This window comes from Prinia subflava, chromosome 13 (assembly GCF_021018805.1).
Source record: "Prinia subflava isolate CZ2003 ecotype Zambia chromosome 13, Cam_Psub_1.2, whole genome shotgun sequence".
Taxonomy (NCBI): Eukaryota; Metazoa; Chordata; class Aves; order Passeriformes; family Cisticolidae; genus Prinia; species Prinia subflava.
The window spans coordinates 1,668,939-1,810,646 of NC_086259.1; the positions used below are offsets into that span (position 1 = coordinate 1,668,939).

General features: G+C 45.6%; 3 protein-coding genes, 1 long non-coding RNA gene and 1 pseudogene across 6 annotated transcripts in view; 1 reads left to right on the forward strand and 4 right to left on the reverse strand.

Annotated features, from left to right (window-relative positions):
• Positions 1–4,423: 4,423 nt before the first annotated feature.
• On the reverse strand, positions 4,424–31,574 carry DYNC1LI2 (dynein cytoplasmic 1 light intermediate chain 2). Its single transcript, XM_063410376.1, has 13 exons — positions 31,418–31,574; positions 30,710–30,783; positions 30,175–30,291; positions 23,801–24,031; positions 17,436–17,599; positions 16,994–17,087; positions 16,237–16,372; positions 15,805–15,916; positions 15,071–15,130; positions 14,300–14,341; positions 13,770–13,887; positions 12,654–12,770; positions 4,424–7,420 (listed from the first exon to the last, which is right to left on the reverse strand). The coding sequence occupies exons 1-13, from the start codon at positions 31,510–31,512 to the stop codon at positions 7,317–7,319; spliced, it is 1,464 nt and encodes a 487-aa protein (XP_063266446.1). The 5' UTR covers positions 31,513–31,574; the 3' UTR covers positions 4,424–7,316.
• A 695-nt stretch (positions 31,575–32,269) lies between these two features.
• On the forward strand, positions 32,270–37,207 carry LOC134557408 (uncharacterized). Of its 2 annotated transcripts, none has more exons than XR_010082046.1 (3): positions 32,270–32,397; positions 36,772–36,839; positions 37,031–37,207. It is a non-coding gene; the product is annotated as an uncharacterized LOC134557408 (long non-coding RNA). The 2 variants fall into 2 exon arrangements; XR_010082047.1 differs by having other exon boundaries at positions 32,276–32,534.
• TERB1 (telomere repeat binding bouquet formation protein 1) lies at positions 32,542–52,872 on the reverse strand. Of its 2 annotated transcripts, XM_063410375.1 has the most exons (21): positions 52,106–52,578; positions 50,675–50,732; positions 49,667–49,777; positions 49,354–49,482; positions 48,782–48,913; positions 48,298–48,358; positions 48,087–48,202; positions 47,824–47,946; positions 47,142–47,294; positions 45,970–46,101; positions 44,479–44,604; positions 43,378–43,535; positions 42,298–42,653; positions 40,767–40,828; positions 39,696–39,788; positions 37,280–37,450; positions 36,723–36,803; positions 35,631–35,744; positions 35,136–35,248; positions 34,396–34,605; positions 32,542–33,846 (listed from the first exon to the last, which is right to left on the reverse strand). In XM_063410375.1, exons 1-21 carry the CDS (start codon positions 52,166–52,168, stop codon positions 33,817–33,819), a joined length of 2,592 nt encoding a protein of 863 aa, XP_063266445.1. In that variant the 5' UTR covers positions 52,169–52,578; the 3' UTR covers positions 32,542–33,816. The 2 variants fall into 2 exon arrangements, 1 of the variants encoding a protein (XP_063266445.1); XR_010082045.1 differs by lacking the exons at positions 35,136–35,248; positions 52,106–52,578 and adding an exon at positions 52,749–52,872.
• A 36,196-nt stretch (positions 52,873–89,068) lies between these two features.
• LOC134557803 (peroxisomal coenzyme A diphosphatase NUDT7-like) lies at positions 89,069–94,010 on the reverse strand (annotated as a pseudogene).
• Positions 94,011–98,220: 4,210 nt separating this feature from the next.
• LOC134557804 (hydrocephalus-inducing protein-like) overlaps positions 98,221–141,708 on the reverse strand; it is a 63,868-nt gene continuing 20,380 nt past the window's right edge. The window contains exons 17-60 of the mRNA XM_063411069.1: positions 140,142–140,307; positions 139,578–139,667; positions 138,669–138,878; positions 137,685–137,813; positions 134,357–134,534; positions 133,587–133,852; positions 132,761–132,882; positions 131,674–131,810; positions 130,907–131,028; positions 130,619–130,819; positions 130,075–130,227; positions 128,762–129,001; positions 128,311–128,509; positions 127,670–127,837; positions 127,208–127,369; positions 125,191–125,309; positions 124,606–124,734; positions 124,090–124,306; positions 123,487–123,628; positions 119,615–122,231; positions 118,963–119,121; positions 118,355–118,542; positions 117,998–118,180; positions 117,640–117,759; positions 116,247–116,406; positions 115,969–116,141; positions 115,600–115,798; positions 114,813–114,912; positions 113,850–113,949; positions 113,201–113,369; positions 112,676–112,914; positions 112,288–112,360; positions 111,457–111,661; positions 110,852–111,084; positions 110,116–110,267; positions 109,003–109,195; positions 108,337–108,445; positions 107,501–107,746; positions 107,013–107,155; positions 106,448–106,672; positions 105,124–105,284; positions 104,536–104,636; positions 103,535–104,216; positions 98,221–102,742 (exon numbers count right to left, since the gene is read on the reverse strand). Of these exons, the coding sequence (XP_063267139.1) occupies positions 102,580–102,742; positions 103,535–104,216; positions 104,536–104,636; positions 105,124–105,284; positions 106,448–106,672; positions 107,013–107,155; positions 107,501–107,746; positions 108,337–108,445; positions 109,003–109,195; positions 110,116–110,267; positions 110,852–111,084; positions 111,457–111,661; positions 112,288–112,360; positions 112,676–112,914; positions 113,201–113,369; positions 113,850–113,949; positions 114,813–114,912; positions 115,600–115,798; positions 115,969–116,141; positions 116,247–116,406; positions 117,640–117,759; positions 117,998–118,180; positions 118,355–118,542; positions 118,963–119,121; positions 119,615–122,231; positions 123,487–123,628; positions 124,090–124,306; positions 124,606–124,734; positions 125,191–125,309; positions 127,208–127,369; positions 127,670–127,837; positions 128,311–128,509; positions 128,762–129,001; positions 130,075–130,227; positions 130,619–130,819; positions 130,907–131,028; positions 131,674–131,810; positions 132,761–132,882; positions 133,587–133,852; positions 134,357–134,534; positions 137,685–137,813; positions 138,669–138,878; positions 139,578–139,667; positions 140,142–140,307 (10,243 nt within the window). The 3' untranslated portion in view covers positions 98,221–102,579. The remainder of the gene's footprint in view (positions 102,743–103,534; positions 104,217–104,535; positions 104,637–105,123; positions 105,285–106,447; positions 106,673–107,012; positions 107,156–107,500; positions 107,747–108,336; positions 108,446–109,002; positions 109,196–110,115; positions 110,268–110,851; positions 111,085–111,456; positions 111,662–112,287; positions 112,361–112,675; positions 112,915–113,200; positions 113,370–113,849; positions 113,950–114,812; positions 114,913–115,599; positions 115,799–115,968; positions 116,142–116,246; positions 116,407–117,639; positions 117,760–117,997; positions 118,181–118,354; positions 118,543–118,962; positions 119,122–119,614; positions 122,232–123,486; positions 123,629–124,089; positions 124,307–124,605; positions 124,735–125,190; positions 125,310–127,207; positions 127,370–127,669; positions 127,838–128,310; positions 128,510–128,761; positions 129,002–130,074; positions 130,228–130,618; positions 130,820–130,906; positions 131,029–131,673; positions 131,811–132,760; positions 132,883–133,586; positions 133,853–134,356; positions 134,535–137,684; positions 137,814–138,668; positions 138,879–139,577; positions 139,668–140,141; positions 140,308–141,708) is intronic.

A 141,708-nucleotide genomic window follows, 5' to 3' on the forward strand; every position in this document is an offset into this window, starting at 1 on the left:
CTTGTCTTCTCTTCCCACCTTCCCCACCTCACCCCTCCCACCGAGGCCCCTGCCCCAGCCCCCTCCCCAGGGTCCCCTTGCACAGGCAGCAGCTTAGCTCCTATTTCTGTCCTCCAACTACTGCTCAAGCAGAAGGAAGCCAGTGCTGCGCCAGGTTCCATGTGTGCAGACCACAGATCTTTGTTTGGCCTGGCTCGCCTAGGAACCAGCCAAACTTCCTTGGCAATCCCTGCCTAAAGCAGAGGAAATCTTTCGATTTATCGTCTCCACCAAGCCCTTAATTTTCATGCAACTAGGATTAAGTCAGCTGTCTGCAAGATCTTTCTTGTCACTGAAGCTGACTAAAAGATTTAAGGTATTTTTGAGGAGGGGGTAGAATGGGACAGAGCACAAATGCAAAAGCAGTGGAAGCCATGCTAATAATACTTCAAATATGACAGCATTCTCTTAATAGCTGTGTTGTACTTCTGTTCAGCTGAAAGGTGACTTGGGAGAGATTTTGACAGGCTTTGCAGTTTTAAGTATTTCAGATCCTGACAGTCTCTGACAGTTTCTCAGCATTGCAAGATACTGGTCAAAACATCCTGATTCAGCCAGTTAAGCACAGCTAATTATAGTCACCTACTGACAATCCAGTGTTGTCCTGGGGCAAGTGTGCTCTTCCCAGGAAAACAAACCTGGGAGCAACAATTCAGGTTCGCAGCATAAACAAATCCCAGCATTACTTCAGTAGCCTCCATCTCTTGCACAAATCAAAGGCTGATATTCCATTGCTTGTTTCCAAACCAGCCCATCACCACAGGAACTCCCAACTCTTACCAAAGCCTGAGCCCAGCTGGAAACAGGCTCCATCACTGACTTCCACAGCTGAGTTAGAAAGAGCCACTTGAGGGTTTGGTTGAAAGTGCCCAGAGCTCTCCCTCCAGGACTTCTGCCTTTGTTTTGCATTCGAAAGATTTTCTGTGCGGTGAGTGACTTGTCTTTACTGAAAAGGAATTCTCTCCTACTTCCTCTCTGCACAGTAATTGAACTCCTTCAGAACATCAGAAAATGTAGAAAATCTTCACTTTCTAATTATCTCCAGAGCATCATCAGTATACCAAAGTCCTTAGTAGGTAATCATTTTCCTCCTCTGGAAAGGGTTTTAATTTGGTGCATCCAGGGCATAGCACTGTCCTCCAGTCCCTCTCACTGAGGCCATCGACAACACACAGAGTGGATCTAATCTCAGCAGCCCTCTCCATCCATCCCTCCATCATTTCTCAGTGGTCTCACTCCCTCTGTTCTGTCAATTAAGTCCATTCCACTCCCTCTCTAAAAGACAAGTCCTTGGTTTTTGGAATGCTGTCAGACTGGTCAGGTGAGTGCCAGAGATCTTCAATGGCATTTTCCTTTCCTCAACTTCAGTATTTCACTGCACATGCTTGCAGTACTTGCAACTCCATTTTTGGCATGTTTTGAGGGATTGTTTTTGGTTTTAAACATTTGGCAAGTCCAAGTTAAAGATGACATTTTTATGTCATAAAGCTACAAGTGAGTATTACATACAAAACATTTGTACTGTAAACTCAGACACTTTTCAAAGGCAGCATGTGCAAGCTAATTCAGCTTTCTTGTAGACAGATACAAGTGTTAGCTTTCAGTGCTGGACACTATTATTTCAGCTTTTGTTCTGAAACAAACCAACCAGTAAAACCAGTGAAAATTAATTCAATTTGAATTTAGAAAGGAAAGCAGCTTAGCTCATATTAACAAAATTCATAGAAGTGAATGAAATCACTTTTATTTGGGAAAAAATCAGCAGCTCACTCTTTGGAAGATACTTAGATGATGAAAATAATCTGCCAAACAGAAATTATTAAGGGAAGCTGGCAAGCAGTGCTACAGCATCTCACAAAAGCATATCCAGCACTGATACCTTCAGGCACCGATCCCGTGCCTGCCGCCTCCTGGGCTTGGAATATTTCAGCTCCAGAAACATTCAGCAAAACATAATTGTACTTAAGTGTCAGGGAAAGGGGAGTGAGAGATCTTTTCCTTCAGATAAAGTGTTACTACTCATAGTGTTGGTTCTGCTGCACAAAGTCTGTTACCAAACAGGCAAAATTCATTGCTTCCCTTGGTTCTGACATCATCTCACAGACCTCCTGCATGTAATTACTAACGTGCTTCCCGTAAAGCCCTCCAGGAACTCGCAGCCTGGGGCTCTGACTCCTGGAACAAACCAGGGATTACACAGCTCTCTCAGAGGGTGACAGTGCTCCAGATCCACTCACACTGCCTGGTCCCACCGCTGGCATCAATCACTGCTGGCCACAGCAGCACTGCACTCCTGGGGCACTGCTGCACTTGGCACAAGACATGTCTCTGGTGCTAATATTGCAACAGGTCCGTAGTGCTAACACTGCAAGCCTTTTTACTCTTTTAAGAAAGCTGACACAGAATTAGGTGCCCTATCCTTCAGGGTTTTGGAGTCATGCATGCTTTGGAAGCATTATAGTGGAACATTTATACTACCACTTGTCATTTGAGAAAATTCTTCGAGTCTTTTTCTAAATATTTGAATTTCACTAAGGTATGTGTGGATGCACAGATAGCTTCCTTTCACTCTTCCAGGGAGCAGAAATCTCACTGAATCCCACCCTGCCCGCACCTGCTGCCTGCAGTGCCCATTCTGTGGAGAGCTGCTGATAAACCCCATACAGGGAGCATGGGGAGCAGGAATCTCAGAGGAGGCGGCGGTGTCCCAAAGCAGCAGCTTGGACTGCTGGCTTTTGTGATTATTTGTGCTTGTTTTCTTCTCCACACAATCTGAGTGTGAAGGAGAAGTTCATTATTAAAGGCTGTAGCATGGCAGGCTGGAATTTTTATGTCCATTCCTTCAAGGGAGACTGAATTCCAGCAAAGGAGTGCCTTTGGAATTAGACTGTGTCTATCCTATGAATATATTATTTATTTTTAAATGAAAAAGACCATATAACAGACAAGTTTGGGTTTGGTACCAAACACTCCATTCAGCTTCAAACACAGACCCAGACAAGCAGAATCTTGTTCAAGTCATTGATAACAACATAACTCCCAGCCTCTATGCAGGTATTTGAACGGCAATGACCTAGAAATTCACTGTATTTTTCAAGCAAAGGCTCTTACCTGAGCAGTTAATTCTCTAACAAAACCCAGCCACACCTGAAAAGCCAGAGGGCTTAATGCCACCATTTGGAACAGCACAGGAGTGAAAGACTCCTCTTCTAAGAGCAGCTTAGAAAGCCTAGAGTAGCCTTAGAGCAGCCTTCAGAAAGATTTTTCTACACCAAAGCCTGATGACCCCAGGAACATTTTGCTTTGAAAAAAAAATTACAGTTGAAGAGCAGCAAAGTAAATGGAAGAGTTATAAGAAGTTCTTCCACTTCCATCCACTGTCACCATCTTTCCAAAGTCACTTTCAACTTCACCTCTTCTGAAGATGAAGTCTTCACATGGTGTTCTCTCAAACATATGAATATAATATAATATAATATAATATAATATAATATAATATAATATAATATAATATAATATAATATAATATAATATAATATAATATAATATAATATAATATAATATAATATAATATAATATAATAATCTTCATATATTCAAAAATATTTTCTAAACCCCCTTTAAAGGGCTAAAAATTGATTCTTCACATTAATGAACTAATGAAACCATTATGGCAAATCTAAAATGATAATTGTTTCATGGTCTCATAAAGATTCTCCTCTGGAGAAACTGTATTCCAGAAAGCCAAAGCTTAGCTGGTTTATATTCCAGAGGCAGGGTGACTCAACAAACATTCATACCTAGAGCTTCAATCTGTGCAGGGGAACAGAGGCATGCAGCTGATATGAAATGAAACAATAAACAATGAAAACAAGTAACAGAATCCTAATTAAATGCCCAGTCCTTCTGTGCTTACTGGGAAGCTCTTCTTACACCCACCCAAGGGAGAACACTTGGCTATTGGCAGAGAAGAGCAATTTGCAACACTCCAGCAATCACTCCTTAAACTTCCCACAGCCTGGATTTGAATCCTGCTAAATCAGGACCAGTGCTGTACTTGGGAACAGTATTCCACGACATACCTCTGAAGCTGGTGAAGCACACAGCTGTCCCCCCAGCTCCATGAAATACATTATTTGGTACCAAAGCAGTTGTGCTGTGAGCTGCCACAAGCACAGCTCTGCTCCACTGGCACAGGACACAGCTCCCAGCTCCGGAGGACTGGCACTGGCAGAGGGTGGGCCAAGCCCCTGCCTGGAAGCTGTCACTACCTCAGGGACACAGCTCACAGCCAACCTGCTCCTCCTGCTCACAGAGCTCACCCACACTCTGCTCCCACACAAACAGCTCCAGGAGGGCATCTCCCAGACAAACGCACAGCAGAAAGCAGTCTGGATTCATGTTTATTGAAGCCAGTAATTAAAGATGTCCTCGTTTTGCCAGCACTAGAAAGCAAGGTTCCACATGACTGCATACTGCACCTGGTTAAAGCCATACAACTGGACTAAGGTTTGTTTCATACATTTGCAGTCCTAATTGTAAGTTGGAAGAAAAACCAATAAACTTAGTATACAGGACAGTGAACTTTCATTTACAGCGTGTATATTGTTAAGTTCATGATGTACAGAGCAGTCACTTTCAACGTAGTTAAATTAAATAAAATACGAAATTCTGTTCAGTTTAAACAGGTTTTTTTTTAAATGCCAATAAAAAAAGTGCAAACTTAAAATCAAGCAGCATAACCACAGCATTTTTATGGAGGGCCAATCTTTAAAGTTTTCTATTTGCTTCAAGTTGAATGCTTTAATCTTTTGTTTTCTTAGTTTAAACATGAACAGTAGATGCAGTCACTATAATGCATATAAATATAGGCATATAATAGTTTAAACAGTCTACCATACAAGTGTATCTGCAAATAAAATGAAGTTTCACTTGAAAATGTAAAGGCTGTTTGCATTTGGCCTTTGGTTCCAATGCTTGAAGACACCAGAATAACAACTGTGCAGCTCACCAAAGCCAGCAGACTTTGGCACCCACAGGATGCTACATTACTTACACCTCTTGTCAGTAAACTAGGAGCATTCACTTGCAATTAGAAACTGAAAATCTGTCCCTGTTTTGTCTTTCTGCAAAGCTGATAAGTTATCACACAGTAACAGTTTTGATTAGTTTTAGTACACTCAACATTTTTATACATCTGGAAAATACTTCAATTGTAAGTTTTAGCCATATTGCTAGAAAAGTGCTTATTGGGTTAGATGACAAAAAAGGCAGTTTCAGACTGAGGTTTTCATACGATGCCATTACAATCATACACTTCAGTTTTCCTGTCCAATTTTTGATGGTTTAGTCTCCAATCTCACTCCTCAGTGTCAGGAGGCCAGTGTGTAATTACTTCTGGTGTGGTAACTTGCAGCTGGCAACCATTACACCAGGAAGTGCATCCACATCAACATCAGCCAGCCACAGTCGTAGTCTAACTGTTATCTAGACAACAGTATAACTTCAGGTCATACCATTTCTTTAAAAAAGTAAAAAAAAAAAAAAAAAGAAAAATAAAAAAAAAAGAAAAATAAAGTATTTTCAACAACAACAACAAAAACTGGCACAAGTAACATACTCATGTTAATGTTTGTCAAAGAGGCAAGTAAATATTCTTAGCTTTCTAGATGTTTAGACAGACTTGCACAAACAGCCTCTTGCTGTAACATAGAAGTTGAGGTTTAACATCCAGCACTGTGTTAGTGGTCAATCTAATTCTGTATATTTAAGTAACAATATATATTAGGGAAGTTATATCCAAACATCAGATTTAGTACAACAAGTTCATATCAATAAAAAGTAAACTCTGTATAATTCAAATTGTGGTTTTTCCCTTCAGCATTAAGAGCACAGAATATGCTTGGTATTTTTAATTTCTGGTAGTGTGTCCATGTAAAACAAGCAGACCATGTATAAAATCAAAGTGCCATTTCCGTAACCATTGCGGTTGTGTGTGTTTGTACAGAATGAGGGTTAATGTGACCATGGACAGGGCTCCCTTAGAGCAACGGGGACAACCACAACCCATTTTTCCAAATGAAATGCTACATGAAAGAAAGTACAAACAACTTCCTCAGGATGTCCATTGTGCACACATTCATACTTTTTAGGTTACCTTCAGAATTAGAGTTGGCTGCACCTGCAGCAGATGTGGTTGAAACTAGGGCCTAGAAAGTTTTTTTAAAAACCTCCACAGGTATAAGGCAGGAATCCATTTTAGCTTGGTAGCTAATATTTAGTTACAAAAGAAGTAAGAAAGAAAAATACTGAGTGTTCTGTAGCACATTTCATTATGGGAAAATGATCCGTCACCCACCATTCTTCATAGGCCAGCCTCTTGGCATAAAAAAGGCAGAAGCTATCAGAAAACAAAATTTAAAATTAAATACAAATTGCCAAACTACTGTTTTTCAAATAAAACCAAACAGTGACTGTTTGTACTACAGTGCACAATAAGTTCAAGCACCTTCTAAAGACACATCACATACTGTGCCAGGCACTTGGAGCTAAACAAGTTTAGTTTCTCCCTTTGTCAGCTACACCAGAAAGGGCATCCACACTCTTAAGACTTCTTTAAAAACTAAAACAAGATTTATAACAAGAATAAATTCCCATGGTTCTTAGTGTTTGGCCTGGAATTCTCCAATGTAAGTAGTCTTTTAAAAACAGTGACTATTTACCCCCTGTGAAACACAGGATTTGACAACATTGCTCCTCTCCAGTCAATCCAACATTCTGGTTTCTCACTGCCCCAAATCCGTTTCCCCTTTTAGGGCTCCATTCCCCACCTCGACTTCTTTCCCCCATTTAATGCTGTTCTACCACCACCACTCCAAGAATATAATGCATTGCAAACATACAAGTAGCCAATTCCAGTAACTCTGAAAGAGGGTTTCGGTTCTCTTTCTTGCCTCATGTGCAGTCAGTAGTACTTTAAAGAGAATTCTCCGTTTTGCTTCTCTGCGTTCTTCACAACAGGAAATGCAGCTGCACCTGCTTTACCTCCAAACCAAAAGAATTGCCCTATATAAACTCTAAATGGTTATCTTATACAGAGGGATTTTATATGCAAACTTCCTGAATGTGCACTTTTTACTGGGACAAGGCAATGATGTAGTAAGCTCATTTCCCCTGCCCGAGAAAACTGATAGCATCTGCCATAGCAGAAAATTCCTGGTCTTATCAGATCACTATACATAGTTATTTGGTCATTTACATCTGCATTCTTCTGCCCCATCAAGCCTCGTTCTCTGTTGGAGAATTTGCTGTTACCATGGGGTCAGGCTTGCGAGTGATCCTGTCCAGCTCCTCCTGAGCATTTGCCAAAACTGTCTTTTGTCCTGGAGAGAAAAAGGACACAAAGCAATCAAGTTTCAATGAAATGTTTCAACCAAGAAGCACAAGTGTTCAATAAATCACCTTTAGATGACAATATATTATTTATTTCTCATTCTTTTGCCACCTCCCCAAGGCCACAGAGCCTGGCACAATGCATGGTATTTTTTTGTGTAAAAGCTGATACTCAGGCTTGATTCTTTTTAAAAAGATGAAATGCTGAACTACACAGCAGCAAAAAGCACAACACCACCAGTGATGTGTTTATAGCAACTAACTTTTAAAAATAACCATATTTAGAATTTTCAGTAAAAATCAACCACACACAATCCTATTATTAGCATTAATAGCAAGGACTTTATTTAAACCCCATTTTTAAGGACAAGGTATGTAGGACACCTGCTAAAAAAAGAAATCCCATTTATTTGGTCACATTTGTACTCACTGCATTTGAATATGAAACAACTAACAGGAAGAACTCTCATATCTGCAGCCAATGCTTCCCTTAAAAAAGGGACAAGAATTGCATATTTGTGAAATATCTCCAAGCAGTCATTTCAAAGGACTTCTTCAATTGGAACCAGACACACTGAAGTATTTAATGGAAAGGCATATCTTACATTTCTATATTAGACTCAAAACTTTTAAAGAATTCCCTAACTGAAGCATCAGCTTACTTCAGTGTTTCTGAAAATTATAAACCCACACACAAATTCATCACAAAAATTGGAACTATATATCCTAATGCATGGAGCATACAAGCATTTAAGATTAAAAAGCTATATTTTTAGACAAAAAGTAGATTATATAACCATGTACAGCTTCCTTACACAGCCAAAGAATTTAACAAGCATCTGTTTTCCAGCTCAAATGTGTGTGAAATATTAGGTGGATTTTTTCCAGGCTACATGCTGAAAACATTAAGAAGGCAAGATTTGACTGTTAAAGATTCAAGTGTTTTTTTCCAAAGTACAAAGACATAACCAAGTTAAAAGGTTATTGTTAATCACTGGGAAGGTTTTAGACCTAAGCACTAGTCATAAGCCACAGCACTGTACACAGCATCTACTCAAAGTAGGAGTATTCAAAGTTTAGGAATTAGTACATTAATTAATGTACTGTAACAGAACTTAAAATACAAAACACTTCACATGTAGGCTAACAGCACCTGGGAGTTAAAAATACCTAAACCCTAAAACAATAAAGGCCACACAAAATCCTCGCTTAAGTAAGAACAGATCGAAATGAAAAACTGACTTTGTTTTTTATGCTGCATGAACTGGCTCCTTAGGGCTCCAAAATAATCCCAAGCAGTGTCCTGCAAATACCTCACGTGGACAGGAAAAACTCTCCCAATGCAGGAGAATACACTCCCCCTTTATCACCACAGGGAGCACCTTTCAAAGGAGAAGAAATACAAGGAGCTGTTTTTAAGAAAATAAAGAGTTTCTCCTCAATTATGAATGAGAGTGACACTTGCTTTCAGTTTCCCTACAAATCTGTCAAGGAATGATGGCCTCATTCAGTGAGATGACAATGACATGGCTGCAGTTCTGCAGAATTAATTCCCCTTGCTAGATCACAGTGAGAGCAGGGAACCTGAGTTCTTTGTCTTCTGTACAGGAATAGAGAGGGAAGGCAGCCTGAGAATTTGCAAGAATCCTCTTGTGAATATAAATGAAATAACTGTGTGACTACAGAAGTTAAGAGGTAGAAAAATAATCCACCACAGAAATAATCAATTGAAGTTTTTTGAAATATCATGGTCTAGACATCAAAGAGAGTCCATAAACAAAGTCAAACAAGTACTACACAGCAGGAACAATGGACACAATGCTGCCCCAGAGGAGAGATTTCTCTCAGGTAAGAATTATCACAGTAGAAACCAATCCATTAATGAGGCTGACCAGTATTGTTGAGACCCACAGTGTTGCTCTCATCCTGGGACAGAATCTCAGCGTTTCAACCTCAGGCTATTCCTAGCTAGGAGAAAAACAGATGGTCTCTTCAAAGCAAAATATTTTTGTCATCAACCTTCTGAAAATGTCAGGCTCTTTAAACAGTTTAGACATTTGAAATGCCTACAAAAATAATTTTAGCACATTCACTCGCACAGAGGGTGCTGCTGGAAATAATGCTTTCTCCAAGATGTTCTGCTCAACTCTTCCACAAAGGAACAGGTCATCTCTTCTGTTCTCACCAGCACCAGGTACCTCACAAACCCAACAGGAGCTTTTCATAGAGCAGCATGAGGATCCCTTACCTTCTGAGAACAGTTTAATCTTACACTGGTTCATGTAAGGTGTGAGCACAGCAGCTGACAAGAACAGGCCCCTTCTCCTGTGAGTGAAAGTCAACTGCTCTGTTCCCAAAGCCAGGAAAGGAATGGGAGCTGCCAACTCAATGTAGCCAAGAAAAGCCAACCCTGAGATCATTCAGGAGAAGCACTTCTACCCAAGAAAGAAAACTGCTGCAGCAGGCACTACAATGAGGTAGATCTGCAGAGCTGAGTACAATATTCTAATCATTCGTGTTCAGGACAAGAATAAGCCAATGATGGGAACTAATGAAGAAACTAATGAGGAAAACAGAGCTCAGTCTCTAGCAGGAGCCTAGAAGAGAACTTGTCTAATTTAGTCTATCAAAATCAAGGGAGTTAAGGAAGGATGTATGATTGCTGTCTCTACATGTTTCAGGACAGAAATTATCTATTCCAATTAGAAGTTAATGCTGACACAAGCTAAAAAAAAAAGGTAAAAAAGCTTGTTTTCTTTGAAAAGCCCTGGAAGGCACAGAGTGTTGTAGAAGACTGAAAGAGGAAAGAGTATAGCCCATTACAGACTAGTTTAGCAGTTTTCCCAGAAACTGCAGTTATGTTTTAGGTTCTTAGAACAGCCTACCAGCACAACAACCAACAGGGTCTGTCCTGACAAGTTCTACCAAGCAACCCACATTTCTACAAAAGGATAACAGGTCCTGTGGAGAAGGGAGAAGTGGTCGCTATCACATCTTGCATCACCTTCCAGAAATAAATTAAAAAAAAAAAAAAAAAAGGCGCCTTGATATTTCAGAGAAAATGAATGGATTATAATTCATAAAATTACCCATTAGTTATCCATAGCACTGGTCAGTACTTTTATTCAGCAATCTAGCCTGTCCAGCTGTTGAAGAAGCAGATATGTAGGTAAGTGTGCCTGAAGAGACAACAAAGAATTTGGGAAGATAGGATTGGAGGGAAAAAGTTATTTACATAAATTACCAAAGTGGTGTATGATGATAAGAGTGGAAAACAATGATTAAGCAAACACACACACTGTTGAGACACTGAGGGAATTTGATACAGACAAGAAACCTTCCTACCAGGAGGCAGAAAATGTATTAAACTGGCTGAATTGCTATGAAAAATTCTGCTCAGTGCCACAGATGAAAACAACCCCATGTCCCCCTGGGAGATGTGAACAGAACACATCTGTAGCACAGATCATCAGCTCACCCCTTCTCAGGGCAGGCTGGGCCTTGTCTGCCATCCCCAGCTTTTCTGAGCACAAAGCAAACAGGGTGAGCAGAGTGCCAGGGGGACAGAACTGTCACAGCCAAACAACACAGCCTGCACACACATCTGTTCTTGCAGGCCACACACAGGTCACAGGCAAAGGGGCACAGCTTCCAAACCCAAACACTGCTGCACGAACAAAGGGGCTACACTGAGCTCCACTGCCACCCAAACAAGACCAAGAGTACTGGGATTCAGAAACACTGGGCAAGGAAACAAAATAACTGAGAAATTAAGTACTGGAATAGGCTTCCTAGAGAGGTGACATTACAGCCTTTATTTCTGAGTTTGTTTGCTTTTTAATCACTAGCCAGGTACTCCTTAATTGACTTTGCTTCAGATATAAAAGCATGGATGAAATAACACCTAAAAATATTTCTAGTTCTATTTCTAGAAGTTGTTACTTTGACCTTGTGGGTGAGTAAAACATGAGGCTGTATTTGATGAAGCAGGGGACATCTTTCAGTATTTAACTGAAGAGGGCATTCTGGATTATGAAAGAATTAGTTCTGTGTTTTTATAACATGGAAACAATATTATTATGGAAATAATATATAATACAAATCCCTTTTGTTATCTTCATACTAAATAAATTTAATAAAGACAAAATGACAGAATTCATCATACTGAAACAAAACACATAAAAAACTCACACCTGACTTGCTGTAAATCCAATCCTAGGCATTTTTGAGCTTTCAGAACATGAAATGTCATATATAAACCATCGCAGTTAAAAAGAAATTAAAAAATACCCAAATCCCAACTGCCTTGGCTCTCTGACTGATAAAACCATCAATCTGGCTGGCAGCAGATCCTTCTCATTTCCCATTTGGAATGTCTGGTCCTTACCTTCCCCTCTCTGCATGAGGAACTGTGAGTTTGACATCACCATTAACACCCACAAGTTAATGGTGATGCCAAAGTTTGGGATCAGAAGTAGTGTATCTATCCAAAATTTAATAGTGGGAGAATTCTGGAAGGAAAGCTCCTGAACATTTAGTGTGATAGGAATGCCAGTATTGAAGAGAAACAGTCAATGAATCAAAGCAGTAAATTCCATCTTCAGGTGGACAATGCATTTTGCACCACCAGGGTCTGATACCAACCACTCTGACAGGTTTCTTTCCTTTTCACTGAACTGCTGCAATATTTATCAGCAAGGATCTCCCAAAGTGCAGTCACAGCATACACACAGAAAGCACCCATTTGTCAGTGTTATCAGCTGTGCTGGATTGTAATAAAATACTAAATAATTAATGAGTGAACAACTTCAAGCTGTCACAAGCAATAATTCATTTCAGCTTGAACTCTGGGGAGATTTCAATAGTTTCAGTGCTAACTCCAGTCCAAACCCAAAAAACTGCATCTCCTTTGCAACAGAGAAGCATCAAGAATAGAAAGGAAGGAATTCTGAAGCTGAGAAAGAAAGCAGCATTTTCAGTATAGGATCAAGACTTAAATGTCACCGAATTCCCAGCAGTGCAACTTCACTTGAAGAATTAAGTTATATTAGGATTAACAGAAGCCCTGGAGCTGTGAAGTTGCAGTAGTTTAGTTCTTCTTTTAAGGATTTTGGTACTGTCATCTGTCAAGGTCTGTTACTTCTTTGACCAGTGTGAGACACACCCATGGACCAAGGAGTCAAATAAACTCTTAAAAACAAGCTGCAATAACAAGTCAAATACCTGATTTTTTGGCTGTACTTTGCACTCCTCCAGCACCAGGACTTCCAGGAGAGCCAGTCTTTTTGCTCAAGAGACTGTTAAAGAAACTAGCCAAGACACCTTCACTTGCAGCATTATCTAAAGAAAAAAATAAATATAGATCACACAGAATGCATAGAGCTGGTAAATCATAACTTATTTTCACATACATAAAAATATCCATCCATCCATCCATCCAAATCTCTTGCTAATCAAGGAAATAAACCTCAGCTCTGAGAAAGTCTGTCCTTGTTCAGTTTGAAGACCCCAGTCCTTTGCATACCTTGGCATAGGCAGAGATGGCTGAATGCACATTCCTGCTTTTCTGGAATGACTGGGGGTAATGAAATTTTAATCTAAATATTTGTATGTTTTAAAGTTTTTAATAAATGCAAAAGCTAAGAGCAAGATTACGAAGTACAGACATGAAATTCAAAGACTGATAAGCCCATTAACAACCTGCACAGATGTTGTAGTGCAGCCTTTCATGCCACACTGCTTTTAACAAATCAAAACTTGGCAATTCAGCAATGAGACAGGATCCAGAAGGGCATTTTACCCCCTGGAAGTGAGGCATGGCCCTACAGTGCACAACAAAAAGCATCACTGGCCCAGCAGACCTTCTTAATGCCCAGAGGGGAAAGAAACCCCTCAATACCATGGAGCTGCATCTCAGGGAAAGATGTCATTTCCAAGTGACTCCATCTGCTACAGCAAATGGCATTCTAGAGAGGGTTTAGTGGAACAAGGTTTGCTGTAGATTCCAGAGTAAGTGATGTGAAGTATAAAACTGTTTGTAGTTTAGAGCAGTCTCCACCCTAATAATCCAACTAATGCATAATAAATGTATTGAGGAAATTTAAGGAAATTAGAATGCATTTGACCTCTGTCTGATTGCTTGGCAGTAACAGAACTCTATTCCAAGTCATATAAATGACCAGAAAAGAAAAAAAATCAAGCCAAAGTTATGTTGCAAATGTCATTTCTGTTATTAAATTAACTATATCATTAGTGAATAAATCCCCAAATCTTTCTACAGAAGCAGATTCACTTTAAGGGAAATAATACATGATAGAACAGTAAAATGCTCATTCATACTTTTAATATTTGGATCTGGTTTCTTAACTGATGTGATTGGTGAGGCACTGGGTACATTGGCGGGACCAGCTCTGCCTTGAGTTCTTGGGGATCCTGCAGGGCCTCTCGCAGGAGATTCCTTAAAAAGTCCAAATCACACAAATCAGAGAAGAACTTCAAAGGATTAGTTACATTAAGCAAGTTTAACATTACATACTTTTTCAGCCTTTCTAACAGCACTATAGTGATGCACACTGGAGAAAGAAAACAAACAAGTCCCCAAAACATCAGTTATTTTGGGGATGTGCCTCTACTACAGAAAAGGCTGAATCACCGCAGGAAATTTTCAGTTCAATAATCTGATGTTTCCACAGTGAATTTATAAGCAACATTTAAAAATATTGCCTCATTATTTACTTCCTTTCTGCAGTTTGGAGAGATTATGTAGGTTACATTTAAATATAAAAAATGGCTCTCTGCAGGTTAGAATCATTCCCTTTTCCCTTGAAGGAAACAAAACACCTCCTACTCTTTTCCTTGGATCTACTTACTGATGCTCTTGTAGGCGTTGCTGGCTGTTTGGCAAGGAATGACTGCAAAAACAACATATTACGCATATTAAATATATTTCAAAGAATACAGAAGAATAAAATAGTGAAGCTGAGTAACCATTAATTTATTTGATCTTTTTCCTGATATTTACAGGATTCCTCTTCGATAATTCCATTCTTCCCCACTCTGCCCCTACAGGACTGACTGCAAGGAATAAATAAGTTTTGGGCCTTTGTCTCATACAGCCAGTCTAGAACTCAAACCCAGAACCACAGACACCCCACTCTGCAACCTCCACGACATTTATAATAACCTGGGAAGTACTGTTATGTTTTTTAAACTACAGAGTAATAAGGAAAATAACAAATTACAATACAGCCAAATTTGACACATTAAAATCTTTCTAGCCTCTTGCTGTAAGGAAATTGCAATGCTCAGATGTTAGGTTTTAAAAGTATTTCTGTTACACAGATACAACTTTGTGGTGAAATACAAAGTCTCTTCTTCCTCTTCTCCTTTAACATGTACATTCTTTCTATTCTCAGCATATCTTCCCTTCAACTTGCCAAGATAAGCGACCATTTTTCCTACTTGCATTTGTTAGAATAAGGTCTTATTTCACAAATACATCTTTGTAATTACATTTGCAAAGCTGAGAAATAGCTACCTGGTGATTTAAATGAGAAATGAAAAACTAAAGGCAATAATAAGGGAGATACTGAAATGAAATCTTACATAGTAAGGAATTATTTTCATTCTTCCATTCTTACCTGCTGCTTCATTAGAAATACTTGCTCATCTTCTGCTGCCAGCTCTTTATCATGGACTAACTGTTGAACAAAACATTTTGTTGTTAAAAGTAAAAACTGAAATTACCGTAACTGATTTTTATGCTTTGGTGATCAAAAGGGAAGAGAGAGAGGAAAATCTTTAAGACTACTGCTCATTTTTTTAATTGTTCTTTCACATTTAAAATAATACTTACATTAAAGAAGTTGCCATTAAAAGTACTGCATAATAAAAAAAATATTGGAGCAGACAAACAGTGATGCCAGCCTGTGAGCACTGTCCTGTAGAGATGAGCACTTGGTAAGTAGCCATATTCCTCTTTTTACATTTGGATATTGCTCTCATCAGCATCTCTTCAAAGACCTGAGATGACCTTGCTTTGCCTTTGCTTGGCAACCTCAAAGCCATGTGAGTACAAATGGAAATGTCCTACAAGAGAATTCTTCATTTTCTGGTTGTGTTTCTGCCCCATGCATGCAAAAATGTAACATAGCTATTCCTGGACTGCCTTTCAGTCAATAAGGTGAATGGCTTCTGGGTTTGCTTACAGTATTTTAAATAACTAATAAATGAAAGCCTGATGTTTCACATATTTTGATTTTTTAAAAAAAGGTATATTTATATTTGGAGTTCTTCAATATTAATAGTTCTTAGCAGCCATTCAAGCAAACTCTACTTATTAGTAGGGGTACAGAAAGAAATAATCCATTTTTACCTTTCTTACAGGAGGTTTTACAATGAAGTCCTCATATGCATCTTCTGGTTTTACTGTTGTAAAGTTTTCATGTAAAATGGCAATTTTCTTCTCATTGTCCCAACCAGCAGGTCTGTAAAAAAGAATTAAGCTTTGCCTTTTCTGCAACTTCTACACAGACCATTTATTTACCACCCTGTACTTAAATAAGGCAATTTTCTTACAGATCAGCCCTATTTCTCAGCTCAGTTCCAAGGATACAAAAACTGGAATGGTGTAGTCTGAGTCAAGTAATAAGCACTAAGTTGGTGTTTAAATTTGGGATTCTACAAGACTTGCATACTAAGCTTTTGAACAATAAACCATTCAATTTATTTCTATATACATGTTACATGCAGTGCAATGCTTAATAAAAACCCCTCTGACACCGTGCTGCTTGTCCCAGTGACTCACATAAAAACTGCATCCTTCTCTACCACTAAGGCAGGTGTGGTAAACTGGAAACCGTAGGTTTTATGTACAATGTACTTATACAACAGGTCAAGGTTCTTCTCCTCCTTAACTGATGTATAAATCAAGGCAGCCCCATCTGGGTTTCTAGTTAAGGAAAATTAGATAAGATATGTTTTCTAAATTACAATAAGAATTTCAACACAGGCATTAATAGATTTATAGCTACTAGACTTAACTTTGAGCAGTAGTTCAAGGCAAAACTAGAGGCATTTAGTATGCAGGGGTGGAGGGGATATAACAGGGCAAGGCTCATGGCACTTTTCTTTGACATACACAAAAGTTATCCACACTACCAGGATTACACGGAAATTGCATCCTACTTCACTTGGAAAAAATCAAGAACTTAATACATAGATGAGATCTCAGGCTTACAGGGAAATTGCAAATTCTGAGGGGAAACCCAAGTAAGAACACTTCTCAAAATATAAGACCAATCCTTTGTAAATGAACAAAAGGTCCAAATCCCATGCACAATTTAAAAACTATAAAATATTATATACATCTATCAACATTTTCAAAAACGCAAAGGCTACACATACCTACCTAAGGTTATACATACCCTAGGCAATAACTAAATACCAAGCAATCTTGCAGTGCAATTTCTTGGATTAATGTTATGTGCAATTCAACATGAGAACAGCTCCTCTTGCTGCCAGACTAGAGGCAGTCTCCTTAGCTCACTGTATCAAAAGGATACACTGTAAGCAGAATCTGCGGATGTGTGACTGAATGAAGTCGAAGTGTTCTTCCCTGTAGTCATGCTCCTTCTCCAGAACACTCACTGCATCACACTGGGAGAGGCAGGAAAACAAACCAAATAAGCCGAGGTGTTTAATCCCAGCACATCTTAAAACACCTTCCTTAATCTTACACCCTCCCACCACATTTACTTTGAGTCTCTGGTTCTAAAATAGCACTGATAAGCCAAACACTAAAGTAATTAACATATAATTTATGAAGCTATTGCTATTCCATAAAAGTAAAAATTGATGTTAATGGCAGAAGCTCTAAAACAAATTAATTCTAAAACAAATCCCTCCACTGTTAATCCAGAACTCATTTTGCATGTCTGCAGAAAGCATGCCTGTAAGAGAAGGAATGAAACCCTTGCATAGCAGCAAAGAGAAGCAGAGCCTCACTTTTGTGCACACCACTAGCACGGGGATGCCCAGGTTGTGAGTCAGCACGTTGTCTCCGAGGGGCAGGGAAACGTGTTCATCCTCCTGGCCAGAGGGGCCTCGCCTCTGTGGTGAGCCTTGGTAGCCTTCTTCAGGTTCTACATACTCCTGAAATTCCTTTATAACTATTAAAAGAGAGAGATTCTTAAGCTACAACAAAGGAACTAGTTCTGTTTAAACCATAATTAATCTACAACTAACTAAAAATCTCAGGGGGATTTTTGTTTATTTTTATACTACATGAGAACTAATGCAAGTTAAACTTTGTTGCCCTTTCCAACAGCATAACACTCATCCATCAAAATTTACTGTAAGCTAAATCAAGTGGGATCTTGAGCCATTATAAATAATCACAATTATCTGCAAGAGCTATAGTATGTACAAATGCATATTCCTGAATGTTCATCATAGGGCAGCTGACAACAGAAAATATAAATGTGGTTTAGCAACACAACCTATACTCTGCAATTTGTACCTATTGTGGAAGAAAGCATTGTGAAAATATAAATGTACACAGAAAACACCAACTTGAAACAGCCCTTTTTCTTACAAACAATTACTTTAGTTCCTATTACTCTACATTTCTGTTGCAGGCTCCCAAAGCCAGAAATATAAGACCTAGACTCAAGGGCATCTGCAGGCTACCTGAAGGGGCTCAGTTGTACTCTGGAAAGCTACAGTGGGGTCCAGAGGAGACTCAACGCTTTTTATGTTTTCAGTATTTTAATTTTATGGCAACAGTGAGTGTTCCAATAATCCTGAATACTATCCAATACTGAAGCCACTAAGGAATAGTATTAAGGCCATTTTGGAAATGCACTGTGAGCCCACACACGCTTTATCAAATTTGGGCTGCAACCTACACTTTATTGTCTTTTATTCAAGACCACAGCCACAGACCAGCCGAATCTGGATGCGGCTGCTCCAGGCACGGCCCAGGGCTCTCCTCCTCACTCAGCCATGAGGAAACCTCACAGAAAGAGCCCAGCAACCTCCATGATTTGCTCCCACAAAGGCTCCTTTATTTTAGAAACAGTGGGAGCAGAGTGACTGTAGGGATAGTGAGGAAAACTCCTCAGAAAAGCCACCAATCTCCAACCCAGCCACACAGAGGCTGCTCAGAACACCCTCCATGTGCCAGGGGAGGAACTGCAATGCACTGCAGGCCTAAGCTTTAGGAAGTGGTAAAACCTCAAGGAGGTTTCTTATACCAACCTTGCAAAAAGAAGTCACGGTACCTTTTTAAAACAGGAATCATTCCTGCAATGGTTTGGGTGCGTGGGAGGAAGAACAAATCAGAAAACTCTTCTGTTTAAAGCTACACAATCTACAATGTTTAGCTGAAATATAAAATTGTGTAATTCTCGTGGAAAAGAAGAGAGCTCCATTCCAGAGAAAAGCCTAAAAACCCCAAACTAAATATAAACCATAAGACTTCCAATCACCAATTCAGTACATGCCAGGGTGCAAGGAAATACAAACAAATGAAAATGAAATGCAGTTGCTTTTAACATGGGGAGGTAGTGCCTTCTTGTGGAGAGGAAACAGCAGCACTCCGAAGGATGCTTCCTCCAGGACTGTTTCTTAGCCAGCTACAGCAAATCAAAATTCCATCATATATTCTGCACATTCCATGTGTTTATTATCTCACCAAAAGCATTTAACTAGAAAAGGAGTTTTTTGAAGTACCTCTATATTAGCTTTCCCATTACTATTTACTAGTGAGGCCAAGTGTATAAGAGCAGTTTGAAGAACACCATCTGCATCTCCCACAATGGTTCAGATGAGCCTCTCTGACTTAATCACACAGAAAAGACTATTTGACAATACAGCTCTCAATTTACCACAGCATTATAACCAGACAGGATTCCTTTCCTGGGTTTTGTTCATATCAAAGCAAAATAATCTTTACTTTAGTGAGATACTTGGGAGCATAAACCCCTTCCAATTTGGGAAAAAAAGGCCTCTCCCGAAAACAGTAACCCTCAACAACATGGGAAAACACAAGATGCTTTAAGAATTTTGGAAATATAAATAAGAGCAAATGCAACGTGGAGATTTCAGAAACCTGATGGCTTCATCCTCATGAATTTCTGCTGAATGGGAATGAAGGGCACAATTCCAGAGAGACACAACTCCCAGCTTCCCCTTTCCCCAGGAGTCAGCAGGACCCAGCAGCAGCACCACAGCCACATCTCACACACGGAGGGAGAAAACCCTTCCGTGTGGAGCTGAGCTCTGTGTGGATTCCCAGGGATGCACCTGGCCTGACATTAATCCCTGCCAGACACAGAGCAATGGAACACAGCACTGGGGCCAACAGGGGCAGCTCTGAACAAACTACCTGAGTTACAGAAGCTACCGGCTAGAGCAAGAACCTCTGACTACAGCACCTCGAGCACACAGACACCCCTTTAACTCAGGAACAAGTGTGAGTGCCTGTCAGCAACAGGCTCTTCAACATTGCTCTTCAACTCAACCCCCATTCCTTTCAGAATTTAGTCCTGTTAAATTCAAGTGAAGCTGGACCCCACACACTGTGAGATGCCCTGATGAACAAACTGCACTCTCACAAGGTAATAAAGCAGCTCACTGCAGTTAAAACATTTCTTTGACACACAGAAATTTCATGCTTTTTCTGATCTCCCACAGCTATGTCTCATTTGCATTCCACTCCCAAGCTTTTAATGGATATAAAATTGTGCACCCAAATAGCTCAAAAAATCTTTTATTTTTCCAGTTTTTTCTAGTGAGATATGAATGTTATCTCCTCTACACAGTTCTAATTGAGGAATCATCTATATGGTATGGAAAACAACTCTTTTCTTTATTAAGAAGTAGTGAAAATTACTTTGGTTTAAGGTTTTTCAACAGGAAAATACCCCTAAGATGATGCACATAAAATAGGAAGCCAGAAAAACAATAGTTCTTTTGGAAATCTGTAATATTCTGCCACCCATCACTAAGGTTGAAAACTCAGAATAGCCTATTACGTTTTAAAATTTCTCACCAGGTGATGATGTGCCATTAAAATCACACTCCCACTACAGAGTGCTGATTTATCTACCAAACTTGTGGCTTTTTAGAGTTTTGCACTGAACACAGCAAATGAAAGTGAGGTTCCAGCAAACTGGTTTGTTCCTGTTGCTGTTGTTCACACGAGGCACTGCAAGGTAACTCCACCAAAAACTGCTGCATCACTCAGGACATGCAGTGACTGAAGGCACCACTGAGACAGCAATTCATAATTATTAGGTTTGGTTGTTCCTGAGTAATATGCTCACGCTTGGAGTGTTCTTTAACTGCAGTATGGAAATACAGGCAAACGCTACAACTTAATGGGTAAATTCCAAAGGTCTTGAACAGCAGAATGAGAAAAATAAAGAATATTTTTCTGAGACAATCATTCCATATTTACACTATTTAAAGTTTCACAATCACTTTTAGCTTTTTTGTGCCCTATCTTTATTGATAATTTAAAATTTTAGTCTTGTAAAAATAATTCCTAGACAAAAGATATCTGGATAAACTAATTTTTTAAAAATCTTTTAGCTAAAGAAATCTTTCAGCTCTATGTCAGACCCAAAAAGCAAAAAGGTAGACAATCTGCAACTAATTCAGTTTGAATGGGACAGTACACAATTTGCAAAAACATGTTATTGTGTTTCAATTCTTTAGCTTCAAACACCCCAGAGGTCACCGGTGTAATTACTTTTTACCAGTACCCCTCCTTTCTGCAGCTCTCGATTCCTGACAGCCACCTTATCTGCTCTGCTGCCTCAAATGTGGGCAACATTCACATCTTCCCTGAAATTCTTATTCAAATATGTGTTATTTAAATAATGATTTATCACAATTGAGCCTGAATTAAATGGGCATAGTTGGCATTACGTACCTGACTTCACATTAGCCAAGCTGTTAGCAAGGAACCCCCAGAGCAGCTCAGTGACGGCAGTGAGTGCAGATAGTAATTGCTCTGGGTACATTCCCAAAGAGGCAGCCTGTTGCTTCCATGTGTGTCCTGCTGCCCATTCTAGAAGCCCTTTAACTTCAAAGGGAAGTTTCTAACCCATCCAGGCAAGCCAAGAGTCAGAATCTCAAGCAGCAGACAGGAGCAAAGGCTGGGTGCAGAAAGGCCTCCCAAACCCTGCCAGCAGAGACAAGCAGTCCAAAGTCCAACTGCACTGGCAAGGGTGAACTAATAAAGGCATCTCTGGAAACTCTTAAGACCTTAGCAATGGAGAAGGAACAACCTTGCAGCACTTGTGGATGCCAGTGGGCAGGAATGGGCAGTGCTTCCCCAGGGCTCCTGGTGCTGAGTGTGACAGCCAGGGAAAGCACTGTGGATATTAGGCTTGGGAGGGAGGAGCAGGAGTAAGGGAATATTCTGCAGGTGAAGTCAGGAAGCACATCCATCCATCCAGTGGTCTTATGCTATAGGGGGCTTAAATTCAGCACATCCCATCACTCTGCACTCCATTTCTATGTTTCAACTGCCCTCATGTGCACTTTATTATCCTCGTTTTTACATATTTGGGCTGTTGCAACCCAGTGACTTTATTTTCTAAGTGGCAGCCTACCCCAGGGAGCACAGGCAGCAGGATTTCAGTAAGGAGAGCTTTGCTGTGTAGCTTTAGGATGGGCAGCAGTCCCAAGGCACTGACCAGGCATGTGTGCTCTACCCTGCCCAGGGTGCATTACCCTGACACAGTTACAATGGGCCTTTCCTCAGCACTGGCTGCTAAGAGAATTACAGGCCATGGTGCCCAAAGTTGTGGGCACAGAGCTGGCCTTAGGGACAGCCTGCAAGAAGCCAGAGATGTGTCCAGGTGACACGAGAGTCCTGCACAGGGCCTGAGAAGAGGAGATGGAAGTTTGAAGACATCAGTGCCCTGTGTGCCACAGCTGAGCCAGCGGATGGCACCGGAGGCCAGGCACGGGGAAACTCGGCCCCTCTCCAATCTCCTCTTCCCTTGACTCAAGGAGAGCTCAGAACAAACCAGGAGTTTGTATGATACTTTAATTTAAAATTCTTTAAGATACCACTATTGGAAAGCCTTCTAAGCTCCTCAAACAGGGCACCCAAGCTTTGCCATAGCTCCATCACAGAGTGCACTCTGAAGGGAAGGCTGAAAAGCTGCTCTTCTGAAAAAGAAAACTTAGGTGCACAAACTCCCCCTTTACTTGGATTGCCATAACATTTGCTGTGTCTCAGAAACATGTAAATTGGGTGAGCTGTTGATACTAGAACTGCATTTCCCATTCCCAAAAAATCCCTGACACACATAAAATCCCCCAGTCGTTTTCCCCTAAAACTCTCATATTTTACTTTTTGTTTAAATGTAACCTGATGATCAAACCTGGGTGGTTTCAATCATTAAGTTTAATCTCCAGCTGGTATGCTGTAGGCACAAGACTTCTGGGAACGTAATATTTAACATTCAGAAAGGATTATCAGCTATACAAATACACCTGAGAGCTCACAGGTCAAACAGATCACACTGATCCCTAAAGGTAGCTCAGGAAAATACCACACCACATATGCAAGGGTTCCACACTCCAGCACAGAGAGCCACCAGCCTAGAGCAAAAGCAGCAACCACAAAGGCTCAGTATGAATCTACATCTGAAAGGACTGGAAGTTGCTAAGATCTTTTCCACTAAAGGAATATATTTTGGAGTAATTTAATATGAAAACAGAAAAAAAATCTCAAGAAACATTCAACACTACTTTAGGAAAGCAGCCGCAGGATCCAATACTGCGACAATGACTGCCTGCCAGTGCTATATTCCTTCCTGTCATGAATATGCCAGGAAAGAAGGTTAATTTATACAACATTCCTAAAGTCACAGGGTAGGAATGGCTGTAGTGAGACACAATTAGCTGCACCAGGTTCACAGCCTGAGCCACCAGAAAAACAAGGGCAGAGAGACCTTCTGTAAGACAAGCACAGTATGGGAATGGGACCTGGCTGAGATATCACAGGAAGGCAGACAGCTCACTTCATCACTGAATTTTGTCACTGTCCCTTAAAAAGTGAATGCCATTTCACTGAGTTTTTTAAATTGCCCTTTTAAAAAATCAAATTATCAAAATCTCATTATTGCCCGGGATCTAGACCAATAATTCATCTGATGTTTTGTCAGCACAGCAAAACTGAAAGAGTTGTTTTAAAGCCTAACACAGTCTATTTGAATTAGAATTGCAAATACAACTTAAGAGTAATTTCTATACAACCCATCCTCCAAACACTGACCCAAAGAAATCCATCAAAAGTTGTGGTAGCTAAAAAACCAGCGGTAATGTATGGATGCACAAAGACTTACACTTCTGCTCCATGTGCCTCATCTCTTCTGGAGGAATTTTCATCTTATCAATGTGCTCTTGTAAGACACTGGCCCATTTCTGTAAAGACTCCATAACAGTCCAAGGTCTAGACATATCTGCAACAAAGACCACGATGGTGTCTTGCAGGGATTCAGCAGAAACTGCGAACTTCAGCAGCCCTTTGTGGTACAAATCTCCATCCAGGATCCAGACGTTGCAGCGAGTGTGATCTGAAAGGAAAAGGCACAGTTGGAAGCCAGCAGATGCCAGGGTTTGATTTGTCAGGCTGGGAGTGACCAGTTGAGAGCATCAGTGTTCAGCAGACGAAGGCCCAACTACCAGGACACTTTGCCTGTTTGTTTATGAGACAGGTTCCTGTGTAAATATGTATTAGTCTATGTTAGTCAGAAAAGCTTTCATTTCTGGGTTCAGAACACTTCCCTTTTAAAAAATAATTTCTGTTCTTGAGCTTTTACTCAGGACAGCTGTCAGGACAGTTTTTAATTGCTGCACAACAGTCCTGCATTAGAAACATGCACACTGAACCCAAAACATAGGGGATGTGTAAGTGCAGGCCCTAAGGGGTGGCCCTGCCCCAGCCCAGCAGGGGATGAAGGCTGCCCAGGTGTCCCCCAGACACATAAGCTGGTGTCACACACTCAAGACACCTCCCAGCAGAAATAAGCTGCAAACAAGATACCAGCAATAAGCAGCTTAAGTTTCTAGCACAGGACTGGGAGGAGCAAATACAGGATGAACTTCCCACCTCAAAACAAGGGTTGTGCCACCTGCTCTTAACTCACACTGACTTAACAACAGCTGCTTCTGCAGGCTGCTGACAGAATGAGCACTGGAGAAATGACCTGGTATTGCAGCTTTTGTGTTTCTCCCACAGGTACTTTTGATAGTGGCTGGATACCTCGTTGGAATACAGGGCAGAGTAGAGAGGGATCAGCTGAGTCAGACAGCTGGCATTTTACCCCAAAACTGAACTCTTGGCAAAAGTACAGGAACTGAAAAAGGAGTTTTCTCCAGAAATGATGTATCAGGTACCATGAACAACCAATGGAGAGAGGGGAGAGCGAAAAAGAGAGAGAGCGAAAAAGAGAGAGAGCGAAAAAGAGAGAGAGCGAAAAAGAGAGAGAGCGAAAAAGAGAGAGAGAGAAAAAGAGAGAACAATTACATTATCCTCAGAACTTCCTGCTGAAGAGGAACAGCTGCACTGTTTCTATCTTCTGGACTCTCCCTAGTACCTCTCCTAAAGTATTCCTTATTTTACTACAGGTATCCAGATGAACAGCGAGTCTCCCTTGCACTACATACACAATATGTGATTTCTGAAACACACAGATCTGCAAACCAGCCACTGCAGAACCCAGATTTTCAAAGCAGCTACCGAGCATCATAATCACCCTGCCTCACTATATTTCTGTGTCCCGAATCTTTCAGCTTCGCAAAATAAATCCAGTTACTATGGCTATCATAACTTTATTCTTGGAAGGAATCCACCCCTCCTGACTCCAGAAAAAGGCAAAAGCTTGGCTAAGAAATCTGGAATAAGAAAAGATGACAGATACATACATCCTACCTGTTTAATCAGAACTTGGACAAAATTACTGAGCAGCCCAGTTTTAGACATCTCATCAAGGTGCTTTATGTGGGCAGTCTACGTTTAGCGTTTGTTGTATGTTCTCCTGGGCTGTCCTAAGCCATTCCAACATCAGCCATCACAACCAGGCTGACAGCCATGCTGTGGCCTTACAGCTCCTCTCATTGGCAGCTGCACCCCCTGATTCACTCTCCAGTGATCAGTGAGGGTAAGGCCTGTGGAGCTCAGAAATGCACCTGAGCACACCCAGCACTGTTCCCCTCCCTCGCCCCTCCAGGACACCAATCACTGGCATCACAGGGATTCCCACTGGAGGTCTGAATCTAAAGCTCCCAAAGACCTCTGAGGACAGAAGGATGGTCTAGGAAAAGTCTGAGAAAACAGAGAGCAAGGCAGGACACAATGTGAACACATTTATGTTTGCTATTACACAACAGAAAATGAAATACATTTGCAATACTCTGCATTCTAGAAACATCCTGTGCACATACCCTAAAGCAGCAGCCTCCCAGTAAATAAAAACCCCGTGAGCTTTCTATGAGCTAAAGGTTATTAATAGACAGGGACTGTGTGTATGTACAACTGTCTCCATGGAGCATGAATGGAAGTTTTGAAAACCTAACGCAAATCTATCCATAGTTTATACAAGTTTACAGCTCTTCTCAGCCCTGATGGGGTCTCCTGTGGGGAATACTCTGCAAAAAAGACTTTCACACCTTGGCAAGTAAAAAAAATTAATTATATCTAAATTCACTGCTTCTAAGTCATGTTTTAAAGCCAATATCTGAGGTTAAAATTGTTTTGTTTGCTATGCACCTTTGCTCCCCTTAAGGATTTAATTTTTCCTTAACATGTGGAATGCAGACTGGAACTAAAATACAGGTGGAACTAGAATGCAGCTGGAACTACCACTCAAAATCAATGTGCTAGGAAGCCTGGAAGCCTTGCACTCACATTAAAAAGTACTTAAGCACAAAAAATGTAACATTGTATGAAGAGTTTTTCTCCTTTCTAACAGGAGAGAGGAATGTCTTGTGATTTAGATTTGCTAAAACATAAAACACACTTAAAAGTACAGCACTGGGTACTCACAATTTGGCAAGGACTTGGTGATAAATTCAGCTTTGTCAGCACCACATCAAGCTCCTACTTAGTCATGTTACCTGGGCCCTTCTTACTGGCCATGATACAACATATCAAAACAGAGCAAACAATTACCAGATCCTGATGGAAAAGCAGGGGCTACTTATTACAAGCTATTACAAAAGCTGCTAAAATCACATCTTTAAATCCTGTCAATATTCCATTATTCCTTTAGTCGTGAAAAAGATTTGCCAGCTTTGATGAATTTTATTGCACATGGTTGATTCTGTGAAGTGCAGCTACATCTGCATCTATTCAAAAGATATCAGTGGCAATTAGATATCCCTTGCTTAAGCTGTGAAGAGAAGCAAAAAAGGAGAAAACATTCAAGAAAACCACTTTAAAGACGATGACAAAAAAAAAAAGACAACTTTCCCATTAGAAACCAGTGCAGCAGCAAGACTTGGCTCAATCTGGAACAACCAGTTCAGCTGGAATATGCATATGATACGGCTGAGGCCACTCCAAACCTGAGGCAAAACCCAAGACTGCTTGATTTTGTTACGAGTAAGAATGCAACCCCAGAATGGCTCTTCTTCCCTGCACATTGGGCACAGCTGAGGTGCATCTACAGTCTGGGCAGGTCAGAAATGTCCCTGTGGTGCCTGTGGCTCCAGCTGACAAACACAGCACAGAGCAGGCCATGCAGTCTGGTTCCCTGTTCTGCTCTACATCCCCGCTGTAACTCTGCCCTAGCCCTGCAAGGGCCTCTGAAAGCTACTCTGGAAACACAGATGCTTTAGGAAAATTATGCACAGCTTCTCTTCTATCTTCTATAAATTCAGATTCTCAGTCCTCAAAAGCAGATTAACCAGTAGAGACAAAAAACATCTGTTCATCATAAAGACAGGCAAAAAATTGAAACTTGCTGCACTGCCTGAGAAATTCCACTAATGGAAGACTCTGGGGTCTGAGTTCCAAGATCAGTTAATATTCCCAGATAAGTTTGCAGGCAGTGCTATAAAAGCTTTCATCCAGATGAACTATGGTGATGACACCATATGCAGGAACAGCCATATGCTCCAAAGATAATGTAGCTGGGCATTTAGGAGACTCCTCTCTCTCCCAGGATTGCTTCTCAGGTCTCTCCAAACCTCTTCTTGAGCAAATGTCTTGGCCTAGGCAGCATTTGGGATAGTGATAAAACATATCTTTAAAATAAAAAAGATACCTTTTCCCCAGGAAAGAGACTTTTCAGACAGAGATTCAGTAGCAGACTTAGAATCTAAGTGACTCTGAGCTCTGGGGACCAAAGCCCACATGTCACACTGAGCAGTGACACCTGGCCACAGCACCGTGCCCATACACATCCAGCTGCCAAGAAGCCAGCAGGGGACAGGGAAAACCACACAGTCCGTGGGCACCTCCGTGAGCTGCAAGGCAGAGATGCTTCCTGGGCATTTGCTAAACTTTCCTACAAACTGAAAAGAACAATTTAACTGCCAAACTGATCTTTAGGAGGAAAGTAACTGCAAACGAAGATTGCATCCAGCAATCCAAAAAAATGGATGGATTTACTTTAGACGTAGGAGCAGCCAGGTTCACATACCCCTTGAGAGGAAGAGGGAGAGGAGACCATGGCATAGGAAACAATACAGATTTTCCTTAAGATTTCCAAGGGGAAGTGGGAAGTAGATAATGAATGACTCAGCACTATGAGGAAAATATGTCTCCTGGACAGAGTAAACTTATCTGAAATGAAGAAGAAAAAGACAAAGAGAGCAAATCTTCTATCACCTGGGAAAGAAGCTGAGATCATCTCACTCCACTGCAGAGTTTCAGTTACACCAGTGTTGGTCTGGCACACTTGGAAATCCTTGTGATCTGGTCTTGGCTAGGTTGGACTCTAATAAAAAACAGAGGCCTTCAGAACCACTCATCTGCTCCTGAGTTCCTGAATGACTACCCTGAGCTTTTTTACGGCTTCCAGAATTGTGGGTCAATTATAAAAAGCTTTGTTCCCCAATCTGTATATGAGCATACATTCATCTGAAGCACACAGAGTTTAAAAACCAAATCCAAACCTGTCCTAGAGAAGAAAGAGCGTTATCTCTGCTTGCTGGGAGGTCCTGACCCACATTGCTATTTATTTTGCTTGTGGATGACATTAATGAGACAGAAAGGAAAAAGGCACGTACTATTAGCTCCTAACACACCCCTTAGAGGATGCATGAAGACCAGAATTGGCCAGCTGAGCCCGTAGTCAGTCAAAAAGGTCTTTTTTTTCCCTGCTAGTGTTGCATGAGTTCTTATGACAGGCCTTTCCTAATCACTTCAAATACTTATCACTTTCAGCCACTCAGGAATAGCTCCAAAATATTTCCAGTGTAGGGATATACTTGAAGTTTGATAGATAACACCAGGAAAAATAGCACAGCAAACGTTTTTCTGCTTCTAATAGCATCTCCTTTGAAGCTGCAAGAAGCCTGATGACACAGGCTGTCTCAGCCCTCCTAATCATAGGAGCTTTTCCGCCCCTGAAGTGTTTATGAAGAACTAAAGCGGATTGTTCATGGTGGAAAATCACTTACATCCAGAACCTGGAGAAGCCATGAATGGCTCAGCACTTAAAATTCCAGCCCAAAAGATTTTTAGGAACTGCAAGGAGGAGCCTGGAAGACATGGCAATGTACTCATCCTTTCATTGTGCCTAACTTAGTATCCAAAGGCAGCTTCCTGCCACATGAGTGCAGGCCCAATCTCCATAACAACCAGTCACATATGGCACTTAATCACTCCTGCAAGCCTTCAGTGCATCTCCAGCTTCAAAATACCATTATAGGATCTTCCTAGTCTGCTTGCTTCCAGGAACAGGGATGAACCACCACCACTGCTTCCCTCTTCTGAGCTCCGAAGGAAGCCATGAATAGAAAGACTTACATTCCCCGTTTTCAAAGACAAACCAACACAAGGAGGTCTAGCAGCCTGCCCAAAATGAGACCAGCAGAGGCAGATTTAGGAGCAAAGATAACAAACTCGCTCCTCATCTCTTCCTGACTCCAATTTTCCCAAAAATACGAGTAATCTGATCATGAGGCCTGCTTTTAAATAGTCTCTTGGCATAATCTTCCTTCATACAGTAGAGACAAGTGATCAGCAGCAGAAACAAAAAGACAAGGGACAAAGAGATCAGCTCCAACTTGAGAAAAAGAAACACTAATTCTGACTTTAAGTTCTGTTCTTCACTCAGTCAACTAAAGCAAAACATCTGTTATAGCTAACCAAAATTCCACACACAATCCCTATGAGAAACCCCAACTCCCTGTGCCTCGAAATCCATGCTGAGCATGGAATTCTCATGGATGTATCCCTCTCTTTCTCTAGCCACAGCTACACCACTGCAGCTGCTACAAAGTCAACACCAGCGCAAAGGGATCTCCCCCAGCAGTGAAGGGATCCACAGAGCTGCCCTGTGCAGGTCAGGCTGTCAGAGAGGCAGGAGGGAGATTGACACTGACTGTGAAACCTTTCCCTCCACAGAAATAGACATAGCTCCAAAACTCCCAGCACCACACTGAATCAGTTACTGGGGCGTAGCCCAGAACACACTCATCAAACCACAATTATTAAAATAGCATGGCAGCTACTTAATTCAAGAGATTGCATTTGAAACGAACTTACCATCTCTGTCTTCATCATGAATATTCAGATACAAGTATTCCAATCCTCTTCCTTTCTTGCCATGCTCTGCTCCCTGTATTTTAGCCATAAGCGTGGTTTTGCCTGAACCATCATCACCTGCCAGTAAGTTTGTAGAGGAAAAAAGACACCTTCAGAATTACATTTAACTTCATAGAAAAGATTTTTTCACAACTTGCTTAATTAATGAGAAACATCCTTGTACACTTCCAAATCACAGTTATTTGCTGTTCTCTTTCAAGTATTTCAGCTAAATCCAATGGTTTATACCAGAACAATAAAAAGGAAGAACTATCTTGTTCTTTATTATTAGTTAAAAGAGGCTATAAATCGAACAGTGGAAATCGAAGAGAAAGTAGATCTATAAGGACAAAGACAAGACCACAGATCAAATTACATAACCCAGTTGTAATGAACCCGTGTGTCAGTTTGCTCCAATCGGTGCTTGAAATACACTTTGTCTCTACAAATAAAAAAGCAACAAACCAACACCCAACTGCTCGCATGTGTTACTTACCAAAAACAAGAATATTCTTGCCAGAAGGCAATTTAGATCTGGACCGTGTAGAGACTTCGCTGAGGATGGAGGACCTGGGGAAGCAGCAGAGCGGCCGTGTTATCCCGGCTGTGACAGCACCATGAGCTCAGCACATCCGCACCCACAGCCCGGCACACGCGGGCTGTGTGCCAACACGGCTGTCACCACCAAGGGACCACCGCACTCTGGACCACCACAAGCATCCCACCTTCTACACAAGAGCTTTTATGACTTCCAAACCACAGGCAGGAACATTTGAAGTTCTTCTCCCTTGTAAGAGGCCACAACACTGCAGAACATTACTTTTCAACTAAGTCTCATCACAATCGAATGGAGAATATGAAAATTCGATATACGCTTTTCTGCCATTACAGATATTTTTTTAAGCGTTCTTTAGAAATAAGACCGAAAAAACCACGAGATCGCCTTTGCCGGAGCCAGCCCCGCGGATACGTCGCAGAGCAGCGGTCCCGGGGCCCGCTCCCCCGCTCTCCCGTCCCTGCGGCTGCGGGGCTCCCCTCATGCACCCCCGGGACTCCCAGCGCTGCTCCCCGGCCCCGCCGCCGCCACCCGCGCGGCCCGAGTGCGGTCCGGACCCGGCCGAGGGCCCGCGTTCCGTTCTAGCCCGGCAGAGCACGGGCTCGGCTCGCCTCGCCGTGCAGGCCCCGGGCGGCCGCGGGCGCTCACCAGAGGTTCTGCCCTTCGTCCTCCTCGCCGGGCAGCTCAGCCCCGCCGGGCCCGTCCGGCCCCAGCAGCTTCTTCTCCGCCAGCACCGGCGCCATCTTGGAGCCGCCGCCACAAAGAGTGACCTCACCGGGCCGCGAGGACCCCGCCCCGCCCCGCCCGCCCGCGCGCGCCGCCGGCCCCGCCGGGCCCTCCGCCCCGCGGCCGCCCCGCCAGCCCCGCGCGCGCCGCGCCCGCCCCGCGATCAGGCGGTGCCCGGGCAGCCCCGGCCGCGCCCCGCCCTGCGCGCCGGCCTGGGCCCGCCAGCGCCCCCTGCTGCCCGCGGGAGAGGCACCGGCTCAGGCACCTCCGGCTGCACTCCCGGCACCTCCGGCTCCACCCCCGGCACCGGCTCAGGCACCTCCGGCTGCACCCCCGGCACCTCCGGCTGCACCCCCGGCACCGGCTCCGGTACCTCCGGCTGCATCCCCGGCACCGGCTCAGGCACCTCCGGCTGCATCCCCTCCAGCCCAGCTCAGTACCTCCTCCTGCACCCCTGGCTCCTGCTCAGGTATCTCCTCCCGACCTTCCTTACCTGCCTCGTACCTTCTCAAGTACCTTCTCCTACATCTCTTTTCCGGGACCTGCTCAGGTACCTTCTCCTGATCTTCGGTACCTGCCCTGATACTTCTGCCCTCGTACTTCCCTGCACCCCCTGGCACCCACCCAGGTACCTCCCTGCACCCCCCGGCACCTGCCCTGGTACCTCCGCACAGCCCCGGTCCCGACCCTGCTGTGCCCCGCCAGTGCAGCCCCGGTCCCGGTGCTGAAGTCAATCCAAAAGAGAGCAAAAAACTGACTTGCACAAATTCACACCTCAGGTTTCTGCCTGATCCATGACTTCCCTTCGGGATCCCAAAGGGAATCATCAATGTTCCAATAACGTGGTTCCAGCCCCTGCCTTCTGAGAGGAGGTGAAGCACCAGCAGAGGCTTCCCAAAGAGGTAACAGGAATTCCTTCCTTGAAGAGTCTCAGAACTTGACAAGCCACTGAACAACTTGAATAACTTTGACCTCAGCCCTGCTCCAAAGAGGAGACCAAAGGCTCCACAGGGCCTTTCCAACCTGAACTATACCTAAGGTGAGGTAAATTGTCAGTATTGCTACATTCTCACCTTGTGGCAAGTAAAGATTTACATCTGACATATTTTAGCCGTATTTCAGGCCTTGATAATGTGGATACTAGTACACATTCACTCAAAGGATGAAGTTACAGCTTGTCTGGATTAGGCCGGAGTCCCTGGAAAAACACCTGGAGTGTGAAGGGTCCAATGTCCTCCTTGGGGACATTCCACCTCGGGAGCCCTTTTGGCTCCCACTCTGCCAAGAGTTCCACTGATACTCAACCCTGCTACTGACAACAGCTCCACCCAGAGACATCTTTTATAGATGTTTCAATATTTTAATAATAAAAACCCCCAAACTGCAACAGCTGAAATTATTGGAAGATGTATTTATTGCATCATTGACATAATCTTTATTGGAAGTCCATCAGGTTTTGGTTACCTTGCCTGTTTTGAAGCATTTAAGCCACATCATAGTGAAACCCTAGTGCTAATACAATAACTAAACCTTTTCCATAATAAATTAACTATTGATTCATCATTCCTTTATCAGAACAAGTAAAAAAATATAACTGAAATACTAAGGCTATCGCTGAAAAATCAAATTACCAAGGCTTTCAGTAAAGCTTCCTATAAAAAAAGTATAATTAGCAGAAATGGTGATTCTGCTCACTTACATGAAAAATACAACAGAAAACTGTCCAACTATAATCAGAAGCCAAATTCTATCATACCTACTCAGTTCAGCAGTGAGTACAGAATCTCTATAACAGTGAAAGATTTGCCTCCTCTGCACAGCAAGTATTTAACCACACACTCAGTGTTTTGTCACAGAGACATTTTTCTGCACATGCAGCATATTCAAAGCTTGACAAAATATTCCACCTGCTTTAAGCATTTTACTTTTTAAGAGGAAAGATTCAGACACAACAACATTAACAGCAGTTTCAGACATAAAGTATTCATTTTAGCAATACAGCCTTTTCTTACCAATGGTATAGAGCAAGCTACAAAAAGTTAACTCAAGAGTTGCATAAATCAAATGCTCAAGAAGGTTAAATTAGGTTCCAAATTAGTGTAATTTTTACTGATAGAGATTCTGTTGCCTATGATAGCATTACTTAAAGAAATGGTCAAGTTATGGTAAATTAAATTTGCAATTCTGTCAGCTGTCACTGAAAAACAGGAGTCCAAGCCAACCTAAATTCTCCAAGGGCTCAAGTTGTTCTGGCAATACCTCACTGTTACAAAGGCTGTTCTTGAATTCTGCAATGAAATCCAAAGCACTCTCAGATGATGTTATTGATGTCCTTTGTGGGATTTTTTCATCTATAAAACGGAGATAAAAGAGAAAATACCAAAATAAATGTTGCCCCAAACCACTGCACTATTACAGACCAGCTTTCAACACACAAAGGCTTGTCACTTAATTGCTCCCAAGGTCTCCAAAGCACAGGAGCAATGCTTCCTGTGTGAGGGATGCGTGGATTAACCACTGGGAAACTGCTGCAGAGCCTCTCACACCAGCATCACAACAGGCTGAGCAGAGAGGAGAGCAACTTCCTGATAAACACAGGGATTAAATCAGAGTCCTTAGTGACACTGTCATCCTCTTTGTACCCTGCTGGGTGGCAGTGGCAGCTTCCAAGGCTCTCTGGTCTTTCCCTTACTTTAGTTCTCTCTCTCCAAGCACCAGCCCTGATGGAATTACACCAGAGACCCTTCTCTTGGGCATTCTCATGGCCACTGCACTGACACAAGGCACAATCCCATGGCTGCACACTCTGAAAGCCTGTCTTTATTTCTGCAAGTCAGCTCAGGGACTAACAATGAAAACTGGGCTCACAGCATTTGCCAGCAGTAGAAAATTCACTGTACCTGCACCTGTAACCTGTAGTACTTCTTGGAAAGGTCAACACTTGTCCGTCCTTTCTGGAAAGGGTAAGACCACAAAATCAAATTCCAGTGGTTGCCCATTTTTTGGACTCCTTTCAAAAGGCAGTTGATTTCTTCTGTTGTGAAATCTTTTCGGGCTCTTCTCTTGTTCAAAGGTCTCATGCTCAAAGCCAGGGAACGCATTTCATTGCCCTGCAAATAATTATATTGGTGTCATTGGGAATTATGTAGATCTACATACTATTTTGCACATGGAAGTACCATATTACTGGCAATTCGGCATTAAATAGTTGTAAAGAAATGGTCACACTGGCAAGGGAACAATGCTCCTTCAAGGTTTCTTCACTGTCACTGCTTACTGAAATGAAGTATTTTTTTGTGATCTTCCCTTTTGTTGTGCCTACATAGTTTATTCTTTTAGTGAGTTTATTCCTTTTGCTTTCTGTTACTTCCATACTGTGCAAATCTTCATCAATATGGGAAAAATCAGACCTCCAGATCCATCATTCTGAAAAGATGTCAGCTGAAAAATGCTGAACTCAATTCAGGGTTAAATCAGTGTGACTGGACTAGAATCAACACAGGAGTATTTTTTTAGTAAGGTTCATTTTGCTACTGGGCTCCTGTTAAAAGTGGCTAAAAAAGAAACTACGCAGTTCCTAGTGTTTTTATTTGGCCATTTATAAACATGTCAGTGCATGATTAGGCTTTGCATAACTAACCTCATCTTTGTCAAGTGAATGTGTGCAATTTTCTTTTAAGTGCTGACATTTCTGGCTGCACATCTCTTCAACTCTCTGTCTCTTCAGGTTAGCATCTTGGGCTTTTTGTAAAGCTAAGAAATTGTGAACAAGGAGGCCACTTAGTCACTTTAAACTAACTAAAATCTACTGAAAAACTGAATATACAACTGTAATGGAGCATATATTCTAATTAATCTGAATATGTAAACATTGCTTTCTTAGTAATATCTCATTCTCCTTAGATCTTTTTCTCAAATCCACATTAAGACATAAGAACTATTGATGAACCAGAAGCAAATAATAGTATTATTGATGTTCAAGTGGATTTCTGTGAGAGAAAGTGTGTTTATTTAAATTCATAGCTATTTGTCACCAATAGCAAGGGCAGGTGCTTATCTCAATGCCCTGACCTAAATGCACACACTGATCTTTCAGTTCTGCGTATCAGAGAATTCATTTTCTGGTAATACTCACACTTTTCACATGCAGGTGTCAAGTTATAGCTGCTAGTCCACCTAATATTTCTACTATGTTCATGTCTCTCTGAAGTATCAGATTTGTCTTTTCTATTTGGAGTCAAAAGAATGCCTTAAAAATAAACAATAAAAACCCAAACAATACAACATTACACATCTTTCTTAGAAAAAAACTTGAATCATAAAACACAGGTTATGTTTTAGGAATTAAAATTTAAAAGAGAACCATCTTTTGAGCCATAGCACTAAACTGGTCTTGGAAGAAAGACTGGAAAATTCAGTTTACTTCAGCTTACAAGAAATGCGTACTTGATTAAGATAATATATTGCTGTAATGGGCTTTCAAGATGAAATCCAGTTGCTTTGGTTGGGTTTTTTACATTTTAAAATGTCTTTGTGGCTTTCATGAGACAAATTAGTCAATTTCTGAATCTAAATCTGAAGGGGAAAAACATGAACACATTTAAAAATCAACCTAAAAGCTTTTGCTGGACATTAATTAAATAAAATAACCATGTAAACAAGGCTTTTGAAAATAAGAGAACTAAAAATAAAATTCTGGAGGGAATTTCAAAATTCAAATTTCAATTCTTGTTTCAAAGAAGAATTCATTCTAAAGGATTCCCCTTGTAGCTGTTTATCACAAGCCCCAAGTTCTCAGCAGAGCTCTCAGCAGGAACAGGAATGGGTCTAATGGAATAACATGACTGGAGCTGCCAAAGGAGTGGTGCTGGATCCAGATTCAGACAGCTGAGCTCTGCCCTGAGCCTGACTAAACCTCTCCATTTTAGAAAACAATGCCACAAAACTGAGAAACAGCAAATGCCATGGAAGGTATGCCTGACAGGATTCAAAACAGGATCAACACAGCAAGTGCCAGATAACTTTGCAGGGAAATAATGTGCATTACACAATTTCATTATTATAGAATATGCATTTTCTGGCCTAATAATACATAGATAATTCTCAGAATCTAGAGAAAAAAAAAAAGATAATAACTTCCTATCCACAGTCTCCCTTGGTAAAGTTCTGCAAAAGAATTAACAGACTGTAAGGGCTTTTCACACCAGTTTCCAAACCAAGCTCTTACTTTGGAAATTATCCTTCTTGCTCCTGAAAGTTGGTATTTCTTTACGCAGCCTGTCTTTCTTCACTGGGGCCAGCACCATTTCTGGAAAATATAAGATGAACACCTGTACAAATACCTGTGAGTAATAACTTCTTAATTTTCAGAATTCCTCCTTTAAACCAGAAAAACATAGGATGTGCTTCTATTCAATTAATTAAGATTTCTAAGTATCCTAGACTGTAAGTGTGTAATATTGAATGAAATTACTTTGGTGTGATGTCATACATCTACTCACACATGTTTCAACTTAATACATTCCTTTCTCTTAGGACTTAACTATTTCTGGCAAATGCGAGTCTTATCAAAGCCTCTAATGAGCATCTGTCACCATGGCAAGAAACACACAAGATCCTTCAAAACAGAAGTGGCCACTTCTGATCTCACTTAGTACAAATCACTGTAAATCAAACTCCATGAGTGAGTTTAAAACAGCAAGACAATCAGAAGCAAATAAAAAGTTCAGAATTTTAAATGCAATTTAAAGGAGCAGTTCCAAGTACTGAACATAAACTCCATACTTTGGTGAGCTGCTGATCTGCTGTTGTTACCAGCAGCCACCCTGCGGAGCTCCCCTCGGTATCTTTCTTCAGCTTCCAGGATGGCTCTGTGCTGCTCACACCTGTGCAGGCAACTCTGCAACATCTTGGTGAAGGTTTTACTGTTCAAGGACAGTCCTCCTGCTGTGCAACCTGGAAAAAACAGCATATTGCAGAAATAGCAATCACAGCTTCTGAAGAGGCCGTCTCAAAATTCAGTAGTTCATTCTGCTCACTAGGATCAATCTGACTTCAGGTTTTCCATACTCATGTCATTTTTATGTGCCTTCTTGAAATACTTTGTATTTGCTCTCTTAAAAAAATCTTTTTTTTCAACATTTTATGGGACTAAGTTATACTTCCACTCCAGAAGTACTGAGTGAGGCATTGATCCTCAACAGAACTACAAACAATGGTGGGATGGGAAAACACAGGACTCAGTTCCATTTGCACATTTATCCAGGAGCCAAAAAATATATATATTATGTACTATTTTTTTTTTTTTGAAACTTCGTGTTTTAACAGTTACCTGTATTAATCTGAATCAATGGTAAGTCTCATTTAGGCATGAATTCCCTCACAGGAAGCCTTGCTGTTCATTTTTTATGACATTCGTAGGGTAATTTATGGATGCTCTCATGGTTAAGTTACATCAGCTGAAGGAGAACTAGTATGATGAGTCACAGGAAGGGCACAAGTCCGTATCTCTAACATTTTACCTTAAGATAAAGCAGTCTTAAAGCTCAGCTTGAATTTAGTTTGACAGCTTGGATAAAAATAATGTTCAAAGGTGGGTTATGGGCTGCTTTGGGAGTTGTTTGGTTTTCCGTGGGTTTTTGTTTTGTTGGGGGTTTTTAAATAAAGAAACATCGGCTTGATTACAAAATCCATTCAAAAACCCAGAGTACCAGCAGCATTCTCATGACCTACTGATGGAGCAGGCTGAGGAAGTAGAGCCTGGGGTAACTGAGGGCTGTAGTCATGGATTACCATAAACCTGCCTGCCTGTACTTCACAGCAGTGAGGCAGAGAGAACAGAAGCGCTACAGAACACTGAGGAGGCTTAGCAGGAGAATAAACAAGGGAAATGAGCAGAGCTACATGTTCTTCCTTGCTCTCTGCAAGCAGAGAAAGGAGGAAAACACCTGCTCAAATATTCTTCTAAGTAGGGGGTCACCTTTTAAGTTACTGTATGTTCTGTTTTCACATTATTACATGGACCAAAACTGCAATTTGTCAGGGGAAGGGAAGGGAAGGGAAGGGAAGGGAAGGGAAGGGAAGGGAAGGGAAGGGAAGGGAAGGGAAGGGAAGGGAAGGGAAGGGAAGGGAAGGGAAGGGAAGGGAAGGGAAGGGAAGGGAAGGGAAGGGAAGGGAAGGGAAGGGAAGGGAAGGGAAGGGAAGGGAAGGGAAGGGAAGGGAAGGGAAGGGAAGGGAAGGGAAGGGAAGGGAAGGGAAGGGAAGGGAAGGGAAGGGAAGGGAAGGGAAGGGAAGGGAAGGGAAGGGAAGGGAAGGGAAGGGAAGGGAAGGGAAGGGAAGGGAAGGGAAGGGAAGGGAAGGGAAGGGAAGGTTTGGGAAGGTTTGGGAAGGTTTGGGAAGGTTTGGGAAGGGAAGGTTTGGGAAGGGAAGGTTTGGGAAGGGAAGGGAAGGTTTGGGAAGGGAAGGGAAGGTTTGGGAAGGGAAGGGAAGGTTTGGGAAGGGAAGGTTTGGGAAGGGAAGGTTTGGGAAGGGAAGGGAAGGTTTGGGAAGGGAAGGTTTGGGAAGGGAAGGTTTGGGAAGGGAAGGTTTGGGAAGGGAAGGTTTGGGAAGGGAAGGTTTGGGAAGGGAAGGTTTGGGAAGGGAAGGTTTGGGAAGGTTTGGGAAGGTTTGGGAAGGTTTGGGAAGGTTTGGGAAGGTTTGGGAAGGGAAGGTTTGGGAAGGGAAGGGAAGGTTTGGGAAGGGAAGGGAAGGTTTGGGAAGGTTTGGGAAGGGAAGGGAAGGTTTGGGAAGGTTTGGGAAGGTTTGGGAAGGTTTGGGAAGGTTTGGGAAGGTTTGGGAAGGTTTGGGAAGGGAAGGGAAGGGAAGGTTTGGGAAGGGAAGGGAAGGGAAGGGAAGGGAAGGGAAGGGAAGGGAAGGGAAGGGAAGGGAAGGGAAGGGAAGGGAAGGGAAGGGAAGGGAAGGGAAGGGAAGGGAAGGGAAGGGAAGGGAAGGGAAGGGAAGGGAAGGGAAGGGAAGGGAAGGGAAGGGAAGGGAAGGGAAGGGAAGGGAAGAGAGCAGCTCAGGTTTTGTTATTATGTAAGAGGTAATAGAACAGATGTGTTATAATTTCCGTCAAGTCAATCCACTTACTACACTGCTGGCTCTTTAAGGCTTCTTTATGTACTCTGGAAAGAAAGAAAGAAAGAGCTAAGATAATATTTACCTAAACACCTTGAATCTGCCATTTTATGGGATGATGATATAGCTGAAGTACTTTTGACTCTCCCAGTTTTCTCTGAGCAGAATGAATGTTGATCTAAATGGGGGAGGAAAAAAGTCACTAAGAAGTGTAACCTGTCTTTTGCCATGGTAATCATGCATCAGCATAACGACATTCAATTGCATTTTCTATTTGTAGATTATTAAAGTTTAATTAACACAACAGCAGAAAATCCAAATGAAATTTCCCAAGTTAAATGTCTCTCACTCACATTTCTGTAATTCCAGAATAACCATGTTCAATTGTGTTTTTTCATCATTCTCCCAAAAGATATTACTCCAACTTGAACATAACATATTAACCCTGTAAACCCACATTGCTTAACTAAGCCCTATAAACTTTATTCCTGTTTGGAATCAGATGCTGAAAAATGTAATGTATTGGAATAGTACGTATTCTCAGTTTAAACAGGTGTAATCTGGAGATCACCTGTAAAGCTCCCATTCTGGCAAATTCTAGTCTAATGAATACTTAGCAATTTTATAAATTATCAGGAAACTAAACAATGAATACATATTTGATTGAACAGATCCCAGTTGTGAAATAAAGGTATCAGACTACGTTTACTGCAAATCTGAAAAACTTTTCTCTTAAACACGTGTTAACCATGTAGGAACAGCATCAGGCAAAAGTCACTCACAGGTAGGTTCCATCCCAGCCTTACAGGCACAGGACCAAACCTGCATTTTCTATTAGTGGCTTTCACTAATCAGTACAGATTAAACACTAAACTTAATCTCTGATACATTCATTTGAATACTTAAAATCAATTTTTAAAAAGAAAGCTAAAATATGTATTAGAAGAAAAGTAGGATAAATGTTGTCCTGAAATAATTTGGTACAATATAAATTCCAACACTATGCAAACTAGTTAAAGGATATTACACATAAGGCACTTCTGTCATCTAATGATACATATCAAGTGATAAAAAGTAGTGAAACATACACAAAACTAATTAAAATCTCATTAAGAACAAAATCAGCTCAGAAAGGAATATGTGTAGCTGTTTCTACCTGATGTGCATGTCTGTTTCATATTTCTAACAGTCTCTGCTGGTTGTTTAAATAACTGTTCACTGGGAAGATCAAAATGTGAACAAATTAAAACCAAAAAGAAATAAAAACAACGCACATTTACCTGCAAATAAATACACACATTCCAAGGGCACAACAAAAAAACATATTAAATATATAAAGGAGAAAAACTCTACAATAATCACTCTAATTATCCCCAGTTACTGGACTTATGGCACCCAGCATGTAATCAGTGCATGTTAAAACCTGTTTCCCAGAGATTTGTGACTGGCATTCCTTGCAGTCTGTGCAGCAGGGAGTGCAGAGTTGTCACTGGTTTCCAGAGAAATTTGCAATTCAGATTCACATAAAGATAACCAAGTGCACGCTGCTATGATACCCTGATCAAGCACTTTTGTGTCCCTGACGCCCTCTGGGAGCTGCAGGAGCAAGGAGCCTGATCCACAGTTACACCTTCCAGTAACTCCTGGGATCACACAAACACATATTCAAAAGGAGAGATTTTTTTTAAATTGATATTTTTAACAGTTTTGCGCATCAGAGCCCAGAACAACAACTAAAGAAGCTGAGAAATTATGCTAACCAGCAGCAAAGCAAAATTTACCTGAATGTACCATGGAAAATATCCAGGCTCTTGGTGATTTCTGTGGTAGTTGCAAAGTAACAATATAATACCACGAAACTGCACAGAGCAAGGTGCAGCTGGACACATTAATAGAGCACAATAAAAATGTGGAACTCAAAAAGCCCAAAACAAAACATAAAATCCACCCAAAACGTAGTTTAGCTCATACTTTTCCATTGACTGTCTTGAGGAATATTCCAGATATAAACTGGAATAGTAATATAAACATTCCAGAATGGAATCTGTATATATTAATGCAAGCTAGCTATAACTAATGTTGGGTTTATCAATAGGAAAGATAAACACAAGCAGCAAAAGAACAAGAGGAAAATTAGCATTTGTGTGACAGCAACAAGCAAGAGAACAGGGAATGACCAAACAGGGCTGTTCCTTTCTCTTCCCATGCACTGGAACACGAGGGAATAGCAGAGGCACAGACACTTTCCCCCTACTTTGCAAACACTCCAATTTCAGTATTTTTCCAAGCAGTTATCTACCTGTTGTTTCCCTAGTAAGTGCACATTACAGAAACCATTGTGGTTTTGTCCAAACCAGTGGGTTAAATCTTGAGCTGTTACATCAGTGAGAACTTTGGGGCAAAAGCCATGGATGATTTTCAGCACTATGCTGAAGGCACTCAAACCTGTCCTGAAAGAGGCTCTCTGTACAACACCAGCAGTGAGAGATCAGCAGCTTTGTTACTGCAATGACTGTCATCTTTCATCTGTCCCCTCAAAAACAATCTCTAGTGGGCCACCAGAGGGCTATGACTTTCCACTATAAAAAAACCCCATAGCTAGTAACAGATAATTTAAAAACAAGTCAATTTGGGATTTGGGACTAAAGCAAAATAACAGTATTTCTCCTTAGGTGTAAGGTTCTTACCTTGCTTGAAGACCAGACTGATTATTTCCACAAGCAGTTTTTCCTTTGATATTGTGACTTGGAGGTACACTGTCTGTTTGCAGCTCAGTAACTGAACACGGAATGTTCCTCTGTTCAGTTTGTCTGGTAGAAGCTGCATCCATAGCGTTCACTGTTTCATTTTTTTGTGGTGCAGAAGTTACAGATGGAGCAAGAACCTGATCATTCAACTTAGAGATCAACTGTGGACAACAGACACTTTTACGTGTTCTTTCTGTGCACTTCTTTGGATCAGCAGGATTCACTTCATGGGATTTTAGTGCTTCAGAATTGGCTACTGAAGATTCATCTACAAATATTTCTCCTTGTACATTTTCCTGTATTGAAAAATACTGGTTTAGTGACTATGTAAGCTTTATAAAAATGTTAAATAAATCCAGTAACAGGATTAACTAGATAGTCTAACTCTGATAGTAAAGCAAATTCCAGAGAAGGTTCAGAAAACCCCCGACTGAGCTGAGAGCCAACAAGACAACAATGCCACTGAAGGTGTTGAGGGGGTACTTACTAAGTGCTAATTTCAGGCTGAAGCAAGGAAATTTGCTTAAAATGCAAGGCGCTGCTAGAACTTAAGAGACATCTAAATAACTCATAAACTTGCTTTTTCAAACCCACCGATACTTAGCAGCTTTAAAGCACAAGGAAAATATGAAACAACTGTATCTCAGCTTATGTTCACATTCTCCTTTATCATCTATCCCACCGCACCCATACAACCCTGAACATTTCATGCATGCAAATATTAAAATGATAGGTTTGAATGTCCAGCAATAAGTTCAACTTCTTTTTCTATCTCATAGAAAACCTGGGTTTACAATAAACTAGAATACTTCATACAATACAGATGCCTCCATTCTCTGCACACCTGCAACTTGATCTACAACAATGATAAAAGTTGCAGATTGTAGTTTCACACAAATCCAACGTTTTTCCTGCTTTTTTTTTGCTCACACTGAAATTATACTAAGGATTTACTTTCGCTTTCTCCTTAACTCTGGAAAGATGTGATTAGTTTTATCCTATTTTGGTAAATAGGCCAACCTCATCATGCTCTTTTTCAATCAAAGTTATTCTGTGTAAAATTTCTTTTGCTTTCTTCCAGTAGTCTTGCAGACACCTTTTCCTTACTTGCACATCCAATTCTTCTGCATTGTTCTCACTTAATGAGTTATCATGTAATTTCAGGGACAGCTGTTCGGCTTTATAAAACATAAAACAACATTAATATTTTAAATTTTATCAGTTAACATTTTTATAGTATATATTATATTTTAGTATGCTGAGGATCAGCCCCGATAATTTAATGCAAAATAACAATTTTTATAAAACTTAAATTTATACATAAATGTTAACACACTTGAAATATAAGCTGCAGTTACACGAGCTGAGCTTGCAATTATAGTTACTGTAAACTGTTTGCACAATGATGCTATGAAAAAAAATTACTTTTTCATTGACTTAACTCAGAGTTCTTTACCAGTATGAGTCTCTGCTTTTTTAAAAAACAGTTCCATGTTAATGGACACTACAAATCCCCACACCCCCTCAATCTTACACAAACCTCTCAGTTGTGCTTGCAGCACAAAAATGTAGACAGAGGTTTGTTTTTTCCTAATTAGCAATTGCACACCCTCCATGCTCTAGAGATTAAAGTCTCTCTGTTTCATGGGTGGTATTGTACAGATAATTAATAAAAAACTGAAACAGGGGACCTAAAAATACATCCTTCTTCAGAAAAAAAAATCGAGATTTCTTAATATTAGAAATTAATTAGTCATAATGATTTCAGGCTTGATCATCTCCTGGTTTATTCTCTCTCTCTAGTGGTACATCCCCAGGAAGAGAGTTTCCACTGGGTATTAAATGACAATGTTTGTATTTTCCACAGAATTGATAGATGGGAAAGCTTTAAGAACTGACCCTGCATGGAAAGGTTTCACAAGTGCATTATTGCAACCCTGCTGGAATTTTTACTTCTCTTTTTTCTGCCTAAGTCAGTTCTTGATGACCAATAAGCAACTTTCTGTGCAGAAAACAAACATCTCTTGGAGTACACAGAATTACAAAGCTCAAATCACTTAGGGAATCAGCAGAGCACAGAAATGATCACTGTGATTTTTAAAGCAGTACCAGCAAGCTTACTCATTTGTTTGCAGTTCTGCAGCACAAAAGTAGCAGCTTTGATGAGTTCCTCGTCCTGAGATTCTGTCAGTACCTGAATCATAAGTGGCAGACCATTGTTCTGAAGCAGATCACACTGGTTTTCTTCTAGAACAGGACATAGTAAAGGAAAATAGGTTGGTTTCAGCCCCACACACCTTAACCTTACAGTAATTTTAAAAGCCAACACTGGCAACTTTCTTTAAGTTTCTGTAAAAAAGGAGATTTTCATTATAGACCCGAGCCTGCTGCAGTGACAGCGGGAGAGCTTTACATCACACAGGATGATTTAACCGGAACTCACAATTCTGTAAGAAAACTGAAGGATGACTGAGACAAATTATAGGATGGAGTTCCAAGCTCATTTACTTGTGGCCTAAAATATTGAATAATGACTCCTGTATTTCTTTTCTTCCATTACCTGCTCTTGGACTAGATATGCTACATTTTTGTGAGGCCTGAGATGCAGAAATATCAAAATCTCAAGGTTTATAATTAGCAAAATAAAATCAGTAGTTTAATCCTGGTCTGGCCCATCTGTTCCTCCTCATTTATCATGTAATTAGCTAGATTTTTATAGTGATCTCATTCACGTATGTATTCATAGAACTGATAACTTGCTAAACTTGATAACTTAATATACTTAATAAATGTAAATAAACTTAATTAACTTAATAACAGCGCTGACAATTTAAGAGAAACAGTTTTCTGTTGGTTTAACTGTTTTTCTATTCAAAAGATATTTTCCTTTAAGTTTTGTTTCAATAATTCTTAATGAAAAAAGTCTGTTAAAATAAATTTATGACCTATTGAGCTAATTATTGAATGTTATTAGCACTCAGAGAATAAAAACCAACCAGAATTTTTGAATATAAGCCCCTTTTCTAGTTTATCTAAACATAAATGAGAAAAAACAGTAGTACAAATGAACTCCCTTTTCTATTTGCTTTCACTACTACAAAATATCAACTGAAGAGCTGTATTTTTACCAGATATGCTTGGGCAAGCCCCAAGGAACACGACAAAAACATTTCAGGGCTACATACTGCTTATGTGTCTTGAAAACCAATGCTCTTACATGGCTTTTACAAGTATTACTGCCCTTGTAAGCAGTGGACAGAAGCTGTATGCGCCAAGGACCATGAAAAGAGAGCTCAAGACAACTCATTTGCTATGTCTGGATTGTAGCAGTTTTCAGGCCTGGATTAATTACTCCCTGTGATCCCTAAGCCCAGCTCTGAATTCCTGCATATTAGTCTATTTTTCAAAGCTACTAAAGACACTTCTTGCTAACAAGCTTTAAAATTTAAAGATGGTACATTATAGAAAACTTTTTTTCCGAATATTGACACTATATTATTTAAGAGAAATTTCCCTCATGTTCCAGTCTTGATGTAGTGACACCACTGGAGGAGCCAGTGTATGAGAATTTAGGAAAGCTGACAGACAGGAAAAAGAAAAAGCAAATCTTACCACAAACTTCAGTACAGTGTCCAATTGTTAGAAGAATACTGATTTTTTCTCCTGTGCTCAGTGTCTCATTGGACAGCAGCTTCAGCAGCTCTGACACAGTGTGATACTTCGCCAAGACAACACCCATGGCAGCTGTTTGTTAAAATAATTGGAAGGAAAATAAACTAGATGATGAGTATACAGGAATTATCCAAGTGTAAAATGCTGGGTTTCAAGGGAACTCTACAGACCCCTCAAAACCTTGGGCCTGCTCAGCCCTGCCCTGCTCTGCCATTAACAGTTCAGATTACCCCATCTCTCCTGTGCTGCTCCCAAATCCAGCCCTGCCCATCCTCCCAGCCTGTGCTCCATGGACATGAGGCAGAAGATCTGAAGAATGAGGACTCTGCGCTGTACAAGTTTTCGAGATCCCTGCTGAGTTTCTCTGCATCCTTCATCAGCCCCAGCAAGGAGCCAGAGAGAATTGAATAAGCTTTGACACACAGAGCATGAGGGAACACCACTGCTAGGTCCATCGACGCTGAGGCCTACTCCTGCCACATACCAGCTGATCTGAAACTACACTCAGAACTAGAGCAGGTTTATGCTTTTAAACTTTGGTGCACTTCCATTTGAAACTCTTATCACGGCAGAAGCGTGATACATCAACCATGGCCACAGCACAGGCTCATCAGGAATCACAGGTCTCTCCAAACCTTCTGATGGAATACACAAGACCTCATTGGGAGAGCAGTACCCAGCCAGCAAACCAGAGCAGAGGTGTGCTGTGCAGAAACACCACATTTGTTCAGCTCCACTTCTGAACTACTAAAGCTCCACAATTTATTATTCAGGCATAGGCCTAACTCCAGGATCCAAACTGCCTGGCCAAATCCAGGCCCAGAGCTCAGCTTTACTTACCCAGGATTAGCTGTAGCATCGTACCTTAAATTTTCATTAGGGTTTAAATTTCTCTGTATTTATTTTAGCAACAATGGGACAGTAATTCACCTCAGGTGAACTGAATGACTCCCCATTTACACCTCTGAATTTTAAAAAACACTGCAACATTCACTGGGATGGATATAATTTAACTGCCTTTCAGTGTCCATTTATATAATTTTTCCACCAGCACAAGACTTTAAAAATTGCATTTTAAAATTACCATAGATAAAAAATGTCTTTTCACTCACAATTATTAGCAATGCAGGCATCCAGAGTCTTTGTTACTACCACTGCAAGTTTCATGCTGGAGTGACTCAAACAGGAATCATGCATAAGCTCAAGGAGAACTTTGGCTAATGTATCCAATCCTCCAATAGAAACAAAATATTTCTGCACATATACTTAGTGAAAAAAGAAAAAATGTGATTTAAGCAAGAGAGTTCACAAATTATTTAAGCATTTCACCAAGTAAGTCCATCAGTTTTTCTGTGCATGTGTTAGTCATTACATTTCTTATACATCAGAAGCTGGATATATATTAATCTCAAGAAATATAGTAACTGCATATAAATTAGTTACAGGAAAACATGACCCTAATATGTGCACATAAATGGCAAACATTATGTTTGAGTTCTACCCAAGTCATTGTGTTCAGTCATGAAATAATGACTTTTATTTAGAAATACTTTTAATCAAAACAGCTTCCAAATAGTTTTTCTGACCTTCTGAAATGTAATCAATTTGTGGCTATTTGTGGACTTAAGCACAGTGTAATGTAAGTAAAGATGGTGGAATACAGTCGTCAGAGTAAAAGTTGTAAGAACAGCAAATTACTTTGTAGAAATTGAAAAGAAAGAAAAAACATTTTACTCTCTAATTAAACATACTTTTATCAAATGCATAACTGTGTAAAGCTTGAGCTGCACTTACAGTTATTTGCAACTGTGAGACCAAGAAATGAACAAATGGGACGAACTATCTCAGGCTTTGTGCAACTCTCGAGCCACTCTTTGGCATAGGGAAAAACTGAACAGCAAATGTTTTGATTATCTTCTGGAAAAATAAAAACAAATTACCCCAAATCAATACGCAATGAAATGAAATTTCAGCTGAAGAGTAAAAGTGAAACCAAAGCTTTACCAATTTGGAGAATATCTTTAAACTTCTTTTACAATTTTCAGAGCAACACGTACCATTCTGGGGGTTGTTCACACAGGCACAGAGAGTGCTGCACACTGAGGACCAGAGCTGATAGCAGGGATCAGTGGTTTCATCTGACAGACTGTTCTCAGAGGTGGAGAGGGTTGTTCTGTTCAGGACAATGAAAACAAGTCCCAAATAGTCAAGGAAACATAGCTGCTACCTAGTCCATTATTCATCTGTTTGAATTGGAACCCTGTTTACCTGAATAACTGGAGCAGCAGGCTGATGCAGCCTGTATCTCTGACATAGGTTTGCCCATCCTCTAAAAGAGAACACACACAAGACTCCAGAGACAAATGCAACTGCAGACAAAATCTTAATATCAAGTTTAATTTACATACACGCATTCCCTTTCCTAAGTACACATCCTCCCCATTACTAAATACAAAATCATATCAACATATTGGTAAATAACCTTTCTATGTCTCTCTTTTTCTACAAACTCTCAGAAACTATGGGTCTGCATTTTCAAACTATATTTTTAGAACTAAACCACATTCTGCTGTTTAAGAAAATCCCAGTGAGCAATGATCTACTTAGACAATTCAGGTTCAGTTACATGCAAACATTCATATTTTTAATTAACTTCACCAAAACATTACTTATTGAATATTCCAAATTTTTGGAAAATTGACTGGCAAATAGAAAAAGAGTGTTGCTGTAACATAGAAAAAACCCAACTTACTATTATTTGAAACCAGTACTAAGATGACATAAACAGACATTCTTTTCAAGTTCACACCAGAATCCTTTTTAATTAAAAATAAAATGAGGTCTTCAAACAATGCAGAAGTACACAAAGTCTGTTGACAATACACTGAAAACAGAAAGTGAAAACCATTAAATCCTAAAGTAAGCCACTCATAATCCTAAATTATCAAGTCTCCATTGTGGCCAGTATGTGGGGAGTGGAGACAAGGCAGGACTGTGAAGTGACTGAGGGCTTCCCTTGGGAATGAGTTCTACACCACCCAGGACCCTGGCAAGCTTTGGGACAATCCAGGAGTCATTTCACACTTACTGCTGAGGGAGAAGGGGAGTACAGGTAACTTAAAGACACCCTGTGTGCACGAATCAACAAGGCATTGATCAAATCTGGGGATGGACAGGGCAACAGGGGCACCTTCACTGTCCCTTGCTCTAACTGACAATCTTGTAGTCTCATTTTATGAGACCAAAAGAAAATTGAGACAAAGCACAAGCAATGACAGGCGGCCATAACACACTCAGAAATACAAAAAATATTATTTTTATTACCATTACTCTCTATAATAAACCCCAAAGTAAATAAAGCTGCTTCCTTTACGATGCAATGAACACTCGACTTGGCAAGATCATTTATAAACATTAAACCACCAATTTCTCGGAAGTATTCACTTGCTTCACCTACAAGAGGAAAAAAGAACAGAAACTTTTGCTTTTGTTTCTCTGCAAAATGAAAGGCTTCTAAGATTTTCCAACATCTCAAACCTTATATCCTTTAGACAACATTTTACGGTGCCCACCAGTTTCCTAACTTACACGGTGAGCATAAATTACAGCATTGTTTCTAAGGAAAAGCCTTTCTTACTGTTTTGTTGGCAAATGGAATAGATAGTGATCAAAGCCTCTTTCTGAGACAGAGGGCAGTCCATCTGATATTTAAGGCATTCAAGCAGTAAGTTCAGATCTGTTTTCATATCTAGGAGCAAAGACAAAAAACTTCATTAAAATTTTTATCTTTTCTATATATTAATCTAGTCAGCATTAGAATAAACCTATCCAAAATGTAGTATGTACATGTATTTTAAAAAAGGGCAAAAATGAGCCACAATGGAGCTACATCACTTCCATTCACCCACAAACAACAAACCTAGAAATATTTCTGTCCTCAGTTTGTTATTTGAGCATGATTTCCTTTGTAGAGTAACAGCCTCCTTTCAATATTTCTGGCCTTTAATTACTAGTAACTGTTAATAAGTGTGATGTAAACTACTAAATATTAAATTCACAATTGCAAGGTGCCTTAAGTGTAAATAATACACAACCATCAAAATATTCAGAGTGCAAATACAGTTGAAAATCTACGGCATAGTAAGAAAAGGTCTAAGACCACAGGGCTGCTCCATGGTACTGAGTTACAGGAGACATAAATCATGCACCAAAGCATGATTTATTACCAAATATTCTCTGGGCACCTGCATACAACCCTAGGTGGGTAAACAGACTTGGAAAATCTGTTTCTTAGTCTTCGGGGTATAATTAAAAGACTTATTTGATAATTATTTCTAATTGTGACAGAAGGTATTGTTTGTTGTAAACTCTTACAAGGTTTGGGGGTTCTTAAAGAAGTTAAAATACAATGAAAATGTAGATAAATATTAGCAAATTAAGAAAAAAAGTGACTTTGTGGTGGCGTGCGTGTAGGTTTGTCATTTAATTGACCCTTTGCATATCCAATACATTATCTAAAATTTGGCAACTAGGAAAAAGCACATTTTCTCAACTGCTCACCATCCCACGACAGGCCTATCATACTCTTCTAGAACTTTGTAAAATTGATACAGATTATAAGGACAAATAATATTAGATATCTTACCACACTGATTTTTCTGCACGTTTTGAGTGTTCATTTTTGTTTTATCTCTGTTCTTGTTCTACAACAGAAAGGATAAAGTGTTTTCAGTTCTGTTCATATTAGCAGTGTTTATAATATATGCAGTAGAAATGACATAATTTTTCTAAAATGTACTCTAACCAGTTTTCTGCTTTTACTCTGTCATCTCACACACACAGTTTAATGTATTCTTGTACGGAAAATTTTCCTTTAGAGACATAGCAATTTATAATAACCCTGCATTTGATTTGATAACCAGGTTATCATCTTTTGAAAGTGGACATTCTGTAGAAATCAGGTAATTCCATGTTACCACTGAGGGGCACTGTCGATGTCCCCGTCAGTAAAGAATATCCTCTGCTCTGTATCACTGATCACAACAAAGCTGATCCAATTTTCCTTACAAGAGTGGCCAACTTTGCCATCAGCCAACAACTGGCACTAACATCAAGTAATGTTCAATTTAAAGGTTGAACACTATACAACACTCAGCCTGCTGCTGCTCAAGGAGCCATTAAACCATCAGCATTGTTCTAGTAGCAATGATCAAACCAAAGGCAATGAGCACAGACACATATTCCTTGGAGTAAGAATTTATTTAAATTCCCCAAAGACATTGTCACATTACATGAACCATATAACCCACAAACCCCACAGCATCGATTCTTCACACACCCAACGTGGCAGCCTCTGAGAGTAGAGCAGCAGAGTGACACTCCAGTTTGAAGGCAGAAAGATGGTCCCTCAAACATGCCCCAAGTCCCAAACACAAAAAGTTGATGCAAGGATCACAGTAACCTATTACAATTTCTCAAAAAATTACTTAGCTCCAGGTACAAACTTTGAATCCGTGGCAAATTCAGCTTAATAATGGATTAGTTTTCCTTCTCAAAGTGGAGTAAAGTGCTCGAAGCAGTATCTTCACCTTAATGAAGATAGCTAGCCCTGCTTTCTGTTTAGAGTTACTGATCACCCCCATGCCTTTGCTGCTTCCATTAGAGAGGGAAAATGTAGAGTTCATCTCCCTTTAGCCTTTCAGAAGTGATAATATATATGCATTTCATCTTCCTGCAAATCCAACCCTGCCACAACAGGGAAAAGCTTGTGAGACTTCTTCCCCTTTTTTTGTCCTACTGCTACCACTCCCGTCAACCTAAGAAAAAACAAAAACCATCCAAACAAAAGAAAGGCTGTAAAAATGAGTTCGCTCTGGAGCTAACTGCATTTCAGAAGAGCTTAATTAAATATATGTTTATACAATTATACAATATAGGAAATACAAGGGGTTTAAAACTGAATGTATACAAGGCTACATCTTGACCGTACCTAGATCTCTTACTTTTGTAACCTACTGAAGGTACACAAAATAGTAGTAATAAGCCAGCCTACACTAATTAGATGCAAATAGCTCACCTCTGTTGTTGCATCACCAGCCAAGCTGGAAAGACAAGCAACTAGATTTGCTTCAACAAACATGTGGCAAATGTTGCATATAAAATAGATTACCTCTTCTCCATTAGCTACTGAAAATAACCCAGTAACATCCCTTCAAAGCTCAAAACCCACTCCTGGAGAAGTGCAGATCTGTCAGTGTGTGTGTTCAGCAGCACTAGAGCACATGGCTGGCACAGTCAGTAGACCAGGCAGCCTCGGCGGGACTTCTCCTTTGAAACCCGGGGACCAAACCTTAGAGGGAAGTGCGGATTGTTGGCGTCCAGTGGAAACCAAATCCCACAACAGCAGCTGAGGCCGTGAGGACGCTGCACTGTGGAACAGGACTTGGGGGTGTCCTGGCCTGTTCCAGTTCCCTCCCACCCTCCACCCTCAGATGAGCTCTCTGTGATTTACAGCTCATTATCAGAGCTCCACTTTGAAGTCTTAGCAAGCACTCCAGATCAGCCCAAATATAAAAAGGAAATAACATATAAAAAACTTAAAATAAAATGGGGGGCGGGGGGGGGGGGGGAAGGAAGGCAACAGTCTAAAGATGAAACAGCAGCTGCTCTTTCTTCTGTGAGAGTCCCGAGTGGGGGTAAATGGGACACAACTCAGATACCTCTGATCCGGCGGCGCGGGTGCGTCCGAGTAGTGCCCGCGGCGAGGCGGGTCCCTGCTGCCGAGCGCTGCCCAGCGCTGCCCGCCGGGCTGAGGGGTGGGATCTCCGGGCTGAGGGGTGGGATCTCCGGGCTGAGGGGCAGCTGCGGCCCCGCCGGGCTGAGGGGTGGGATCTCCGGGCTGAGGGGTGGGATCTCCGGGCTGAGGGGCAGCTGCGGCCCCGCCGGGCTGAGGGGTGGGATCTCCGGGCTGAGGGGTGGGATCTCCGGGCTGAGGGGCAGCGGCGGCCCCGCCGGGCTGAGGGGTGGGATCTCCGGGCTGAGGGGCAGCGGCGGCCCCGCCGGGCTGAGGGGTGGGATCTCCGGGCTGAGGGGTGGGATTTCCGGGCTGAGGGGCAGCGGCGGCCCCGCCGGGCTGAGGGGTGGGATCTCCGGGCTGAGGGGCAGCGGCGGCCCAGCCCGGCTGAGAGCAGCGCTCGGCCCGGCCGCTCAGGAGGCGCAGCAGCCGCAGCGCCGCTGGAGCGCCTGAGGGCGCGGGCGCCCTCGGCCTCGTGACAGCCCTGAGCCTTCTCGGCCACACGGGAAGCACTTGGAACTGTAGAAGCGTCAGGGGTGGAAGAGCTCTTTAAGACCATCCAGTTCAACGTCAGCCCAGCACTGCCACTGCAAACCCCAAACCAATAAACCATTTCCCAGTGTCAGATCCAGAGGCCTCTTTTAACACCTCCAGGGATGCAACTCCACCACCTCCCTGGCCAACCTATTCCCAGGCCTGAACAGGGAATTTTTTTTTCTAAAATCTAACCTGAATTTTCTCTCTCAATGGGAGGCCGTTTCCTCTGGTTCTTACTGAATATCCAGCAGAACAGACCAGTCCCACCACACTGCACAGTCCTGTCAGGGAGTTGGAGACAACGGTGAGGTTCCTCCTGAGCCTCCTTCAGACTGAACAAACGCAGCTCCCTCAGCTACCCTTCATGGCACATTTTCTCAACCCTTCATGAGCCTTGTTGCCCTTCTCTGGACACACTCCAGCCTCTCAATGTCCTTTTCCACGAGGGGCCCAGAGCTGGACACAGCACTCGAGGATAAAAATGCAGTTCTGCTGCCAATGAGATGAGCCAATTTGTAAATGTCACTTACCCTGCCAAAACCAGCTACTGCTTTTTCTTTCAGAGGTGAGTCATCAAAAGTAATGAAAATGCATTGCATTTTAAACCAAAGAGGAAAAGAAACAAAAACACTCCCAGAGGATTTGGCAAAGCCAATATATGCCAATAGGACTTGCCCTCTTGGCTGCTCAGTTATTGCAGCCCTTTACCATTTGCCTTGTTCAGAGATCATGCTCAGATAATTCAGTGATGGGTACAATAGAAATTAAATAAATCATAGCTGATCATGAAATAATACAACTTAAGAAAATTTAAATGGATTGTGAACTATTTACAGGATGGTGATGACAGTTATCACATAGAGACCAAAATAAGCCCTTTTAACAAAACTTCATTTATATCCTTCTTCTTCAGGCCCTATGTGAAAAATGTAGAATGTTAATTCATGTTCTTATAGTTACTGAAATTTATTGAAAACTATAAAACTGTATATATATGTGTGTGTTGTATGAAAATACAAGTTTCAGGATACCTTGTAACATTTTGTTAAACCAAATTATGAAAAGGCAGGCACCACCCCAGAAGCTCACATTCAGAAATAGACAAAAGGTTTAAGGGAAAACCGGCAGTCTCCTCAGTCACCGGGAGGAGACCCATCAAGATAAGGCGGCAGGACCATCAACAGCACCAGACTACACCCTCACCGAACATCAAGCATCATCATCCATATCTCGGACCATTAATCAACCAAGAAATCTGCCAAAACCAGAAATTAACACCTTACTGGAGAGAGGGGACTCTTTTAAGCTGAGCCGGAGACACCCTTGGATTTGAATAGCTAGCCTGGACACAAAGGGGAAAATGAGGAAATATTGCCAAGGGCAGAATAAAGTGTATAAAAACCAAGCCCCAAACCAGGCAAATTTGTGAACCTAGGGGGAGACAGCAGACAGCCAGGTTCTGTGTCTCAAGGTTCACCCTTGGCATTTTCCAGGGTAAAAATTGTCAAGTATCTCCGCTGTTGGTGGGTTTACCGAAATTCTGTAAAATAAACCAAATTATTATTTTAATTGGAATATTGTCTTGGCATTTATAACACCCTACTATCCATTTGTTTGGCTGATGTACTACAATGTAAAAATACTGTTCAGTATCTTCTACTACTTATACATTCCAACACTTCTGTTGTGTTTTCTAAAAGCTCTGAGTATTTTTTACTTTGAAAAAAAATATATTATTTTGGTAGTAACGCTGAAGTTCTGTGTTTCCTTTTGGCACTCAACTGAAGAAGTGAAGAAAAAAAAAGGGTCAGAAAAAATTGCAGTGGTGGACAGTAGATCACAAGGAGCAAAGTTACAGGAGATGAGTACATTGCTACTGCCACTGCTTAAGAGCATCTCTCACAAAAAGCAGACTGGCTACACTGTCCCAACTCCATCATTTCAACTCTCTATGACTTGTTTCCTGCTTTGTAAAGCTGAGTTAAGCCATTTTTGCCTAATATGAATAAAACTAGTAATGCACACTTACAGTTCTCTTGTATTACTGCACCAGCACTAGGTACCCTTAGAATTTTTTAGGGTATTACAAAGCCATCCCTGAATTTAAACAGGGATGTTATTTGTAGCTTATTCTTTTAGGTAATTTGTATCAAGAGTAAAATAATGATTGCACATTGTTATAAATGGATTATGATTATGATTCATGCTAATGAAAATTGTGACTATATCAATATTTTAGAAAATAACTGTTATAAAGCAATAAAGGAAATAGGCCCCTTAGCAGATGTTACATGAAAAAAATAGAATGCGGGATGTAGTTTGAGATAAGTGATGTCCCAAGACAGAGTTAGCCTTAGGCAGGACCAGAGTTAGCTCAAGTTTCGTCCTTGGGATGAGCAAAGTTGGAATAGCTTCTGAAGTTGTAACTTTATTTATGGATTGCCAAATTAATTTTTGGAACATAATGCTTACTTACATGGCACAACGCTTAATATGCATGTGCAACCTGTAAGGTTGTTCGAAGGACAAGAGAGGAAGAGGAGATACCTTCATCCCAGAAGACCACCAGAATGACAGAAGAACCCCCTACCAACAAGGGGAACATGCACCATAGAAGATCCGTGACATAGATTTCAAGAATCGGAAATAGGAGGAGGTTTATGGGAAAAATAATCCATACGCATTAGCCTGTAGTATATAACTCAAGATCGGATCGTTTTGCTGTGTATGTGAGGAGGGAAATGGTTCTACTCCGTACCCCGATCGGTTTTGTTTATGCCTTATCAGAACCTTAATCTAAATATGTGTCCTGGTTTGAGGGGAAATGAGTTTTTTCAAGAAGCTGAGGTCAAACCAATCAGTGGTCAAGTTTGAATGTTGACACCTTCGGTGGCCACTGAGAAGTTAGACACACCCCTGAGGACACAAGGGGTTAAAAGCGAGGCCTCCCAGACGGACTTCCTTTTTTCCTAGCTCTGTTTTCAGCAGAAGAGCATCCTTCTCCTCTCCCCAGCCCAGCCTGGCCAAGCTGGGCGGGGGAGGAGAGCCAAGTGGGCCTAGCTGAGGTAGGGCCCAGGCCCCAGGGGGAGAGAAAAGAGAGAGAACGAGACTAGACCTGAGCCAGCCCCATCCAGGATAGAGGGGTGAAAAACTTTGGAAGTGCCTTCTGTCCCCCCCGTCCCCGTCCCGTCTCCCCCCCCCGCCCAGAGAGAAGGTGCCGAGCTGCGAGCTGTGTGTGAGAGCTGCCGAAGTCTGCGAGTGCAGCAGCGAGTGCCTGAGCCTGTAGCCTTGCCGGGAGACACAAGCTTTTAACTCTTTCTAAAGCAGAGGAGAACTGTTCCCAGACATTGATTCTCATAGCTGGTAGTTTCAAAAGAGAGAAGACAGCCTGAGACCAAGATGATAAAGAAGATGAAAAGAACCCCTCTTGATTGCTAGAGATAAAGAAGAGTAGTCTTTTGGGCTGGACTTTTCTTGCGTAATGCTAGCCATAGATAGACCCTAGACTCTCCTGAACATAAATAAGACTGTATTTAGGTAGATGCTTTTTAGTTCAAAACCAAAGACTTTGTAGCCTATTCTTAGAACGCTCGGCCCCAGGAGTAAATGTTGGGGGAGACTGCTGTCCCAATATGAGAAGATAGCTAGTTTTTAGTACTTGTCCAAACATCCTTAAAAGAGCCTTTATGCAGTTTTAGTCCATAGACAGTAGTGAGAGCACTAGACATAGAAAAGAGAGTGTCACCCTAGCAGACTTCTCCAGGTAGTGCCATGAGTGACATGAGAACACGGGAAGATAGACCTGTGTTTCCTGTGGGGGGGTCTGTGGTGCAAGAGAGACTCCTCTCTCCCTAGATAGATTGAAGATTAGTTTTTTAAGGGATGATGACTTAGATTAGGAACCCAGGGTTGTAGAAAGTTTAAGCAAGTAGATGAGGGTAATGTGCTAGTGTTAACTGTTGAGCATGTAAGAGATAGAAATTCGGGAGGTGTTCTGAGAAATTTTCTTTTCTGCTTTTAAGTGTTTGAGTTTATTTTCTTTTCTACTGTCTGTTGTTATGTAGTTTAATAAAGTTTTCTTTCTATTTCAAGTTTTAAGCCTGCCTTGCTCTGTTCTTGACCACATCTCACAGTAGTTTATTAAGAAAAACAAACACTCATGGGTGCACTGGCTTTTAGCCAGCTTCAACCCGTGACAATATGCTTGTATACATTTAGATTCATCAATTAAAAATTGCTGCTAAAACTTAATTTGGCAGGTTTTGGGATTTCATTTATGACAACATGTTAAATTTCCCTTTGTAAGTACTGTGGTCCATAACTGGACTGTTATGTGTATGGGGATGCACACAATGCTTTCTGTACTGCTTCGTTCTATGTGATTTCAGACTTGAGAAAGAGTAATCCCACGTGGCATTTTGACTCAATTTGGTCTCAGTAATTATGGATCCAGAGTAACTTATTAGAAGCTTGTGAAAAAATGTCTCAGCAGAGCTGAAGTGTACAGAAGAATGAGAATTCAATGAATAATTCAGTGAATACTAAGGGTAAGTCTGAAAAACATATCCAGGTATCCTGCTGGCTATGTCCAATTGTTATCTGTTGCCATGAGGTTTTTTCTTGGTGTGCTGAGCGTTCATGTTGAAGCAGAGACGTGCAGTCTCTCGTGCTTGTTAATGTAAACACTGGCCATGTTTTGCTAACTGTCTTTCATTGTTTACATATTTCTAGTTGAGAAGAGAAAGGTCATTGACAGTTGGCTTGGCCAGTGTGGTGGGAGGTGGGAATTCCATCCTCCAATCTGCAAGTATCATAGGAAATGTATAAAAGTAGTTTTGTAAATAAACCCTGGGGCTTCCTGCCCTGCTCTACACTAAACCTAAAACTGTCTCCCGAGTCTCTCTCTTACTGGTCAGGCCCTGCAGTGATAGTTATCCACTTTTACAGTACAGTGCACAATATCACCAGGGAATATTGTGAATGTCATCTTCAGACCAATCTAATTACAAATTGCATTTTTGATCAAAGTTACTTTCTACAAGTTACCAAGCTGTTTTGTCTTTTTGAGACCCTTGTTTTTTTCTTGTTAAGTATTTACATGTATAATACAGGTAGCTCCTGAATCTGCTCAAGGAAACCAAAGTGAGCTTTTAGGTTTTCTAAGCTGAGCTCTGTTTTGCCTGTTTCTGAATCTGCAGTCCAAGAGCAAGGTTGCTGCTCTGGGAGCAGGGATGCTTCTAGCTTGAATTTAAACCTGAAGGCATTGAAGTAATTTACAGCTCTTTCAAGAGCTCTGTCACTGCACAGAATTTCCATAGGCATTACAACACAAAGAACTCTCTTTCCTCCCACACGCTCTTGATGCAGCTTTCTCTAGCCCCCTGGTTGTGCCCTCTGTGATGGGCCTTTTGCAGAAAGGAAAAGGATACTCTTTAGCATAACTGTGTTTTCTGTGGAGTGTTTTATCATGGTCTATTAATATTCTCTTTTCCTCAGTTTCATAGTTGCTTACTGCTTTCTAACTCATTGATTTTAATAAACCATTTGAGCATGCTGCTGTATTCTCTTCTACTCTCCCTGTATTCTTTTGTACTCTCCCTATGGAGGAAAAAAAATTACCCATAAAACCAAACATAAACACCAGCTTATTGCGAGATTGGTTTTCCCTGACCACTCTTAAGCTGCTAATGAAACTGTTCATTACATAGCTTCTAGGTTGGATCTCACTTGGGCTGCTAAAAACATGGATTTTCACTGGATAAATGCATTTGAGTTTGCAGGCAAGGTTCAGAACCTGTATTCTGTTTAGCTGCAATGGAGTTATTTTTCTTCATAGTGGCTGGTGTCATGCCATGTTTTGGATTTACAGCCTCAACGCTGCTGATAACACACCAGTGTTTTTGTTATTGCTGAGCAGTGTTTACACAGTGTCAAGACCTTTTCTGCTTCTCCCACCACCCCAGCAGCAAGGAGGTGCAGGAGGAGCTGGGAGGGGACACAGCTGTGACACCCCACCAGATGGAAAGGGAATGCTATTCCACATGGCATCTTGCTGAGCAATCACTGCTGGGGGAAAGGAGGAGGAAAGGGAAACATCTGGAGTTATGGCTGAGACTCTACTTTCCTGGAAATGGGCAAATGTCTGCCTGCCTAGGAAGCAGGGGATAAATTTGTTATTTTGCTTTGCTTGCACATAAAGCTTTGCCTCACTTACTAATCTGTCTTTATCTGAACCCACAAGTTTTCTCAGTGTTGCCCTTCTGACTCTCTGTCTCACCCCACTGCAGAAGAGAGGTGAGAAAGTGTGTGGGGTTTATCTGCCTGTCAGAGTTAACCCAAAGCAAAACCAAAACCACAACTACAGCTATCTTCTTTTTATACTGATTTTAATAAGTATACTCATAAATTAGGAAACAGGCCTGAAAAATCTTAATGCCATGTTCACCTAGACAAGTAGCTCCTTATATTATAGTTAAGCATACTAGTGAGGTTCTTTAGGTAAGCTTATACTATTGATAATGGCACAGTACTAAATATTTATAATAACACTAGGATAAGTGTTTCTAGTTTTATGATTTTGGGAAGGCTAAGAGAATTAGGATTGTTCAGTCTGGAGAAGAGACACTTCAGGGCTACCTAACTGGATTTTTCCAGTACCTGAAGGAGCTCCAGCAGAAATGGAGAAAGACTGTTTGCAAGGGCCTGGAGTGACAAGACATGGGGGAATGGCTTCAAACTGACAGAGAGCAGGTTTAGAATGCATATTAGGAATGAATCCTGTGAGTGTGAGACCCTGGCACGGGTTGCCCAGAGAAGCTGTGGCTGCCCCACTCCTGGAAGTTTCCAAGGTCAGGTTGGACAGAGCTTGGAACAGAGAGATTCCTCCATCAGGAAAAAGCTATTTTGAGAGGATTAGTCCAGTCTAGTGGCATTGTAACCTGATCCTGAACATAAGTGCAAGGAGCTCATACTGTGCTCTGCCTCTGGAGAAGGCTCCTGCAGAGTTTTTCGGGCTGGAAGAGCCTCTACCTCTCTCTGCAGCAGACAATGCCATTGTGTGGCAGTTACCTCTTCCTTGGCTGACCCATCCAGGCTAAAAACTGCTGCTTCTATCCTGGAGTTAATAAGTGGACCCTTCTGTCCGGCTGACGTGTTTTCATAGCATGAAGAGACCCCTGAGCAGGAAGCAGAGGGCTCCATACAGATCTTTCTCCAATTTCCAACTAAAGAATTTCAAGGAAAAGCCATTTCTGGGAAAGGGTTAAACCAAGCCCCTGGAAAGCTCACAACCACTGGTCTTGGTCATCCTCTTGGACTCAGCAGAGGCCAAGGGGTTCTAGTGGCAGCAGCATGAGGTGGGATGTGTAACCAAGACTATGTCCCACAGCAGCAGATGTCCTCAATCCCATAGCAGTTTTCATTTCTCCAGAGAATATACAACCACATTCATTGTAAAACTAAGATTAAATACACTGCAGACAAGCACCTGGAGCTGCCAAGGGGTGCGGAGAGAATTTGTCTTTTTCTGTAGAGAAACCCAAGCGCTGACTTCTCTGGCCCACGTAGCAAATGGTCATCTTCCCTGTAGTAAATATAGTATGTTAATTTGTGTTTTGGTGCATGCAAACTGTAAATATGTTCCATAAAATGTAACACTGGTTAAAAGTCAGGCACGGAACTGACTAATCTCAAGACAGGCAACACCCAGAAATGGCCATTCAGAGCAGGACAGTGCAATGCCAGGAACTAGAGCCTTTGCCATTGGCATCAGAATAGAAGACACATCAAGATAAGAAATCAGTCCTCCTCCCAAAACAGCGGAGGTGAACGCCCTGGCCATCACACTTATCGTAGGAGGGAAACGCCTGTACATTCAGAATTTCGTTTTCCATTCACACACAGGAGGAAAGCACTTGACACTTCTCCCTCCCAGAGGAAACCCCATTCAGCAGATGAACCACAGTGATACCTTCAAATAACCACCCCAAGAAAACAAAGAACTGTGGCGAAATCCTATTCCAAAGGTGAAATAAACTGTATAAAACCTGGACCCCAGAAGGGGCCAATTTGTGAACTCTGGGGGATTGCAGTGCGATAGAGGCTGCTTTCCGTTCACCCTCTGACAATCCCAGGTATCGTCACTGTAACTCCGCTTGTTGGTTTTACCGAAATTCTGTAATTTTATTTTTTTTAATAAACCAAATTATATTTAATTGGCAAAGTGGATTGGCATTTATAACATCCCCTCATCCTCTCAGAGGAACACCACTGGCTATTTCTGTTCTATGTAATACATAAGGAGATGCACACTGGGAAGGTCGTGCTGTTTCAACACCAACACTGACTCACACATCCTCCAGCAGAGCAGGAGCTCAGGAACACAGGCATGTGAGCGTGCTTTGGCCAGTGTCAAGCTCCAAGCTCTCTCTTCTCTGGCTCTACCCACTCACTGCCCAGGTGCCATCCACACATAGATGTGGTTCTGCCCCATTCTGGGTTCCATCCATTGTCTCCCAGTTCCGTTGATCTCTGTGGAACCACCAATGTAGAGACAATGAGTCATTGTTGCATTGATGTCCGCACAGTCACACTGGCAGTCCTTGCCTGGACTCTGATATTGCAGGTTGTCTGCACCCTACAAGTACAGCCTTTGGTGACTTGAAGGCTAATTTCTGGCAGTTAGACTGAGCACTTTGACAAGTGCTCAAAGTGGGGATGCTTTGACAGTTCTCAAAGTGGGAATGACCTGTCCACAGTAATTACCTGTCTTCAGCCTCCTCACAAGTCTGAGGAGCATCTGAAGGAACTGAGGTATTTTAGCCAGGTAAGCAGCCAAGTGACATTCACTCTCCTTCTGTTCCCACCAAAACCTTGCAAAGCATAATAAAGGACAGTTTGGATATTAAGAGAGATTTGGCTAATAATTTCAGAAAATGGGATTTCAAAAGTGATGGAAAAGGTGGGAGATGAGAAGTGCCGCAAGGCTCTGACAAGTCTTAGTGGCTCATGGGACTGCACTCAAAGCAAAAGATTGTTCTGTTCCATGCACCTTAGCTTCTTAAATATGGTCTAATGATGAAGTGGTGGGGTGGCCGCATGTTCTTCACTTCTGAAGGATGCCACAGCCTGGAGACAGCAGTGTATCCTTTGGGTCTACCATGAATGGGAGTCTGAATTTTCAGGTTCTATTGTTGCTCCTTCCAGTTGAGCCAAGACATTCTCCAGAATGGTCTCTGGATTCCAGGGCAGAGGGGTGGAACCTCATACGCAAAAGTTGGTCAGAGAAACCTCTAACTGTGGGTACCCACTGTGACTGGGCCTGAGCTGTGTTAAGGCTGGAAATGCCCCTTGTCCCTCCTCTCTCTGCCCTGCTTGTTGACCAGCAGCACTGTCCAGCTGCACTGTCCAGCTACAGACCCCATCCCCACCTTGTTGTGCTGTGCTCCTCTTGGTGGGGGCTGTCCTGGTGCAGTAGGGGACACCGTGTGTTCCTTCAGGGACAGTGCAGTGTCTTGCCTGGCTGTGCCACCAGAGCCAAGTTAAACCAGTATGAAGCTGAAGCCCTGAGCGGGTGCTTCTTTCCCTCCCCTTTGTCACAGTAATTCCTTGTGTCAGGCTGGACACTCACCTGTGCTGCTCTCACCAAGCTGCCCTTGGGCATGTGGGGGAAAGCTCAAACTCTGCCCAAAGCCTTGAGAGACACGGCTGGTCCCAGCTAGGAGAGGTTCCAAACCAGCTGTTGTCTCTCATCTCCTGCGTGGGGCACAGATCCAGCCCTGCAGACAGCAGCGGAGTCAGGGCCACAAAGGTGCCTTGGCTGTCGGGAGCTCCCTTGACTGAAGATGCCCCACTGCTGAGGCTCTGTCAAGGAGAGTCCTCTGTTTTCTTCTGTGCAGGGGTCTGTGAGCCCAGACAGAGAAAACAGATGCTAATGAAGAGAGAGAACTAAAACTTGGACACATTCCTGTGCACCTCACTCTTGGTACAGCTTTGCTTTCTTGCGTCTCCTGGACTCACACAGCAGTGCTATCTCCTCGTGTTGCTGTGCAGGTCAGTGGTGACTCACTGCAACCTTCCAAAAGTGTCTCCCAGAGGAAGGTGTTTGGGCAGACACACAGCAATCAGACACCCACACACACCAGAGGTAGCTTGGTGATGATGGAGGAGGAGAAGGGCCTTCACGCAGAAACCCAGTGGGTTTGATTGCAGCTGCACCAAAGGGGTCCAGACGCAAAGATGGCAACAGTTAGAGGGCCCAACCTTATATGTGGATAGAAGGGGTGGAGCTAACAGTAACAACCAATAACTGAGAGGTGTGGGTGGGAGAAGGGAGTACAACGACCAGTAGGAAAACATGAGGGAAAATGGACAGGGGCAGAAACCAATGGGGCTACAAAGACCAAAGAAACTGCTAGAAACCTGACCATATAAGGTCAGCTGGGGAGTAACAGCCAATGGGCCAACAGAGGTGTGTGGCATTTGGGTTGTTTGACAACCTAGCAGATAAACAGGGGGTTCATAGGAGAGGTTAAGGTCTAGGGGACATTCTTCCAAGGCATAGCCCCAGGAAGTCCTCTAGCAGGCCCACAGACATCCACATCCTCACTTTGAATTTTGAGTGTTGTGCAGGGATGGAATTAGGGGACTTCTAAGAGTTCTTCCCCACTGTCTGAAAAGGTCACTGCCTCAAGCCAGTGAAACTAAAGAGGAAACAAATGCCCAAAGAGCAGAAATCCCCCAACATGTCACATCAAATCACAGAGAAGCTAATGGGACACAACCATGTGGTTGGAGTATGTGTAGTGCAGTCTGTATTATTAATTTAACTGATGCTAAATATTTCAGTAGGTAACTTCCAGGGCTTCCAGAACTGTCCTAGTGGCTGTGATCACAAGTTATTTATCAGTAGCAAGTGAACAAGAAAAGACTCTATGAACAAGTGCATTTCTGAGGCTCTTGCTGGTTTTTTGCCTTTCATCTAACTCCCTCTACCTTCCAGAAGGAGATGTCTCTCACAACCAAGCAGAGGCTGGCCAGAGCTAAGAAGCTGAGTCTGCCTCAGATTTTCCAGCCTCAACACAAGCGTGAGACCTCCCATAACAAGGTAGCCTTTCCCTGTCCTTGCTGTTTGATGTGATATTTGAGAAGGGAGCAAAAAGAGCAGCTTGGCTTGATCCTGCTCAGTGTGGTCCAGGAGCATTTGATCAGCCTATGACAGAGGTGGAAGAGCCACTGTTTGCCTACTGTGGGCTGGGCAGATGTACTCACCCAGAGTCTGTACTTCACTGGGGATCAGTGCAGAACCTTCCTGCCAGCAGCTGAACCTCTCCCTGCTCTCTCTTGACTCTTCTTGCAGTCCTTGGCAGCTGATCCAGTGTCTTGGTTTGGAAAGACAGGTATCTGTCATGGAAAACTGGAGTTTCCCTTATAATGAAGAATGTAAAAAGCCCCTCCCTCCAAATTATTACAATTTTGCAATTAGCAACTTTCAGGCAAAAATATGGGAATAGGAGTAACAGTTCTTTACTAGGAATATTAAAAATATAAATGAAAAAACAAACAAACAAAAAACCAAGCAAGCAAACAAAAGTCCTAGAAAACCCTGACAGAGTCAGGAATACAACCTGACACCGTGTGATCAAGGTGTTGGAAGCACTCCAAATAAGTCCTCCTGGAGTGACAGATGTGGTTCTGTTGGAGTAGAGATGATGACAGATGTGTTTCTGTTGGAGTAGAGATGATCCTGTAGACAGGTTCAGTGGTGGTGAGATGAGTCCGGTCTTCCTCTGGGAATCCAGTGGAAAAGAGGATGCTGTGCTGTTCTGAATCTCAGGTTTTATCCAGGTAGGAATGCTTGGCTCCTCCCACTGGATGCAGCATCTCACAATGGAATGATTTAATTTTATCAGTCATGTGGTGAGTCTTAATGGTTCATTAAGAGCAGATATCCCCCTGGAGGGAGGATGGGTCATGGAAATGATAAGGAATATTGCTCCCCTGGTTTTAACAGCTGGCCCATTAACAGAAGGCATCCACCCCCTTCCTCCTAGAGTTACAAGAGATAACGGAAAAGAAAATATCTCCCCAACTGGTTTCAACAGGTGAAACAGAATACACTTTTTTTTTGGTCACTTAACCCAAGACACCCAGAACAGAGCTCATTTCAGCATTGCTCACCAGAGGTGGTGTTTCAGAACTACACCCCTGGTGAGATCTGTGAAGTGCCAGTGGTTCTGAGAAACAGGGACAAGATAAGTGCTGGGACATGGAGGTTTAATACTGTGCCGGAAGAGGAGAGTGGAGAAGGGTGGGTAAGGATGGTACCAGGGCATATCCACCTGTCTCCACAAGTGGCAAAACCATCATTCCACATCTTACCCGCAGGTTCTTCATCTGGTGAGGGTCACCTTGGAGAGCTCACTTTATTTCCAGCTAGTGGGCTCCAGTGATGTGTACTGCAAGGTGTCACTGGGTCTCTATAGGACTGTCCACATCCTCTTCACCCCTAGGCAGAACAAGGTGAGTCTGGAGATCCCAAGAGATTGGTGTCTTCAGTGGAAAGTGAACCTGCAAGGCTGGATTCAGGACATCTGGCCTCTATTTTGAGGACCTCTGCTGGTTTCAATGGAGTTGCACTGGATGTAGAACTGGGAGATACTCTTTGCCCATGCTGAAGATGGCGTTAAATGCCCTGTGCTAAGCTAGTTTCTTTTCCTGCAGGATTATTCGTGTGAGCTCGTCTGCGTCAGTGGAGAGGAAAGGATAGTTGTGCCAATTCGGGCCATTGCTGCCCGAGCTGTCCTGGACTGTCCTCACCAGCTGGACTTCTCGGAGTGTCCGGTCAGGTGCAGCACCCAGAAGACTCTGCTGGTTCGCAACGTTGGTAACGCGACAGCTCATTACCAGCTGAGCACCCAGAGGTGAGGCAGCTCATCTGTCCTTGTGCAAACACCTTTGGGTGGAAACAGAGTTGGAAAGAACAGCAAAAGGGTATCAGAGCTGCTGCCCTGCAGCCCTGGCTGGAAGTGGACAGGATGGATGGCATCTGCTCTTGCTTTCAGTGTTCTTAACAAGATGCAGCCTTTGAGCTTTCTCTGTGCCAGATGTCCTGGAGGGTGATGGAACGTGTTAGTAGATGGCTTGCACCTTCCTGAGCACAAGCAGCTTCTGAAATGGTTACTCACCACTGTCAGCCACATAGAGCCATTCTCTGGGAGGCCACAGGGATGTGGCTTTCCAGTGTTCCCCGCATCAGATGCCCAACATGAGCTGTGCTGTGGACAGCTTGTGCTGTTCCTGTTAGTCTCAGAAGAAAATCACTGTTTCTTCTGTTGCCTGAACTGGAGAGGGTAATGCATTTTTGACACTGTATCTGCAAGGAAACCAGTTCAGTTGGCTGGTGGTGAGTTGAGAGGTTCTTGATTCTAGAGGTCTTGGTGTAGGAGCTGAGGTCAGGAAAGCAGCACAGACCTGCTGTCTAACCTGGGGCAGCTGAGTGGCTTTGATTTTTTCCCTGGCAAAACAGAGGTGAAAAGATAAATTGACTTTTCTGCTGTGAAATGTGAGGCTCTAAGAGGAGCTTCCACCAAAGCCTGCCAAAGCTATTTAAGCAGGCTCCTTGGATGCTGTTCAAACAGGCTGCTGCTTTTGTCTGTGCAAATATGTAGGCAGGAACTTGTAAATCTATGCACATTTTTTCTCTGGGATTTCCAGATCTTGTTTTGTCACCACCAAAATAAATACCTAATAAAGTTTTTGCAATGTGCTTGCCAGCTGTTCTGTTGCGTGCTACAGAGCATTTGGATCCTACTTGATAGGGATTTTGTGCTGGTTTGAAAGCAAAACCAGTGAGACTCCAAGTCAGAAATACAATTTAATAGAGAGAGAACAAACAACAAGATAAAAATAAAATAAAGTAAAGTAAAATAAATGCAATAGTACAAAGGACCACTGACAGAGTCGGAATGCAAACCTGACACCCTGTTGGTCAGGGTGTTGGTAGCAGCCCGCAGTGAGTCCTCCCAGAGTGACAGTTGTGACTCTATTGAAGTAGAGATGATCCTCAAGAAAGAGTCCAGTCATCCTCTGGGAATCCAGTGGAAACAGGCTCCCTTGGTGTTTGGGATTGCAGGTTTTATGCTGGTGGAAAGGCTTTGGTTCCTCCCGCTGGGTGGAGCATCTCACAATGGGATGAGGTGATGTTATCAGTCATGTGAGAGGCCTTAAATGGCCCATTCACAGGTGATGTCCCTCGGAGGAGGATGGGTGGAGGAAGAGATAAGGAGGCACTGCCTTATCTGGTGTTATCAAGTGTCCCATTAACAGAGGGCATCGGCCCTCTTCCCCCCCTAGAGTTACAAGAGATAAGGAACAATATCTCCCAACCAACTTCAACAGATGAAAATAGAATACACATTTTAGTTACATTTTTCAACCCAGGACAGATTTAAAGATTTTCTGAACTTCAGGAATTAAATATTGAAGTAGATTAAATAGAGCCTGAATGCAGTGACAGAGGGAGAAATGGAGCTTGTTATCTACTGACTCTATACAGAATTTTTCAGCACAGAGATGGAGTAATGGCGGCTTTAACCTAACAGGCTGGATTTATTAAAATAGTTAATACTGTTTGACTTCAGCTGTTACACCATCACTAAAAAAAAAAATGTTAAGATTACATGATATTTGGGGTTCTTTGTGCAATAGCTGTTAGTGGACAGATGAGGCAATTCAATTAGCAGTAATTTTTCTGTCTTCCTTGGGGTGGGAGGCAGCTTTTAATGAGACCAATTCTCCTAAAATCAAAGAATTTAATAGTGGCAGTTAAGGCACCAGTGGACAAAAGAACATTTGGCTATAGCAGATAACTATACCATGGGACTTGTAGTAAATTGCAGCCTCCTTGCACACAGCATTTACCAAAAGTGGAGGTGGATGGTGCTTTGAGAGCCTTGGTCACAAAATTGCCAGCTTTGCTCCCTTGTCAGCTCTGTTTCTAAACTATGTCAGAAGTACTTGGTCCTTGGTATCCTCATGGCCATAACTTTTGCTCAGCTCTGTCAATAAGGGGAGCTGATGCCTGATGAAAGCAAGCAAGATGTAAATGATCCTTGAGCCTCATTGCAGAGAGCTGGATGCAGAGTATGGGGAACATTTGGTAATTTTATCCTACTGGATCTTCTGAAGGCATGATTTCCTCACACTAGAGTCAGTAGCTGTTTCTAATCCTATCTGTTCTGCCTTCTACTGACAGTGGTTGGTTTGTTCTTTGCTTGCACGAGTGAACAGAAGTGAACTGGACTGCAAAAGAAATAAGATCCCCAAATCTCCCCCAAAAGACCTGGTATCTCCATGTTGCAGCCCTTTCTCTGTCATTCTGGCCATGGGAACTCTGGGCATTGGCGACACCATGCAGGTGCCAGTGGGATTTCAGCCACTGAAGACTGGTGACCGTTCCGTTCTGTTGTCGTGCACTACGATGCAGGTGAGCGCTGGGCACTGCACAGGGCACTCTCTGCATCCCTCAGAGCAGAGCCCTTTCTAAGCAGAAAGGCTGATGTGGCCATGGCTTTAAAGAGGGAGATTATTATAGCTTTCATAGTGTTCATTTTGTAGTCATCTAGTCTGCAGTCATGTAGCTTATAATCTTAATCATTGTAGAACTCCATATAAATGTAATTTCTAGAGAGCATGTCTGATATTTGTTGTTTGCATCTCTCCTGGGAAACACTCACCAGCAAGAGGAATGGTGAGCTTGCTACTGAAGTCTGAGCCAAGATGAATCCCAGGAGTTGGTTGGCAATAATGAAGGTTTGAAAGCTCTGGAAATGAGGGAGCCCTTGGTAGGGGTCTGTTCTAGAGGATGAAATGCTGGCAGGTTGTCCAGGACATCCTCATGCTGTGCACATGCAGCTCTCAGGTTGTGATAAATGTACTGACCCATGGAACTGCTCATTCAGCTAAAAGCTGTGACACTTTCTGCTGTTCCCTGTGGTTTGCTTTGTTCCTTGTGCTTCCATTAGCAACTGAGCTGAGCAAAGACTCCAGTTTGCTTTGTTCCAGGTGAAGACACTCACACAAGCCTTCATGCAAGAGCTGTGGATGTCCCCATCAGCCTGGACAGGGATGCTGTGGCAGTTGGGAACACTAGCAAGAGCAGGATGTCTTATGGAATAAGGGTTGAGCTATCCCAAACTGGGCCTCAGATTTGGGCCTGCAAGGCCTCAGATTTGGGCCCATGTAGAAGTAGATAAACCTGTGGCGCAGTTAGAAATTAAGTTAAAGTGTGTGCATGCTTTAGCTAGGACAGTTAGGATAGAAACACGGTGACTGCCTTAAGCTAAGATTGTTTGCATTCTTTCTCATGCTGAATGCCAATAGAAATGCACCTGCAACCGTAAACTATCCGACACTGTATAAAACCAGCCATTTCAGGAATAAAGAGGAGAACGTATGTTTTAAACCACACTGGTTGTATCTGCGTTGCTCCGTTCCAGCCTCATATAGAGACCCTGGTTTCAGTACATCACACTGTCAAACCACTTAACTGTGCTCATCCACAACCTGAGTGAAATCACAGCCTGCTCCCAGTGGAAGGCTGTTGATACTCAGGGAGAGGAGGAGCTGAAGCTGAGGTAGGTTTGAAAGATCCACTTCAGTGACATACCTTGCCCAAGGATAAAACTAACCTATGGCTTCAGGAGATACTGGTGCTTTTGAATGGCATAGGGTAAGTAAACCATGCCATCTCTACTTGCCTCCCCTGAGCAGTTCTGTGTCAGGAAAAGCCACTTGAGGTGGCTGGTGGATTTTCCCTCAGCTGTGGCAAGGGCTTTGAGCCAGGAGGTTCTCTAGAGGGCTGCTGGCTTTGGAAACCTCTCCTGAGCTTACAAGTGTGAAGTATGGAGTGAACAACAAGTGATCCTCTGATCCACTTGGAAGCCCGTGGCTCAGGACTTTTGCTGAGGAGCTGCTCCTGCACTTTCACTTCTTTGTTCAGGTATTTGGGGCTTATTAATCAACCTGCTGGGTTTCTCTCTCCTCTGACTGCAGGCAGTATCACAGGCTGTGTCAGCAGGAAAAGGACAAGTTTTCTGAAGGAGTGTAGAGTGGACATCACTCGCCAAGAACTCTTTGCTCTTCCCACCCTCAGCCTCGGGAGTGAGAGGGCAAAGGTGCAAGGAGATCCCATGACATTTTCTCCCTTGAGCCGAAAGTAAGTGATGGCTGAGAACTTCCCTTCCTGCTTCTCTTCCTCCTCATCCCTGAATAAGTTCACTTGACTGATTCCTGCCTTAGCTGGCTTTATGTGCCAAGAGATTCTGGTGCCATCGGGATTCTGGTGAGGTCAGACAGCTGGTTGCAAAAAGCATTTCTGCCCTGTGGGTTCCTGGCAGGCAGCAGGAGCCTGACTAAAGCTTCCAAACTCTGATATCAGTGTTACTGATGAGTGTTACTCCTTGCTTGTCATTGATGCTCTAAATAATGGCTTATAGGACTGTGGTTGAAAACAAAGAAATGTGATGTTTGAAGATAAATGTTTTGCTTTCTCCTTCTGTTTTAGGAGGGTGAGATCAGGCTGAATTGTTTGGCTGAAATCAGCATGTTCTGTAAGCCCCAGGAAGGCCAGGTCTATAAACAACCAGTTTACTGTGACATCTCAGGTACAGCTCCTTCCCCTGCCTCTCACTGCAGTGAAGGCAAGGTGCAAACACTCTCCCAGATCACTGAGCTCCTGTATAATTGCTGGGAAGACTCCGTGGTCAGCAGGGCAGTGCTGGCACATTCTTACTGTCCCTGCAGCTTGTAGGGGATCTTCTCTTTTTTGCTTGGTTTTTGGTGGTTTTTTTTGTTTTTGTTTTTTTTTTGTTTTTTTTTTTTTTTTTTGTTTTTTTTTTTTTTTTTTTTTTTTGGTTTTTTTTTTGTTTTTTTTTTTTTGTTTTTTTTTTTTTTTCCTGTCAGCTGTTCTGAATGCTGCCTGTATTTAGTGTGCTCCTCCTCCCTTGGAAAAACACACTCTGAGGTGCACATAGAAGGAGGAAGAAGAAAATTTTCTGGCATTTCCTAAAGTTCCACTATTTCCAAAATTCCACGTGATTTCCAAATGGCCTTATTCATAATAGCCCACATTTACTTTTCTTATTGATGTGTAGTTCTTTTAAGCATTTCTCTCCTTTTCTGGAATACAGACATTAAACAGAACAATTCTTCAGTGGCTTGTTTTGTAGGTTCTGGACCCTGCTCTGTTGTTTTGTATTTGGTGGATTACAAGTTGAAATTCCAGCTCTTCTGGATGAGCCAGAATAGTGCTTCCAGCCTGAAGTTGAACTCACTAATTAAGCTGCTATTTACAGGTAAGTCATCCCCTTTCCCCCTGCCCCTTAAAACTACATTATTTAACACTAGCTCTAAGTTGGCTGAAGAGTTTGACTTTTTCTGTGTGTAAAGTTGAATGGTTTGTGTAGAGTCCTCAGGTGCCAGTGACAACTTATATGCTGTAGCAGTTTAGATGAAGTAGTTGTCACGACAACTCAATTGATTAAATGAACATATTTGTAAGCAGCTGCAGCTTATGTGCTCTGCATCACCTTTACTTCCACATGGATCATTTTGAGTGCATGTGCCAATGAATCTGCCCCTCTGCCCTTTGCCTCTCCTCTTCCTCTCCCAGCCAGGGAAGATGAGGTACAAGGCAGTACTGCTCACCGTCAGCTGTGTTCTGGCACATGTGTAGCTGCTTCTGGCAATGCAGAAATCCAGATCAAGTCCTTGTCATCTTCCTCCCACTCCTCCCATTCTCCCCTTGAGGTCACCTTCCAGGAATTGCGTGCTAGCTCTGCTCTAATTAAAGGAGAGTTTGTAGATAAATACACATAGACAGATGTGCTTGCCCATAAAATGTGTTTTTATACAAAGAACTAGGACAATCAAATATGACAGCCAGCCTGAGGTTGTCTTGAGATCGGTAGGTTTTGGCACTGCAGATTTATTTAGAAATAGGTACCACAGCAACTGAAGTTACCCATATAGCTTCACTCACCCAAGAGCTGTGGAGTAGCTGACAGGTCTAAGTCAATGCTTAGGTCACAAGCAAGTTTTAATTGCCTTCACTGCAAAAGGAATGTAATGTTTCTTCATAAAGGAATAACTGTTCCAATACCTCCCTCAAAACACAAAGCACAAAGGAACAGAAGAGATTAAAAAAAAAGGGCTCCTTATCAGAAAGTTGTTGAGATTACTGCGGGTTGAGGCCTTAAATACAACAGAAAGTACAGACAACATCCACCTGCAATCATCAAATAGCAGTGGCCTTTTTCATGTTTGACAGCATCTATTTTCACGTTCCATCTTCAGCTCTCTCAGAAGATACTGTGAGGGACTTGGCAATAGCAATAAATGGAGCTCAGGTAAGTAAGACATAAATCAGATGCAAAATAGATGAGAAGTAACATGGCAAAAGGCACGCAGTCTGAACAGAGAACTTCACAGACTTTAATTGTGAGCACTGCCATTGTTACTTTCTTCCTTGTCACCACCTGGTAGTGCCCAGACTGATTTTTGATCCTGAAAGAAGCGTCAGATCTATAACAAAGTCCTGTTTAGCCTAATGGACTAAGGCATTCAGTATGCTGTCGGTGACCACCCAAAAAAGCACATCCCACCAATGATGAGATAATTGTTCCTCAAGCCTTTAAAAAACCCCTTTGATGGTCTCTGTGTCATGGTGTATCATAATTAATATCTTTTTCCCTCCATCTCTAACTTCTTTTAAGATTTCTCTCAATTCATGAGCAACTGAAGTCAAATTCATTCCTATGGGCACAGGCAGTATATCCTGCACAGTGGCTAGGTTGGCCTTTATATATTGATCTGGTGCCTGATAGGAAAAATCATATCCCTTAATTCTAACAAAATTGCAAACACACAAATTGAATTGAGTCTCATCTATAATTTGGTTGTCTATCTGTATGATGGGGCATGCAGTCCTAAGACAGACACAACTTTGTCCTGTATACACAAGTGAAGTTGTCTGTTTGCCTGGATGCGTTTCAAAGTGACAAATACTTTGGTCAGTATCTAAACAAGTGTCTTTTCACCTTCTAATGTCCCTTCACATATGTATCCTAGTTGTCTCCTCACAGTACAGGGCTCTAGATTAACAGTTTGCCATTTTCCTTCAATTTCTCATGCCCACATCCTGTGTTCACAAGGGTACGATACTGTTCCCTCATGGTTTAATCCTAAAGGGACTATTGCATGTGTTAGGTCCACTGAGGCATTGTGTATAGTTAAAACAAAGGCTGTCACCATACCAGTCACAGGGTTATAGGTGAAATGGACCAACATCCAAAAAGACTGAAGTTCTCTCTCCATATCAGAGGCATTGTCCCAAACAATCTTGGGAATTTCAGCAGGGAATGTTCCCTCTCCACCTTCCCTGATAACTGCAGCAGCCACTGATTGCATCCACAGTTGTGCTTGAGTACACCCTAGAGCCAGCGAGATGTTTTCACTAGCTGTGCCTAGCACATTAATTATTACCTCATGATGTCACTCCTCTGTATTTTCCCATTCTGGTAATATTTGGGTCAATTTCCAATGATTGTTACCCAGTGCTAGTAGAGAGAATTGCAAAGGCTGTTGTAGTTTGACTAAATGGCTCTCTACTGAGGTTAATTTATTCATCAGCACTTCTGAATCTATTGTGTTCAGCACTCCCAGTCCTGTCCCTAGCAGCCCAGTGAGATCCCTCTTACTCCTAAAATTAGGAGGCATACTTTTTTGGAGCCAAGTGGTCTAGTCCATAAAGGAGTTCCTGAGAAATGGGGCACATTTTGTCCGAACCTGAGAACCATTTACTTGTACTCCCATTTCTACTAGTTTCAAAGACCACTTTGGGTTAACTATCAGCTTCTGAACTCCTGTCTTCTTAATAGCATATGGCCCAATTCTGGTAACTACAGGAGTTATTTGTTCCTCTGCTTCTGGAATAGCTGGCATCTGGATGATCACAGCCTTTCTTGGCACTGGTGGAGTAATCTTGGTCTGACCCTTATGGAGCTCAGTACATACCTGGGTGATGTTAAAGTCAATATCATACCCTCTTATCGCACATCCCTCTATTTTGAGTCTAAACTGAGGACATTTACTCAAGCATTTGTCACAGCATTCAGGACTAATCCGGATGGGTCTCATGGGTGGGTGGTAAGCCTCCTGGAACCCATCCTCTACAAATGCATACTTACATCCCCAAACATTTCTTCCTTCCCACAAGCTTGCACTCATGACTTTTAGCATCTTGTTGAAAGCCTTACAAGATTAAGGGTTATAAACTCTTCCTTGGCACAGGTATATCCCAGTCACACTATACCTACGTGGTATTGCATTGACTCTTGTTAGGTGAGGTGAGCTAAGGTGTTGCTGTTTGCCACGCTGAAATGACCACACGGACACTTGGAACTTGGGAGAAAGACGAGCAGGGGCAAAAAAGCCCTGATTTGTTTATTTCATCCTATTATATACTTTTAGAAAGGTGACTGTGCATTGGAGGGTGGAATTCCCACCTCTCAACCACATTGGTCAAACAGACTGTCAATCAACACTCTCCTCTCATCAAGAACAATGCAAAAACAATGACAGTATTTACAAAAAACAATCTCTGGTTTACATGAACAGAGCATGAGAAGTGAAAACTTTAATATGAACACTCAGAAAACTAGGAAAACTCATGGTGACACTAAGGTAATTACTACAATAATTACAACTTTCCACATAATGTCCATAATAACTATTAGTCCATTTATGCATGGTTCCGGGTGAGCTTCAGCTTCAGTTCGTTATCACCTGGTATGACCTTCCAAATTCCCTCTGGGGCTTTCTTCACTTGGAAGTGATGGATCCAGGCCTTCTGTTCTTTGATCTTGATTGCAGTGAAGGTAGTGAGGAGCACCTGGAATGGTCCTTCCCACTGCGGTTCCAAGGTCTTTTCTGCAAAAGACTTAACATACACATAATCCCCAGGTTGTACATCATGTACTAGCCCATCTAGTTCTGTTCTGAGCTCCAGCCCCATATTTCTCAGTTTGAGAAAGTTGTTTATTTAGGGCCATCATATATCTATGTAGGGTTTCTTCCTCTACTTGAATAGGTGTTGTTCCCTCTTGAACTGCATATGGCCTTCCATACAATATTTCAAAAGGGCTTAGTTTCTCTTTTGCCCTTGGTTTTGTCCGAATTCACAACAATGGCAATGGGAGAGCCTGGGGCCAGGACAAATTTCTTTCTTGCCCCAATCTCAAAATTTGTTGTTTAATCAAATGGTTCATTTTTTCCACTTGGCTACTAGATTGAGGGTAGTATGGGGTATGCAATTCCCAGTCTATTCCCAGGTGGTGACTTATTTGCTGTACAATTTTTGAAATAAAGTGTGGCCCCCTATCTGAGGATATGGTGGCTGGAACTCCACATCATGATATTATTTCTTGCAGCAGTGCTTTGGTCACCTCTCGGGCTTTAGCTGTCCTGGCAGGAAAGGCTTCTGGCCATCCTGAAAAGGTATCAATTAACACCAATAGGTAACGATACCCTCCCTTTCTGGGCAGTTCTGTAAAATCAATTTTCCATTGTTGCCCAGGTCCACAACCTTTCTCAATTTGTCCCACTTTCAGCTTTGGGGTGTTTTTAGGGTTAGTTCGGAGGCAAAGGCTCCAGTGTCCTGCAATTTCCTGGCCATGATTTTGTCTTTCAAATGGTTATACAGGGCATCTATTCCCCAGTGTGTTTTCCCATGTTCCCTCTGTACTAATGACCACAACAAAAAGGCTCCAGTGCCCTGCAATTTCCTGGCCATGATTCTGTCTTTCAAATGGTTATACAGGGCATCTATTCCCCAGTGTGTTTTCCCATGTTCCCTCTGTACTAATGACCACAACAAATAGGAGGCTACTACAAGTTTCTCTTCTTCTGTTACAGCCCATCCCTCCTGGTTATAACTTGCCTTTTCTACCTTAATAAGTTTCTTATCCTTTTTATTGTATATTGGCTTACCCTCAATAGAAATTTTTCCATCTGGAATCAATGCTGCCTCAATTGTCTCATCAGGTATCTCACTTTTTGCTGCTTCTTTTGCCTCCCTATCCACTAGCATATTCCTTTCCTCCAATTCAGAGCTCACTTTTTGGTGCATTTTAATGTGCATGATGGCTACCTTTTCAGGTAATTGTACTGCATCCAATAGTCTCAGTATTTGGCATGTTTAATATTCTTCCCTTGTGAGTTCAACAGTCCTCTCTCCTTCCAAATGGCTCCGCATGCATGAACTACTCCAAATGCATACCTTGAGTCTGTTAATTCCTTTTTCTTTTGCCAGCTCTAGGGCTTGAATTAAGGCAATTATCTCAGCCTTCTGCACAGAGGTATTTGTTGGTAATGGTCTAGACTCTGTTACCTCTCTGCTTGTGGTAACTGCATACTCAGCATGCCTCTTTCCACTGATGACATAGCTGCTCCCATCAGTAAACCATGTCTCAGCATTCTCAAGCAGGGTATCCTTCAGATCCGGGCAACTGGAGTAGGTGGCTTTGATGGTGTCCAGGCAATCATGGATCACTGGTTCTCCCATATTCCCGCTGAGGAAGGAAGCTGGGTTCACAATGTTAGTTACCACAATCTCAACATCATCTTGTTCTACCAGTATAGCTTGGTACTTCAGGAATCTCTGTGGGGAGACCCAATGCCTCTCTTTCACATCCAAGACTGTAGACACTGTGTGGGTGTTGGTGGTTAGATTTGCCTCTTTTTCACTTACAGAATTTTTTCCCATAAGTTGCTAAGAAACTTTAACCAGAGTACTTTACCAGAATAAAGGGAGTAGCTGAAGGAGATGGCAGCACAAGGCTACACCTATTGTTTTTGAGTCTCTGGGAATTCCCCTCTATCACCGCAAGCCTAGCCAGAATGACACTCGGAGACAGGGTTCTGTGTTCATCAAAGCAAGCAGGGCAGAAGACGTGCCCTTTGTTTATTCTTCCTATTATGTACTTCTAGCAAGATGACCATGGATTGGACTGTTAACAGTCCCACCTCTCGACCCACTGGTCCAGGGGACTGTCACACAGTCTTGTTTGTCCCCGCATGGAATGTGAAAACAATGGCTATGTTTATAGAACATCGCTGGTGTTTACATGAAAAGAGCATGAGAAGGTACAAACTTCTACTTTATATGAAACGCTCAGCTAGCTAGGAGAATCTCATGGCAACACCCCTCAGAGGGGAGAGATAACGTGAGCTTTGGGAAAGGTAAAAGACAGAGCTGGGGGGGGGCAGTTGCTCTCTTGCTTTTGGCATCGAGGAGGACAGTTAGGCTGCCCCTTGCTGCAGGAAGAGTTCACAGCCATCACTCTGCCTCATCCTGGGAAATCTACCCTCATCAGCTCTTGTCCCCAGGAATCCTGAGCTCGCTTTCTCCGGCCCTCCCCCCACCACCGCTGCTTCTTCGGACCTTTGAGGCTCTCCTGCTACTCTGTAGCCCTGCACTGCCCAGCCCTGCCCGGACACCCCTGCTGCTCCAGCTACCAGTGCAGAGCTCCTCATCTCATCCACTGTGGATGCATGGCTAGAAAAGCAGGGACATGTGCACAATCCTGCTCATAGCTTAAGGGATGAGTAGAAGATGAAACATCCTTAAACCATTCCTTAGATGGGATAAGGAGGAAGTAAAGCTTGGAACAGTAGCTGTAACAGGATGCTAGACAGGATGCATTGACCATAAGTTAGGGAAGATTTGCAGCATTTTGCCTTGTGGACAGAGCTTCTGAACCAATTACATATACTGTAAGGACGCGTGAACACTATGGTTTAACCAATGATGTTCAGAGTTAGGTTCATGATATGCTTAGCACAGTATAAATGTACGTCAAATAGCTGAATAAACGAGCAAGATTTTTAACTCATATTGAGTGTTGTGTTGACTCTGGCTGATGCCCCAGCCAACAATCCACCAGCCCGGGACTTTCCACCGTTCCAGCTCAGCCTCTGGGAGTCCCGCAGGGGCACCAAGATCAAACTGCCCTGGGCTTTTGTGAAAGAAAGCCCTCAAGGTTCCTGGTTCTGTTTATTATTAATGCTGTAGTTGTTGTTTGTTTGTTGTTTTGTCATATATACTAGTAAAGAACTGTTATTCCTATCCCCATACCTTTGCCTGAAAGCCCCTTTAATTTTCTAAATTAGAATAACTTGGAGGGAGGGGATTTGAATTCTCCATCTCTAGGGAGGTCCTGCCCCCTTCCTAGCAGATACCTGTCTTTCAAACCAAGCAGATTTTTTTTTTGGTGCCCAGTGTGAGGCTTGAGGGCATTGGGAGAAAAAGGAATAACAGTTCTTAAGTGACCTTGTGCACTGGGTATAGAAACCTCCCTAAATAGCATCATGTGGTCTAGCTTACCTTGGTTTGGGTGGCATGTGGCTGTGGCTGTGTTTCTCCCATTTGCAGGCCCTTATCTAAACATGGGCCCTATAACTAAGGCTAGTGTGGCTGTTATCCAGTTTGCACTATGGGTTAATAAGGTGAGGAATTAATGGATTTTTAACTTCCTCTGGAAGGCAGGCACATGGATACATGGCTATCACACTCTAAGTGTTTGTTTGTGGGGTTACTTTAACAATGGTACCTACTGTGAGGAAATGACACCAGGGGAATTTTTTTATCAACCCTTCACTCAGCTGTTTGGGTCTATTCCACCAGTTTTTGAAGGGTTTAAATCTTCTCTGAATGCTAATGATATCATTCAATGGCTAGTATTGCTCACAGGCCTATTCTATTTAGTATTCTGAGATAAGGAGAGATTGACCTGGATAACTACCCTGATACCTACCCCAGAGAATAAAGATACTACCCTAGAGACTGAGAGTGCTGCCATGGAGCCTGACACTGCCCTAGAGACTGGGGATGCTGCCATGGAGCCTGACACTGCCCCACAGACTAAGGATGCTGCCCCACCACCTGACCCTGCCATGAAGCCCACCTCAGAAATGAACCACCCAGATGTGGTGGGAGTTCTGGTGAAGGAGATGGGCCAGGTGCTGAAGGAGCACCTTTCCCCAGTGGTGGCCTCATTAGCCCCAGCTGGTGGCAAACCCTCCCCCTGCCCTGAAGAGGAAGAGTCTGAAGGTGCAGCAGTGGAACCCACAGACGTTACAACTGTCCAGGTTCCAGCTGAACCACAGGGGCAGTCACAGCCAGCAGCAGTTGCCCCTGTGGAAAGAAAGAAATATAAGGTGAAATCAGAGCACCCAAGTGATAAGGATAAAAAAGGAAGGCCCTCACAACCCACAGGGGAGCCAGAAGTTGAGATCATCACTGAGTCCCTGTCATATGAAAATCTCCATAGTCTGCAAAAAGATGTTGCACGACGGGGACGTGAGCCTTATACAGCCTGGTTACTTCAGGTCTGGGTCCTCATGGGTAGAGGTGTGCAACTGGATGGTGGTGAGGCAAGGAATTTGGGAACCTTGACCCAAGACTCAGGTGTGAATCAGGTATTTGTAAGGGAGCAAGGACCCCTTCTCCTTTGGGAGCGGCTTTTAATGAGTGTAAGGGAGAGGTTTGTCCACAGAGACAGAATGCAGGAGCACCACCATAGAATGCGCTGGAAGACTGTTGAGGAAGGGATCCAACAGCTGAGAGAAGTGGCAATACTGGAGGTACTCTTTGAGAGGGATGGACAGCATGACAATGACCCTGACAACGTCAGGTGCACAGGGCAAATGTTGTAGAATCTAGCAACTAAAGGGCTGTCTGAATACACCACATTCATGCCAACGATTAATACTGATACCAACCGAGGGACCGTAGGTTCTGGAGCCAGCAAGCTGAGAAATTTTGACAGTATGATCAGTGGCCCAATGCAGGCTCAGGTCTCTGCCGTGGTTAAAAAGCTCCAAGAGAAGATAAGGGAGGTGAGGGAGGAGATGAGGAGGAACAGTTCCCATGTGGCACCAGTGCGAGTCACAGGCCCCAGAGTCAGAGCCCAATGTCCCTCAGCTAGAGAGAGAGGGTACATCCCACGAGCTGACCTGTGGTCCTTCCTGCGTGACCATGGGGAAGACATGGGAAGGTGGGATGGGAAACCCACTTCTGTCCTAGCAGCACGGGTGCGTGAGCTCAAAGAGAGAAACACTAACCGGGGGGGTTCCACTAGAATGAAGGTAGCCTCAGCCTCCCACGACCAGGCTGTCAGGTATTACAGAAATGAGAATGCTCTGTCAGATCCCCTTGAAGGAACCTCAACTATGTATGCACAGGAAGAGAGTAGTAACCTGTGCTAGAGGGGCCCTGCCTCTAGCCAGGAAGAGGCACAGGAAAACCGAGTCTTTTGGACTGTGTGGGTTCTATGGTCTGGCACATCAGAGCCACAGAAATATAAAGCTTTGGTTGATACCGGTTCTCAGTGTACCCTAATGCCATTGGGACATGTGGGAGCAGAACCTATTTCCATTGCCGGTGTGACGGAGAGATCACAAGAATTGACTGTTGGAAGCTGATGTGACCCTGACTGGGAAGGAATGGCAGAAACATCCAATTATGACTGGCCCAAGGGCTCCGTGTATTCTGGGCATAGACTATCTCAGGAGTGGCTGTTACAAAGACCCTAAGGGATTCAGGTGGGCTTTTGGAATAGCTGCTGTGGAGGCAGAGGGCATTAAGAAATTGAACACCTTGCCTGGATTATCAGAGAACCCATCTGCAGTAGGACTCCTGAAGGTAGAAGAGCAACGAGTACCTGTTGCCACCTCAACAGTGCATTGCCGGCAGTATCGGATGAATTGAGATGCTGTGATCCCCATCCACAAGATGATCCGAGAGCTGGAGAGCCAAGGGGTGGTCGGCAAAACCCACTCACCCTTCAACAGCCCCATTTGGCCTGTGCGCAAGTCTGACGGAGAATGGAGACTGACTGTGGACTATCGTGCCTTGAATGAAGTGACTCCACCGCTGAGTGCCGCTGTGCCGGACATGCTGGAACTCCAGTACGAGCTGGAGTCCAAAGCAGTGAAGTGGTACGCCACAATCGACATTGCTAATGCGTTTTTCTCCATTCCTCTGGCTGCAGAATGCAGGCCTCATTTTGCTTTCACCTGGAGGGGTGTGCAGTACACCTGGAACTGACAGCCCCAGGGGTAGAAGCACAGCCCCACCATCTGCCATGGACTGATCCAGGCTGCACTGGAAAAGGGTGAAGCTCCAGAACACCTACAGTACATTGATGACATCATTGTGTGGGGGAACACAGCAAGGGAAGTGTTTGAGAAAGGAGAGAAGATTATCCAGATTCTCCTGGAAGCTGGTTTTGCCATCAAAAAGAGCAAAGTCAAGGGACCTGCCAAGGAGATCCAGTTCCTGGGAGTGAAGTGGGAAGATGGGCGGTGTCAGATTCCCACTGAAGTCATCAGTAAGATCACTGCAATGTCTCCACTGACCAGCAAGAAGGAAATGCAAGCTTTCCTAGGTGCCATAGGCCTTTTGAGAATGCACATTCCTGAGTACAGCCAAACTGTGAGCCCTCTCTACCTGGCTACCTGCAAGAAGAATGATTTCCACTGAGGCCCTGAACAGCAACAAGCCTTTGCCCAGATCAAGCAAGAGATTGCTCATGCGGTAGCCCTTAGCCCAGTCAGGACAGGACCAGAGGTGAAGAACGTGCTCTACTCTGCAGCTGGGAACCATGGCCTGTCCTGGAGCCTTTGGCAGAAGGTACCTGGTGACACTCAGGGTCGACCACTGGGATTCTGGAGTTGAAGTTACAGAGGGTCTGAAGCCAACTACACTTCAACAGAGAAGGAAATCTTGGCTGCCTATGAAGGAGTTCAAGCCTCCTTGGAGGTGGTTGGCACAGAAGCCCAACTCCTCCTGGCACCCCGACTACCTGTGCTGGGGTGGATGTTCAATGGAAACGTTCCCTCTACCCACCATGCCACCGATGCCACATGGAGCAAATGGACTGCCCTCATCACTCAGCGCGCCCATATTGGAAACCCGAATCTCCCTGGGATTTTGGAGATAATTACAAACTGGCCAGAAGGTGAAAACTTTGGTCTCACGGACAAAGAGGAACAAGAGCAAGTGACACACGCTGAAGAAGCTCCACCGTATAATCAGCTGCCAGCAGAAGAAACGTGCTACGCTCTTTTCACTGACGGTTCCTGTCGCATCGTAGGGATGAACCGCAAGTGGAAAGCAGCCGTATGGAGCCCCACACGACAGGTTGCACAAGCCACTGAAGGAGAAGGTGGATCAAGTCAACCTCCAGAACTCAAGGCTGTTCAATTGGCCCTGGACATTGCTGAGAGAGAGAAGTGGCCAAAGCTCTATCTCTACACTGATTCATGGATGGTGGCCAATGCTCTGTGGGGTTGGCTGGAAAGGTGGGAAAAGGCCAGCTGGTAGCGTGGAGGAAAACCAGTCTGGGCTGCTGATGAGCGGAAAGACATTGCTGCTCGGGTAGTCAAGATACCTGTAAAAGTCCGCCATGTAGATGCCCACGTCCCCAAGAGTCGGGCTAATAAGGAGCACCAAAACAACGAGCAAGTAGATCAAGCTGCAAAGATAGAGGTGTCAAAGATAGATTGGCAGCACAAGGGAGAGCTGTTCCCAGCTCGATGGGCCCATGACGCCTCAGGTCATCAGGGCAGAGATGCCACCTATAAGTGGGCATGAGACCGAGGGGTGGATCTAACCATGGACAGCATTTCTCAGGTTATCCATGACTGTGAGACGTGTGCTGCAATCAAGCAGGCCAAGCGAGTGAAGCCCCTATGGTATGGCAGGTGGTGGTCCAAATACAGGTATGGGGAAGCCTGGCAGATTGACTACATCACCCTTCCCCAAACCCACCAAGGCAAGTGCTATGTGCTGACCATGGTGGAAGCCACCACTGGATGGTTGGAAACCTACCCTGTGCCTCACGCTACTGCCAGGAACACCATCCTGGGCCTGGAAAAGCAAGTCCTGTGGAGACATGGCACCCCTGAGAGAATCGAGTCAGACAATGGGACCCATTTCAAGAACAGCCTTATAACAACCTGGGCTAGGGAACATGGCGTTGAGTGGGTGTACCATATTCCTTATCACACACCAGCAGCCGGGAAAGTTGAACGGTGCAATGGCCTGCTTAAAAACACCTTGAAGGCACTGGGTGGGGGCACTTTCAAGAACTGGGAGATTAATTTAGCAAAGGCCACATGGTTAGTGAACACTCGAGGTTCCACCAACTGAGCAGGCCCTGCCCAATCTGAGCCCCTGAGAACAACAGATGGAGATAAAGTTCCAGTAGTACACATGAGAGGTATGCTGGGAAAAATTGTTTGGATTAATTCTGCCTCCAGCAAAGACAATCCCATCCGTGGGGTTGTCTTCGCTCAGCGACCAGGATGCACCTGGTGGGTGATGGAAAAGGATGGAACGACCCGATGCATACCTCAAGGAGACCTTGTTTTAGGATGAACTACCCACATCACTGTGTCTGTACCCATATCTGTATGTATATATGTATATAATTTAAGTAGTGCATGTGTGTATATATTTTAAAGGTTTAAATTCAATGTAATAGGTTAGTATGGAAAAAATTTCGGGGTGGATAATGTTGGGGGTTAGATTTGCCTCTTTTTCACTTACAGAATTTTTTCCCATAAGTTGCTAAGAAACTTTAACCACAGTACTTTACCAGAACAAAGGGAGTAGTTGAAGGACATGGCAGCACAAGGCTACACCTATTGTTTTTGAGTCTCTGGGAGTTCCCCTCAGAGGGGAGAGATAACGTGAGCTTTGGGAAAGGTAAAAGACAGAGCTGGGGGGGGGGCAGTTGCTCTCTTGCTTTTGGCATCGAGGAGGACAGTCAGGCTGCCCCTTGCTGCAGGAAGAGTTCACAGCCATCACTCTGCCTCATCCTGGGAAATCTACCCTCATCAGCTCTTGTCCCCAGGAATCCTGAGCTCGCTTTCTCCGGCCCTCCCCCCACCGCCGCTGCTTCTTCGGACCTTTGAGGCTCTCCTGCTACTCTGTAGCCCTGCACTGCCCAGCCCTGCCCGGACACCCCTGCTGCTCCAGCTACCAGTGCAGAGCTCCTCATCTCATCCACCAGCCCAGGACTTTCCACTGTTCCAGCTCAGCCTCTGGGAGTCCCGCAGGGGCACCGAGATCAAACTGCCCTGGGCTTTTGTGAAAGAAAGCCCTCAAGGTTCCTGGTTCTGTTTATTATTAATGCTGTAGTTGTTGTTTGTTTGTTGTTTTGTCATATATACTAGTAAAGAACTGTTATTCCTATCCCCATACCTTTGCCTGAAAGCCCCTTTAATTTTCTAAATTAGAATAACTTGGAGGGAGGGGATTTGAATTCTCCATCTCTAGGGAGGTCCTGCCCCCTTCCTAGCAGATACCTGTCTTTCAAACCAAGACAGTGGGACACTAGCTCAGTTGTCTTCTGGCCCAGGGTGAACTTATGTGCCTCTTGGATGTTCACTACTACTGCTGCAATGGCTCTGAGAGACCCTGGCCACCCCTTAGATGCTGTATCCAGCTGTTTGGAGAGGTAGGCAGCTACCTACCCTTCTGTACAGGCCCAGATTTTGTGTAGTATTCCTGAAGCGATTCCTTGCTTCTCGTGAACAAACAAAAAGAATTGCTCACTCACGTCTGGAAGTCCCAAGGCTGGTGCTGACATGAGGGTCTTCTTTAGTTGGTCAAAGGCTGAAGTTGCTTTTTTTGTCCATTGGAGATCTCTGCTCTTTTCTGTGATCAAGGCATACACAGGTTTAACAAGCAATCCATAATTATAAATCCACAGTCTGCATCACCCTGTCATGCCTAGAAGGGTTCTCAGTTCTTTCACTGAGGCTTTGGGGTCTGGCATTATTGCCTCCTTGCGATCTTGTCCCAAGGTTCTTTGTCCAGCACTTACTTCATAGCCCACGTAAATAACTGCCTGCTTTACCATCTGAGCCTTCTTTTGGGATACTCGATACCCTTGCAGGCCCAGAAAGTTTAGGAGGCTTACTGTCCAGTCCACGCATGTTTCTTGAGTCTGGGTGGCTATTAAGAGGTCATCCACATACTGGAGGAGCTGTCCTTCTCCCGGAGGAGGTTCCCAGGACTCCAAATCCTTTGCAAGCTGCTCCCCAAATATAGTGGGTAAGTTCTTATACTTCTGCGGTAATATGCACCATGTGAGCTGAGTTTTACATCCAGATTTAGGGCTTTCCCACTTGAATGCAAAAATTTTCTGGATGGCTTCATGGAGAGGTAAGCAAAAGAAAGCATCTTTCAAATCTAAAATGGTAAACCAGGTTAATTCAGGTGTAAATGGATTAACAGGGTGTAAGGATTGGCAACTACTGGGTACAAGTCCTCAGTTACCTTGTTAACAGCCCTTAAATCTTGTACCAACCTGTATGACCCATCAGGCTTTTTCACTGGCAAAATAGGAGTGTTGAAATCAGAGTGACACTCCCTCAGTAGTCCTATCTTCAAAAAGTTTTCAATAACTGGACTATTCCCTTCTCTATCCTCTTTTTTTAGGTGGTATTGTTTAACTCTTAAAGTCTGTCCTCCTTCTTTACGTTTAATCTGTACTGGTAGTGCATTCTTTGCCCTTCCTGGTATATCAGAAGCCCACACTCCAGGAAATACCTGATTGTCTCGTGTTGAAAAATGTAACCAAAAATGTGTATTCTATTTTCATCTGTTGAAACCAGTTGAGAGATACTGTTTTTCTATCCTCTTGCACCCATCCTCCTCTGAAGGACATCACCTGTGAATGGGCCATTGAAGGCCTCTCACATGACTGACAACATTACCTCATTCCATTGTGAGATGCTCCACTCAGTAGGAGGAGCCAAAGCCTTTCCACCAGCAGAAAACCAGCAATCCCAAACACTAATGCAGCTGGTTTTCTACTGAATTCTTGGAGGAAGACCAGACCCATTTTGCCAGCACTGGACCCTTTTTTTCTACAAGATCATCTCTACTTCACGGAACAACCTCTGCTACTCCGGGAGGATTTATTTGGACTGCTTCCAACCCTGACAACAGAGTGTCAGGTCATATCTCTGTTAAAATTGTCTAGGACTCTTGTTTGTTTGCTTGTTTGGTTTTTGTACTACTGCATTTGTATTTTTTTTAATATTCCTAGTAAACAACTGTTGTTCCTATTCCCATATTTTTGCCTGAAAGCTCCTAATTGCAAAATTGTAATAATTTGGAGGGAGGAGGTTTTTACATTCTCTATTCCAAGGGAAACTCCAGTTTCCCCTAACAGATACCTGTCTTTCCAAACCAAGACACTAATCTATTATTCTCCTGAAATTTTACTCTTCATTTGCAACTTCAATTTCTTTGGTTATCATCATTAAACTTAACAGTTCTACGTATTATCGATCTTTTACCTCCAAGATAATTTCCTTATTGTTAAATACTTTTTTTGCCTCCAGCTGCTCTAGGAGATCTCTGCCTGAAAGTGCAGATGGAACTTTAGACATGTATAAAAATTGTTTAATTCCCCACTGTTTCCCCAATTTATACTTCAATGGTTTGGAAAAACAAGTTCTTTCAGATTGGGTGGTCACCCCTTTTACCATAACAGAGTCATTTGTTACAGGTATTAGGACCTTATTCAACACTGAAAATGTTTCCCCTTTGTCTATCAAAAATTCCACCTCTTTCTCTTTGTTCTCCATTTTGACTATAACCAGAGGGTCCTCTAGGGTAGGACCCTCAGTCCCCCTCAGTTCTCTTTTACATGAGCAATCACTTTTCTGACCACCTTTTCAATGTTCATCACTGTTGTGGTGCAGTTTTGTTCCAGTTGTGTTATGTATGTTTTATCTAAATTTTAATGTACTATGGTTTGTTCCATGTACCCCCATTCTATTTCCCCATTGGTTCCTCCCTAAAATTCCCCTCCCAACAGTTAACTGTCAGTCTCCTACTTCCCTTCCTCGGGAACCTGCCTGTCCTCTCGGGGCCCTTCCCTAGGTCTAGAAAATTCTACCAAGGGTGTCGAGTGGTAGGTCAGATCCAGATGAAGTCCCTCCCTCTCCCTGGTTGTTGGTTCTTGGAGATGCCCTTCACCCTTGTGACCACGCCCAAGTGATTCCTGATAGGCTGACCTCTTGCCTCCTTCTCTTGTTCCACCCTTCAATAAAAGGGGCTGTAAAGCAGCCCGGGGTGCTCTGTCCGAGCAGCTCTCAGGAGGTGAGGAGGTCTCCCTGGAGGCTCCAATAAAATCCGTATCACTACTCAACAGAGTCCTTCCTTCACTTCTCCGCCGCTGTTGCAACATCCTAACAGCGCCTTTTGGCGTTGTCCTGGGAACCAAGAATCCACAGGGATCGGCTCAGGTGGCGCAGCCTGCCGGCTGTATCTTAAGCAGCCATGGTGCCTGGGCTAGCCCGGGAGGTTTGCGGCAACACCTCAAGAGGCACTGCAACAGTGTGGTACCCCTTCTTAATTCTGGGCACTGATTTTTCCAGTGACCAAATTTTTTGCAAAATGCACATTGATCTTTCCCAGTTGGAGTGGTCCTTGTTTTGGTGGACCTTGTCCACGTTTTCCTTTTTCTTCCTCTTTTACTACTGGTACTAATTTCTTCATCCCTTGTTCATATCCTTCTTCCTGGTTACTAAAAACTCTCCAGGCTTCATCTAGTAAAGCTTCTAAATTCTGGCTGTTTGGACCCCGGATCTTCTGGAGTTTCCACCTGATATCTCCTGTAGACTGTCCTAAAAATAAATTTATTAATTGCCGCATCCCTTCATCAGATCCAGGATCCAGGGTGGTGTGTCGGTGCATTGCATCTTGCAGGTGATCTAGAAATTCAGAGGGTGTTTGAGAGGGGCCCTGTTCGATAGCATATAAGGCTGACCAGTTTCTGGTTTTGGGGGTTGCTCTTTCCAGCCCTTTTGCTATCAGTTCCTGGTATCTCTGTAACCATCCCAACCCCTCATCGTTATAAGGATCTCAACCTGGGTCTTGAAGGGGATGTATATCTTTAACATCCTCCTGTGTTGTTCTACAGTCATTCTCAGCCAGATCCTTAGCTACTTTAAAAACTAATTGCTTCTCAGTCTCTGTTGAGGCATCAAGCAGCTGTTGGAAGTCTGCCCAATCAAGTGAATGCTGCTTAATCATAAACTTCATTTTCTTAGCAACCCTTATTGGATCACTTTGATAGCCCTTAGCATTCTTTTCCCAAATTTCTAAATCAATTGATGAAAAGGGAATCCTAATCAGTTTTGTTTCTCCATCAGAGGAGAAACTGTATGGATCGCGTTGTCCACGTATGGCACATATAAGAGACAGACAAACCCCCAAAGGTTTTCATAGGTCAACTCAAATAGACACAAATTACATCAAGTACTATGATCTCATGATAGACAAGGCAAACTACAGAAAGCATCTCTGATCACACAGAATAAAGGCACTGAAACTGACAAGGAACTGAAATAGACCTTTTAAAGGTCTGTTTCACAGAAAATAATTGTGTGCTTCTGGCAACTCTTAAAAGAGATTAAAAATTGTATGAATCTAGTTAGGGATTGTCAACTTGAAGTTCCCAAGTCAGAAGAAATTCAAGTGTAGCTTTCAAAAAATAGGTACAAAGGAAATAAAAAGACCTCCTTTTTCCTCTTGCAAAACAAATGAATCGCCAGACCAAGTTGTCACAGATAACTCTTCTTTCTTTCATATATAGATGTATACAAATTAATGAAGTTATTCTCAGAGGACAAAATTAAGTTGTCAAGATCATAATCCACTTCCAAGGTAGGTCCCTCTTGAAAAATTACAAGAGCAAGAAATACAGCAAAGTGTGCAGTCAGTCCCTATATCTTCAATGACCTTTTACCTTCCTGGTCATCCTATGTAAAGCAGTGTATCCGAGTTAAGTAACCTGAGGAGGTTTTATAAGAGAAGGTCTTGTAATTTAAGGGCTTGACAAAGTATTCCAAAGGCACAACAAAAAACTCGCACACTTCATCTGGATTAAGAGTGGCGTGGAATGTATCCTTTATAAATCCTACAACTGGTGTCACCATGTTATTCATCTAAAAAGAGAAAAAAACTCTAATAAATAAGTAAATTCTAAGAAACCAACAAAACCCTCAACACCTATGTTTGTACCAAGTAAAAATGTTGATTATTTTTTGAAAAAATTCATTGTTACAAAATGACTACAAGAAGCCTATGAACTATTTTGAACTGCAATGCAATTTAGTCCCCTGTAGTGGTGCATGATTGATTTGATTGCCTTTTATGTATGTCTGCTGTTCAAATGGTTTGTTCTATGTACCCCCTGCTCCACTCCCTTGATGGTTTGCTCCTAAGTGACAGTTAGTTGTCAATCCTTTTCCCCTCCTTCTCTGAAGCCTCACTGTCATCTTGGGCCCTGCCTCAGGACTAGAAAGTTCTGTGAGGGGCGTGGAGTGATAGGCTAGGCCCAGAGGAGGCTCCTTCCTCCCTCCTGTGATTGGTTCTTGTATGTGTCAGTTACCTGTTTAACCACTCTCCATTGGTTTTTCCCTTCTCACCACCCACTGTACCACCCCCTAATAAAAGGGGTGTCCCAGAGCCAGATTTGGCTCAGTCCTTGGATGGTGAGGAGGCTCTTATCGGTCCTCCAATAAACTTCTTGGATTTACTCTGCTGACTCCTCCCTTCATTCCTCTGCCATTGTCTGCACCTGTCATTCCTGCCTTCAGTGACAGCCCATAGGAGCCAATACGCACAGGATCGGCTCGGCCTGCGAGTCTCGCCAGCCGTACCTACAGCTTGCTGCGGTGTCTGAGTGTCACGAGCCAAAGGATGGTCATGATGGTTCGTTTTGATTTCAAAGTGCAAAAAGAGGCAAGGAGAACTTAGTTCAAGTAAAATCAATTGTATCTTTATTCATACACACAATTATGCAATAGAAGAGAAGGGAAAGAAAGAGAGAGGGAGAGAGAAAAGACGAAAAGGGGGGTTACAGCTACCGACTAAACAGACAAGAGTCCTCGTGATGCTAGAAACCAAGACCACCTTCGCAGTCCTTGTAGCGCGCGCCAGTAGATCCATCTTGTCTGTCGAGGAGGCCTCAGAGAGTCTCCTCTCTGGAGGTGATTATTATAGTTCTTTTTCGAGGCAAAGGGCAACATGCCAGGAAGGGGGAGAGATCTCGTGGGCACTGCAGGTGTTCTCTCACAATGGAGGAGCGGTGTGCCCGAGCCTTCACAGCAGGTACGGTCGGTACAGAACAGCAAACACGGCCTCCGCAAACATGGCACAGGAGCCGTAACAATGTCCATTCTTCATCTCTGAGAAGGGCGTTTCGGTCTAAAGGGTGCACCTGCAGGGAGAGGCCCTGGATCCCACCTTAATCAGGCCAGAACTCCTGTGCTGTGGCCCAGGGTCTGTGGGGGTCTCAGCCTCTGATAGTCGTGAGGCAGACGAGGGATCTTCAGACCGACTCTTACACTGAGCTAGACCAGGCAGGCTTGGGACTTTGTCCTGAGAGGCACCTCAACAGCCCCCGCTAATGGCAAGTTATTGGCTTGAAGAATTTGAAATCATATTTTTGTATTTGTCAAAAATGATTTTACAAATACTCTCTTCATCTTGTATAATCGTATAGCAGTTAAAAAGGCTTGCCAGTGTGCTACAGAAGTAATAAAGCATGCATCCTTTCTCATGGGTCTTCCTTATTCACTTTTTAAAATTCTGATTTTAATCCAGATTTTCCATATCCTTCATCATATTTCTGTATCGTTTTCCCAGGATACAGGAATTGTCCAGAATATGGAAGTATTTTTCTATAGGTACAGAAATACCATTGCAATATATTTAGCGATAAAATATAACACTTTTTAGAACACCTTATTTATGGACATTTTAATTTGAAATGTAATCCCTTCTTCCATAAGAAGGCAAAATCTACTGAAATCATAGTTTGCATCAACGGAACATCAAAATTCTTTAGGCTACATTGCTAATTCTATTTATTCACACCAACAAAGACCAACTGTTCTGTAGAAAGGAGGAAGAGCAAAACAGTGTTTGTGACATTTGATTCAAGTCTGGAAAGACTCCATCCAAGTCAGAAGCACCTGGAATGTATCTATTGAGGAGACAAAGGATCGTCTGACATGTACAATATTCGTGGTCCAAACCTCACATCATTTCTCCTACTGACTGAGGTAATTGGCTGGAAAACAGGGAAAATTTGATCCTTTTTACACACTGCCTCTGAACCTAATGTGGTTTTAAGGTTAACTGTACAGAAAATACAATTTAAGAAGTTATAAAAAGCTTTTTGTAATAGAGTTTCAAAAGTAGTTCTTTCCTTTTTTAATGGGGAGAGGTTATTGCTAACAGATAGAAAAACAGGAGGCATAGTAATAAACTGTTACCTGGTAAACAAATAGTCTTCAGAAACAGCAATTCCTCTGTTCTGTGGGAAAACTGATCCTATGTAATCCTGAACACTGCTATTGCAATTGAGAAGCTGTTAATTTACAAATGGTGACCTGCACTCCAAAGACACCTCTGGGAGTCTCCCTGTGAGAGGTCCCTACACAACCCTGGTGCACATCCCCTCTGGTGGTCCCTCTCCGTCTGCCCAGCCCTGGAGTCAGCAGACACTGAACGAGACACCTGTGAGGCTACAGCAGCCTGCTGGGACCCTGCCTGGGAGAGTGAGCTCTGCACAGCTCCAGGGATGGAGATTATACAGCCTGTCAGGAACATCTGCTCCAGTTTTGGGCTGACCTCATGGTGAAGAGGATTCTTTTCTTGCATCTCTTCAAAATGTCCATGTTGCTGCTGAGTCCATTGCCTCAAGAAGAGTTCTGGTATCGTCCTCTCTACGACCACCCAGGAGAAGAAAGCAGCCAAATCCCTGGTACCTTTTAAGCTGAGCAAGCGCACCTCTCTCAGCCTCTCTGCTCAGCATCCACTCACTGCAGCCCCATGACTGTGCTCGTGGCCCTCTGCCAAACTCTCGCCAGCGCAGCACTGTCTGTGTGGTGCTCCAGAGCGTCACTAACTGGTGCCCCAAAGCTGGTCTCACAAATACCACAGAGCAAGAGCCCTTCCCCTGGGCTCTGCTGCACACATGGGCTGCGCACTTGGAGAAGCGGCGCCTCTTGGCAGTTCCAGGTTTGAAAAGGTCACCGCCAACCTCGCAAAATAAAACTACCCAAACTTACTTTGTAATGATATGGTGACTTTAGCAATTGTAGGCATCAGCCCACAGATGACTTCCACCTTCTCTGGCTGAAGACCCACTTCAGCTTCTTGAAGAGCAGTGTCAGTATCACTTATATCAGTGGTTTCTTACCTCCTGGAAAACACGCTTCCCCTGGTGATCTTCTCAGCTAGAGTGTAAAGGAGTACTACTGTTAAATATAACAAGGTTTATGTTTTTTACTGGATCCACACGGATGCATGCTGGTATGGCAGCATCCCTTTATGTTTATCCATCTAGCCAAAGGAGCTGGAAATGGTGGTTAAGGTTTCTGCAGACCAGAAGAAACGTGCCTTAGCAAGAATAGCTATCTAAGAAAATGCTGAGCCTGTCCCCTGCTAATCCATAAACACTTGCTATCACAAATACACTACACCTGTACAGCGGTGTGTAATTCATGCTGGAACTTCTGCTTTAGTGTGTCAAAGTTTACATTTTGCATCACCTCATTTGTGTAAATGACTGACAGATTAATCCAGACAGACAACTTGTAGAGCAAGATTAAAATACTCTAAGAGCAAAAACTTCTGAAAGACACAATTAAATAAAGTACCAGTGAGAGAGAAAATAACATTTTGCTTCGGCCGAAAAAGGTTATGGACCAAAAGAATGAAAATGGTTGGTTCTATTTCCTATTTGTTGTTATCTATGGTTGGGATGTGTTTTGTTTAATCTGTTGGATGTCGTTGAGAACTGGGAGAGGGGCAGGGTTGAAGACATGACCAAAACAAGGAAGAAGGATGAGAAGGGAAGGGACAGAAGAGTTGGCGGTCAGGACAGAGCATAAGTTCCTGAGTACCTATTCAATGGGCAAAGGGACAGGGACCACCCCCAGCCACAAAAAGGTATAAAAGATGGCCATTTTCTGGCGTTTGTGTGCCGGCATGTTCCTGGCACACAAACACCAGAATCAAAGGAGTGTAAAAACACCTGGCCATGCCCTTGAGACCAAGGGGCGGGACTGGGGGTCTGCAGATGCCGGGAGGGCGCACAGCGCTGCTTTCCCGGGAAGGATGGCGCCGCTCGGAGCCCCCCGGTACCTGCATGGACCGCACGGTGAGCAGCAGGTGCAGCCGCCCGCCCCGCACCACGAGCAGCAGCAGCACGGCGGCTCTGGGCAGCGGCAAGCGGGAGAACCTGTCCCCCACATCGAACTGCCTCAGGCGGTGCTGGGCCTCCTCCAGGACCCCCAGCCCAGGAGCGGGCAGAGCGGAGCACCGGCACCCACCCACCGGCACTGGCACCACTGTGCCACAGCTCCCAGGCAGGGACAGCGAGCAGGGCTTGGCAGCTCTTCCTCCCGCTCCACCGCCATCTCCGGCACCGTCACCAGCTGCACCCTGCTGGGCCCCCTTGTGTGCAGTGGCTCCCATCAGCAGTTCCATCTGTGCTTGCTCAGACGAAGTAAACCTCAGATCATAACTGTGGCAACAAAGATTACCTTCCTTGATATCCATAGCTGCTTCCCAAGTTCTGTGCACTAGAACAGCACACTGTAGGGATATGGGGGTGAAGCATAGAGGCCGTGACACTCCATCCAACAGTTTCCAGATTCTTAGAACATAATTTCCTATTCCTCTTTTGTCAAGGTCTGGTATGACTTATATTCCCACTGCTCAACAGCAGAGCAAAAGTCTCTCTGATGGCAAATACAGAGGTCAATCCAATCTTGTCCTTGAGTGTTGACTATTAAATCATCTTTTGAAGATTAAAGGGTCACCTCCTTGTACCACTGTCCAAGTTTGGGGAGGAGCTTCTACTGGTCCTTTGACTTGAGAGGCATGAGATCACTCATTTTCTGCAGTCCTGGTAACTGTTTCAGTTGCTAAAAGTACCTGAAAGGGACCTTCCCATGCTGGTGTAAAGGTAAAGAACCAAATCTCCTGGTTTTACCTGGTGTATATGAAAGTCTAGAGGTGATGTAACAAAAGGGTAACAACCCTTTTCTTCTAAGATCTAGAAGCCTGCAAATAATTTCTGATATGTAAGTCATTAGTTTCAGCCAACTCCTCCTCCCTTCCCAGATAACATAACCCAAATAACATTTTGTAGGGAGAAACATAGGGTCCTTTCTTGGAGCAATTCTGACACGGAATAATGCTAATCTGGTTTCAATCATTAACTTGGTAATATGGTTCTTAAAGATAACATTCAGTCTCTTCACACATCCAGAGCTTTGAGGGTGCCACAGGGTATGAAATTTCCAATTTATGTCTAATACAAGCCATATAGAATGAAAAATTTTTGAAGTAAAGTGTGTTCCCTTATCTGAGTTTATTCTTTCAATTATCCCATATCTGGGAATGATTTGTTCTAATAGTATCTGTAAGTGCGGGGAAATGGGCCACCTCAGGATGGAGTGTGCTAAGGACTTTTTGCAGAAACACCTCTCCTCTGACTGTCACTACTCTGCATGCTTGGACTGTAAAGAACATTTTAAACACTGTCCCCAGTTGCATTATCACCAGCAGGTACAGTATCAACCCCCTCACTAACAGCAGCAAACAACTTCCAGCAAAGCACAGGAACGCCCCCGCCCGATGACACCAAATGCCAAGCCGTTTTATCCCTCTTTTCCAACAATCTTGGAGCATTGAAGAACAAAAAATCATCTTTGATGACTCCAACACTGAGGAACAGCGCAGGCTCTCCAGGGCCTACCCACAGGTTCAGTTAGGGACAAGGAGAACCCTGGTAAGTGACCTTTCCATAGATGTTGACGACAAAGTAGAGTAGCGTATTCCAGCTGGTAAATATGGACCTCATGACGGACCAAGAGACATTTTAATCATAGGAGATGCTACTAATGGACCAGACGGGTTACAGGTAATCCCAGAAATACAAACTGGGAGACCATGGCAAGAGATTACTGTGAATGTATCGTATATAGCCCCACCCTGGTGTTTGACTTGTGGCACACATATTGCCCAAGCTTTTCTCGTGCCCTTCCGGACTGATGTCTTGCCAGAAAATCCCAAGTTTTTTTGGGTAGAGATGTCAGGCGAAGACGGACCTATTATGGAGTGTGGTTTGTCTAACAAAGGTATCAAAGTCTCTCTTCCAGGCGAGGCAGACACTGGGTTGCATGTCACCATTGTGGCCCACTCCAAGTGGCCACAAGGCTGGGAACTTGTGGCAGTCAATGGAGTCATCTCTGGGACTGGAGGAGCTGGAGCAAAAGGTCAATTGTTATTGAAAGCCCTGACAGTCAGGTGCTTTTACCCTTCTGTGGTAAAAGCACCTGTCATTTTATGGGAGAGAGATCTATTGTCGCAATGGGCAGCCAGACTACAAATCCCTTCACCACCACAGGATTTTTAGCTGGGGCCGCTGTTGAGCGCCTCACTCAGCCTCTTAAATGGAAATCTGATGATCCCATTTATGTACAACAGTGGCCCTTACCAGAGGACAAATAACAGGCTCTAGAATCACTGGTGGAGGAGCAATTAGCCAAGGATCACATCGTACCCTAGCCCTCAGAACATCCCTGTTTTTGTGATTCGCAAACCAGGCAAAGACAAGTGGAGGCTCCTACAAGATCTCAGGAAAGTAAATGCAATTCTGGAGGATATGGGCTCATTGCAGCCTGGCCTACCCTCACCTTCAGTGCTCCCGAGAGATTGGAATTTGGCAGTCATTGATATTAAGGATTGTATCTTTAATATCCCCCTCCATCCTAGAGATGCTCCAAAACGTGCATTTTCAGTGCCATCTATTAATAGACAAGCCCCCCTGAAATGGTGTCAATAGCAAGTCCTTCCCCAAGGGCTCAAATGCTCCCCAGCTATTTGCCAGATGTATGTTGCTCGTATTCTCTCATCCATTTGAGAAAAATTTCCTGATGCCATAGTTTTCCACTACATGGATGATATCTTAATTTGTGTTGAGACTGATGATTATCTAGAGACTGTCCTTGAAAAGACTATCAAAGCCATTGAAGGAGCAGGATTTGAAATTGCAACGGAGAAGATTCAGCGCACCTGCCCACGGACCTACCCTGGACTCCAGGTAGGTAAATGGATGATCGCACCCCAGCATCTCACCATCAAGGACAATCCTAGGACCCTGAGGGTCCTTCAACAGCTCTGCAGCAGCATAAACTGGGTGTGTAACCTAATAGGGACTACGACTGAAGACCTTGCACCTCTTTTCAACCTCCTGAAAGGCCCTGATGACCTCACTTCCCTATGAACCATCACACCGCAGGCCCAGGAAGTGATCCGAAAGGTATCGGAGGCATCCAAAAAACAAGCCTACCATGTTGATTCTGCTCTGCCTTTCCAATTCATCATTTTGGGTAAGACACACAAATTTCATGCACTCATTTTTCAGTGGGACTGCACTCTAGAGGATCAGCTCCTAGTCATACAGTGGGTGCTCCAATCACATAAACCAAACAAAACTATCACTACACCTCAGGAGCTTATAGCTCAGCTCATCATTAGGGCCAGAGCTCGCCTCAGAACCCTAGAGGGGCATGCATGTATCATCCTGTAACATTAAACTATCTAGAACCTGTGCTCCAAACCAACTAACACCTCCATGTTGTGGTGTTTTATGATGTGAGAGTTCATTCCTGTTAATGGTTTTTTCCCTGGGCACCCCCCTTCCCAGGTTTGGGTCTGTCCTCCCTTCCCCCTCTTCCCAGACCCCCAGAACTTTCTACATCCCCTCCCCAGAGCGCTGTCCATCAGTGAAAGGGGGTTTTCCCTCCTCAGGGGAATTCCAGAAGAGAGCGTTGAGTGAATGGCAGATTTAAAGGATGCCCTTCATCTTTTGGAGGGTATTGACTAGCCAGGTGTCCTTCTTCCCTTGAGACCCGCCCCCCTTTCCTACCTGATTGCTGAGTTTCCTGCCCCTTCCTGTCTCCCCTCCCCCTGATAAAACTGACAGGAATGGCGTGGCCTGGTGTTCTGCGGGGACAGTTTGACTGATTCAAAGCCCATGCTGAGGCTCAAATAAACTCTGGACTAAGAAACCCCCTCACAGATCTGGCTTCTCTTTCTTCACCTTGTCCAGTCTCTCAGGCAAGTAAACATCAAGGAAAAAGCACTCCCTTTTCCTCGGCTTCTTCATAAGCCTACCTCCGCCAGCCGCTGTTCCCGGTCTGGGACAAGTCGGGACTTGAACTAACACATGGTCCGAGTGTTGCTGCTCTCAGCCACTGAGCCAAGAGAGGTATCTCTATAAGCAACTGCAGCAGCTGTCTCTCTGTGGTATCAGCTGGGGACCCAGCAGCCCGAAGGAGTCCCGTTCCGTTTTGCGGACCAGCAACTCCGCACCTCCAGTTTGCCCTTGACAGCTACCCCAGTCAAATCTGTATTCATCCACCAAAACATAAACTATTTAAGACTGAATTTAATTTAGTCCCAAATTTATGGAAAAGCAGAGGTCCTCTTAAGGCACTGACTGTGTTTACTGATGGTTCAGGGAGATCCCACAAGTCCATTATGATTTGGAAAAATACTGACACTCAGGAGTGGGAATCTCATGTCCAGATCATTCAGTGATCTCCACAAAATGCAGAATTAGCAGCTGTTATAAATGCCAATAAAATATTCCAATTAAAATAATAATTTGGTTTATTAACAAAGATCGAATTACAGAATTTTGGTAAACCCACCAACAGCGGAGATACTTGACAGTCTTTTTCCTGGGAAAATGCCAAGGGTGAACCTTGAGACACAGAACCTGGCTGTCTGCTGTCTCCCCCTAGGTTCACAAATTTGCCCGCTTTGGGGCTTAGTTTTTATACATTTTATTCTGCCCTTGGCAATATTTCCTCATTTTCCCCTTTGTGTCCTAGCTAGCTATTCAAATCCAAGGGTGTCTCCGGCTAGGCTGAAAAGAATTCTTTCTCTCAGTTCATATGTTAATGTCCAGTTTCTATAGATCCTCATGGCTGATTAATGGTCCAAGATATGGATGATGATGCTTGATGTTCGGTGAGGGTGTAGTCTGGTGCTGTTGATGGTCCTGCCGCCTTATCTTGATGGGTCTCCTCCCAGTGCTCGAGCAGACAGCCGGTTTTCCATAAACCTTTTGTCTATTTCTGAATGTGAGCTTCTGGGGTGGTGCCTGCCTTTTCATAATTTGGTTTAACAAAATGTTACAAGGTGTCCTGAAACTTACATTTTCATACAACACACACATATATATACAGTTTTATAGTTTTCAATAAATTTCAGTAACTATAAGAACATGAATTAACATTCTACATTTTTCACACAGCTGTTGTCAGAGCCTTTGAAAAGTTCAAACAACCTCTAGATATAGTTACTGATTTGGACTATGTTTCCAGGATAGTTGAGAGGGCAGAACATTCCCTATTAAAGGAAGTGGCAAATCTAGCTTTATACAGCTTGCTCTCAAAGCTAGTATTCCTCCTCTCCCACCAGGAGCAACCATATCACATTATGCATGTGATAATGTCCGTCACACACTGACCTCTCCGGACCCATTACAGAAGGCAGCTGGAGAGCTAACGCTTTAGCTATGGCAGTATGAGTTACCCTACCAGATATCTTTAATCAGGCTAAACTGAGTCATCAGTTCCTTTATCAAAATGTACCAGCCCTAGTCTGGATATTCAAAATCACTAGAGAACAGGTAAGAGCAATAGTGGGTTCCTGTCCCAACTGCCAGGATTGTGCCTTGCCATCCATGGGGGCTGGGGTTAACCGTCGTGGCCTCGAGAGTTCACAGTTGTGGCAGACAGATGTCACACATTATGCACCCTTTGGGAGACTGATATACATTCGCATGTCCATAGATACATTTTCTGGGGCTATATTTGCATCAGCACACTCAGGAGAAAAGACAAAAGATGTCATCCGACACTTCCTCCAGGCATTTTCCACCCTAGGTGTTCCCCAAGCCCAGCTAATGGTCCTGCTTATGGCTCAAAAATTTTCAAACAGTTCCTAAGTCATTCAGGGGTGAAACATGACACAGGAATACCCCACTCCTCAACAGGGCTCACCACACTCTCAAGAGAGTCCTTGATCAGCAGCATGGGGGCGTTGAAATGCTATGAAATGTAGAAAAATTATGCAAGGCTCTTTATGTTATCAATTTTCTTAATAATTAATTCACGGAGCCAACCCCCCCCCCCTCAGGCACTTCTTCAACACAAGCAGAGCTCAGCTCTCAGAGAAACCCCCTGTGCTGATCAAAGATCCCGAATCCAAGCAGATAATGGGTCCATTCCAATTAATAACTTGGAGAGGATATGCTTGCGTGTCCACAGACTCTGGGCCAAGGTGGATTCCAGGCAGCAAAGTCAAGCCATACATTGAACCGCTAAAGGTTGCACCCACAGACACTTCTCCGCAACCTCAGAGACAGAAAGGAGATCAAGCCCGGGAGGCGTGGAGTAGAAGAAGGAAAAGGAATATAAACACAGATGTTCGCTGCAGAAAAAGACAACCCTCCAGTACCTCAAGAGACTGTAAAATTCTCTGATGAACTTCATCCCCGAATAGTGTTGCACTGTTACTTTTTTTTGTTAATCTTACTGCTACCTCTCTGTTGGCTGCTGCACTGCTATCCCCTCTTATTTTCCCATACCCTTTCTACACAGTACATACTGAGTGGTTAGGATGGAAGGTACGAGGGGCTGTTAAGATTATATAAGTCTAAAATTTCATTTTTTCAAACTCACAGATCAACTCATCATCTACAAGAATCCTGCCATGTCTCCTGCGGCAGGGAGTCCCTATCTTCTCCAAGTAGGACTTTGGATGCTCCTCACCCTTCCATCAGCTAATGCATGGATTGTTCCTCAGGCCAACCAGAACATCTGGGTCACACTAGCCAAGACTTTACAACAAGATAACCTATGTAGGAGATCCACAGAGAGCTGCGACGTAGACGAGATACCTCTGGAAACAAAGCATCTCTGTGAACACGTGGTTTATTGTGGGTGCAGGGACACTGCTTGGAGCTGCTAGGCACAGGTAGAAGCAGGCAAGGAAAAGAGAGAGCAAGTTCTTGTTGCAGTACAATAAATCTCCTTCTGTGTTGAATATTCTGATTTACACTAGCCAATCCAGTGCAAGATACAGATCTTACAGCATTTACATACAGCCTATAGGATTAGCATTCCACCTTTGGCAAGCAAGAGGGTCTTGTTTAATCAAGGTAGATTGCCCCCAGCTAGCCATACCATTGTTCACTAGCTGAGGGCTTGGTATCCTACACTTCAAAACTTGCCTTCATTTCTATCTCACTTGTAGGTTTCATATTCCCAAAATCTAAGCAGCCATATTTAAAAGGTTTTTCTGTTTCATTCTTCCCAACAAACCTGTGCCTGTCCATGGGCAGCATGGACAACCGCCTGTCAACGTGCCTTGTAGAGGTCCCCTTAGCAGCCAATGAATACCCATATGCAGATAAGAAACCCAGTCTGGTAGAGGTTTGGGATGAGTGGACATGGACCTTAGCCCAAGCACCAGAGAAACCCCAAGAATTGGAGCTGTTAAGGGTTTTCCAAGGCTCATTACTGCATTCAGTTTCAGTATCAACCTCCCAACGAAATCTTGACCTGTCTTGACTTTATTAGGTCTGCCCATAGAAAGGATGTAACCCCATTTGATAAAAACTATCCCCCCTAAATTGGTGCAGTTACACCAGTCTTAAACTTTCCTTGTCTATACTCCATCCCAAAGTGTTGCCTTGGGGAGTGTTCCTTATCTGTGGAAACCAAGTATGGGCTGGAATCGCCTCACGCCTTCAAAGAGGTCCCTGTAGCCTTGGCCAGCTTACTGTCCTCACCCCCAACATAACCTTACTTCAGAATGGAAACAGAAAAGGAAATTGGAACGCCAAAAGAGATCATACACTAAGTTTGATGAAAATTGTGATAGCCAAGTTTATACTTGGAATAAAGGACAGAGTCGTGATCTCACTGACTTTACCTTGGGTGGCCACAGCTAAGGCTCTCGGTGAGCTTTGTCACCTGGATGCTGGCTTAGTAAGCAGGCAAACACTACCTCCTCTGTACTCAGGGACCTGCTTAGTGACACTGAGATTACTAGGCATGCAACGCTACAAAATCAGGCAGCGTGTGTGGATATGTGAGCTTTACTGCTTTGCCTGAGTTTTCCCAAGCGGTCTTTCCCACCAGAGAGGCTTATTGGAGTCTAGGCTTCAGCTCCACTCCTAAAAAGCACGATGCTATAAGCTTCTTAGCCACTTTGGAAGTAGTTAGAGTTGGGCTAGGAAGGGCTTCTACCCCATGGGTGAGGTAATCAGCTATTACAAGAAGATATTTCCTTCTGTTTTGGGGAACTCAGTGTAATCCATTTGCATATTTTGAAAGGGCCTAAGGGCTAGGGCTCTTCCCTAACTAGGGCGTTTTCTCATCACTTTCTTATCTATCTTTTAACAAATGGATCATTGTTCAGTCACAATTTGCCTACTGTATAGACTGCCTCACAGCAGTAAGTTCTTAAGAAGTGATCACACAGTGCTTGAGTTCTCCAGTGTATTCCTTGGTGTAACTTAATTAGAATTTATCTAGCAATTGATTTATTCATTATTTGCCTCCCTTCCCTGCCCAGCTGTGATTGGAACAACACCAAAGGCAAAGTGCCTGCAGCTGAGAGAAGGCTGTGGTTAGGTATCTGGTTCTGTTTGTTGTTGCTGCCAGTGTTGTTTGTTTGCCTTGTTCTGCATACTAGTAAAGAACTGTTACTCCTTTTCCCCCATCTTTGCCTGAAAGCCCCTTAATTTCATAGTTGTAATAATTTGGAGAGAAGGGGGTCACATTCTCCATTCCAGAAAGGTCCCCCAGACACCTGTCTTTCCAACCAAGACAAGCTGACAATTAACAATGTATTGCCAACTGTTTAATAACAATTAACAATTAGTTAACTATTAATGGAGACCATCAGCAGCAGAAGACACAATGTTGGTGGCTCCTGCCGGATGCTCCAGCTGCCACAAACGCTGTCACTTAGATGTTTGTTTCCAGTGCACTTGCTTCTTGGGTCTCTGGTCTTTCTGTGTCTGCTGTAACCCAGAGTGTTTCGGTTTACCAAGACTCTTCTGCTCCTGGGCTGTGCCTTTCACAATCACCTGCACCTTCTTCTGAGTTGGCTTCAGGTTAGGAATCCTAGGAAGAAAGGGACTGGGATTAGCTGGACCAGCAATTCCAGCCAGCTGCTTTTCTGTGTCCCTGCAGAGCACACAGCGTTGCATCCTCTCTCTGTGCAAGCAGCAAATTAAACAACTGCACTCGCTGCTTGGAGGCTGCAGAGGTGCAAGGGCAGGAACATGACCAGTTAAGTGCCTGGGGACCATCTACAGCACATGGGATTCCATGTGGAGAAGCAGGCCTTGCTTGTCCCAAAAGGAAGCAGAGCTCGGTCCAGGGTGGTCCCTGGATCTCTCCTTGCAGATTTTGCAACCCTCCAGGAGCTTCATGTTTCATACAGTGTCTTTTCCCAGTGTCTCCCTACCAAGGCCAGATGATGATCTTTCTGTGCTCCTGTGGGTGTTTCTGCTGCCTCTCTGGGGCTGCCTGTCTCCAGGCCCACCTCCCCAGCCCAGTCACAGGGACTGAAGGGAGTGTGGTAGGGGATGAACCAGGCTGTGCTTGGTGATGCCCAGCAGTAGGACAAGAGGTAATGGGCAGAACCTGAACAGAAAACTCCACCTGAACCCCAGGAAGAACTTCTTTCCTGTGCAGGTGACAGGTTGCCCAGAGAGGGTGTGGAGTGTCCCTCACTGCAATTATTCCATAGCTCTCTGGACACAATCCTGTGCCATGTGTGCTGGGATGACCCCACCTGAGCAGGGAAGTGGGACCAGTTGAGCTACTGTGATCCCTTCCAACCTCTCCCAGGCTGTGACTCAGTGATACCCATCAACAGCATGAGCTGGCAGGAGCGTAGAGGTTTCCCACCTGCACAGCAGGGTGCTCATGAACTTCCCCGCGCACTTCGGGGAGAACAGCACCTCAAAGGTCTGCGTCTGGCCAGGAGCGATGATGCCTAGGTAGGGTTTGATGAAGAACAGATCATGGAGGACATGTGGGAAGATTTCCAGGGAGGAACTGACACGCTGCAGGGAGAGCTGCTTTTCCTTCAAGTGGCGTGGCTTCTTGGAATGGTCCTGCTGCTTGGGCTGTTCCTGCCACTGCTGCTGAGAGAGGTGTCGTTCCTTGGAGCGGTGCCACTTGGAATGCTTCTTGGAATGCTCCTTGGAACACTTCTTCTGCTTGGAATACAGCTGCTCCTCCTCAGAAAGCTGGTTCTCACTAAGCTGCTCCTCAGAAAGCTGCTCCTCACTAAGCTTCTTCTCTAAAGGCTGCTTCTCAGAAAGCACCTCTGCCACAATACGCTGTATTTCCTCAGGAAAGTCGTCCTCATAAAGTGTTTCCTCCATAGAAGGCTCCTTCTCATAAAGCCGCTGCCATTCAGAAGGCTGCTGCTGTTTGGAATCCTGCTGCTGCTGGGAATCCTGCTGCTGCTGCTGCTTGGCAAGCTGCTGCAGCCGCTGCAGCTCAGAAGGATGATCCTGCTCCCACCAGAAACGACGCAGCAGCTCGTTGCGATGCCTTACAGTAGCAGAGGAGAGGAACCGACCTGCAGAGAGGAAGAGGACATCTTTCAAAGACAAAATCCTGTGTTACCAGCAACTCTGCTTCCTGCTGCAGGTTGGAAGGTGGAAGAGAGCTGGGATGCACTTGGAGCATCTCTGGCCAAGTACTTTCAGCAGGAAATAGAGCGTCTGGGAACAGGGTCTCTGCCTGCAGCACACGCTCCTGTGCCAAATGCAGAGGGGGGCAACATGGACTCCAACAACAATGGACATGTGGACAAGGATGAAAAACCAATTCATGTTTTGGATTGAAGTGGTGGGGTCTTCTCCCAGGCTCTCAGTTACCAAGTGAAATGCCCTTACACATCAGAGCGGTTGAGTATGGCTTCTTCACTGCTTCACTATCTGCAGCTTTCTCCCAGGAGTATTCCAGGGGTACCTGCCCTGTGTTGTGCATCCTGAAACTGAAAAGCAAGGAGGAATAAAAAAAAAACCCCATACATATAAAGCAAATAGTACAGTAACATTGCCTGATGGAGTTCTGGTACCACTTTCTTCTGAGGAGCACCTTCCCCAGGCAACCCTGCCATGCTCAGACCGCTGTCCTACATGGCCCAAAAAAGTATTTCCAAGTCTGGAAGTTTAAGAGGAAAGGGCCAACATGGTGCCCAGGACACTGAAGCTAAGGGACTTTGCCCTGGACTTTAGGTCTTGGTTTGACTGCAAACTTATTTTTGAGGAGGTGAGGACAGGGGACATGCAGTGAAAGCCAACCCATGGCTGTCCTCAGCAGAAAGGTCTGGCGGTACTGAACCTCTCGTGACCACCATCTCCTGCTTGGCTTTGCGTGCACGTAAATGGGCCTGTGCTGCTTTAGGCTGGGGTAGAGTTCTGGAAGCAGGCACTGCATCAGCCCCGCTCGCAGGGCCCTGCCTGGCCTCCAGCACTCACGTGGCTGTGCTTGTCTGGAAGGGCAGGATGTCCTTGAGCTGAACCACAATTGTGCTCAGTTCGAACTCGGTGTAGGCAATAACAGCACTGAGGTACACCTTGGCCTCCCGGCTGCTGTCCTCCACCACGGTGTGAGCCGGTTCCGGGACCGGCTCCACCACCTGCAAACAGAGGAGGGAAGAGTCACTGAGCAGAGCCCAGAAAGTCAGGCTGAGAAGGGAAACTTCTGGCCTCCAAGATCAGCCTCCCAGAGGGACTAGAAAGGACCATTCACTTTTACTTCCCTGGAAAGATGACAGAATTGGGACTATTCTGCTACAGTAGTTGTTTCTACCCACTGGTCAAAGCAGTCACTGCCACAGCTGTTAATATACCCATTCAGACTATAGCTACATTCCAGTCCCTGTACTTCAGCCTTGTAGAGGGACTTTTTTCCTGGTCCCCTATAAATTCAGCAGGTCTCAAAATTAGCGTTAAGTTCCCCTGCTGGAGCTCTGTGCATGGAGAATCCCAAGACTGAAGAGTTCTAGAAAGTATGTTATTCTTCTTGTCTTAGGAGAAAGTGCTCTCCAGATGTCATGTGTGGAGCAACAGCCACATTGCTGGGAGCTGGAGACAGGCATTTTGGGATGTGAAACACCTCACTAGGAAAGTCTCCAACTGCAGTTATTCTGATAGAAAAGAGGATGGTTTAGAGTCCTTAAAATGGTCCAGAAACTCAGAAAGAACCTTCATCCAAGATGAATGTGTTTGGCAATAATGACAATAAAAGCAAGAGTCTCTGGAGATGATCTTTCTCTGGACTCCTCCATACTGTCATACAGTGCCTGGACTACTCCATGATGAGATACCCCACACAATACAGAGATCACAACTCAACTCTCTGGTGTCCATGCAGACAAAACTTGGAGGTCACCAGCATATACAGTAGAAGTGTATTTCTGTCCACTTCAAAAGAAGAGACAGCATGCAGCAGACTTAACTTCTTGTTGGTGAAAAGGCATCAAATCAGATGAAGAGATTTCAAACATCATAAAATGGGATAAAATCATAAAATATTGTCTCCCATTCAACACGGGCTGCAACACTTGTGCTTCTGGATTATTTGTGTGTGGCTAAAGGTCTTTTGTCAAAATGCTTCCCCCTCTCCTGTGAGTTTATCTGGTCACTGTGCATCCACCTCTCCCCTAAAATGCACTGCTGGTGAACCTCACGGCTGTCTAATGTCCAGAGGAAGCAGGAGCTGCGCAGCCAGCAAGGATGGTGTTATGGTGGTTCTTTTTATAAAAGCTGAGTTGGCTTTTTTTTCCATTTTGCTTCTTACCTTCTGAAAAAATTCAGGCCTGTGGGCTGCTGGGTCTTTCCTGGTGGAAACCTTCCATGTGACAATGCACATTTTGTCATCCCAGTCCTGAACCTTCCCTTGTGGCAGCTCAAAGTTGATCTTGGTCACCTTACATTTCACAAGGTGCCTCCGGAAGGTGGCTGGGACATCTGATTTCATGGTCACTGTGATGGATTTGGCACTGCCAGGATAGAGATGTCCCACCTAGGGAGAATCAGGGAGTCAAGACCAAACTGGAAGCACTGCCAAGGGCAGGACTGACAGCAAAAGGGATTGCAGTGGTGAGCAGCTGTGCCAGGAATCTGCACCTCAGAGTGGATTTATGTGAAGTTTGATAGACAAAAGTATGAACAGAAGGTGCCACCTCCCGTAACATGAGGCCTTTTCTGCAAGGCTGGCAGCCTTGGCCCAGCCAAGCCAGGGACTGCATCTCCTCCATGCACTGGAATGGGCTATCACTGGTATGTGAGGATTCCCTGCCAGCTCCTGGGAACACCAGGGCAGGGCCTGAGCACTGGGGGAGGCCAGAGCAGTCCACACTCACCTTGGGGGAGAACTGGAATGGGGCGTTTGCCTCCCACTCAAAGCGCATGACCTTCCTTTGGGTGTGGTTGGTGATGGTGAAGGTCCTGCTGCGGAGCTTCCCAACAGGAGAGGCCCCAAACTGGATCTCATTCACTCTGACGGCTGTACAGGAGGAGAGCAAGAGATCTCAGCATGCAGGGAGTTCCACCCGCCCCCCTCACGTGCACAGACACCCGTATGTTCAATGCTTCCTTGCTCCAAGCCTTCCTCCCTCTGCGAGGGAGTTCCTCAGGCAGTTCCTCATCCCACCACTTTCAGGGAAACACCCTGACACATCCCTAAGCCAGAGACAGGCAGCACAGCACACACTGCTCTGCCTGCATGGCTACCATGCCCACAGGCCACCAAGCCCAGTGGGTGACAGCCCAGGCCTGGCTAGAGAGAGGACAGACATGATCTGACATTTTTCTCTTCCTTGCTCCACCCCGGCAGCCTCTCCTCTCTTACCATCAATGATGTCTTTCTTCAGGCTGCTTTCAGCATTCCTGTCCTCCTCATCTAGTCCACCCAGGGTGAATTCATCCTTGTGGCCTTCACCCACCAGCTCTATTAAGGTCTTGTTAGAGTAGGTGTCCCCCACTAAGGCACGAATCTTCCCTTCCAGATGTTGAGCCAGGGTGGGTTTGAAAATGACATCAAACTCTGTTGATTGCCCGTGATCCAGAAGCAGGAAAGGCTTTGGGGGCTTCTTCTCTGCACAGCAATGGAAATGAGAGTTAAGTGATACAGCTGTACAGAGGAAATATTTCCATAGGGTATATGAGGAATAAGAGGTGGAAAGAAGCTGCCTTCCAAGCACAGGTTCTACCCCCAGTGGTTCCAGACCCTCTTCTATGTTCACAAGACTGCCACCTCCAGACACATTCACCATTTCAGCAGCTTAACCTCAGGCTGATGCCCAGCCCTCATTCCCTCTGCTTCCAGCCAGCTTCAGCCATATGGAAAGCTGAGCCAAAGAGTGCTTTTGGCTTCTGCTGGCTGGCTGTGTGCTCAAGGGCTGCATCTGTTCAGGCTGGTCCCTTCCCACATGCAGCAAATACCTCAGAGGGTGCACTGAGGTAGTGACAGCCCCCCACAACTCAACCCACCATGTCTAGAAGAACAGAAGAACTTCCTACAACTTGCTAGGAGGAAGCCCTGCAAAAAGTCCCCAAGAATAACTTGGGAGATGGAGAGCCCAAGGAAAGAAACTGTCTCACATCTGGCTGCTGCTCAGAGAAGCCAAGAGCAGAGCACACATTTTCCCTCTGTGCATGATCACACTTCATGGTTAATGAATTTACCATTTCTAACGGAGTCCTCTTCCACATCTTCAGTGTAGAATCTCTTTAGTGTGGAGCGCCTGCCTTTCAAGAGGAACGCTCCATGCTCATCCTCCAGGTGTAACATAAACTGAGAAAAGGGAACACAGAGCACAGTGGAACTGGTGTGAGTACAGGATGGCACAGGGACTGACACCGCAGTGCTGCCAGTCCCACACGGGAACCCAGCACCTCTCCCACTACAAACAGCACTTAGCACAAAAATTAAGCCAAGCCAGATGGGAAAAAGGCGTTTAGAGGCATTTGGATAGAACTGACACAGAACCAAACAGGACAGAAAGTAATGAGCGGAACGGAATTAAGCCACAACTAAGTTTACTTAAAATGTACTAAACTGGGATCAAATACAATCTAATGGAACTGGGAAATCACCCATGTCCATGAAAACAAAAGGTGACCTGAGAGACAGTGGGGGAAATACTCCACCATCTTTCTTGTGTTCAAGTTAAAGAAGAAAGACTGGACGGACAATTTCCAAGAACTCCCTTCTTGGAGAACAGGCGTCAGTCATTTGCTTAAAAACAATTTCTGACACCTCTTCCCAGATCTGCCATGTTTTTTGGGACCCTTCCCCTGTGCCACAGGCACTTGTTCCCAAACCAGACCATTCCTTGAGAAGGTCCTCACCTTGACAGGGACGACGCCGTTGTTACACACGACCAGGGGGAGCATCTCTGAGTCCCCCAGCTGGAGCCTCTTGAAGCGCAGCACGGCGTTTCCCCTGCTGCTGCGAGCACTTGGGCACACGACTGTCACCTGCGGCTCGTGCCCCTTCCCACTGATGGTGAAGGTCAGGACTTGGGGTCTAATTTTCACAGAGCTGCAGGAGAGGCACAGAAACAATTTCAGCTGCCACTGACCCATTTCTCAATGGGCAAGCAAAGCAGCAAGGGCCACCCACAACGTTTTCCCTGCCTGGTGCTCCTGAACAACACAGCCCCCCACCAGCCTCTTCTGAATCCACTCAGGGCCATTCACAAGAGGAATCTGCTCCAAAGAGCCAGAGCCCTCCACAATAACAGTTAAAAAACTTTCTTTTAATTGAGTCATGCAGGTACAGCAGGTAAATAATGAGGCACCAGATGAGATATGGCAAATCCCCTGGCTGCAGTGAGATGAGACACATGCAACAAGCAAAAGCATAGCATGAGAGCAGTACTAATGCAAGAAGGCAAAAATAAACCATCGTCACCATCAGTAAAGATAATTTCCAAGAACAGTAAGAAAACAATTGCTTATTAGCAATTAGACATCTCTTGTTCCAATTCAGCCACTAAAGGGTTGAGGAAGGGCAGGTTAAAGCCCCAGTACAGGTCCCACGGCAGGGGAACTGGGCTCATCTTTCATACCAGCTCAAATCACTCACATGAAATAGCTTAATGAATGCCAGGGAATCACAGAGGATCCCTTAATTTTACAGAAACAAAGAGGAAACTGACTGCTGACACATAAACTGCTTCATCTAAGCCTTTGTCCTTGGAAACCTTTAGCTTAGCTGCAGCACATATCAGTAACTTCCAGTTGGCTACCTAATATTTCCCTGTCTTCATGGTTCCTCATACAGGCTGAACCAGCAGTCTCATTTTTCTGCTCTAAGTGTTACTGCCTCCCAGATCATCTCATGCCAAGTGCTCTGCCTAAGGCTACTGAAAGCATTAGAGCTAACAAGAGGCCTGTGCCTTCCCAGCAGAGAGGCAGCTATCAGTGAGGCCTCCCCCAATATTTCACAGGCTCAGTTACCTTTTTGGGATGACAAGGGAAGCCTTGAAAGTGCATTCATAGGTCTGCTCATCTGGTGGGGTGAAGATCACCGTAGCAACAGCATAGGATGAGCCAGGAATGGACATCTTGACTGGATACAAGTTGAAAAAGTTGTTGATAGGGCTTTTTTCCTTGGGGGAACCCAGAGAGCAGTGTTAGGAGAAAACACCTTTCAATGTGACACAGTTTTATTCATAAATGCATTACTGAGAACAGCCCCAGGCAGTGTGTCCTTCCTGCTTCCCTGGGCAGGCTTCCTCCCTCCCAGGGGGGAATGCCGACCTTGTGCTAAAGCATTGTGCATTTTGAGTGCTGGCAGCTGCCTCAGAATATGTGAGGTGGGCACTGTATGGAAAACCCTGCAGATAACCTAGAACTGGCCTTCAGAGAGAAGGAAAAGCCAGAGAGCCTGAGGAAATGCTCTGCTTTGAGGCCTGGCCTGTCAGTTCATAACAGCCCCTCTCTGAGTGTGCTTCCAGGAGAGGTTCAGAAGGATTCAATTCTCCCACAAAAGACCCAGAGGTGTGAGCCACAACCTTGCCCAAGGCACGCAGAATTCAACACAACTGTTCCCTGGCTCTGCTGCTCTCCCCTGCAGTTTGACCTGCACTGAGCTAGACTAGTCTGGGCCACAGGAAGCAATGCATCTGCAGAACAAAACTGGCTCTCACACGGCCCTTAGAGGGCAACCAGCACCTTGGCCTCCTGTTCTTACCTTTCCAGGCAGGGCTTGGATGGAGAGGACCACATCACATGGCAGACCGCTTGCACTGTAGATTTTGAAATGCGCTTCAGCCTTTTGCCCAGCCAGAACCTTGCAGAAGATGAATTTGTTCTCATCTCTGATGAACAGGCCTGCACCTTTCACTGACTGCAGTGTGTTGCTGAGGTCGGCGCTGCTGCAGATTGGGTAGTCCTCAAAGATTGATGTGACATCCTCAACGATTGCTGTGGATAGACCAGAGGGATGAGCACGGAGAAGCCTCCCTGATGAATTTATCTGGACCCTGCTGGCCTCTCAGAGGGCTTGGTAAGCCCTTGCTGCCCAGGTGACTGCTAAACCCAGCACTGGGTGGGGGAGCTGCTGTGAGGATGGAGCTCAGTCAACCTCAGTCTTAGAGAGCGTTGCTTTCCTTTTAACCTTCCATGCATCCCTCTCAGCGTGGGAGGGATGAGTCCACTGGTAGACTTGAAGAGGGCTGGAACCTCTGGGGATTTTAAGGTGGGACACCAGGGCTAGTGTGCCTCTCTATCCAAGCAGCAGGTGTAGGTGCTGATCAGCAGCAGGTGTGACCAAGGGAACCTGTGGGCAGTACGTACCTGGGAGGCAGGACTCGGCAGTCAGGGTAAAGGGAATGCCGAGGGGATTGTCCTTGGGGTCTCTGCCCGTGATGTCAATGTAGAGCTGCTCCTCACATGTCCCCTCCTGCCCTGCGAGGCATTCCACTGTGATCTTCTGCTGGCCCCACGGACCGATGGAGCCGCAGCAAGGGGACACCGTGAACATGCCGAGATTGAGGGAACCCTGCAGAAAAAGTTCCAGGAGAGGCTGATGGCTAATAGCTGCACCTTGAGCACCCCAGCAAAGAGTATGTCCTGCCTTGGCCTCCAGCAGGGCCCAGGCACCCAGTCCCAGGGCAGGGAAGGATGACTCCATGGTCCAAAGGCAGCCCCAGGCTGAGACCAACAAGCCAAGAGGAGCTGCAAGCCTGTCCCAGGTGGCAGAGAGAAAGGAGTTTAAGTGCAAAGAATGAAGGTGGTAGCTGTGATCCTTCAGCCTCCAGAGGTGACACAGAGAACAGAAATAGCTGTGAGAGATGATGGGAGAGAGGTAGGGGACTGGGAAGAAGAAAAAGCAATGTTGTCTGAGCTCTGTGGACTGGGAGCTCAGTGGGGGATGGTTTTGCTTCTGTGGTCTTCACAGACCTATGCTGGCCATAGCAGCTATGAAACACAGGACCTGCTCCCCCCTGTTGACCCCACAACTCCAGGTGAGAGCCAGAGTACAGGACTGTCAGTGGGTCTGAGCAGATACTGGGCTCCATCCTGCAGACCACATCCCACCCTATGGTAATGAGCCCCCAGCCCGGGCACAGCAGCATCTTCTCACATCCCCTGCAGCAGCATTGTTGGGGAGCAGGAGTCACCCACCTGTGTCGAGGAGCTTGATTTCCTTCTCATTGACTGCTTTGTAGCCAACGGAGCAGATTCCCCTTGCTTTGAACTGAGAGGAGAAAGCAGAGGTATGTGTCAGGCTGAGCTGCCCTGCCTTTCTCTGAGGCCAAAGCTGGCCTTCCTCCTCACAGAGGAAAGCCTTCCTGCTCCTGATGGCTCCTAGAGTGCAGCACCCATTGCTGGACAGAGCAGCTCTATCACCAGCTTCATACTACACATGGGGATACCAAGGCATTTTTCTGCTCCCCATCCCCAAGGCAGGGATGCAAATGGACGACAGCCCAGGTCTCCTGGCTGCCTGCCACATACCAGCCCTGGGGTGGTGCCTCCTCAGACAGGAAGGGTGGTGCAGGGCTTCTCCTACCTTTGGCTTTCCAAGGCAGATGCATCCTTGGGGGCTTGGCGGATGTGGAAGTTGAAATGGAGCATGCCTTTGTTCTCCAGCACAACAGTCTGGGTCTTCTTGGTGCCCTTGAGCATGGCACCAAAGTTGATGGGTGAGGCAGGCTCAATGCTGTACTTGCTGTACACAGCTTTTGCTGATACCCTCACTGGGATGTCAGTGACAGTCTGGACTCCTTCCTGTGAGTTGGCATCCATCACCTGCATCCACAGGAAGGCGTGGTAAACAAAGCAAAGAGGCCAGCCTCTACCCCAGTCCCCAGCCTCCAACCCAGGCCTCCATCAGTTTAGCCCTCCCTGTTTAAGCATTTCTTCCAGAGTCAGAAGCTCAGCTCCCCTCAGGAAGCCTCCCAAATGGTTTTGAGAGACTTTGTTTGTGTATGTAGGAGAGAGGATTCTCCAGTTGAAGCCCTCCTTCCATTAGACACCTATCCTGTTTACGCTCCCAAAACACCGTGTGGTAACACAGCCTGGCCCAGGCGCTCACCCGGCAGTACAGGATGGGTTTGTTCTTGAGGAGGATTTCCCTTGTGGGGTGGAAGAGCATCTCGATATTCACGTCAGGCTGGGAGGTAAGCAGCGTGCCCGATTGAGGCTCAACAGTGAAGTGGGATGCCAAGTCTTTCATACTGCGACCTGCACCCTTCAGCATGAACCTGGGGAGAAAGGGAAGGAATGGAGATCTCTGCAGTTAAAAGTACAGGCACCACCAGCACAGCCAGGACTTTGTATGGGACCAGAAAAAAAAGAAAAGGGAGAGTCCAGCTCTGCTCAGGGAATCCTGCATCTTGACAGAGAATGCAGACAATCACGAGGTTACTGCAAGAAACCTTGACACCGAAATTTTTCATTCAGTTCTTTACAGAGTATCAGAAGGAGAAAGACCATCAAAGAAAGGCAATGAATCTCAGCATTTCAGTGGCTGAAATTTTGGGGGCTCTCCTTTAGGTTCCTGCTGAGCTGTGAAGAACTGCTGGTTTGTGGCTGGATTCTCTGGTAAAATAGTTGGGATTAGAGAGCCCAGGTTTTGTATTTACCATGAGGTAGCCAGCATGGAAACAGGTTTTAGCCATTGACAGAGAAAGAATGCAGGCCTGGGAAGCCGAGGAAATGCTCTACAAGGCAGCTGGACTCACCTGTATTCAAGGTCGTATACCCCTTTATTCTTTAGACTCATGACTTTCTTCACCTTATCCAGGACATTAATGGTTCCAAATTCCAAATTTCCATCTGGACCTGCAGAAAACCCGCAGAGCCAGGTCAGAAATGGTATTTATGAGCTGCAGAACACACCAGGTCACAAGCTACACAGAGGTCTTGGCAAAAAACCTTTCTCAGCAAGTTTCTGTTCTTGAAAGTGTTTTCCAGCTACTTGTCTGCCCTTTCTCTTCTTACTCAAAATACCTGCAGGATTAGTAGCTGAGGAGTTTGGCTTCCATTTCCTCTGCTTCCAAGCACAAATCCAATTACTCTATATGCTGTGCTGGGCCTGTAAGAGCTGCCAACTGCCTGTTCACATCGCTGTTATTTCAAAGCCCCCAAATCCAATCTGCACATGAAGCTGCATACTTCAAAGTTCAGAGGGGTGTGACTTAAGGCTGTCAGTGCCTGACACTGCTTTATTCCGCACCACTTGCAGGGTATTGCTGCCATGAGTTTTCCTAGTTTGCTGAGCGTTCATACTAAAGTAGAAATGTGCAGCTTCTCACGCTCGTAAATGTAAACACAAGATCGTGTTTTGTAAATATTGACATTGTTATGAATTCCTTCTCCAAGAGAAGGGGAGGTTGAATGACAGCCTCCTTGACCAATGTGGTTGAGATGTGGGGATACCACTCTCCAATCCATGGTCACCTTGCTACAGGTATGTAATAGGAAGAATAAACAAGGCACCTTCTTCTGCCCTGCTTGCTCTGTTCTACCCAGATCTGTCTCCCTGAGTCTCATTCTGGCTAGGCCTCACGGTGATAGGGTATGTGCTTTATGTATCCATGCCATGCCATGCCATCCCATCCCATCTCATCCCAAATGCTTTGGCAGCCCACCTCCCAAGCTAATGCAGTGCACCTGGACTGCTGCTTTGGGAGGCATCCACTGACCTTCAGGCATGTCGATGCTCACAAGAACATCATAGACCTCTGCAGAGACTTTGATGTTTTCAGCCTGAACAATCCCCAGGATGTTTTCTGTATCTGTAACCTGAGGCAGCAAGAAAGATGTTCAGATTATTCTCTTGGTAGACAGCCTCTAAGTCCTTGTCTCTGCTGGCTGCTTCCCCTATGGCCTCCCCAGCTTCACAGGCGTTGGTGGACTCCCAAGCTTTGCTAACCTGTTCATCTCATGGGCTGCCCCAGTGGGATTCTGCTGCAGGAAAAAACCCTATCAGCACAACTCTGCACTCCTACAGGAATGCTGCTACTAAAGCATCCGTGAGAGGCACAGGGATGTAAGAACAACCACAAGAAGTGTGAGGTGTCTCAGAGCAGGTGGCGTTGACAACCCTCTCCAATCACCCAGCACCCTCTCTGAAATGCAGCCCCCTAAACCACGGGGAACAAAATCCCAGGGGAGAGTTTGTTGTGCTATGCAAGATCTTCAGACAAAGTCCAGGAGGAATGTAGAGATCATGCTGCAGTCTGTTCAACCAAACAACAGCCTTCAACCATTCACAGGGACAAGGTGGTTGTGGCACAGGCTCAGCATGCAGTGTCTGGTTATCTGGGGGGATGTGGGTGCACTGCACGTTCTGGCAAACGCTGTGTAGAGGCAGAAGTTGGGCTCACAGCACCCTGGTGTCTGTCAGGTGCAGCTCTCCCTGACTCTGTCCCTAAGAGCACACAGCTGCTGGCTGCCCTGCTCTGCCAGGCAGGGCACAGTCCCTCTCACCTCTAGCCGCAGGGTCTTCTCAATGCTGCCAACCTGCCCGGCACTGAAATTCAGTGTCACTTCAAACTCTGAGAGGGCATCAATGGTGCCCTGATCTTGTGACAAGGAGAAGTCCTCAACAAGGTCATCCAGCCCACTGAGCTGCCAGGCCATGGGCAGTAGGGTGTCGTTTTTCAGGACCAAGGTCCTGCTGTCACGCCTGCAGAGACAGGAGGGCACTTGGCATCAGCTGTTGGAAGGTCACACCAGCCTCGCCACTGAACGCAGCTCCATCCATGCCCCTTGGAGCAGCTCCATCCATGCCCCAGAAACCAGAGTCAAACATTTTCTCTTTGTCACAAGTCCTGGAGTGCCTGTGGGACGACTGACCTGTGCAGAAGCCGCTTATTGAAAGACAGCTCCAGGGGGCTGACATCCAGCTGCGGATGGACTCCATAGCAGCACAGGCTGAAGACCACTGGCTCTGGGTTCTTCTCAATGCAGCAGATGAGTCTGTCTTCCAGGAAGCCAGGGGAAGTGGGGTATGCCCAAATGGTCAGCGCCTGGACCCGACCCCACAGAAAGAAATAGAAAGAGCCCTGTGTGTGAGCAGGAGGAGCAGCCTCTGGGCATTTCAATGGTGCCTGCTCTACCTCCCCTTCTCCTACCTGCTTCTCGTTTGGTTTCAGTGTCATGCTGGGAGGGTCCAAAAGGAACGTCTCTCCTTTATCATCATTCTCAAAGGAGAACTGGACCTCTACATCCACGGGGGAGTCGTTGAGGATGTTTATACCCTCCGAGTTGCCAGGACAGTTCTGGGCCTGGTACCTGTCCACAAAAGGGGAAAAGGCTGCAGAGGAGACTGTTGCCTTTGCCATCCATGGAGGAAAGCACCATGTGTGCCCGAGGAAGCGGTGCTGGAAGACCCCGCCCTAACAAACAAGCGAGGGAAACGGATCCCAGTCAGGGGCACGGGCGTGTGCTCCTCCTTGCCTTGCTTTGATGCCTTCCCCTGTACTTGGTGCCTCCACCCCAGAAACCTGATGATGCTCAGGCCACTTCAAGAGTTTTTAATACAATGTAAATTCAAAAGTGCCTAGAAAAATAACAGTGTGCTAGGCACATGGGTTCTTTCTCCTTCTTTCTTGGGATGCCCTCCCCGCAGGGTATAAAGAAAGGCTCTTGGAAAAAGAGTTTAGCTGATCTCTTTCATGAAAGTCATGAAACTGCTTTGGATTTCATGGGTGGGTTAGCTCAAAGTCTGAGAAAGAAATATAAAGCATCAATTCCCAAGAGAAATGCCAGAAGATAACAAATCACCCTTCTCTCAGGTGTGGAAATGACTTTGGAGTGAAAGGGTTAAAGAGGCAAACAGAAATCCCAGACCGTCCATCAACCTGGCTAAGGATTGTCTGCTGTTTTAAACTATTTTGATTTCATTTCCTTGAGTTGTCAAAATAGACCTAGTCCTCCAGAGCTCCCATGGAGACAAGAACTAATGTTAAATATTATTTTTAAAAAGTGACAGTAAAAGTAGAAATACACAATAGTTTCAATGACGTGTTTAGGTGGATTTTATCCAGCAGTGAGAATGCAATGTCATTACAGGAAGATGCCCTTGACACCCACTGGCAGGTCAACCATAAAATCTTATTAATAATTACAGATCAATGAAAGGTTTACAAAACCACCTACAGAATAATTGCTCAATCAGGCTACCTGCAGAGCTCAAAGCACTTCAAAAACCACCATAAAGTTCATTTCCTAAGGGGTGAAGCTGAGTTGTAGAAAGGGACAAAAGTTTCCCCCAAGTCACCTTTGGACTGGCAGCAGCATGTGGCTCTGGCCACCAAGGAGGCCACCAAGGCACCCACGGGGTAGGCAGAGCAGCTCCTCCAAGGCTCATTTGCCTCTGATCTGCCCAAGTTCACACATCTGTGGCCCTTCAAACCCATGTCTCCCAGGACTCTGCCTGGGACTGCCCTGGATTGTGCCACCAGGACAGAGCATGTCTCTCCAAGCATGTCCAGGAAAGGACGAGGCCCAGCAGGGAGCACATACCACTCTCTTGATTTCCCACACAGCAGCGGTCCAAAGTGGAATTGCTTGGTGCTCTCAACATATTTCTTGAAGATGATTTCATCTTTTTTCATGGTCTTCCTCCACTGTGGAAACACCAGCCTGGGCAGAGAAAGTGGGGAAGGAGGAGCTATGAGATGCTCCAAGTAGGGAATGTAGTCAGAAAACCACAACGCCTCCTGGTGGCTGAGGCACCATCTGCCTTCCCAGCTCCCAGCACAGGAAGAGATGCTGGGTGACCTCAGGGAGCACCATCTGCCCCAGCCAGAAGCCCCAAGGGGCAGCCCTGGCTGCGAGTTCAGGGGCAGCAGTGTGGGAGGCTGCCAGGGGCCAGCCTTACCGTGGGTCCTGGCTGATGCTGGGGTACAGGCCAGTGGCACTGCAGGGCAGCTCGTACTGGCGCTTTGTCTCCACGAGCTCAAACCTCAGTGTCTGCTCAAAGTTCCCCGGCATTTCCGTGAAGAAGTGGACCTTCAGTTCCACCTCACCGTGGGCAGGCACTATCCACCGGTACCGTTTCAGCCTGGCAATTAAAGAGGAGGCTTCAGACATTGCTAAGGAGCCAGTGAAACAAGGAGGGTGCACTTGCCATCCCATGGAGGCACTGGCATGGAATTGCTGTAGAGCTGGGGACGATGGGCCTTGTTTGGCAAGAGGACCAAGAAGCAGAGGCATCACCTCCTCCCATGCAGCTCACCTGAGGAATTCTGTGGGGATCAAGGCACTTTCCAGCATACTTTTGGGTCTTGTTGTGGATGAGTCCCAGGGACTTTCTGTTCTCTGTGTGGAGATCTGGTTCTCCTTTGGAGAGTTGTCTCTGCTGGTCACTTGACCCATCTTTGGTTGGCCCTTGGCAGAACTGCCCTTCCCATCTGGGGCCTTGGCCTAAGGGGAGAGAGAAAAGGGAGGGAGAGGTGAGCCCTGAGACATCCTCACCCTGGAAAGCAAAATGGGTGTTTGTTAACCAATGGAAGAGAGAATAAATAAGTCCACCTGCCCATGGTCTTCCTTATTGGTGTTTGTTTTGCCTAGGACCCCCCTTCTCACTCAGGACCCTGTCCTCAAAGGCAGTTGATAGTTTGAAGTGATTTTTTCCCTCTTGTCTTACAGAACTGCTCTGTCTCCAGCAGAGCTGTCTCTTTTGTCCCATCCCTGACAGAAAGGAGACCTGCAGACACGGGGCCCCATCACATCTTCACAACCCCTCCACAATGATCCTTTTCCATCCAACCTGTGCCCCATGCCCCCATCTAGCCCGCTCCCTTGCCCTGGCACCCTCAGCGCCAGCACCACTGGAGCACCCACCAGATTGTCCTCCACAGCAGCACCTTCTGGTGCGTCAATGGTGAAGAGCTTCACGCGCTCTGCAGAGCGCAGCCGCTCCTCTGGGTAGGGGACTACGGAGAAGACGACAGCAGGGGGAAGGGGAGGCCCTTCGGGATGCAGTCCCAGATGTCTCAGCATCTGAAACAGAAGAAAAAGTCCTGTATATACTTCTGTCACCTTCATCCTCACAACTCCTTCTTTAAAGGCACTGAGCTTTTGGCAATGGGGTTTTTGGTTTACATGAAGTACAAATGCTTTGTGATGCCCAGTGGGGGGAGCAGGCTCCAGAGCAGAGGCAAGAGCTAAAAGCAGGACCGGGAGAGAAACCTCCCCCAAGTGACTCAGCTGAAGAAAACAATGATCATGATCTGCTCTGTCTTGGGACCGTTTATAATGATTTCCAGGCTGGGAAACTCTGAACAGATGGGATACTTGTACACGGAGCACTGCCACTTTCTGCCCATCTGAGGGATGGTGATAACCTCCCCACCCACACAGATGCTACAAAGTCATTGTGGAACATCATCAGGGCCCCGGACAAGGCTCTGTGCCATTATCCCCTGGGGGGAACACAATGCTCCAGGGCCCAAGACCATGGCAAGCTCAAGGTCTGAGCCTTGCAGGGTTTTACCTCTTCAAACGTTGGCAGCCTCCCACTGCTCAGGATCTCCATAAACATGGCCTTTGGATTTGTGACCTGGATGTCCAGGCACGGCACCCCGACATGCTCATCTCTGACTGTCCCCTCTGCAACTTTGCTTTTCGTCTCCAGCTGAGGTGACAGAAGACTCCTTGAGCGTCCACGTTTTTGTGCAGGCTTCTCCACCTTTGCCTGAGCCTTACTCGTCTTCTGAGTTTTGCTTTCAGCTGAAAGCTGTTTCTTGATTCCCTTTTCGATCACAGGTAACTCCATGGTACCCCGAACCCTGTCCCAGTAGGAGAAAACCTGTGCGACATTCTGCTGTGATGACTCATGGATCTGAAACCTCAAGATCAAGTTCTTCTCCATCTCAGCTGCGTCCACGGGGATTTCAGTTTGTTCTTGCTCTGGGGCTTTGGTTTCACCCTTCTCTGAGGCTTTCATTTCCCCTTTATCTGGGGCTTTGGTTTCTCCCTTCTTTGGGGCTTTGGTTTCTCCCTTCTTTGGGCCTTTGGGTTCCCCCTTCTCAGGGGTTTTGGTTTCCAACTTCTTTGGGGCTTGGGGTTCGCCCTTCTTTGGGGCTTTGGTTTCCCCCTTCTCAGGGGTTTTGGGTTCCAACTTCTGAGCGTCTTTGGGTTCCCCCTTCTCAGGGGTTTTGCATTCCCCCTTCTTTGGGGTTTTGGGTACCCTCTTCTCAGGGGCTTTGGGTTCCTCCTTCTTTAGGGCTTTGGGTTCCTCCTTCTTTAGGGCTTTGGGTTCCCCCTTCTCAGGGGTTTTGGGTTCCAACTTTTCAGGGGGTTTGGGTTCCCCCTTCTTTGGGGCTTTGGATTCCCCTTTCTGAGGGGCTTTCAGTTCCCCCTTCTTTGGGGCTTTGGGTTCCCCCTTCTTTGGGGCTTTGGGTTCCCCCTTCTCAGGGGTTTTGGGTTCCAACTTTTCAGGGGGTTTGGGATCCCCCTTCTCAGGGGCTTTGGATTCCCCTTTCTGAGGGGCTTTGGGTTCCCCCTTCTTTGGGGCTTTGGGTTCCCCCTTCTTTGGGGCTTTGGGTTCCCCCTTCTTTGGGGCTTTGGGTTCCCCCTTCTCAGGACTTTTGAGTTCCCCCTTCTTTGGGGCTTTGGGTTCCCCCTTCTTTGGGGCTTTGGGTTCCCCCTTCTCAGGGCTTTTGAGTTCCCCCTTCTTTGGGGCTTTGGGTTCCCCCTTCTTTGGGGCTTTGGGTTCCCCCTTCTCAGGACTTTTGAGTTCCCCCTTCTTTGGGGCTTTGGGTTCCCCCTTCTTTGGGGCTTTGTGTTCCCCCTTCTCAGGGCTTTTGAGTTCCCCCTTCTTTGGGGCTTTGGGTTCCCCCTTCTTTGGGGCTTTGGGTTCCCCCTTCTGAGAGTCTTTGGGTTTCCTCTTTTTTGGGCGTTTGGTTTTCCCCTTCTCAGGGGTTTCAGGTTCCTCCTCCTCAGAGGTTAAGAATTCCCACTCCTCAGAGGTTTCGGATTCCCACTCCTCAGAGGTTAAGAATTCCCACTCCTCAGAGGTTTCGGATTCCCACTCCTCAGAGGTTAAGAATTCCCACTCCTCAGAGGTTTCGGTTTCCCCCTTCTCAATGGTTTTAGGTTTTCTCTTCTTTGGGGGTTTGGTTTCCCCCTTCTCAGGGCTTTTGGGTTTCTTTTTTGGGGCTTTGGGTTCCCCCTTTTTAGGGGTTTTGGGTTCCCCCTTCTTTGGGGCTTTGGGTTCCCCCTTTTTAGGGGTTTTGGGTTCCCCCTTCTTTGGGGCTTTGGGTTCCCGCTTCTCAGGGGTTTTGGGTTCCCCCTTCTTTGGGGCTTTGGGTTCCCCCTTCTCAGGGGTTTCAGGTTCCTCCTCCTCAGAGGTTAAGAATTCCCACTCCTCAGAGATTTCGGATTCCCACTCCTCAGAGGTTTCGGATTCCCACTCCTCAGAGGTTTCGGATTCCCACTCCTCAGAGGTTTCAGATTCCCACTCCTCAGAGGTTTCGGGTTCCCCCTTCTCAATGGTTTTAGGTTTCCTCTTCTTTGGGGGTTTGGTTTTCCCCTTCTCAGGGCTTTTGGGTTTCTTTTTTGGGGCTTTGGGTTCCCCCTTCTCAGGGGTTTTGCGTTCCACCTTCATTGGAGCTTTCTTTTCCCCCTTCTCAGGGGTTTTGGATTCCAAATTCTCAGGGGTTTTGGGGTCCTCCTTCTCTGGGGCTTTGGGTTCCCCCTTTTTAGGGGTTTTGGGTTCCCCCTTCTTTGGGGCTTTCATTTTCCCCTTCTCAGGGGTTTTGTATTCCAACTTGTCAGGGGTTTTGGGTTCCCCTTTCTTTGGGGGTTTGGGTTCCCCCTTCTCAGGGGTTTTGGGTTCCTCCTTCTTTGGGGCTTTGGGTTCCCGCTTCTCAGGGGTTTTGGGTTCCTCCTTCTTTGGGGCTTTGGATTCCCGCTTCTCAGGGGTTTTTGGTTCCCCCTTCTTTGGGGCTTTGGGTTCCCCCTTCTGAGGGGCTTTCGTTTCCTTCTTCTCTGGGGCTTTGGTTTCACCCTTCTCTGGTTTTGCACCCTTCTTTTCCTTCTTCCGCCTCTCTTCCTCCTCTAAGGCTTTTGCCTTCTCCTCAAGCTTTTGAGCCCTCCGCTGCTTCTCCCTTCAGCAAACAGAATTGAAAACATTGCTAAGAGTCACCACCAGAAACCTGGGCTCACTAGTCCTGGCTGGCCCTGCACTTCATTCCTTGACCCTGAGGCCAGGCAGAACCACGAGACCATTTCCGTGAATTTTCCTCAACTCACAGAGGTTGGGAACATCCCAAGTGAGGGGAATGGTGGAAGGGGACCTCCAGGACCAGCCATACCTAAGCCTTGCCATCATAAGGTCTGAACTGTGCAACCTCCCTCTTAAGGCACACCCAGACACCTCCAGCCCACTGCCAAAGGCTGATCCACCAGCTCTCTGCACTGATGCCTGCAAATGCCCTTCGTCTCTTGATGTCCCGGTCAAATCAGATCACAAATTGCTAACATCTGCTTATTTCTCCTACAATTCTTGCTCAACTCATTCAGCTCCCTTCTTCCTGGGCACTGCCTGCTCCTTAATGAGAATAAACCTATCAGTCAGAAAGCAAAGGCTGCAGGAACTCCTCTCCTGCAAGACGGGCTCTTGTCAGCCAGATTTCCTGCTGGAACCCAGCTGTGACCGAGGCAAACTAGTGCTATCTGCCATGGAAACAATTTGAAGCAGCCTTGTCCATCTCCTCCCCATGAAACCAACTTCAGCCTGGGCTGGAAGAAGTTCTGATACACGTGCCTGCTTTAAGCAGCCTCCCCTCCCAGCTCCACACTTTTCCTGCGTGTCCTGAGCTGGGCTGCCTTGCTGGAGCAGAGCTTCTCCTGTGCTTGCCTTCTGCTGCAGCTGAAGGGGAGTCTAAAGGACATGAGATCTTATGGGTGCTGTTGCAACATAAGGAGAACCCTGGCAGATCAGCATTGCAAACACTTCATCTGTGGCAGGACCAGGACCCAAATCAAGGGTTTGTCTGTGCCCCACGCCTGCCCCATACCACAAGCCCACTGTTCTGGTGAAGAACGGAGACATTGAAGAAGGTGCAAATCAACATCATGGACTTAAAGACACTTCTACAGGCAGTGCCAAGGCAAGCCCAGAGCCCAGGTCCCTGCAGGCAGCATCTGAGCCGGGAGGGCTCACCACTAAAATGGAGAAGATGATGTTCTATCTCAATAGAAGAAGGTCCTTCCTCTCTTGGGAGCCAGGGAGCTAAGAGAGGCCATCCCTGTGTTGCTTCTGCCCTTTGCTATGAAACACCTCTGAGCTCAAAGTCTTTGAAGCAGGGAAACCCTCCAGGGACACTACCCTCAGCAGTAACCCATGGAAGGCTTACTCACCTCTGCCACAATATACGCGTCCTTTCCAGCATTATTTTGTCCACTGCAGCTTTCTCCTTCTTAGAGAGGGCATCATACTCTTCCTCATCCATTCGCAAGACACGATCTAGGTTCCTCTGAAAAGCTTCTTTCCGCTCCAGTTCTTTAGCCACAAACCAGAGGAGAAACCGTGAGTGACTGCAAGCAGAGCTGGATGCTCTGGGTCAGCTGCAAGGATTCACAGCTTTTCCCAACCCAGCCTATCACACCAGGAGATATTGGGGAGCTCATATCCCTGCTCCAAAATTCAGACAATCGCCCAAAGTATGGCTGGGCACTGAGTTCCTGTGCTTTGCCTGGCTTAAGGGGATCAGGGCTGAGAACAGTCATTTGTCACTGAGCTACAGTAGCTTGCACTTGTGGCCAGACTTTATTGTTAGAGATTAAGGTGAGTCTCAAAACCTCTGATCTCCTGCAACTCTGAGATGACTGCTGGTTACACTGAGGCAGAAGGTGGAAAGATTCATAAAAACGTTTCTTACAAGCTCTGCTGCAAACCCAGATACACATAGGTAAGTTTGAGGGCTTGAGAGAGAAGATTTGAGAGGGACAGACATGTCTCACCTTTCTTCTCTCTTTGAGCTTCCTTCCTCTTCCTCTTCCTCTCTCTTTCAGCTTCCTCCTTGGCTTTCCAAGTAGCATAATCCTGATGCACATTCACGGTGAAGATGTGCTGACGATTCTTGACAGCTTTGAGTACACAGAGCAGGGAGGAGTCCAGGCTTCTTGCAAAGAGGCTCTCCAAGCCATCAAAGACCACTCCCTTGTAGCAGTCTTTATGCTGCAAATAAAGGCAAGAGGAAGTCAGCCATTGCATGCAGGGGGCTCACAGCTGGACAGTAAACCCAGATGTCACAGGGCATCAGCTGTCCTTGTTCCAGGTGCATTAGCTAAGAGCAGCTTGGGTCTGTTCTTCAGCTCTGCCAACTAAGGGCATCTGCAGCTTCCCCCAAGGTTCCCTGCACACAGTCCAGGATCCTCCAACTGCATGTACAGGCCTCCTCCTCCTCCTCTCCGAGTCGTACCTCACTGCCTGTCTCTCCAGAGCAGAAATGTCTCCTTTTTCCCCACCCCACACACCTGCAGCCTCTCACAGACGATGTCCACCAGCAGGTCCTCGGGCAGCACACAGCTCAAGCAGTTCAGCTCTTCCCCACAACTGCTGGTGATGTTCAGCTGCTGCGGCGCAGGAGCAGTGGAAACTGTGAACTGTAATGCCGACCATTGTAAGGAAAAGAAACCACGGTGGAAAGCCCTGAACAACTGCCACTGCTGGGCTTGGAGCTGGGCTTCCTCACTAGTGGAGGCTAGAACAACCCTGCAGTGCAGGCTGGGGGCTCCGGGAGAGGGTCCTGGAGGGCCTATCCCCTGGCCAGCAGAGACCCAAGCTTGCAAGCCCCTGGTGCAGCCTCCCAGCGCTTTGCACACTGCCTGCAGCCACACTAGCCAGGACTGCACTTTGCCAGCAAACCACTGAGAACCAATGGAGCTGTCTGCCAGAGCACATTCCCAGCCCGATGCATGCCCAGCCTGCCAGCTGGGCTTGGCACTATGGACCCACAAACCAGGCCCTGGCTGGCACAGAGCCTCCACTGTAAGCAGCCCCTGCCCATCTCACAGACAATGCAAAGGTCCCGGGCATCAACCAGGGCAGATCAAGTTTACCTCGACTGTCTCCTTCTTCTTTTGTACTGGAGTGTTCTTGCCTTTGGAACTCTTCTTGTTGATTTTTTCCGCTGAGGTATTTTTACTCTTGGGCCGAGGACTGAGCTGAGACTTTTTACCTGCATAGAGGACAGATGGTTCAGGGGGCCCTTGAAAAGCAAGTAGGCACCTCTCACCACAATGGGCACAGCCTTGGGCCCTGGAAGGAGCATGGCACTTTTTCCCCAGTCTGCTGGGCACTGGCAGCACTCACAAGCAGCTTCTTCCTTGCTTCTCTTAACAGCACACCATCCCACACTTGATTTTAAAGCCAGCACTATGTCCCTCCTAACACCTGTGCATGCAGGTGACACTGCTTGCACAGCACTTCCCCTGTGGATCAAGCCAAAGATTCGTCCTCCAGGACGAATTGTTCCCATACACTGCACCCATCCTGCAGTCTCATGTGGAGACCTGCAGTCCTGCCCTGTTGGAGTCTAGAACATCCCTCTGGCCACCCTGGAGGGTTTGGAGACCAGACAGGGGGGTCTGGGATCTGTACAGGGGAGTCAGTTAGACCCACACAGATCCCAGGAGGACACTGACTCTGATTCCTGTTCATGGGAGTGAACACTCACATGCAGGAAGAATCACAAATCCTAAGAATTTAAAATAAGTAGTGGATGGTTTATTATAGAATATAAATATAGAAATTAGGATTCTTAGCATATGGGGCTGAAGAGACAAGATGGAGGAATTGGGGAGTAGCCCCTGTCCTCCTTGTTCTTGCTCTTGTCCCCCATCTTGTGCTGAGTTGGGTTTTAGAGATTGGCTTAGAGGAGAACTGACATGTTAGTATAGGTATTGGTACAATTTTGTAAATAAAAAGTACGTTGTGGACGGTGGTTGGGTCAGGGGTGCCGTACATAAGGTGCGGGGCTCTCTGATCCGCCCAGTCTGCCGCGTGTCCTGCTCTGCGGAGATACTTTGCAGAGCTGAGAAAGAACTAAGATAAGGTACCCTGCCAGGGAGCCCTGGCAGAGCTGAAAAAGGACTGAGATAATGAAGAATAAACAACCTTGGAAATGTGCACCGGTGTACTCAGCTTGTCGTCTCTACCTCTGGTTTGTAACACTTAGGGCAAAGAGAAGACTGAAAACCTGATTACCTCTGGGAACAGCAACCCAGAGGAAACTCCCAGGGAACAGCAACCTTGGGGGAACCCTTATTACCTTGGGGCCAGCAACCCCAAGGAGAATCTCAGGGAAACAACAACCCTGAGACTGACCCACTTGCTGCACCCATCTCCACAGAAGCCAAATCCTCCCTGAGGGAAAACCCTACTGGGACCCAGACTCTTCTTCCTTCCACCAGCTCCCAACCCAGCCAGGTTCAAAAGTGAGCGATGCAAAACTTCCCCCTGTACCCAGCCAGGTCTGGCCTCACCCTGCAGAGCTCAGGGCACCAGCTGCCCAGTAAGTTTCATAAAAGTCTCCAGTCTCACATGCAGAACAGCCCAACGTGCATGAGCTGTGTAACATGACAGTGGGCAGAGGTAAATCTTGGGAGAATACAGTTCATCTATAGCATGTCTCTCATTGGAAATTCCTCTGGGAGACTGTCCTTCCCTTCCTCTCATTTGCAAAGCTACACTCATAGTCAGTCCTCTTGTGCTTAATGAGCCACTTCAGAAGGCTTTTTCCTCAGTAAAGTGGGCAGCAGTTCTGCCTGCTGCCCATGAGGAGCAAGCCCGATTCAGCTTTGAGGAAACAAAATATTTGGGAAAGAGACAGGCGTGCTTCACCACCCTTAGAAAAACAAACATGTACCAAGAATGGCAGCAAAGAGGGCTACAAAAGAACCCCTGAGTGAGCCCTTAAAATTGATTTCTTTTTTCTTCTAGACAAGCCAGAGGTGCGCCTCACCCATGCTCCCTAAGAGACCCAAGGACTGAAAAACTGCTGCTCTGAGTAAGCAGAAGTGGACAGTCATGGTGGGTTTCTCAAGCACTGCCTCTGGCTCCAGCATTTCTCCTTACCATCTTTGGCCTCCTTCTCCTTGGCAGCCTTGGTGCAAAGCTCCCGGGCACGGAGCCCTGCTGGGCTCCCATCATTGGCGATGGCCTCTTTCACCACGGTGTCAATGGACAGGCAAGCAGCGTCATAATAGCGACACAGGGCCGCCGCTATCTCTGTCTTTCCTGAGGGAGAGAGGAGGACTGCTTGGTGACACTTGCACGTGAGGCATTACAGGGACAGGCCCTGGAAAAACCTCAAACAAGATTTCAAAGTTAAAAGGACACTGGGAAAGCAAGTGTCCCTCCAGAGGAGGCTAGGAGGGAGGCAGCTGGAATGTGGCTACAGGCTCTGAATTCTAGAGCCAAGAGGATCATCTCCAGCTCCTGTTCAGCTGAGGACTTTGCCTGAAGCACCACGGTGCACCAGGATGAGTTTCTCCTGCTTGCCCCTCTGTCTGCAGCCCAGGGCTGCAGCTCACATACCTGCCAGGGGTGGCCCATGGACAATGACAACGATCCCTCTGTCCTGCTGTGCTTCACGCGTCTCTGAAGACGGGTCAATGCCCAGGTGGCGCATGACAGCCCGAGAGATGGGATTCCTGGTTGCTTCCCCCATGGGCTCAGGATAGAATGTGACAGCGCTGTGATGAGCTGCAGTGCAAAACCAGGGAGAAATGTCAGCCTCCTGCCTACCTTTGATCCTCATCACCCTCCCCATCTCCTCAGATCCCCGGAAAGGGGACTTGGTGAAAGCAACATGAGCTTGTTCTCTTGTTGCTAGGAAGGTGCAAATATAAAAGAGCCAGGAATATTAGACCTGGTCCTACTGGCTGAAGAACCCATCCAATCCGACTCTTTATGGCTAAGGGACACAAGGGAATATCCTGATCATTTCCCCAGTCCATGGCAAGCAGAGAGGAGCTTGCTTTGGCTACACTCAGGGTTGGTAGAGGATGCCACAGCCCTTCACCAAAGAGTTCCTCCACCAAACTGGGGAACAGGCAGCTGCTAAAAGCACGGGCTTCCCCTGGTGAACAAGGTGACAAAGAGTTCAGGGTGTATGGGCTGGGCTCCCTGCCGTGACCACAGTCAAAGCAGACACTGCCAAACCCTGTTTTTCTGACCTGGTGCTGGCTTGCCCTTGGCCTCAGCCTCAGCTGTGGCCTCAGCCTCTGCCATGCCCTTGAGCTCTGCCCATTGAGCCTTCAGCCTCTTCTGTGCTTCATAGTCCTCCAGCACCTCTGGCGGCAGCGTCCCGCCCACGGCGCGTGGAGGCATTAAAAAGTTCTGTTGGTACTCAGACCCCATGGCCATCCGCAGGATCTGTGTGCATAGGGAAGAGAAACCATACACAAGATTCCTTCTCTTGCCTTTCATCACACACATTCAACAAACCCATTTTCTGTCTCCCCCTTTCCTCCCAACAACACAAACTACTGAAGTCCTCCCACACTGTGTCAGCAGAGTTGGCTTTGCCCTGAGGATTGCCTCCATCTCCCTGGCACAAGCCTGGGAATGCTGGAGTGCTGTGAAACTCGGGCAGCATGTACATGGCGACCAGACCCGCCTTCTCACCTTCTCCTCCTCCAGGTACTGCTCATCAAAATCCAATGAGTAAAACTCAATGGGGAAGTTGGATGGGTTCTTCACCACCACTGTGGCCTCCACCCCATCGCTGTCCACCAGCATCCATCCCATCTCTAGTGCTGGGGGGCTGAACTCCAACAGTGGCTCCAGACCTTGTCCTGAGAGGTGCAGCTTTAAGTGATTGCAGCTCCTATGAATGCTAATATCCAGCTCATTCTCGTAAAACCTCTGAAAAGAGAAAAGCGCAGAAAACTCATCCATTAAGTCCCAGGTGACAGGACCCCAAATACAACGCTTGCCCCAAGGTCAGGGTGTTATCAGTCCCTCCAAGGTGAAAGGAAACCACATATTTACTTATGCTAGGGACTACAGCGTCTGTGTCCTGCGTCTGAGTAACTGGGATGAATTCTGGTGTGCACTGTAACTGGGTATTTGGGTATCAGATGGATGTACAATGGACTGTCAGACGTTTTCACCTAGTCATGCAGGAGGTGCCATGCTCATGAGAAGGGCCCTCGGGGTTACATGTCCAGACACAGTGCTGGCACTGCTGCATCAGGCAAACACCAGCTCCAGAAGAGAGGCAAATGAGCTCTCTGGCTACAAATAAGGGTCATCTTCTCCGCTTAGTGTTTGGCTCTGGTCAAAGCCACACACAAGAGGGTTATATCTCTCAATTAAAAGAGCAATTAAAAGATCCCTGGGACTGTCTGCGGGCACAGAAGCACTTGTGTCCATAGTGGTACACACAGTCAGTTTCCAAGACCCAGCAGCCACAGGCAAACTACTTTTGGGAATGCTCCATCCTTGAAGTTGAATCCCCAGCTCCATGGGAATGTGCAGGCAGGCCAGAGCCCCAGGGACTGCTGGCAGCACACCACTATGGGTGACTGTCCTGCCATGCCCAGGAAGGTGTGTGGTGGCTGTTTAGTCTGTCAGTTCTGCAGGATAAGCCTAGACTGACCATTCCAGGATTATCCTCTGTGAGAGTGCAGCTGCTCTGCACCGAGCATGGCAGCTGAAAATACAGCCAGACAAGGGGGAAGCTGAGGGGAGCTGGGCACATCCCCCCATGTGCCGAGAGGCAGCCACAGAGCCCTGATGCTCTCTGGGCAAGCTCCCTGTGGGCATTTCAAAGCCCATCTCACAGGAGTGCTCTGTGGGGTGAACTGAGCCACGCTGAGTTCGGGACTTGTAGAAAGCTCCCTGTGAAGGCAGAGCTCAGACCATGCTCTCTGCATCAGGCTCTCATTTCCAGATAGCCCTGACAGGCCTCCTGGGCTGACACCTGCCAATCTCACCTCCTCCTTGGGTGTAAACTGGATTTGCAAGTTCTGCCACTTTCCTGCAGCAAGGGTTCCTCTGGAGGGCCTCACTTCAAAGGGACAGGGCTTATCCTTCAGTGCCTGCCGCTTCCGACGTAGGGCTGGTGCTGTGCATTTGCGTTGATTGTTCTGGGCACAGAAACCAATTGTGTGAGGTCTCTTCGGTGTGCGAGGACAGAGCCTCAGTTCCTGTAGTGCTCTGAGACACTGATATGGTGCTGAGAGCACCCACAGCTAAAACAAGGGTGTCCCCATAGCCTAGAGCTGGAGGGAAAACCTGTACACAGGGCAGGCAGATAGGGAACTACTGTCCTCAGAGGAGGAGGGTGAAGATGGTAGAAAAGCAAAGCATCAGCTAATGGAACGGGTCCAGGCAAACCAGCCTTCATTTAGACCCTCAGAAGCTTCCTCAAACACGCTGTAGACCCAAGTGCTCAGGCAGGCACAAAAACAGAAAGGGCAAGAGACACAAAGAAATCCCAGCCAAGAAGTTACGTGTTCAATGTTGCCTGTGCTTTACCTCCACAACAGTAGAGGCAGTATTGATGGCAGTAATGGACCATTGGCAGGGGACTTGGAACCAGTTGTAGAGCCGGACTGTCTCAATCTGGCACTGCCCAACCAGGGTATCAGAGAACTGCAGTGTGTCCTTTGAGATGTTGAGGGAGAGTTCCAACACAGTGGCGTGGAGGTGGATGGTATACCTGGGGCCCTTTGCTACCTGGAGAAGGACAGAGAATTCAGCGGAGGGTGCAGCTGACATCTGCTGCTGTGCCCAGCCTGCTGCCTGCCCCCAGAGCTGTGGTACCTTGATGGGCAGCAGCACATCCACATCACCCTGGGGGCAGCAGGCACTTCTAAATGTCACTTTAAATTTCACAGTGTAGTTGGGAGGCAGGTCCTCCACCTGGTATCGATCCATGCTGAAACCTTGAACAGATGGAAACAAAGCAGTTGAGATACACAAAACCTACAAAATGTGTCATAAGCACGTTAAAGCCTTACAGGTGTCCTGGCTGAGAGGTGTGGGAAAAACCCCCTGCCATGCTGTGACCTGGACAAAAACTTGAAGAGTGCACCTGTGAACACCTCAGACACAGTGAGCCACTGTGTGATGGAAGCCTTGCTTGCAGCCTTGCCTCAAGGCCTCTTTTGGAAGCCTCTTTTGATCCACCAGAGGATCTCACAGGCGGTTTCTTCAATGAAGGCTGAATACAAGTGCTGTGACACTGTGAACTCCAAACAAAGCACTTCCAAAACACAGCAGATCCCACTGGTTTGCAAAACAAGCCCACAGAGTGCCAAAGAAACTTGATGTTCATGGGAGCCAAGGGCGGAAGATGCTGAGAGGTGACTGGGCTGATGAGCCCATCTGGCCCCTGCACTGAAGCTTTAGGGCAGTCACAGCCAGGCCAGATCCCTGGGCATGGCTGGCCAGGAGAATTCTGCCTCTAAAGCTCCCACCAGGGGCACTGAGAAGAAAAAGCTCAAAAACCTCCCCAAGTTCAGTGGCTTAGGCTAATCTCTCTGAGACACCTCCTTCAAGCCCACAGGAAGTGTCTCCAGCACTCTTACCTGTGCCCTGAAGGACAGATACATCCATCTGGAAGGACAGGAGCATCTTCCCAGGGTTGGTGATCGCCACAGTCCGTCTCTTAGTGCGACCCTTAAGCATAGAGCCCATGTCCAGGATGTACTCAGGCAGCTCAATGCTGGAAGGAGTAAGGACAGTCCTTAAACCACAGCCTGGCTACATGTCCAAGTGGACAAAGGATACAAATAAAGTGGCTATTTCTTTATTCACTGCTCTAAAAACTCAGCTCAAGCCTATGAAACCCATGGCCTGACCACTTGGCAATGACTTGGGGAAATCAGGAGGAGTGCAAGTCCTAGGTTTTATCAGCTACCAGTGGTACCTGAAAATAAAATTAGTTTAAAATGGACACTGGCTGCAGCTCCTCTGCTGTGAAAAGCCAGTATGGGTGAGTACACCGGGCCTGCAGTGGTCTCAATGAAACTGCTTAGCCTGGTGTACAGCCTGAACCTGAAATTGCTTTGGGGCCTAGGAGTAAGACTTGCCTGCACAGGAGATCTTCATTGTTCTGCAAGCAGATCACATGATCTGTTCTGCAGAGCATCTCCTTCCTGAATGGAAGCATCCAGTGCTTGTGATGCATCATGAGGGTGCAAAGGGACTGACCAAGTTACCTAGATAAGCCCTACCACCCTACCAGGATTCAAGCCATGTGATTGTAGGTTTTAAAGTGTTTGCTGACATGGGCAGTTTCCTTCTCCTTTTGTTTAGTGTACTCTGTTAGCTGGAACCAGGACATCAGCTGAGAGTTGTCTTTCAGAGTTAGTCAGCAGGGACAGAATTTATGCTGTCTGGAAAGGCTTGAAGGTCTGCACTGGGTCCCCTCAGCTCTAGGGACAGAAGCCCAGAGCTGTGGGGAGCTGAGCAGTCCAAAGTTCAGTGTGGTGCTGGGGAAGGGAGGACACTCTGCTGCTCACGTGTAGTGTGTCACAGCCACCGGGACCAGGCCCTCTCTGAAGTCCCCAGCTATTCCCCAGTTCTGCAGACACAAGAGCTCTCAGGAGAAGGGGACATTGCTGGGTGTTCCCCACAGGGCGCCTGGAGATGGGGATGGGAGTCCCTACTCACTTGTCAAGCCTCAGGCACTGCTGCAGGTCAGAGAGATTGCTATTCAGGGGATCACATTTGCACTTTCGCCGCAGCTCCACAGCAGCCTTTTCTGCCATCTTTACCTGCAGCCGAATGCTTGGCTGAGGAAAGGGAAGACAGTGGCTGGTTAGCAATGGTCCTTTCCAAGGTCCAGCTTGCACCTGAGAAAGGATCCCACCCTGCTCCTGTTGAGAGGGGCTGTGGGGTCCTCCTGTCTGGCTGCTCGGCATCTGTGACACCTCCTGCTCTCTTAGCCAGGACCTCATCTCCAGGGAAGTAACTCCAGCATTTCTGCCTGCCCAGCCACTGTGGGCAAAGCTGATCTGGCTGGGCAGACAAGCCAGGAACCTTTCAGAGCTCCAGCTACTTGCCTGCCCCCAGCCAGTACCAAGGCAGCTTGGACAAAAGCTGTCTTGACAGGGAACCGAGACCAAGCTGGTGCCTCTTGGAGATGAGCATGGCCAGCACAGTCCCAGGGCACAATCAGACAGCTGCTGGTAAGATCTGTAAATCTGGCAGGGCTTGGGTTGGGACCAATAAACTCCCCTGCAATGACCTGCATCCCCTTCAAAGCACCATCAACTCCATCCCTTGAGCATGGCCTTCAGGATCTCTCCCTGGGGTAGCCAGGAAGCTGGTGCAGCCCCAGAAGAGTGGCAGCCCTAGGGGCAATGCTGAGGTGATACATGGCTGCAAGTAGGCAGGGAGGTCCCAAGTGCCACCAGGGAAGCTGCTGTGGGCTGCAAAGGGCTGAGCTGACATGGAGAGGGTGGCATGTGGCAAACAGGGCTGCAGCTATTCTTACTATAGTGCCAGAGCCAAGCAAGTGGAGCTTCTGCTTCTGAGTCTTCGGAATCTGAGTCTTCAGAATCTGAGTCTTTGGGCTCTGAGTCGCTGGGGTCTGTATTTTCAGGGTCTCAGTCTTTGGGGTCTGAGTTTTCAGGGTCTGAGACTTCAAGGTCTCAGTCTTCGGGCTCTGAGTCTTATTCCCAACAACTGATTCTTTCCTCTGACTGTGTTGTTGCAGGGGCTTTATGAGCTGTTCTGGTGGCCTCTCACATTCTTCTTTTCCTGAAGGAAGAAAACATCCACAAAGAAAAGTGTGAGCAAAGTGCCAATCCCATTTAAGCTGGGAAGTCCCCACCTCCCAACACTGGTTTCTTCCAGAAAGAAATCCCTCAAGCCTTCTATGGAAGGTGGATGCTGCTGCTCCTCTCTGAATCCTCACGTTCGCTCCCACCCATCTTCCTCCCCACAGAGGACCATCTCATCCCCTGCACTGTCACATGAATCCAACCCTGCCAGAAGCCCTGCCAGCCTCTCTTACAGCTTTCCCAAGCCTTTCAGTCTAGCCATCATCCTTCAGGACCCTGCCAGCTATGCTGGATGGTTCCTGGGACAAAGCCCACATGGGATCCTCTGCTCAACACTCATGAGCAACCATAGGGCTTGAGTTGGTCTGGGACTCCTGCAACCCTCCAGCCTTGCTGGAGGTGGGCATGAGCTGCCGTGTGGACATATGGTAGGGAACAACACCAGAGGGGCCCTTCCTGGGGGCAGACAGGCAGTGCCCACCTTTGATGTTCCAGGGCAGGCTCACTCTCATCATGGGAAGGGATGTTTTTCCTTTCAGACAGATATTTTCTGGGTCCAGGTCAGCCACTTTAAGCTCGTAAGTCTTGCTGAAGGCTCCTGGTAATCCTGGCATGTAAGAGAATTTCAGCACTTGCTCTTCGCCAGGTGCAATGGAGCCCTGCAGGGACGGGAGAAGAGGGAGGGAATGCATCAGAGTTTGATGGGGAATGGCTCAGGGGACAGGCTCAGGAGACAGGCTCTCATCTACAAGAAACCATCAGACCACATCACCTTTGTGATAAATATATTACAGTATTGGCTTTTGCAACTGTTGGAGTAAATACTATGTGTTTTATAATGTTGACTTTTGTAAAAGAAGTTTTGCTGAAGTTTAGAGTTCTTTTAATGTGAATGCTGTGTTGTGATACCAGTGGTGGTGAAAAGTTGTTTTAATATTACATTTAACCAATGAAGGAATGGAAACCTGTTGAATGTGTCAAAAAGTAACAAAAGACTGGAACCAGGACAATTGCACATGCTCCAAAAAGGGGGGATGGAGGAGGAATGATGTTAAAATGTTTGGATATGTAGAACTGTTTGTAAATATGTATTGGGCTGATGCAATACCCAGGGTCTGTAAAGGGGTGTTGCTGTGTTGACTGGTGTGTGCCTCTGGCTGCAGCTAATGCGGCTAAGCACGCAGCACTGTCACTTCTGCTTTATTGACTCTGTCCCCTGTTGTCCCTTATTAAATTTTCTTTAAATTTAAACTGAGGATTGGGCTTTTTCTCACACCTTCTACCTTCCTTGTACCCGAAAGATGGAGCTGCCCACCCTGGGGTGCAGTGTGTCCTCCCGAGGGCTCATAAGGCTGCGGCCCCAGCACAACCTGATGTGAGCACAGCTCTGCTGCTAATGGGGTTTGCCCTCTGCCAGCAAGCGCCCACCTCAACAAAAAAGGCTCTTTTGCTGCTGCTATGGAAGAGAAGTCCCCGCACTCAGCAGAGCCAGCAGCTCCTCCCATCCCTTGCAGGAGACGGACATGAAGAAATGGGAAACACAACTGGCCTCCTCTTCCCACTGCAAGGAGGGACAAAGGCAGGAGTGCTGCTTCTGCCCAAATGTTATAGATGACAAGGGATAAATCATGTTTTTAGGTTATATTTTGTTAAGAATATGGGTATAAAATACATTTAACCTATAAGCAAGGGCTTTGCACTGGAAACGGGTAGGCCCAGGCTTGTAAAAGTTGCTTTTCAGAAAGGACAAAGGTGTAGCTGGATGGAGTGAATGAAGACAAGTACAGTTATTAAGGAGGGAGTGCAGCTCTTTCTGGCAACAAGGACTGCTGATGGTTTGGCCATTGAAGGCAGATACGATCTCAGCCAACGCATCAAAGTAACATACACGAAGGAAGACACACCTCTATTCATCCACCCGGAAACCCCGAAATTAATATTCATCTCTCCTCCCAAGAGCCTATTCAACAGGGAGAAGGACTGAGTAAAAACCCTAAAATGTCTTTATGAAACGGCTTTTAACGGGTGATTCTGTGGAATTGGGAAAGAGCGAAATAAAGTCTATTTAAGGGGATCTCAGAGCGGGTGGGATTTGTGAACGGGGGCGGTGGGGGGGGGTCACAGTGGGACAGAGGCTGTGACGGAGGTTCACCCAGTGCCGATCCCAGGTTTATTGGCATTGTCCTTTTGATTGCTGGTTTGCTTAAATTTTGTTCTATATTTTCTTAAATTAATAAAATTACTTTATTAATTTGGAAAATTGGCTGAGCATTTATAACACAAAGACATCCAGGCAGGACTGAGAAGCTTGGACAGTGGTGGGATGATGCTGCTAATTTTACTCGTTGCTCTTCCAACCCTGCTGCTCCCTGGCCCCCTCACTGCCCCACGAAGCCTCTGCACAGCACAAAGCTGGAGGAGGCAGGGACCAGCCAGCCTGCTTAAGGGCTATGTAAGTGGTGCTCAGCGCTGGCAGTGGGGAGGCAGGGACAAGGACAATGTCCTGTGTGATCGCACTGCCTGGGTAAGGTGACGCTCAGAAACGCTCCAGTGCCAGTAGCCTGAGATCTCAGTTGTCGGGGTCCCCAGAGTGACTGTGAGTGACAATTAAATTTTAATTTATGCCTCAACATATGTTATAAATCCATTTTCTGACATGGGCTGAAAAATTACTCTAGGGGCTGTAGACGTGCTGGGAGCCTTAACACATCCCACGTGTAAAGGAGGTTGCTAGGAGAAAATGTCGTGGCAGGCTGCAGGCGACCTCCCCCTTGAGAAGGGCAGACCCCGAAGCCCGGGAAAATTTTGCCCGTGTGACCTGAAAGGCATGAGTTTTGCGAGGAACCTCAGCATATAAAAGCATTTAACACTGCCAGCTTTTCCCCGCCATTTTTGGTTTTTGTTGGGCTGGGAACACCTAGAGGGTCCGGTTCCCTTCAGAGCCACTTCCTCCCTGTCTGTCTACCCTGCTGCTGCCGCTACCCCGCTCGCCACAGCAACCTAGTGCTCCGCTGTTCCCCGAGGGAGCAGCCGCCGCGCCCCGACCGCGACAGCCGCAGCTGCTGAGCCCGCGGGACACCGCGCCCGCCGCGGGTGCGGATCGCCGCCAGCCCCGGGACACCGCGCCCGCCGCGGGTGCGGATCGCTGCCAGCCCCGGGACACCGCGCCCGCCGCGGGTGCGGATCGCTGCCAGCCCCGGGACACCGCGCCCGCCGCGGGTGCGGATCGCCCCCAGCCCGCCGCAGCAGGCAGCCCGCTCGGTGCGGCTGGCAGCACAACACGCTCATGCTCGAGCTGCCGAGCAGGACGCCGACACAGCGCCCCAGGCTTCTAGCGGTAACGCTCTGTCCCTGTCTTCTGTTACTCTCTCAGTTTCTCGTTTTCTCTCTCTGCTCTCTTTTCCATCCCCTTCTGGTAGGGACCATACCCTTTCTTCATCAAGAAACAATTTTCAGATATAATACTTGCTGCGTTTATGCCTTCCTTTTGCCCGAGAAATCTATCAAAAAGAGTTCTCCTCTACTCCCCCTACAGCAGGACAGGACAGTGACCAACACACTTGTGCCTCACGCCAGCGTCTGCCCTGTGACAGCAGAGCCACCAGCCAAGGCCATGGGGGAGTCTATCAGGAGAGCTCTTGTTGGATCTTCTCTGCCCCCAGCTGAAATTGCTTACAGCCCTCTCTCTCATGGCTGGTTTGAGGTTTTCCCCTCCAACTTTTTTGCCCCTTCCCCTCCCTCTTTTTTCCCTTTAGCACTCTCCTAGGTCACCTGACACAGGGCTGGGGTCAGTCACTTGTGCTACTTACAATGGTGGGGTTGACCAGAAACACACCAGGCAGATCTTGGTCTGCAGTGCTAGGCTTTAGCTCCCAGTTGAATTTAATCTTGCTGGTGTTCATCAGGGTGACCTTGCTGTGATGAATTTCATTAAACATCTGGAAAGAAGGCGTAGGAGCGGGAAGTTACAGACTTAGGCCTGCTGCTGGAAATCCCCTTCCTCTGTCCTGGGGTTGAAAGCAGATCCATGATGGGAGCAGGGACCAGGGAGGAGATAGGAGCACTTGGGAACCAGGGGAAGCCCCAGGCACAGGGCACCTGCACAGCACCAGCGAGCTCTGGCAGCACACAGAGGTGTGGTAAGAACCACGTGAGGGCCAGTCAGAAATGAACCAGGGGACACAGGCCCCCTGCACTCTGAGGGCTCACCAACAGCCAGGAGAAACAGGGACAGCACTGAGGCATTCCAGAAGAAAAGGCACCTGCATGCAAGTATTGGCAAGCAACATACATGCAACAAGGGAGTCACACAGGGCAACACAGACAGGGCCAGCAGCTAGAAATATCTGTGGGCTTTCAGCTGAAAAAGAGTGAAGTGGGGATTATTCTGGGACAGTTTCTGCAACTATAGTGACTGGAAGCCCAGCTTCTTCCCCTGATTGTTGTGTGGATTAAGCCAGAGCTTTAGACAGGAGCATGTCCTTGGAGGTCAGGCTTTAGGAGTGGATCAGCAGAGGGATGTCTCAGGGACATGCCCCTCAGAGTATCCCCACTGGAACCCTGGAGGCAGTGTTAGGTATCCTGAAAGAGAGGCATTCCCAACATTTTGGAGAGGATTGGAGATGGCCATTTTAAACCAGCTTGGATGCTGGATGTGTCCCTCAAAGGTTGTACTTCCAAGTCCAGAGCCAACAAAGGGGCTGGGAAGGGGAGGGAGCCCCGGACCGAGGTGGGCAGGGACCCGCTGGCCGTGGCTGCAGGGCAGGGAGCTGTGCCAAGGATGTGTGTGCTACCTGTAAGCCGCAGTCGATCTCCCGGCAACTCAGGGAGTAGCTGACACTTCTGGCCTTCCTGGTCACCTCCACACTGTAGGTGGGGCCTCCGTCCACGTGGCACAGCGCTGTGACAGGGGCGCTGATGTTGAGGTGGCCAGTGAAGGTGAAGGAGACCTCCTGTCTCTCTCCCGGCTGCAGCACACCTGACAGCGGCTGGATACTGAAAGCCTGGGCGGAGGACAGGAGAGACTGAGGTGTTGAGCATGGCAATGGATACAGAAGAGCATCTTGGAGCAAAGTGCAGCTCTAGCCGGAGGGGTCTATTCCTCAAACACAGCCAGAATGGTCCTAACCTCATCCTGCGTCCATGCCACTGACCAGTGGAGGGACCATGGGGAAGATCTTCTCCCATACTCACAGATCAATGCATTTGATAATACACTACATTAAAATGAACTGGGATGCCTCCTGGCAGTAGCAATTCTCTCTGATGCACAACTTGCCCTTAAAAAGCATTTTTACTGCTTCTAGAAAAGGAGGAGACTCACAGTGACAGCTCTTGGAGCTCAGGGAGCTCAGTGAAGGACTCCACCCCAGCTCACCTGACTCCTGAGGCTTTTCCCTCCCTCTCTCTCTGATTTCTATGCTGCTTTCTCAAGGTGCTACAGCAAAAATTTCCTGTGGACCACCTGATGAGGTCCAAGGGGAGCGACGTCCTCCATAGGTGCTGCACAGCACCCTTGGGCACCCATACAACATGTCCTGCATGGCCTCTCCAACAACCAGTTGCTCCAGCAGCACTTTGTGATGGGCATGGAGGGATGTGAGGCCCCTCTGTAGGCAATGCTGAGGGCCCCCAGTGGGACTGGCAGCTACAACCTTGCTTGCCACACTGAAAATGTGGAAGTGAGACAGATTCCCTCTTACCTCCTCCACTGCGAGGGGAGTGTACGGTACATGAATATGTAAGCTGACTCCTGGTTGGGTGCAATACTCCGCCCAGGCATGTGTTGGCACCTGAAAAACAAGCCATTCTATGCTAGGAGGGACAGCCACTTTGCAAAGTCTCATGTTGTCAGACAGCTTCAGGGCCACCATGGCAATACCAGCTCTCGGGTGAAAGCACAGATCTGGAAACAGGTAGTCTGGCTGGGTTGGGAAGGGGGTACATGGAGATCAGGACTCATCCCAGCTTGCTCTGGCAAGGAAGCTCGAGGTCTTATCATCATGACGCAGATGAAAGCCTCATCTTACATTGTGAAGAAAGCAAGGCAAAAAAATCCCACACTCAACAAAGGATCTGAGCAGGGTTCTCCAAGGAAAGCTCTCCTATTTCTCCCTTCCACACATGTCCAGCCACTGGCCCTGCTGCCCAGTCCACTCTCAGGGCAAAGGACAGCAGGGCAGCAAAAAGGGAGGTCAGCATAAGCATTACTTGTTGGTGGCAAGCTGGGGAGGCAATACAAGCAGTAGGTATACAAGAAAATCTACCTCTGTTTCTGAAGATTGGGCAAAATTCTGCAATTCACTCTGCAATTCTTCCAGGGCTGTGACATTTCTACTCTTGAAGTGTCTCCATCGACTTGCCGGGTGATCCACAGAGAACGATGTCAGCTTTGGTGGTTCGGGTTTGAATTCAGGTGGGTGAGGGTCATATCTGGAAAATAACGTAACTGTGAACAGAGACCTGCAGTGGGAGGGAGGGACACCTGCACAAGTAGCTCCTGGTCAGGATGCAGACCCAGGGTGCGTTGAACTGAGAAATGCTTTGATCCAGCCCTTCCCAAGCCAGGCTGGAGCAGGTCCCCTCTAAAGGCAGCCCAGGGCTGACACTGAGGTAGCAGCGGTGCAGGCAGCTGCAACTGCTCGCATTGAGGAACTACAGAGGACAGGGACTAACACCTTGTGGGGATGCAAAAAGCACAGTGGGAGAGGAAAAGACAGAGAAGGCAAGAAAAAGGGGAGATTTGAGGCACCAAGGGACAGACCCGGCCAGTGGTGAGCCAGCGCAACCCCCAGTGCCCAACACCAGAAACTCTGCAGCTCTACCAGGTATTTATCAGGAATGTTTCCCTGACAGTGTTGGGAGGGGTTGGTTGACATTTTCCAACACTCCCACGTGACTCAGGTCACATTCCCATTTTAAATTGAAGCAGGTGCTCAGGGTAACTCTGCTTGTGTTTCTAATGCCATGTGAGGGACACAGTTGTGCCCTGCCTGCCTGTCACCCTGCTTGAGCTGCAAGTGCTCCCCACACAGTCACACACACAGAATCACAGAATCAAAGAATCATTAGGTTGGAAGGGACCTTCAAGATCATCGAGTCCAACCCATGCTCTAACACCTCAACTAAACCATGGCACTGAGTGCCACACCCGGTCTTTTTTTAAACACATCCAGGGATGGCGACTCCACCACCTCCCCAGGTAGGCCATTCCAATACTTTATTACTCTCTCTGTGAAAAACTTCTTCCTAATATCCAACTTATATTTCCCTTGGTGCAGCTTGAGACTGTGTCCTCTCGTTCTGTCAGCTGTTGCCTGGAGAAAGAGACCAACCCCACCTGACTACAGATACCTTTCAGGGAGTCGTAGAGAGTGATAAGGTCACCCCTGAGTCTCCTTTTCTCCAGGCTGAACACCCCCAGCTCCCTCAGCCGTTCCTCACAGGCCTTGTGTTCCAAGCCCCTCACCAGCCTCGTTGCTTCCTCTGGACGCGCTCAAGCCTCTCAAGGCCCTTCCTAAACTGAGGGGCCAGAGCTGCACACAGCACTCGAGGTGTGGCCTCACCAGTGCCCAGGACAGGGGAAGAATGACCTCCCTGCTCCTGCTGGTCACACCATTCCTGATCCAGGCCCGGTGCCACTGGCCTTCCTGGCCACCAGGGCACACTGCTGGCTCATGTTCAGCTGCTGTCACCAGTACCCCCAGGTCCCTTTCTGCCTGGGCACTGTCCAGCCACACCATCCCCAGCCTGTAGCACTGCACGGAGTCGTTGTGGCCAACGTGCAGGACTTGGCACTTGGACTTGTTAAACTTCATCCCACTGCACTCTGCC

Excerpts from the sequence above, each read along its gene's own strand:
- TERB1 (XM_063410375.1), bottom strand. The coding sequence starts at position 52,168 with ATGTTTGTTGAAGCAAATCTAGTTGCTTGTCTTTCCAGCTTGGCTGGT. Across the intron at positions 37,451-39,695 it reads GGCAGATTCAAGGTGTTTAG|GTTGCACAGCAGGAGGACTG; the intron begins GTAAATATTATC and ends TGTTTTTTCCAG. Across the intron at positions 34,606-35,135 it reads ATTCACTTGACAAAGATGAG|GGCAATGAAATGCGTTCCCT; the intron begins GTTAGTTATGCA and ends AATTATTTGCAG.
- DYNC1LI2 (XM_063410376.1), bottom strand. The coding sequence starts at position 31,512 with ATGGCGCCGGTGCTGGCGGAGAAGAAGCTGCTGGGGCCGGACGGGCCC. Across the intron at positions 16,373-16,993 it reads CCGCAGATTCTGCTTACAGT|ATGGGGCTGCCTTGATTTAT; the intron begins GTATCCTTTTGA and ends CTAGAAACCCAG. Across the intron at positions 15,917-16,236 it reads GAGAAGGATGCAGTTTTTAT|ACCTGCTGGTTGGGACAATG; the intron begins GTGAGTCACTGG and ends TCTTTTTTACAG.